General features: G+C 45.0%; 1 protein-coding gene across 2 annotated transcripts; it reads left to right on the top strand.

The window, feature by feature from the left end:
• Window positions 1-27,034: 27,034 nt before the first annotated feature.
• LOC138488100 (myeloperoxidase-like) lies at window positions 27,035-130,410 on the top strand. Of its 2 annotated transcripts, XM_069614855.1 has the most exons (14): window positions 27,035-27,159; window positions 38,125-38,202; window positions 42,181-42,274; window positions 69,281-69,456; window positions 83,005-83,125; window positions 86,771-86,900; window positions 87,460-87,666; window positions 99,716-100,031; window positions 101,941-102,101; window positions 103,564-103,822; window positions 114,313-114,483; window positions 127,027-127,264; window positions 127,957-128,168; window positions 129,962-130,410. In XM_069614855.1, exons 1-14 carry the CDS (start codon window positions 27,075-27,077, stop codon window positions 129,982-129,984), a joined length of 2,271 nt encoding a protein of 756 aa, XP_069470956.1. In that variant the 5' UTR covers window positions 27,035-27,074; the 3' UTR covers window positions 129,985-130,410. The 2 variants fall into 2 exon arrangements, with proteins under 2 accessions (XP_069470956.1, XP_069470957.1); XM_069614856.1 differs by lacking the exons at window positions 27,035-27,159; window positions 38,125-38,202; window positions 42,181-42,274 and adding an exon at window positions 54,762-54,822 and having other exon boundaries at window positions 129,962-130,127.
• The last annotated feature ends 13,769 nt before the right edge of the window (window positions 130,411-144,179 follow it).

The raw sequence follows: 144,179 nt of genomic DNA, 5'->3' as shown, positions 1-144,179 counted from the left end.
GCAATGGGCCTCATTACGACAAGTGCGGAATGGGTTTAATGGCGCCGGTAATGGTGCCGGCGCCGTTAAACCCACTCCGCACTATTACGAGGTCCCCTCGCGGGACCCGCTATGGACGTCTGGTTTATCCAGACGTCCATAGCGGGTCCCGCGAGGGGACCAGGGAGCTAACAACGGGCCCGCTCGTAATGGGCCCGTTGTTAGCTCCCTCTCCATTACCATTGAGCCCTATGAGGGCTCGAATGGGAATGGGGAAGGACCGGGCCCGGGTTCCCTGAAGGAGGAAATACCGGGCCCTCCATACTTGGAATGGCCCGGTATTTCCCCATTCAGGGAACCCGGACCCGGACACGGTTTTGGAGGCAGCCATGCCCTTATTAAGGGCATGGATACCTCCAAAGTCGTAATGAGGCCCAATGATCCCACATCTCTGCTCCATATAAAGTTGATGCCCACCCCTGGATTTTATACAGTTCTAATGCAGGGAAAATTGCTCCCCTCCCATGTATACTAAAAAACGGCGTATTCCACTACTGTATTTTTCCAGGGTGGTCACAGCCTTAGTGCAGTGCGCAGACCACGATAGATCTTCCGCAAACCTAATCCTTAAATAGTCATAAAAACATACTTGCTCTAAAACATGCTCAATAAAAATCCTTACATTTATTTCCGTACTACATGTGCGACCGAACACCATTACCTTTATTTTCCCTATGTTAAGTTCCATAGAAAGTTTGTTGCCCATTTTAACAAAATCATTCAAGTTGCGCCTTAAACCCATAGGCGTAGTGAAGAGCAACACTGCCTCATCTGCATAAAAAAGGGCCGGAAATACATCTGATCCTAGTTTGGGTGGATCAAGACTGCACACAGTTCTTCAATTATCACATTTATATACAAATAAAATAGGAGGGGGCCACCACCTACGCTTGTCAGACCCCCATCTCTACCGAAAAGGTTCCGGTGGTGGCGCCCAACCCCCACCTTACAGAAGTTCCATTGTTGCTGTAGAGTGATGTTATGCTAAAAAGCAGGGTCCCTGGAAAACCCTTGCTTTTCAATTCTGACCACAGCTTGCATCGTGAGACACTATTGAATGCTGTGCATAAGTCCACAAATACAGCATAAATCCTATTGTTTTTTAGGGAGATATATGTGGACAGAACTGCATACAGTCAAAGGCATTGATCCACTGTTTCAATGGTAGACTGAAATCCAGCCTGCAAGCGATTTATGTGGTTACCCTCTTGAACCTAGTGCTGTAGTCGGGCCAGCAACACCTTTGCATAGACCTTTCCCACCGCATCGAGCAATGAGATCGGCCTATGATTTTCCGGGTGCTTATTGTGCCCCTTGTACAGGGGAATTATATTGCTTAACACCATGATTGGGGTACATTCCCCATTCTTGAAACAAAATCAAATACTTTTGTTAAAGGAGGCGCTCAAATAGATGGCTCATCTTTTAGCAAGTCAAACGGGATTCCATCTGGTCCTGGCACTTTCCCACTTGCTAACCCAATAATAGCTTCTTCCACTTCAGTGATTGAAAATGACAATGGAGGTTCATCACAATTCTCCCCAATCGACTACTGTAAATGTTGCTCTTTCTGTCCCTTCTTATATAGTTGACTGAAATGGTTAAACGATTCCACTGGTGAAATGGGACTGCCGACGGAACCCACCGCCTTCACTTAGATTCCACCTACCAAGCTCCAAAAATTAACATGGTCACCATTCACACTACAGGACAATAGCTCATCCCATTTATTTCTGCAATATTGGGACTTCTTGAGGTCTATCACCACTTTATAGTTAGCCTGAGGGTGCCTCAGATGGGGTTTTGCAATCATAACCGCATTTTTAAAGTAGTTGATTAAATTCTGCTTGGATGACAGACAGTCTTCATCAAACCACCCTTTATTGCCCATGTTATACTTCCTGATTTTACTTGCAGGTTTCAAAAAATAGGATGACAGATTCTTCACCATCTCTATATATAGATCTCCCACAATGGTAGACATACGATCTGCCCACCAGATACCCACTATATATGGGTCAATGCTTGCATAAAGGTTCAGCAAGGTCATCCTCTAATCTCATGATGACCATTAGACCACCTGCTTTGCATTGCCTGCAAACGTGGTCATACTTCCAACCCCTCGTCCTCCAGAGTTATCATTCCCTCCCCACTCGGGACATAGAGTACAGCGTAAATGGAAGATGGTCACTGTGCACTTAACCAGTTCCATTTTAGAGACCATGTCCCAGTCAGCTGCACTAAGCATATTATAATCTATACGAGAGTTGCCCTGTAGCCCTACATAAGTAGCTACTGCAGGTTTATCCAGATACACCCTCCCGTTACAAGAGCAAAGCCCTGCCTCACCCAGTAACCTGGCGACCTCAGTCACACGTGGATAGAATCCGCTTGGTCTAGCAGACTCAAGTTTGGGAATGCAAACGCTGTGTCCTGGTCATCCCAAAAACCACATAATTCTCCTATGGGATTGTATTGTACATTAATGTCCCCCATAGCTATAATAAGAGGTTGCTGTTTGACAGTATTCTGACTTTCCGTAATCATACGGTACTTTATCCTGAGGCTTTCCATAGGTGCTATCCCACCTGGCCTGTTGTAAATATAAAAGGTCAGTATGTACTTCCCATTCATACTGGTCACCTCCAGGCACTGTAGAGCAACTGAACCTGCAACAAGGGTTTGACTGTCAATTCCAATGCTGGACTAATCTGTATTGATAGCCCTCCCTTGGGTCTACCTCTAGGACCTTTGGTGTCTCCAAACTCGTCGCAGCCAGCTCCTTTTACAAATTGTTTGAAAAAGTCTCCTTTTGTTTACATTTTTGATTACCAAAGAGACGTGGACTTATCATTAAGTGGTGCCCACTCACTTCACTTCTTGCTCTTTTGTCACAGCTAGACAGAAAGAGCTAAACCTGTCTAGTTCTATATTCTCCATAGCCCATGTTTCCATATTAGTGTCATTTGGACCCTGCCCTGGAAGCTGCTTCTTTAATCCCACTATAGCAGGTTGATACCTTCTTTCAGGGCACTAGAAGCATCCCCGAGATGCCCAGGGAACCAGTGCTTTAAAGACATTCTTGACATAACCACATCACTCTCACATGTGGTGCTGATTCCCAGAGTCCTTTTAAAGTCGGCAGACGTGGGAAGGGGGTGAAGGTAGGGTAGTCAGAATACCCACCTTTAAGCCAACTCTGCGCCAACACACCTCTGGAGCAATGCAACTCGACTAGCTCGACACAGGCTCAACTGCAGAAAAGCACATAAAAGCCATGTTTCATTGATGTTGAGCTCCCAGGCCCGCTTTAATGGCCCTAGTGACTTGCACCACCCCAACTTTTACCTTTTTTGGACATTTTCCAAGACTTTTGACATTTGTTGCTCAGATCAATTGCTTGCACAACTGTCTTCACCAAGCGTGCCCCCTTTGGCCTCCAAGTCTCCATCATTTGTGTTTCTTTTACAGGGGTGGTTCTTTAGTGTTTCTAATTAGTTGGGTGAATTGTTAGTTTTTATTAAAGTTCCCATTTTTATAAACCCTTGGTTGGGCAAATTTTTATTTTGTTACCACTGTACTACTGTTGTTTGTGTTGCAACTGTAACACTCCTCAAAGGCGTTGCCTGCCATGGTGCCAAATGAGGGCAAGGAAGTATACCTGTCGGGCTGGCTGTGCCTATTACTACTTTATTATTGTGATCACTGCTGATTTAGTAGTGGTGGGCTGATTAGGTGTTATCGACACCTCTCATTCCTGTACTCCTGCAGTGAATTAGTCATTTCGTCAAATCTACCACATGCCAATGGCTGCAGTCCTGACACCCAAGCAGTCATAATAGTTAACCTCCTCCAGTCTTTCTGTACTAATGAAAAACGTTTTCTTTAGAGGTTCTCAGTCCCAGAGTTCATGATCTTGTCTGGCTCACGTTAGTCGATAGGTCCCTTTCTAAACACAAGGGAGCTCATGTTGGTAAAAAGTATAATTTGGGTGTGTGGACATCCACCTAGGCGGCTCTCCACCACCAAAGTTTTTTTATTTCTATGGCAGATTACATAAGGGCACATCAAAAGGTGAGTAAACGTGTAATTGAAAGTGTTCACAATTACAAATAAATGCTGTCCTATATGCGAGCATGTCTGAGTTCTACATAGCAGGCAGAATGTACAATGGGTCCCTATGGGGTCTGCCAGCTTTATGATGGTGCATAAAGCTAGCGGACCCTCTAGGGATCTCCAGCATTTGCGCCAGCATTAACATGCATGCCCGCACAAATGCCATGGTATTTGAATGGCAGAGAGGAAGGGAGACGGTGGAAATGCAAGTTGCGTTCCGCTCCCCCTCTCGGCCATACAAATGATTGAATATGTGCATGATCATTGAACATGAGCTCCTAGAAATTGTACCCGTTTAAAAGCCGCAGCACAGCATTGGCTGTGCACATCATAATAACGGCTTTTCCTTAACGAAGAAGAATCAGATGGACCATTATGCATGTGGGGACAGCCTTATTAATGCCCTCCAGAACCACCATCAACCCATTGATTCAAGGGTTGAACAGTGAAGGGGTGATGGTGCAGCCCTGCCTATCTTCCCTAACAATATCAAAACTTTCTATCATCTCATCCTAATCATCAAAGCAAACAGAGACAGCATTGCGGACATACAGTAGCCTGATTGCTTGGACGAGCCGGCCACCAGCAACCATTTTGCCCAATATAACCCATAGTCTTGATTGGCTAACCAAGTCAAAGGTTGGACTAAGGTCAATGAAGGACAACTAGAGCGTACCCTTTTTATGGACAATAGGCCTCATTACGAGTTGGCCAGTAAAAAAAGCAAATTACTGGCATGCCAGTGCAACCATGTCCGTGTAGCACTGCTGCCAGAATCAACGGTTGATTCCGAGTCAGCGTGCACGTGCCGTGCACACCGCCATGCTGGTAAGGCCCTCCAACCCCCCGATAGCGGTATCATCAATGCCGCAGACAGCGGCACCGGCATCCTATATGCCGTTAGGAATGGTACCGTAGATACTGGTATCATAAATACCGGTACTGGAGGTGCCGGTACCGGAAGTGCCGGTACCGGAAGCAACGTCATCGCACCGGAACAGGAAATGCTCCGGCGGCCATCTTTAAAAACACAATGCATTGCAATCCTCTGCCTACAGCACCTGGATCGCCGAATTGTGTACTGTGTCAGCAAGGTCATGGCCATGGCAACCAGAAAAGGCACAGTCCGGCTGCGAAAGCCACATTTCAGTGATGAGGAACTCAACATGCTCGCGGGCACACTGGTTGAGAACGCAGATGTTGTGTTCTGCGCAGACCTGCGCTGTGCGGCTCAAATCTGCAAAAAAACAGCTGGGAGGTGGTGGCGCAAAAGGTCTCTGCGGTGGGGACAACCTCACAAACAGTAAAAGACTGCAGGAAACGCTGGGACGATCTGCGGCTGCATGTTCGCAACATCCTTGCAGAAAATCGCAGCCAGGCCCAGGCCACAGGTGGCGGAGCACCATCTCCCATAAAGCTGGCTCGTTGGGAGGATACTTGCAGTACTGTCATAGACATGGAGTCCAGACGAAGGTGTTGGCCCTTCCGAGATGTGAGTCCCTTCATCGGGTGATGACGGTGAGTGACCCTTAGCATAATACAAAAGTCACCCCTCACACCTAATACCCCAAGTACAATGGCAAGTAGATGAGTGCAAATACATGGCCCATCACCTCCCACCTAAAGTCAGCCCCTACAAAACCGCAAAATCCATGCCATGAAAACACACAACAAACCCTACTGACACAAACCACATGAGTCCCCAATTGCAAACACAAGCACCATCTGCTTGCACACACACACATATACATCACCGTACAGATGCAGGAATGACCACTGTGCCATCACATTGCATGGTGCACACATCACCACTACTGATTGCACACTTGACCCACCCACCATGACCATGCACGTAGTGTAAACACCAATGTAACAACGCACACTGTGCAAGTATATCTGACCCACATCTAAACAACACATGGCACACAACCCCTGAGGCATGGCTACAGCATACAAGCCATGATACACATGTAGGCCACACAACAGACGCCATGCCATTCATGGCTGCAACAGAAGGATGCCCAAACACTGCACCCCCCCTCAACTCCGGTAAGCACCATGGCCGCTCCTCCAACATGTACACGAGAATGCACAGGACTCTAAATGTACTAGCATCAATGTATGTACGATGTTCGTTCACCCATGACTGATGCCCTGCCTCTCTGTCCCCCACAGGCACTGGATCAGACAGCGAGGCGGAAGGCACTGTGACACCAAAAAAGACACCAGCACGCCTGAGCCGAGGGAACGACAACGCCTCCAGGCCTTCGACATCAAGGGCTGGCCAGAAGCAAACCACTGCTCCCAAGCCAACCCCCCCCAGCCAACAGGGCGCACAGGCTGGAGAACCAGCCGCTACCAACAACACCCAGGAAGGAGCCCCAGCAGGGACACACTGCTGCCATCAAGGCACCCATGCCAAAAGTCACCCCTGCCACAATGGTCACAACAAAAAAAACACCTGCCCCACAGCAAACACCTCAGGTGGATGAGGAGGGATCCCCAGCGGCCAGTGATGTGGAGGGGCCATAGTCTATGGCCACCAGTGACCTCGGTGAGGTGGCACAATACGCACAACACAGCATGAAGGAGGAGGAGGAACTGGAGGAGGCAGACACTGAAGGCCATTCATTACATGTCCGAGGACATGCCGAACACCCCAAACATGCTGCCTACACTACAGTTCTCCTCCGAAAATGGCACAGATGGACGCACCTCTGCGGAGGACATGCCCGTAGTTGCACGCAGCCCTGGAACCAGACACACACCACCACCCGTGCAACCACCAGCTGCACAATCCATCCGGGACCTGGAGGGGAGGCTGACCCACATGGAGGAGCGCCAGCAGGCCATACAAGATATGGTCAAGGAGTACATTGCGGAATGGGAATCCACATGCCGGGCCATGCAGGAGAACTCCAGGACAGTAAGCCGTGCTGTCTACCGTGTGGCCCAGAGCATGCGTGAAGGCATGGCTGTCATGACACAGATGTCAACCAGTTGGTTGCCACCATGGCGCAGCATCGTGATGCAGAGGCCGACCCACAACCCGCGTCATCGACCAGCACAACCCCGGCTAGTTCTACCCAGACATGACTGGTGCAGGGGTCACTGCGCAGTATGCGCCAGCCAGACGAACATCCCTCTCCACCTAAAAGGGGGCATCAGTAGCCTGACACACATGGACATGTCAGGAGGGAGTCCAGTTGAACTTGAAGTGGGTGTAGGGGTGTGTGGGGGTGTTGGGGGTGGGGGGCATGGATGTGTGGGAGTGTTGGTGTGTGGGGTGTGTGGGGGTGTTGGTGTGTGGGGGTTGGGGGGCATGAATGTGTGGGGGTGTGTGGGGGTATTGGGGGTGGGGGTTTGGGTGTGTTAGCGGGTGGGTGTGTTAGGGGTGGGTGTAGTTTGTTGTATATTAAAGGGTAGAGGTCCACATTGCTTCCTATTCACTGTACATAGTTTACATTCAATTAATACACCTGGTGGGCATAAGAAAAACACATGACTGGACATTGCTTTTTGAGTGTGTGTCAATTTATTTCTTACCAGTGCCCAGTGTCCCCAATTCCCAGTGCCTTGTATTACCCAGTCCATCAAAAGCATTGTGCAATCAAAGTTTGGCGTACAACACGTTCTTCATTCATATTGTGGCGTGGTCGATATGCAGCATCTTCTCCATCATCCTCCTCATCTTCTGGTGGAATCAGGTCTGTGTCAGGGGGCAGGGGTACGATGCACCAGATGCACATGTTGTGCAGCATGGCACATGCCAACACTATTTTGCCCACCTTCTCAGGCCTGTATATGAGTGCCCCACCGGACCTGCTTAAAACGGGCCTTCAACAGGCCAAATGTCTGCTCAATCGTGTCACGAGTGTGTGCAAGTGCACGGTTGTAGTCCTCTTCGTGCCTGTTGACTGGTTGCCCAATGGGGGTCAGGAGCCACGGCTTCAGGGGATACCCAGCATCACCTGCACAGGAGCAATGGAAAGTATTTGTGAACATTGTTGTCATTCCTTGTGTGCAATGTCTGTACAGTGTTCATGGTCACATGCCACAGATTCATCATGACTTCACTTGACATTTCCTTATATAAGACCCAGGTAAGTGTACTTAGGGATGATACATGCTTGGGGGTATGTGTGCCGTTCACGTCTTAGGGACCTTTCCATCAGGTAGAGCACTCACACAAATTAGTTCAAAATGACCATGATGTGCTGACTACTGATGGGTGTGTTGCATTTCAAATGTGTACTATGCATGTGGAGTGCATCATGACACATTTGCCTGATGTGCTTCATGATACACAGTGGTTTGCTAATCAGATTTACGGCTACTTGATGTCACCATGTACTTGTCCATCACTGCCTTCCCCCATATGACCAAGGCACAATGGCAATGGTGGTATGGTCCGCCAGTGACGGCAAACATTTCTGTGATAGGGCTGGATGTGTACTGCCATGGTGGAGCAGAGGTACTGTGGATGGGTCCTGCACCACTCGCTCATATCTTAGTGGTGGTAACTGATTGGTGATTACATTTGTTTCCTTGCTTGCACCATTGCAATTGGAAGTGTCCCTTGAGGTGCCTGGGCTGGTATTCTGCTCTGTGGGGTGGGTGCAGTGACAGAAATTTCCATGTGTGGCGGCTGGACTTGCCCCAGGCATGACTGCATGCCCCGTGATGGACTTTGCTCCGCTCATGTATTTCATGCATTGTGCCTGCAGGGTGGTGCATTGTGGTACCCGTGGTTCATGTCTGATGGTGTTCAAGGTGCTTGGGTGGGTGCTGTGTATGTTGCTTACATTAACACACAGCTGTGTCCAACATTCTGTTGAGGTGATGGGGAGTCACAGTTTTGCCTCCCAGGTCGATGTGCCCCTCCAGGCAACACCCCTCATACCGCAGCCAGCAGACAGGTTGCCTATGCTTGTGGTAGCCCCCAGGCAAAACTCCTCATACCCCAGCCAGCAGATAGGTTGCCTATGCTTGTTTCCCCCCCCAGGCAACACCCCTCATTGCCCTGTCGTTGGACTTACCCAACAGCCAGGTACGTTGTGCAGCGCGTTGTGCCATGTAGCGAGGAAGCATGGAGTTGCGCAGCACCATGGCATCATGTGTGGATCCTGGGAATCTTGCACAGCAATGCGTAATTATTTTGCTTGCATCGCACACCATCTGGACATTCAGGGAATGGTAAGGCTTCCTGTTGCGGTACACTACCTTCTCGGCATGCCAGACTACCAGCTCCGCATGGGTGCAGTCGATGGCACCGATTACGTTTGGCATGCCTGCCAGTGCATAGAATGCTACTTTGGAAGCATTCTCCTCCACAGTCCGTGGTAAATATATGTGGTCCCTTCCATGTTTCAGGAGGGCATCTAGCACCTGGTTGAGCACACAGGAGAAACATGGTTGTGAGATGCCATGCGGCTGCCCCACTGTGTGCTGGTAGGTGCCTGTGGCAAGGAAGTGCAGCACAGACACTACCTTCAGCAAGGGGGGATGCCTGTCTGGATGTTGATGAGGCTTACCAGGTCGTCATGGATGAGGTGCACTATTGTGCATATGGTGTCCCTGTCCAGGCGGTACAGGGTGTAGATCTGTGCAGGTGTTAGGTCAAATGGACTGGCCCTTAGGCGAGGGATTGGTGGCTGCCTGCGGGGTCCAACTGCCTGTACTGGTGGTATGTGCTGGCCCTGCCACACCCTCCTTCTCCTCAGCTGTATTCCTGGTTCAATGCCTGCTGGAGTAGTTGCAGTGCAGGCATGTCCTCCAGCCCCCGTATTGCAACTGCTAATGTTAGCATTTTGGCTTTGGAAGGGGTGTGGTGTGTGGGTGTGTTCCTTTTGTGCAGTGCCAGATTCCATTGCCTCCACCTGTGCTGATTGTGTGCACCTGCGGCTGGTTTCAACACAGCAGATTGCTATTTACGGCTGCCCCGCAATGCCGGTGTGAACGGCATCATGGTAACCATTCTTACCGGTATCTGGATGCCGGTAAGTGCGTGTCTGTGAACCTCGTAATATGCACTTCCTTGCAGCATGCCGGTGTTACTGGCACAGCTCCCGCGTGCCTGCGCTCATTGCGGGAAGGTGCTACCCGGTCACAACGGGTTCCTGCAGATGCCGGTAGCACCGGCATCGCGGGTCGTAATGCACTGGTCCGGTTGACGATGCCGGTATTCATGTACCGGTATCGTTATTACCAGACTGGCAACCTTGTAATGAGGCCCTATGTATTTCTTTATAAACATATGTTGCCGAAGCTCTGAGCTGCATTGCCCTGTCCATACCTGAACCCAATTTACACATCTAAAAGTAGTGTATTCTCGTTTATTACCACAGCTAGTTGGGAGAAAAGTAGCTTCTTGTATATTTTCCTCATAGCGTCTAGTAATGATACTGGGTGGTAATTATTTGTAATTATTATTTTAATCTTTCCTTGCTCTCTCGTTTCACTAGACGTAATACCTTCCAACAGTGACTTGTTTCAAGATGGCCGCTTATAGACCACCTTCTCTCCCTGGAGTGAGGTGCAGAGCCTTAAGTGCTATCATCCTCCTCAATGATCTCCAACCACCATCACCACTGGATTGCGTGTATGCATATTTCTGTAAATATTCTGTCTTCTGAAGATGTATTTAATGTATGCCTTGTGCGCTCCTCATTTACTGTTTCCAGTTCTTTCCCCACCACCACCTGGTTTAATGTCTTAAATGTTATACATTTTAAAGAAACCAGTGATGTGGCTGCTCCAGCCTTCAATATGCTCTTTGTACAGTGTTTCTTGGCAATGCACTTTTCATTTTTAATAATTAAATACAGATACCTGCGCTACTGCTGCAAAATAACCAGCTTCCAATGCCTCTACTGACTTCCTCACACCTACCCTCACCTTATCACTCCCATCTCACCTCTCCTGATCTCTCCAACATCAACCTTACCCTGAGCACTCTATCATCTCAACCTCTACTGATCTCTATCACATCTTTCACTCCTGGTATCTCCTTCACCTGATCTTTCCTGAATCTGCCCTCACCTTATCGCCCACTCATCTCCCCCTATCATGATCAATTTCCCATTCTCTCCTGATCTTTTTCACATCTCACCTCAGCTAATTGCTCTCACGTCACGCCTCAATTAATCTTTCTCACATATCCTGCTCCCCTGGTCTTTCCCACACACCCCTTACCCAATCTTTCACACATCTCGATCTCACCAGATCATTCTTAAATCCCCCCTCACCTGATCCTGCTCATATAAGCACTCACCTGAAGCCTATCTCTAACCTGATTCCTATCAAACCAACCCCTCTTTTAGCTCCCACTGCTGGATCTCTGTTTTCCTGTGTTCCTTTCCTTTTTATGTTAAATCTGCGTCCCTCTGTATTACCTTTGAATGTATTTAAGGTGTTATAAACACCACCAGATAAAAGTTCAACCTCTTTATTAAAGGTCATAACTCAATCTGCAATGACAAACTTTTGATTGCAGTCTCCTTTAACAGGCCCACTCTAAGATACTCTTGCTCTCCAGAAAATATCCTGAGTAGCCCCTGAGGAATTCCAACAGGGCAGTCAGCTTCCACATAATGCAGACTTGGACTACACATAAACTGGCAGTTGGCCATGTCGCCTTGGCTTTTCACTGTTCAGCATTTCCCTGGCTCTCCCGCTCTCCCTTCACGCTCTATCACTCTACTCGCAACACTTCCTTACATCTTCTTACTTTCAGGGGCTGTCACTCTACTGCTCCTCTCTCATTGTGCCGGCTGCTGCGCACTCCTCACTGACGCCCACAATTCAAGCAATGGAAAGGAAAGAGGGACTCCACCCAGAGTCCAATACTTTTTTCCATGGGAGCCTTATTTGTTTTTTCTTTGTAGCAAGGATCCCACAAGGCGGTGTTCTTGTAGCGGCTCACGTTTCTTACTTTCAACTTGCCCATAGCACATAGGGAGTTTTCCCTGGGAGGTTTATGGAAATAATACCCCCTTCCCAAACCATTGCAAGTGGCAATGTCACTTGCCCTGCATAAATCTGTAACCTTCAGTGCCATTAGCTCACTTTGTATCCTATGAGAACGACAACTTTACCCGATACCATTTCAGATTTGAGATTAAGGTCTGCAGACAAGGAGGAGTGAGGAGACGTACAAAGAGGTGGCATTATCAACATCTATTTTATTAACTAAAAAGGGACTAGCTTTCCCTATACCTACAAGGTGACACCTACCTATTCTAAGATAACTCGGGTGCTAGTCGTCCTGGTCAGGGTCAAAAGAAAAAGGGCCTCATTACGAGTTGGGCGGTAACGCCGGCGCTAATAGCACTGGCGTTATTAGCCCTACCGCCACACCCACCGGCACTGGTTTGACAGAACGGGAAATGCCCATTCCCCATTGAGCCCATTCGGGAATGCCCCATTCCCCATTGGGCTCAATGGGGAAATTTTGTGCATTTACCGCCAGCGGATTTCCCGTCGGCGGTAAACACGCCGAAAATCAGCAAAATCTCGGCGGATTTCCCCCCAGCTGAGAGCTGGGGCAAATCAGCCAAAGCAGTGATTTGGACGACCCTTAAATCAGCGCTACCACCGGATTTAAGGGCTACCGCCAAACTCTTGATGAGGCCCAAAGTCTCCATACTCTGTCCAAAACCTACTCAAACCCTACCACTACATTACAAACTAGTTCTGCATTTATAGAAAATAAATCACCAGGTGAATGGCTCCCTTCTCCTGACCCACCCAATAGACCTCAAATGTCTCTTTAATTCCTCCAACTTTTGCAGACTTGTTACACAATTCCAATGGTTTTTCTTGACCTTTTCCAACACTGAAAGTTCTCACTAATCACTTCTGGTTGTCCATTCTTCTCTGCACTGCTGTTAATGTAATCACTTTGACAAGGGAGAGTACTCCTGAGATCCTCTTGACTTGTATTAATTTCACTGTCACCACTGTGATGAGGAAGATCACTCTTGTTGCACTCTTGATTTTGACGCTTTGCCAACTACTGCTGTAATAAGGACGGCTGCTCACAAGTGCTTCATCTCTGTGGTTTCTCTTTGTGTCACCACTGTAACGAGGGAGATTACTGCTGGTTGTTTCCTCTTTTTGGCTTCTCTTAGTGTTAGCACTATGATTAGGGAGATTACTCCTGAGTGTTTCTTCTCTTTGGTTTCTCTTAGTGTTACTACTGTAGTGAGGGAGATTACTCCAATGGGTTTCTTCTCTTTGGCTTCTCTTAGCTTTACCACTATGATGAGCTAGATTACCCCTGAGTCTTTCTTGTTTATGGCTTCTCTTAGTGTTATAATGTAGAAAAAGCTGAGTGAAAACCACACATTCAGCCAGTTGCTCTCACTCTACTCTCCAAAAGGAGCTGTTTATAGATTGGAATAGATTCCGAAGGAAATGATGGTGCTCAGAAAGCCTTTTGTATAGCTGATAGTTCGCTGTTAGATGCTCGTGAATTAAACGCAGTATCCTTTCGAGTAAAAAGGTATGAATTTTGATGGCAGAACAGATGAGGCCATCTTTTGCCTCATCAGTAAGGGCTCATTGGCCAATGCATTTCAGAGTTAACCTACTTCGTCAGGGCCGAGCCCTATGAGGTGCAGTCACAAATGAATAATTTCAGCATTGTAGTTAATGTAAACCAAAATCCAATAAATTAATCAAAACATCCATCAATGTAAAATGACAGGGAATGAATGAATAAGCGAATAAATCAAAAATAATGAATACACACCGGTTGGGTAGAATAGCATTAAGCATTTCAACAACTCAACATTAAGCAACTCTTACCTCCTCACCAGGCCCACCTTCAGGTGAACAGGTTGTGCAGCACTGCTTGGCTAACTCTGGACTCCTCCCTGGAATCCCGGTTGACGCAGTAGAATCTCATGAAGGTTTGCGTCGACCTCCACGTAGCAGCCCTGCAGATGTAGAGCAGGGGCACACCAGATAGGAACGCCGTTGTAACAGCGACCGCTCTGGTCGAATGGGCTCTCGGACGGCTGGGCAGCAGTTGGTTTGCCAACCGGTGACCGTGCATGATGCAGCCGGAGAGCCATCTGGAAATGGAAGCCTTCGAGAAGGCCTTCCCTTGGTTCACAGGTCCAAAGTTCACAAACAGCTGTGACGTCTTCCGAAAACTCTTTGTGCGGTCTACGTAGAACCTCAGCTCTCTAGCCACATCCAGCGAGTGCAAAGTCCTCTCGGCCGGCGACGAAGGCGACGGGAAGAAAACAGGTAACAGCAAGGGCTTGTTGAGATGGAAGTCCGACGGCACCTTGGGCATGAAGGAGGGGTGCGTCCTCAGGACCACCTTTGACTCGTGGAATGTCAGGTATGGAGGTTTACAGGAGAGGGCCTGGATCTTTCCCATTTGTCTTGCAGAGGTGATGGCCACCAGAAACAGCTGTCTTCCACAATATGAACGTCAACGGTGCCGAATGCAGCGGCTCGAATGGTGAACCCATGAGCCTGCTCTGCACCACGTTGAGCTCCCACTTCCATTTGTGTCCATAGCACTTGAGAGTTGAGGACGCCCTGGCCTTTGCAAGCACCTCCTTGCAGTCTGCCAGGATATTGTACCCTCCAAACTCTAGTGCTGCAGGAGCCAGGCCTGCAAGTTCAGCGACCCCTGGTCGTGATGGAGGATGGCGCCTCCTTCCCTGGAGAGAAGATCCGTGTCTGTCGGCAGTTTGACTTGGGGAGACGCTGACATGTCCAGAAGGTCTGGGAACCAGATCTGCCTCGGCCACGACGGTGCGAAAAGGATCATCCTGCACCGGGACCATCTGAGTTGGTTGATCAGTCGCAGCAGCAACGGCAACGGTGGGAAAGCATACAGGAACAGGCCATCCCAGGGGAATGAGAAGGCATCGCCCATGCTCTTAGGCTGGGGAAACCTGCTGGCGAACCTCTGGCACTTGGTGTTTGTCGCCATCGCAAATAGGTCGATATGGGGATTGCCCCATTATCGGAAAAGTAAATCCACTTGATCCTGGGGCAGTTCCCACTCGTGGCACGAGCGCAGCTCCCTGCTGAGTGAGTCGGCGATGGTGTTCTTTATTCCTGCCAGATGGAAGGGTACCAGAAACATCCCTTGGGCAATGGCCCAGTGCCACAGATCCTGGGCTTCCTCGGAAAGGGCTGGGGATCTGGTGCCTCCGTGCTTCCGGATGTAGAACATCGTGGTGGTGTTGTCGGTGAAGATCCTTACCACCTTGCCCTTGAGGGATGGGAGGAACGACCTGAGGGCCCAGAACATGGCTCGGAGCTCCAGGATGTTGATGTGTAGGGACCTCTGCTCTGGGAGCCAAAGGCCTCTTGCATGGAGAGCTCCGGTGTGCGCCCCCCCATCCTTCCAGGGAGGCGTCCGTCATCACCGACTCCTGATGTGCCAGTACCGGGAAGTCCATACCCGCTGCCAGATGCGCGCGGGTGCCCCACCACCGGATCGCTTGGCGAAGGTCTTGTTGAGCGAGATCCTGTCTTCGAAGCTGCCCGCCGCCTGCATCCAGCGGGTGTTGAGGAACTCTTGCAGTGGACACATCCGCAACCTGCACAAGCGCACAAGGTAGATGCACGAGGACATCATGCCGAGCAGAGACTTGATTGGTCTCACCCTGGCCACGTGCATGGTCGACAGCCGTCGCACTTTGCCCAGGATGGCCTTTGTCCTTTCCTCCGACGGGGAAGCCAATCGCGCCACTGTGTCGAGCCTGGCTACCAGGAACAGGGCGAAGTTGATCGAGAATCTCAGATCCGTGAGCAGTTGGACGGTCTTTGCTGTCTGTACGACGGCGAGTTCCCTTGTCTTCACTCGGATGACCCAATCGTCCAGGTAGGGGTAGATGTGGATCCCCTGCAGGCGCAGCAGCGCCGCCACTGGTGCTAGGCACTTGGTGAATAACCTGGGTGCTGACTTCAAACCGAAGGGAAGGGCTTTGAACTGATCGTGTCGAACTTGAACTACGAATCTCAGGAACTTTCAATGTCCTTTTAGAATGGGGATGTGGAAGTAGGCATCCTCCAAATCCAGCGACGATAGGAAGTCGCCTTCCTCCAGCTGTCCCAGCACTTGTTGGAGGGTGACCATCCAGAACTTCTGGGACTTGATGTATTTGTTTAGACGACGAAGGTCCAGGATGGGACGCCAGCCGCCGGTCTTCTTTCTTACTAGGAAGTATCGAGAGTAAACCCCGGAGCCCCGGAGCCTCTTCAGGATGAGGTTAATGGCTCTTTTCTTCAGCATCGCCCTTACTTCCAGCAATAGTTGAGGGACATGGTTTTCCTTCCTGGCACGGGTGGAATGCGGGGGCACTTCTTTAGAAACTCGAGAGTGTGTCCGCGGGCCAGCGAATCCAGCTCCCATCGGTCGGTGGAGATGGACTCCCACACGCTGATGAACTTCGCCAGCCGGCCTCCCACCGGGGTGCTCAGGTGGGGGCCCAACGCTACGGCCGGTTCAATCCTGCTTGGCCGCGGCCTTGCAACCTTGGCCTCCTTGGCGACGACGACGAGGTCCTCCAGACTTGCCACGTCCTCTGTAGGCCTCCTGCAATGAGGAGCGGGCCGCTTGGCGGTACGTCAAGGAGCCGCCGCCGAATCCTTTGGAGGCACCTTGCTTGCCTCTGGAGTTCCGAAAGGGCGGCCGTCATTGTTGCAGAACACCCAACGGCCGAGCTGTCTCTGTGTCGGCCTTGATGGCCTGCAGTGACTCGTCCACTGTCTTGCCAAACAGATTGTTCCCATCGAACGGCATGTCCAGGACTCTGGTATGGACATCTTGTTGGAAATCGGTTGCCTTGAGCCAACCGCGCCGGCGAAGGCAAACGCTGTTGCCCATCTGGTCGAAAACTGGTGTCGCCAATGTCCGTGGCCACCGTTATGGCATTGTCCGACGCCACTTCGTCTTCCTGAAAGATCTCCAGGGCTTCTGCCCTCTTGTCATCCGGGAGGAAGTCCAGCAGGGGAGCGATCTTAAACCACAGCTCCCTGTCATAGCGGGCCACAATCGCGATGGCGTTGGGCGCTTTAATCGTCGTCGATGCCGACGAGATGACCTGCCGTCCCATGGTGTCCAGTTTCTTCCCCTCGCCGTCCGTGGGGGAGGTCAAAGTTGAGGCCGCCGCCCCCAACGCCTTCTTCTTGGCCGCCGCGGAGACGACCGAATCCAGGGTCGGCTGAGCCCTAAGGCACATGGGGGCAGAATCCGGGACCCGGTACTTCTTCTCGTACCGGTCTCTCTTGGCAGGCGACGTGGACGGGTTCTTCAGGACCAAAAGCCCTTCGTCCCAGATGTCGTTGAGTAGGGGAATCGAGAGGACCGTCTTCCTCTTGGCCTCACGCCATTGATATAGGAAACCTTTCTTCTTCTGTTCCTCGGGGCAGAGCTGGAAAAGCTTGGATGCCCTGGCAACCATGGCGTGGAAAGAGCCAATTTCTTTGGGTGGGAAGGCCCGAGGAGGTGGTGATAGGAGGTTGATCCCGTCGTCGCCACCGTCGTCATCCGTCCCCGTTGTCGCCGTCTCCGTTCCCATGTCGTCCCTCGGATCCGAGGAAGGAGAAGAAGGCCGAGAAGGCTGGAAGGGTGGGGGGGATGAACTCTTCTCTGCTTGCTTGGTGGGCTTCCCTTGTCCTTATATCAGTACACAAGGCCTGGATTGCCATCAAGATTGCTCCTGAATTGTCTTGTGGCCCAGGTGCCGGTTGCGACGGGCGCAACGGTTGGGGAGTGGAATCCTCCGCCTCCCCGGTTTCCTCGTCGGCACGACTGTCGCTTTCTTTGTCCGCCTCGTCGGGATCCCTCCCGTGGGTCTGGACCTCCTCGAACTTTTTGTTCAAGATCTTCGCGACTCCAGCCAGCTCCTCCTCAGAGGCTGTATCCGTGTCTGTGATGGCCACCGGGCCCCCCTTTCTTTTTCCACCTGTGGTTTCACAGGGGTCTTATCGATGGGCTGAAAAGAGGATTCCCTCTGTGGTGGCAGGGAAACTCTAAGCCCCGAGGTCGTCTCCACTGGTGTAGCCCCAACAGCCTTCGTCAGGGCAGCCGCGACTCCCTCGATAGAGGCCTTAGCTGGGTGAATCAGGGCCTTCACGACCTTGGGTGCGTCTGAGGCCTTCACCTTGGGGGGAGGGTCACCGCCTTGCTCCCACTCGGCTTTCTCCGTCGGGATCGACTGGGGCTTCTCCCAAAGCTTACCCGGGTTCTCCGATTTCCTCTTCCCCGAGCCAGAGCGTTGACTCGTGGTTGATGGCGTCGGTGAAAGTGCGCCCTGCCTGGCAGCCGAGGATCCCGACCGTTCGGCGCTCCTGGGGCCAGTGGACTCACAGTGCTTTGCCTTTTGTTGGGCCCTGGTTGCCAGAGAACCCTCAAAGGACTTAGAAGACCGCTCAGACTTCTTTTTCTTCTCACCCTTCTCCACATGCGTTTTGACTTTGTGAAGGCAGTAGAGGCATCTGGAATGCTCATCCTCCTTGAAGACATTCTGCAATCCGCATCGAGGGCAGCTCCTAAACAGCTTGGATCTGGGCGTCGTGTTTCCTTTGTCCTGGGCCATGTCCACGCGGGGTAGGCTTCAAAGATCTTCCAGAATCCTCCAAGAAGTGAAATCAATGAAAACTTCACCCTTGAGGGGTGTAGAAATTCCAAAACGGGTCCCCGTTGATCGGAAGTAGAAACGCTGGAGCTTGAGGCTCGATTGACTGAAAAAATGAGAATAAACTCTTTGAAAAATTGCAAAACGTAGTAAAAGCTCGTGAGCTATAGCACGAGGACTCCCAACACTTGAACGTGCAGTAAAAATCTGAAGATGGCTGCCAGAGGAGGGGCTTGGTAGAGGGCAGTCATTGGCTGGGGACAGTATGACCCAGAGACCAGTGATTGGTTTATTAGGAGAAAGTTCAGAAATGAAACTGAAACTGATTTTTTCTTTACTGAGGATTCCCAGCCTGACAAGGGGAATATTCATGAGCATGTGAATCCATGCCAGACCACATGCTGGAGAAAAAGCCCTTCCTGAATGCATGTATGAAACATGCTGGGTCGTGTACAGTTCAGACTTACCTGCAGCTTGTCAATTAGTCAACGTGGCAGCAGTAACGCCCGCGGGCGCGCTTCTTCATATGTATAGTCGCGTAACCAAGGGAACAGAATGGACGCAGAGGCGTGGCTTGCACTGGAGCATGGTCACGCCTACAGAGTCTTGCGTCCTGACCCCTCCATAAATATGGATAGGTCGGTACGCACAGACCCCTTGAAAGGACACTCTGGCTTCACTCAAAGCAGGAGGGAAGTCAAAAATTGAAACTGAACAAAAACCACATAACATTATACCTTAGTGTTAATGTAAATAAGCTCAACAAAATGTTTTGCCATAGTTTCAGTGTGAATGGCATGTGGAATTCACTGAAAGCATGTGAATGCTACAAAAGAAGCTCTCTTGAGTTTCAAAGGGGTACCACTGTGATGTAGGAGATTACTTGAGTACTTCTCTCGAGTTTCAAAGGGGTCACCACTGTGGTGAGGGTGTAGAACCTTGATGCAGTTATATTCTGGCCCCCCTACTAGGTCTCCCGCTATGCCCATTACCATCTGACTTGAGAGTGAGCATCTCCAGGTCTTCTTGTGGAGTCCAGGATGCTTCTCTCCACTTCGGGACTTCCACGGCTCGCTAAACATCTTCTTCCTGGTGGTATGTCTCTTCCTTTGAGTGGGATGGGTATGCCCTGGCGTAGGTCCTGTGCCTGCTGGGCTTAGAAACCCAAGCTACTTCTCACTGTTGAGGTGCCACAAGGCTGGAACATGTTTGGGGATGCTTGTGGTCTTGGGCAGAAGGGATGTGACCAAACAATGCGGGCTGGACTGCCCCTTTTGGAATGCGACCAAGCCTGATTTGCATATGGCCTTTCCCCTTTTGTTATGACTTGGCAAGCAAAGAACTATGGTCTGGAGGGTTGCCCAGAGCAATGCCAGAGGTTAAGATTAATTCTAAAATGACCAGCCATCATCTATTGTGTTTTGTTCTAATATATCTAACCATGCGTTATCATATATCATAAATGTTTCTAACAAATAAATGATAGATGGCAGCACACTTTAGCTAAATAACAGGACCAGTCCCTTCCAACTATAACCATCATGTTGTTTGGTAATAATTTGTATGGATGCCAACTTAACAATAGCCTTATTCATACATCGGTCAATGGGCTTCCTATCGCTCTTTGTGATGGCAACTAATACACTTAAACATACATATGATTCCACAAGCTCTAAACTTGTGTTATCTAATGGGCAATTGCAGCAAGGTGATCGTCTTTTGTACCCAAAATGCATATTTTAGTTTGCTATTTTATGCTAAAAACAATATCCTTGGAGTACTTAAGGAGAGCATCCAAGGATCTTTTATGTCCCACCGTGGTGTGATCCATAAGAATAATATTGTCTGCATAGCCTAACCAAGAGATACACGTGTTGCCAGCTTTAGACAGAAAATGATGAATGCTGTTCAATACCAGAGGCATATCCATCATTTATAAATTAAAAAGAAGAGTGCCAGGGATGTATCCTTGTTTTAACCCTTTACAAATACTTATCATATCAGAACAATGCCCCCAAGATACTCAACCTTACCATGGCACAAGCGTTACTGTATACTTGGAGTAGCATATTCAATATGATTGGCCCAACTCCCTATGTATTAATTTTTTTCCATAATAGATTTCGATCAATACTATCAAAACTGGGTTTATAATCAATGTAAGCCACAAACAAAGATGGTCCAAATCCTTTGTTCACTCTATTAGATAAATCCTCTCTCATTCAATTCAATTTTCTCCTGCACCTCCATGTAGTAAAACAAAATTCTGATACCAGTAGGTTTTTAAAACATTTGCTGCAAGACTCCCTATCAATTGCCATTTAACATTCCTAATACAATACTTATGATCTATAAGCCACATTTTATAATTTGATTTATACTTTCTTATTTCCATTCTCTTATATATGTCTGTTAATAGTTGATCACTTTTACATACACCTGTCACACTTCTAAGTGCATGCTTCGTTTTATTAGTTATTTCAACATCAAAGTAGATTTCTGATCCTTTCGATATCACAACATTATGCTATCCATACTTTCCAAATGTTCCTGTCATGTCATATATAAGTTTGATTATCGTCTCTGGATCTGCTACCTTATTGAACTTGCTACTAAAAATTAAATACATTCAATGTCATTGAATTTTAAATTCCTCAGAGCAAGTAACAATGCTAATGCTCCCAATCTAAAGGTGTTTCATCTTTTGTGGGAAAAGCTCATATATCACAAAGCAAGTTACAGTTTTAATTGTTCCATCCTTGACTTTTTCCATTAGCCTACTTTCTTGTGGTTCTTCAATTGCTTGTTTACAAAATGAACTTATATTGCTTTTAGTTCTTTCATTAACATCCTCGTTATAGTTCTCATTTGGGTCTATTTCTACATTTTTAATATTCTCATTTTCATTGGAAGTAAGTATTTGGGGGGACCCTAACACTTTAGATTGATGTAATTGCATGTCGTTCTTAGCAATACATTTATCGAGGTTAGCATTTCCAAATTTTCTTTCTCTTTTTCCTTCTATTGGGCCTTTTGTTTACTTTGCCAGCTATCATGAATCCATCATGAATCGATTCTATAAGTACATGTATATTCGAACTTTGACATGATTTTTTCTCTTTTTGATTTTATTATTTCTTTCTGTGTTCTTTTGCTTTTTGTTTTTTCAACCCTTCACCGCTTGTTGCAATTTTGAAACATCTGGCGTAGTAGTCCATTCAAGCAGCAATTTCCCTATATTTGATTCACGTTTAGGTGATATAAGGACCTCATTCAAGTTATTTTCCATGTCACTGTTTCCTAAATCGCAAATGGTATTAAAATCACAGAGGTGTACATGGATTTGCTCTGTAAATTATATGCATTTGGAGGTGGAGTTCATCATATATTTTTCATTCCGCTTTACTAAAATGGAATGAAACCATGCACATGTTTACCTATGTATATTTGTATAGTATGCCAGAGGACCGGGGGTTTGCACCACAAAATCACAGCTAAGCAGAGTACCCAAGGCCCATCAACCCCCACCCGGCAAGTTAGATCTGTCCTTTATTTTTCAAACAGACAGGCATCGTACAGGAAATATCAGAATCTCTGTCAATCACTGCTCCTGAGCCTGTGTCACCAGCTTTTATCCCATAGTGATGTCACAATTCCCAACCCTTCCCAAAAAACCTATGAACCAAACCCATTGGGTAGCTCGAGTGATAGCACCTATAGGGATCCCCCATATGAGTTATTTAATTGGTCTTTCCATGTCAGGTGGGTTCGCCTGGGACTTTCCCAAAAACATTTGATTACATTATTGCAGGGTCGCAGAATTACCATTGGCCCTTGCACCATTACACACCACCCCAGAATTTGAGTGCCTTGATTGGCTGGAGTGGGTCTCCCCAGGCATGGGACCCTGTTCTGTTCACAGCGCTCCATGTACCTTTTCAAGGTAATGGGAAAGACTGTGTGTCCCCATTGTTGCCACTGGTATAGCCACCTAGCCTGAGAGAGTGCCTGCATGTTGCAATGTCCAACGGACAACCCATGTATCAATTCTGTCTGCTTCGCTGAAACCGGCTTCTCTTCCCACCATGGGTAAATGGCCATTGTTCGGCTTGGCAGAGTCACGTGTGCGTGAGGACTGCAAGGCTGAGCGTTTCCGTCTGTATTAGTGAGAATTGCATTCTGTACAGGTGGCTCCCTACCCTAGGAGTTAGGAATGTTCGCACCCGCCCTCATCCTTGGCTGCGAGCACTGGCTTCGTGCTGTAGAGTCTGCATCTCTTCTTCCATATTTTGAGGACTGGCTTCATGTGAATTCACGACAGTCATTCTATGGTTTCCCTATATATATTGTAATATCTTCTTTGGAGGTTAGTAGTACTCAAGCCCTTCCAGGTTCCTTATACCTCCCTGTAGCTCCATATGGTTAGTTGCAATAAAGCGGTTGCAAGTTTGCTCCCTGTGAACTTTGATTTCTTGCATTTCTGCATTTAGTTAGTGAAAGGAAAATAATTCTGACAGTATGTATATGTATGTGTCCTCTATCTACAGAACTGTGTATGTATGTTCTTTGTGTGTTCTATGTATACCAAAAACAAATGCCTTAATCTCTCAATCTCACAGTTATGAAACCTGTAAACGCTTTTTGCCGGTTGTACATTCTGACACCCACCTCATACTTTGCCATTACGGTCCCACTCAGTATCTTGCAGAATAAGATGAATTATCCTTCATCCTTCCAGTTCAGAACTAAACTACAATATTATCTATTGCTATACATGTGTGTAATATTCTAGCTTCCCAAGCTAAAGAAGGTTACATGGCCATGTCCATACGTCAAATGTCAAGACTCCCTTTCCTGCCATAGATTAATATGACCTAACGTGGAACCTGCGTCACATTCTGGCAGTTTTAACAAAATATAAGAAAAATGTGGGGCTTGTACTTTCCTCGAACTTCCAGGACATGCATTCCAGTAAGCCATGTTTGAAGAGTACATTTGAGGAGGGGGGATTCTGGATATGAAGATTTGTGAAGTCTTCACATCAAAGGTAACATTGTACTAGGAAGCTTTGATTGCACGGGAGCGATGGGAAATTGCAGGATTTCTCTTGTCACAACGTCTTAGCACTACAAGCACTGAAGACCCCCATCCTGATTGGAGCACGGCTCAGCCTTGATCTATAAAACTTTGTAAGGAAGAAGAGGACACCCTCACACCTTCAGTCACTCAAATGCTTCTTGGAGTGCACATAGCATTCATTGGTCCTCTAAAAGAGTGCATGTGACACCCCTAGAAGGAAAATCACTAGTACCTAAATCTTTGCCTGGCCTGGCACCTTCCTGTCAATGGCAAGCTGCTGGAGTAAGTGCCCACCTAAGGTTCGCCGGTTGAGTTAATCCTTAAGCTTTCTAGATCCTCAAAAGCTAGGCTTGTGCCCTGAAAATGGCTCAGAGTAGGCCCTGTCTCAGCCCTGGAAGACCTACCTTTGCCAACCATTTATGACAACGTCAACCTGATATTAATCCATACAATATATTGTAAACTACCAAACACTGCATCCTTATGAGTTGGCTTGCTGGTAAAAGCGTCCTAGGAAGGACCCGTTACTAGATGCATTCCTTCTTGGCCGAGAGATTGTAATTTGTGCCTGTGCCTGCTTTTCCGCCTGAATGTATCCCTCACACATGGTATGTCCCATGGCAGCTCACTGCTGCATGCTTCTTCAACCACTATGTCTAGCTCCTAGCCTAATTTCTTGCTTTGGCTATCAGTGTTCTTTTGTATTCGGAGGACACCTATCTGCTTTCCAGGTGGATCAGAATGGAGGCTTTGTCTACCAGTTACATGATGTTTGGTTGCCATCATAAGGAGGATGAATTGTTGCTGCCTGTCTTCAGATAGTCAGTTACAAATCTGCCGTGATGGTGATCAGCTGAAGTAAGAAACTCTGGGATTTCTCTTTTTGGCCAGATGACATTTCTATCTTCCATCTTCATTCTCCTAACATGCGAAATATTGTGCCCTCAGGTGCCTTTAGATTTGTGGAAAGGCCTTGGTATCTGGGATGCCTGAGTACCTGATCCACCCACTAAAAATGATTCAAAGTCCATATTCTACTGGACAGGTAAACAGGCATGCATCTCGCCCAGGTTACGTCAATTGCACTCTTTCCAGTTAAGCCAACCCATTCATTGTAAAGCTCTCTGTGTCACCCGCTGGGCCTTCTACACCTAACAGTCACCCTTCTTACAGGACATACTTTAATACTAGTTATTCCCTATTGATCTTCATTACTGCTCGCAAAATGGTTACCTGTTCTATGGTTCAAATGCAAAAGGCCATATCTTTTCTATTTTTCTGCTGTTTCTGTAGGACTTGCTTCCCCTATTTCCTCTGGATAACACCTGCCTTTCCAAAGAGCCCTCAAGACATGTATTTTTCCCCAAAATGAAATATCTGCATTGTTAAGCTGGATTTCTGAACTCTGACCTGGTGGGCAGAAGTTCAGAATGCCAGCCTAGTTTCCTGGAACTGGGCAACCTTCTGGACAAGCCAGACCAATCACTGTAGCATTGGCAGCGGTAAAGACTAGGTCTCAGGAGGGGTGAGGGTGATGAAACGCCCACAATGAGCACACACAGTAACCGACACCACAAATGACATACACATTTATTAAAGGCCTTTTAACCCAAACACAAGGTGAAAACCACAGCGATATTAACAATACTAACACAACCTTATACTAGGAAACACATATACAGTAACTATTATTCTAAAGCAATATTCAACAAAGTAGAGATCCACAACCTGAAACAGTAGGGGGTCATACAGTGTTATTATGTGTCTACACTGGTCTACATTGTACAGCCAGTTGCATGTTTTGGATTGCTGTTACCCTACACAACAATAGCAAACACTGTGGCTTTTTAGTCATTTTTTCTCAGAAAGTGTGCTGTACATTGCATTAAAACACATATTTATATCTTTCTCGTAGTGCAGTGTGTGGCATACCCCTTCAGCAACACGTTTGTGCGTGTTGCGCAAGCGTGGTAATCTAGGGTGGCCCAGAGTGTGGCGCGACTCGTGATTTGTTGCCTAGTTGGGCGGGCCCCCTCAGCATGGCTTGCAGGGGGGGCCCCAGAGCTTGTGTTACGCCACTGGTGGCGCGATGAGCAAATCCCGTATTTTAGGCCTCCAAGAGTGCATTTTGCTACATGTAGTTATGAATTTAAAAAGGGAGACTAAAATGACAAGTGCTCCACATGAATGCAAAATGATGCAAGGGCTTGCAGAGAATCTGAAAACTGGCAGGGGGCTACGGGCATGCCTCTGTTAGAATTGAGCAAGTAGGAAAAGTGGTGTTACTCGCTTTACTGGGCTTTCCCATTTCCTTAACTAGCAGTTACTTCATTAATAAACCAAAATCTGACAGAATGACTTTGTCTAATCCGAATAATGTGCCAGAGGGTGCAGTTGATTCACAGAATAGTTCTTTAGTAGCCAGCGTTTCATTGCATAATAATCACCAGAAACATTTTCTAGTGCTGAAAACTCACCTACAATATATAATATGAACAAAAGGTAGAGGTACTAAACTTGGGGAAGTGGGTAATGCTTGTGTCGCGGTGGGAATGGGGTTGGGGACGAATGGCGCACTGGGGGATATGTCCCAAAATGTCGCTGCTGCTGTGAATTTAAAAACAGTGAAAATTCAATTATGAAGCATTTGCGATGAAAAGGTGCGGGAGGCGGGGGGGGGCATCGAATCGTCTCGTGTGCTTTTTCAAACATTTGTTGTAGCGTTATTGCTGCTGCCAAATGTATCACTTAAAACTGTCTCCTTCCAGACAGAAGGCGCCGTTGAAACATAAATGAATCGCTGCTTTCTCTCCTCCCCTTTACAGCAGTGTATCTCAGCCCTCTCCGGCTTGAATTTTGACATTGTGTAGGGCCCTTTTTAAGATCCTGTATCCGCCACTGTTAATAAGGTGACACACTTCCGTTCAGTTCTTATGGACTTTTGGAAAGCCAGCCTCATCCCCGCGAGGGAGCCCCATTGAAGAGCTGCTGAGCGTCGCATGAGCTGGTGTGCTCAGAGTCCGTGTATCTGTGGGCCCGCATTTGCTCGCCATCTTCTGTGGTACGTCTGGTAAACCATGGCCCAACATGTGTGTATTTAGTTCCTCTTCTTCTGGTTGCAGTTTTTTTGGGGGAGGAGTTGTGGGAGGGGCTATTTTGCAATACCTTTGCTTCTTCTTCTTCTTAATTACCGCACCGTGTAGGGGGGTGGTAGACGTGTTTCTGATGGGGTTACTTCCCCCGGGCCCTAGCTCTATAAATATTCGGGGAACCCTTGCCCCTACACAGAGGCAGACGCAGAGCAAAGCAGGTGAGATATTCGAGCTTGCGCCTTAATCCTTTCTTTTCAAGAGCTTGATGGTCTGTCTTTGGATTCACTGGTAGGGAGCCAAGCGGGGGACACGTGATGCTCTATATGCACAGTACCTCATAGAGGGAACAGCAGGGGAGAGGCCATACTCTATGCACAGTGCCTTATAAAGGGCACAGCAGGGTGAGGCCATACTATATGCACAGTGCCTGATAGAGGGCACAGCAGGGGAGAGGCCATACTCTATGCACGGTGCCTTATAGAGGGCACAGCAGGGGAGAGGCCATACTCTATGCACAGTGCCTGATAGAAGGAACAGCAGGGGAGAGGCCATACTCTATGCACAGTGCCTTATAAAGAGCATCGCAGGGAACAGGCCATACTCTATGCACAGTTCCTGATAGAGGGCACAGTGAAGTGGGGGCGGGGGGGGTTCATACCACATATGCACAGTGCCAGATAGAGAACACAGCCGGGGTATATATGTGCAGTGCCTGGTATAGGGCACTGGGGTCATACTATATATGCACAGTGCCTGATAGAGGCCACAGGAGGGGAGGGATCATATTCTATATGTAGATATGTAGAGTGCCTATAGAGGGCACAGCAGGGGAGAGGCCATACTCTATGCACAGTGCCTGATAGAAGGAACAGCAGGGGAGAGGCCATACTCTATGCACAGTGCCTTATAAAGAGCATCGCAGGGAACAGGCCATACTCTATGCACAGTTCCTGATAGAGGGCACAGTGAAGTGGGGGGGGGGGGGTTCATACCACATATGCACAGTGCCAGATAGAGAACACAGCCGGGGTATATATGTGCAGTGCCTGGTATAGGGCACTGGGGTCATACTATATATGCACAGTGCCTGATAGAGGCCACAGGAGGGGAGGGATCATATTCTATATGTAGATATGTAGAGTGTCTATAGAGTGCACAGCAGGGGAGAGGTCATACTCTTTGCACAGTGCCTGATAGAGGGCACGGGTATCATACTCTATATGTACAGTGCCTACAGAAGGGGAGAGGTCATACTCTATGCACATTGTCTGATAGAGGGCATGGCGGGTTATACTATCTAAGCAGAGTGCCAGATGGAGGCAACAGGAGGGGAGGGATTATGCCCTACATGTAGAGTATCTATACAGGGCAAAGCAGGGGACAGGCCTGTGCTATGCACAGTGCCTGATATAGGGTGCAGGAGGGGGATAGCATGCTCTTTATGCACAGTGCCTGATAAAGGGCATAGCGCGGGAGAGCTCATACTCTGTATGTACAGTGGCTGATAGGGGCAGCACAGGGGAGAGGCCATACTCTATATGCACAGTGCATAATAGAGGGCACAACAGGACAGATCTCATACCCTGCCTGTACTGGGTCTTGCTGAGGACAAAGCAGGAAAGGGATTATACCCTGTCTTCGGTAGATCTGTTAAAGGGCGTGGCCTGTAAGGCACACACCTTTTCCATCCATGCACTAGTGGAGTGGGCAGAGCAGGTCAGAGAAAGACTGTATGGTGTTGGATAGGGGGCACAGCAGGCAAGAGATTATACCCTGTCTTTGGTAGGTCTGCTAAAGGGCGTAGCCTGTAAGGCACACACCTTTTATATACATATAGGGGGCACAGCAGGGTGGAGATCATACCCTGTCTGTAGTGGGTCTGCTTAAGGGCGTAGCCTGTAAGAGGCACACCTTTTCTATACATGCACTAGTGGAGTGGGCAGAGCAAGTCAGAGAAAGGCTCTGTCTGTATGGTGTTGGATAGGGGGCACAGTAGGCAAGAGATCATACCCTGTCTGTGGTGGGTCTGCTAAAGACTGTAGCCTGTAAGCGACACACCTTTTCTATACATGCACTAGTGGAGTGGGCAGAGCAAGTCAGAGAAAGGCTCTGTCTGTATGGGGTTCGATAGGAGGCACAGCAGGCAAGAGATTATACCCTGACTTTGGTAGGTCTGCTAAAGGGCGTAGCCTGTAAGGCACACACCTTTTCTATACATATAGGGGGCACAGCAGGGTGGAGATCATACCCTGTCTGTAGTGGGTCTGCTTAAGGGCGTAGCCTGTAAGAGACACACCTTTTCTATACATGCACTAGTGGAGTGGGCAGAGCAAGTCAGAGAAAGGCTCTGTCTGTATGGTGTTGGATAGGGGGCACAGTAGGCAAGAGATCATACCCTGTCTGTGGTGGGTCTGCTAAAGACTGTAGCCTGTAAGAGACACACCTTTTCTATACATGCACTAGTGGAGTGGGCAGAGCAGGTCAGAGAAAGACTCTGTCCGTATGGTGTTGGATAGGGGGCACAGTAGGCAAGAGATCATACTCTGTCTGTGGTGGGTCTGCTAAAGACTGTAGCCTGTAAGAGACACACCTTTTCTATACATGCACTAGTGGAGTGGGCAGAGAAAGGCTCTGTCTGTATGGGGTTCGATAGGAGGCACAGCAGGCAAGAGATTATACCCTGTCTTTGGTAGGTCTGCTAAAGGGCGTAGCCTGTAAGGCACACACCTTTTCTATACATATAGGGGGCACTGCAGGGTGGAGATCAGACCCTGTCTGTAGTGGGTCTGCTTAAGGGCGTAGCCTGTAAGAGACACACCTTTTCTATACATGCACTAGTGGAGTGGGCAGAGCAAGTCAGAGAAAGGCTCTGTCTGTATGGTGTTGGATAGGGGGCACAGTAGGCAAGAGATCATACCCTGTCTGTGGTGGGTCTGCTAAAGACTGTAGCCTGTAAGAGACACACCTTTTCTATACATGCACTAGTGGAGTGGGCAGAGCAGGTCAGAGAAAGACTCTGTCCGTATGGTGTTGGATAGGGGGCACAGTAGGCAAGAGATCATACTCTGTCTGTGGTGGGTCTGCTAAAGACTGTAGCCTGTAAGAGACACACCTTTTCTATACATGCACTAGTGGAGTGGGCAGAGCAGGTCAGAGAAAGACTCTGTCCGTATGGTGTTGGATAGGAGGCACAGCAGGCAAGAGATTATACCCTGTCTTTGGTAGGTCTGCTAAAGGGTCGTAGCCTGTAAGGCACACACCTTTTCTATACATATAGAGGGCACAGCAGGGTGGAGATCATACCCTGTCTGTAGTGGGTCTGCTTAAGGGCGTAGCCTGTAAGAGACACACCTTTTCTATACATGCACTAGTGGAGTGAGCAGAGCAAGTCAGAGAAAGGCTCTGTCTGTATGGGGTTCGATAGGAGGCACAGCAGGCAAGAGATTATACCCTGTCTTTGGTAGGTCTGCTAAAGGGTCGTAGCCTGTAAGGCACACACCTTTTCTATACATATAGAGGGCACAGCAGGGTGGAGATCATACCCTGTCTGTGGTGGGTCTGCTAAAGACTGTAGCCTGTAAGAGACACACCTTTTCTATACATGCACTAGTGGAGTGGGCAGAGCAGGTCAGAGAAAGGCTCTGTCTGTATGGTGTTGGATAGGGGGCACAGCAGGCAAGAGATCATACCCTGTCTGTATATGGTCTTATTGAGGGTGCACACAAGTGAGAGACATACCCTGTCTGTACCAGGACTAATAGAGTGTTACATAATGTTATGTTTTGTTATGTTTTGCAATGGGGAGGAAGGATAGCTTAGGGGTACCGCGTTTGTCTTGGAAACAAGACAACGGACGACACAGGTTCAAATCCCGATCCCATGCTTAGAAACCACTTATTGGTATTAAGGACGTTATATAATAACAATTATAATGTCATGTTATGGTATTGCATGTTATGTTACACTACTGGGATTTATACACTACTCCAGTGCCATCTGCATGGATTCCAGCAGCAGAGGAGAGATAATACCCTGTCTGTACAGGGTCTACTAGAGGGCCCCGCAGGCAAGGCATCTCCAGAGGATCTGAGAGGGGGTGGGTTGGGTTAGTGGGCAGAAATGGCAGAGCAGGTGAGGGATATGCCCTCCCTCTTTTGGGCCTCGAAGAGAGAGATGGCAGTTATATATACTGGACTATTATGTTATGGTATGATGATTTATACCACGCACTGCTGCAATTTTCGAAGGTCTCCAGGCGCTCGTGTGGCTCTGTAAGAAAATTGGGTGGGGTTGGTTAGTGAGGGAAGTGGGATAGGATATAGGTTGTGCTCTTCTGTTGATGCTTTCAGAACTAGGAGAAACTGGCATCTGTGCGGTGGTCAGTCATTTTTTCGAGAAAAAAAATGTCGAATGACAATTTTTTCGAAAAAAGAATGCCAAAAAAAAATGACAAAAAAAAATTCGAATTCCGTTTTTTTAAATTATATATTTATTTTGGGGTCCGGGAGTAAAAAAAAATGGGTAAAACAAAAAAATATAAAAAAGGGGGGTTGGGGGGGGAACCCCCCCATTTCGAATAAAAAACATATTAAAAAGAAATCGACTTTTTTTTTCGACATTATTTTTTCGAAAAAATGACTTTCGACATTTTTGCATTTGAAAAAATGACTATAAACCATCTGTGCATGGGTGCTTTCTGGGTGTGCTTTGCTGTATGCCCTAGGCTTGTTGTGTCCAGAAGGGAGACGTTCAGTGTCTGAGCTGTTTGCTGTTTACAAGTATTTGGTTTTATTGTGTGATTAGCGAGGTGTGTGTGGTTTGCATGGTTTTGGTGTGTTATTTCGCTAGCCGTTTTGGGCATCTGTAGTATGTGAGAGGTGTGAGGGTGTGTAAAAGAGGAAGAGGGGTGGTTGGTTGGTTTCTGGTGGCCTGTGGGTATGAAGTCGTTTTATTGTCGGTTCTCCATTCTGCATTGTCCCTTGTTTTATTTGGTCCCACAGTATGCTTTGTGGAGGTGCTCTTCTATATTTGTCTCTGTCAATTGAACTGACAGGTTTTCAGTCATTTTCTGAATGTTAGGTGGTCTTCCATCATACTTATTTCCTTCAGTATCGAGTTCGATAGTTTGGCTATCAGATAGGAAAATGCAATTTCTCGTAGTGGTTGTTTCTATTTGAATGACGTTGCTTGATCTTAGGCTTCTCTTGGTTGGTAACGGTTGATTTTAGCTTGGAGGAATTCGTCTCCTTGTCCATGTAATATTTTGTGGGTGATGCAGAGTGTTTTAAAGCAAATGTGTTTTTTTACTGGTAGCCAGTGGTAGCCAGTGCAGTCTTCTCAGGGCCGCTGTGATGTGGTCTCTTCTGTTTAGTCTCACAAATAGTCTTGCTGTACTATTTTGGATGTGTTGTAGTTTTTTTGTGAGGCGTTCTGGCATTCCAAGGTAGAGTTTATTTGCGTAGTCGAGTCTTGATAGTACCAGTGAGATGATCGTGAGGGTTCTGTGCGGGAAGTAGAGGTAAGGGAGGATCCTTCATATTAATCACAGGAGGTAGAAAACATTTTTGCTATTGAGTTGACTTGTGGTTCTTGAGAGTGTCCGTTGTTCATGAGGATTCCCAGATTTTGTTATCCCTGACGATGACTCCGGTTGGGTGCCCATGAACAGTGGCCAGCTCAGTTTAAGATTGTTATTGTCATCCCGGTGTTTGTCTGTGAGGCATTTGTTGAGGGTGTTGTCCAGGCCTTGGTCAGAAGTAGATCAGGTGAGAAATATATACGATGTCTGTACTGTGTCTGGTACAGACGGCACAGCATATTTGAACCCTTTGAACAAAGGGCTGGGAGCCCCTCCACTGAGAACAAACATGGACAAATAACCTTTTATATGGGAAGGTCTACACCCACGTGTTAGCTCACTGTACCTCGGATATATTTAAACACTGCCAGTGCATTTTCGAACAGAGAGGGCACAGCTGCTGAGAGCTATAGCCTGCCTGTACTGTATCTAGTATTGAGGGTAAATCAGGTAATATATATACTCTGACTGCACATTAGATTAAATAGGGCACAGCGGGTGAGATATGTTCACTGTGTTTGGTACAGAGGGCACAGCAGGTAATGGATACACCCTGACTTTATATTGACTTACAGAGGGCATCGCGGGTGAGAGATGTGCAGGAGGTAGATTAATAAAATCCCTCTTATTAATCTACGTCCTGTGATTAATAAGAGGGATCCTCCCTTACCTCTACTTCCCACAGAGAACCCTCGCGATCATCTCACTGGTACTATCAAGACTCAACTACGCAAATAGATTCTACCTTGGAATGGCAGAACGCCTCACAAAAAAACTACAACACATCCAAAATAGTACAGCAAGATTATTTGTGAGACTAAATAGAAGAGACCACATCACACCTTGTCTGTACTGCGTTTGGTACAGAGGGCACAGCAGGTAATATATGACCCTGACTATGCATTGAATTAGAGGGGGCAAAATGGCTGATAGGTATGCCCGGACTGTACACTGATTTAGAAAGGGCTTAGAGGGTGAACGGAGTACTCTGTCTGTACTGTGACTGGTACAGAGGGCACAGTAGGTAGTAGATAGCCCCTTACTGTACACTGACTAATAGGGCACAGCAGGTGAGCGATGTACCCTGCCTGTACTGTGCCTGACAGAGAGGGGAGTGCGGGTGAGGGAAGTGCCCTGACTGCACCGTGGCTGGAATAAAGGGAACAGCAGCTAATAGAGAGGGGTACCCTGTCTCGATTGGTACAGGGGGCAAAGCAGGTAATAGATGCACTCTGACTATACATTGATTTAGAGAGGGCACAACGGGCGAGAGATGTTTACTGTGCTTGGCACATAGCGCACAGCACATGGTAGATAACCCATAGCTATAAATAATTAGAGTGTGCCCAACTTGTTTCAGTCTGCACAGTGTACAGTAGCGAGCAGTGCCTTAAGTGGGAGGGCAAATCCTGGAGGGGATTCTAACAAAGGGGTGTTGGCTAAGTTCTGGGAGACATGGACGTGGCCTACATGGGGTAAGGGGGCATAGGTCTTGGCCGCCTACCCCATGCACTATATCATGAGACCCTGCATATATGTAATTTGGGTCACTCGGTATAGTCGTGGGTGGTTCTGTTGTATCCATTCTGCAGGTTGTAAATAAATCTCTGATTTGGTTTGTAAATAAATCACTGTCTGGACCAGTATATAAACAATTTAGAACATTCTGTAAATAAATCACTCTCTGGCTCAATATATAAACAATTCAGCACATTCTGTAAATAAATCACTGTCTGGCTCAATATATAAGCAATTCAGCACATTCTGTAAATAAATTATTGTCTGGCTCAATATATAAACAATTCAGCACATTCGGTAAATAAATCACTTTTAAGGAAAGGGAGTGTGGCAAACAGCACCAAAGTGGGCAACACCAGAGCTAGGATTACGGGGCCCTGGGTGGAAAAACATGTGAGTGCCCCGCTAATTTGCATATGTAGGGACATCAGCGACCTCGCACAAAATGACGTAACAGAATGAGTCTGATACAGGAGGAGACTGTGGCATGACACATTAAAAGAAGTTGCCAGGAGTGCCCCAAGCGACACATGCATGGTCTATATAGTGCAACATCATGAGTATGGCTTGCTTGGAGTGCGAGACAGTTTGAGCTGAATCACTTCTATGTTCTTTTGGCTGATAAGGCAGTGAATTAAAATTATTTGCCCAGGAGCAGACATTTGGTTAAGTGGTAAAGCCGGGATTAGAGATGAGTATGTAACTCAGAAACTCATGCACATATCTTCCCAGTTGTAGTTGGTTAAACTGTTGTTTGCCACAGGTATTTTTACAGATTTGGCTTTAAGCACCATTTGACTTTGGAATGCATTGCAAACAAATCTTATTGTGTTTTGCTCACTGGAATTAACTGTTGTTTTTCCAGCGGTTTCATGGCTGCTTTTATTTTAGGGTGTATATATTTGGCCATGTTGAGCAAAGCAGCAATATCTTCTTCAGTCATACACTACAGATGACGATTATTGGGACTGTCAAATAAATCTCCAAGGAACGCTTTTCTAATGTGTGAAACGTACCTGTGAATGACACACCTAACATGTCTCTTGCTGTGACTTCAGGTTCCAAGGACATCGGGGCATGGGTTGGGCGTGGGACACATATGCGCAAAGTGCTGCTTCTGCAGGACTGCCTTACAGTGTGATTAACCCCTTAAGTGCCAAGGACGAATATGCTCGTCCTTTTTGCATAGACCTGCATAATAGCCTGGCACTTAGAACCGGTACCGGTTAGGACTTGAGGCAGTTACAGTAAACCCAATATTCTGCTTTCTCGAGGGGGGAGGGAGGCGCGCTCTTCTGGAGGGTAGAAAGGATGCCGGGATGGTGTATGGGGACAGTGGTTGCTTGTGACGAGAATCAAGCAGTGTGACGGCGGATAAAGACGTGTAATTGCGGCTAAGCGCATCAACCAGTAGAATGCGTGGGTGCTGCCCTTTCAGAAATCTATTTTCCCTCGGCACCAACTGAAATGCTTCTTCCCGTGGCATTTCTAAAACTGCAGCCCCATTATTGCCCTGTGTCGATCTGCCATGTCGCAGTTCTGCCTTTTAATAACGGCTTATTCCTCCTTTTTAACACGAACCATTAACGCGCAACTAGTGAGTGCAAATGCCTGCAGCTGGGGTTTGTCACAGGATGTCACAATTGTTATAATTTAGAAAGCAGCTTCTGGCTCTCTTCCAATGCGCAATCATGCAAGATACTGCCGATCAGACTGAGTTTGCATCCTCTTCCCATCTTCCTTCCTCAGCGCTTAGAAATGACGATTGGGGAGCGCAAGCGCTATGCCAAGAGCTGCACAATATAAAAGGGCGTTTTCTCCTTTCCTCTCCTGTTCTGTCTCCCCCCTTCTTTCCTCCCTCCGCTCTCTGGAGCGGCCCTGAGCTCATTGCATTTATTTACAGCAGGGTTTGGTGTTTTAACCAGAAACCTATGTAGCTCTGCAGAACCATCCTGCGGGGTACTCTTCAGTAGGGGTGCAGAAGTATGCAGTGTCTGGGAACTAGGATGAAAGTAAGGAATATAGTGGCACAAGCATCTGGGGCAATACTGACAGTGACATAATACAAACATACATAACTGGCATAACTGTGTGTAATAAAGTGCTTTGGGGTTAGGCCTGAAGGGGGCTCAGGCAAGACACATTAAGCAAGAGCACCGTTCTGTCTTGTTCCAGCCCAATTCCTCCCATACTCCAATATGTACAAATGTAAGAGCGGATCAAGTGGGAGGGAGAATATCTTGGGTTTGTGCATGGCCCTCTACCAGGTAGAGGAGCTGGAACAGCTAGATAGAATCCAGGGACAGTGGTAATAAGTTTGATATCATGTGGGAAGGAGCAGGGAGTTCCAAAGGAGGGGGAGGGGTGAAGCTTGGGGCTGCATATCAGGAAGTGGGGGGGGTGGCAACAGAGATTGAATAGGGTGTTATAGCAAAAGGTACTGGTAGAAGTAGCGGGTGATAGAGGTGGTCTGGGGTAAGTCCATGTACTGGTTTTAAAACGAGTTGGAGTATAAAGGGGAGGCAGTGTTACAGGGGTATCAGCATACATGCAGGGGCTGGGCAGAGGGGCAAGAGAAGTGGGGGAGGTTTTGCAGGGCGCCCGTAGCAAATATGCCCATCAATTGAGGGTGGCCCAGGAGTAGACTCGTCAGTAGGTAGTTGGTGGGTAGAAGAGTGGAGATGAGCAGTTTAGTGGCACATGTTTTGATGTGTAGTAGAATTATAATTAAGGCTCCCGGTTTCTTAGTATTTATGTTTCCATCATATCCGTATTTTTTTATCCATATTTTTATTTTGCCCTTTTTTCTGTATTTATCCACATTTATTATTTGTCATGTGGAAAGTTAATTTGCAACCAGTATTTTTCTGCATGTTTTCAAACGCAAAGTGCATTTATTCAAACGCGCACGCAGCGATACAGGAAACAAATGGAACAGAGTTATTCCATATACATGTCAGCTTCCTTTTTTACCAAAAGAAATGGTTGCTCCTGTGATTACTGCTGACCCAAGGTATGTCAGCAATTTGAATGACTTTAATACTAGTTGTCATACAACTTTTACACTCTCCTTGCTGCCAGTCTGCAATGTGATTGGCCGGCGATGCATGCTTGACAGCATTGGGAACCAAGCAGAAACACCTGCTTTTCTATGTTCCCCATTTTTATAAATAAACCAGCAAAAGCACCCGTTCTCCAAACGGGTTCTGTAGAGACATGCTAACACTCTAATTGATGAAAATGAATGATCCTGTAGGTCGCTGTTCCATCCTTACCCTGGTGTGGTGCAGTGCATTGTGGTGCTCATATCTCAGAAATCGTGCATCCTAGGGCCTCGAAATGTGAGGGACCTCGATTTTTCTTCCTAGCGTCGGTACCGGTTGAGAAACATTTTTTCTTTCCCTTCCCAGTGAGCATGGTTTACGGCTTCATCGGCAGGCACCCTCTCGCAAAATCCTCTGGAGAAGTAATTTCACTTAATGCAGCAATCATTTGTGTTTCCTTTTCTGGTGAACATGTGGTGGGACAGGGGTGAGGTGTCCAAATGTCATGTAGCCAGTAATATCCGGAGGATCCGAACACGTAACTATGCAACAGTTGGTGCAGATTGGTGAAACGGTGTGGAATTGCATAGGGAACAACGCATCGTGCCACAAACCCACACACAACTTTTGACTTTTATATATATAGATTCAGAGAGACTGCAGATTGATTTCCATCTGTATTTATGTGTAGAAATCATAAAAAAGGAAAACATGGAGCCTTAATTATAATTGCAGCGGTAGCAGTGGAGGCAGTGAATTTGTGGGGTTTGAGATCGCTGTCAAAGATGGTGTAAGGACCAAACATGCAGCTAATTTAACATGTCAGCTTTGCTCTGCTGCTCCCCCTTTTCTACTCCCCCTACCCCTGCCAAGCTCTTCTCAGAAGTAGACTTTAGTCAACATTAAATAAAGGCAACATACCGTGCATGTCTGTTTCATTGTAATTGTCAACAGCTGAGTGTCTCACTGGAAGTGGGGAGATGGGAGTGCTGGTGGGGGAGGCTTCCGGCTTCCTCTAACTCTGCCACCTGTTTGTTTTTCAGCAATGGGACCTGCAGCTGCAGTCTTTAGGTTCCTGGTGACACTGTCTTTGCTACATGCTGCTGCACCATCTTTTTATGGTAAGGTCTTGTTCTGCTGTCTCTGTTCCTCCCTTGACCCTCTCATTCCCCGATTACCACATCCCACTATGCGCCTTTAGTGGCGTGCCCTGTGAGGACATCATTGGTTTCCTCTGACGGGATAGAGCCCCTTCTGTTTTCCACAGGTTTTGGGCTGCCTGAGTTTCACTTGTACTTGATATCTTGTTTACGTCCGCACTGGGCAATACTCCTTTGTCCAGGTCTTGGGAGAGCAAAAACACGACCCCGGAGTTGGTTTTATTGTCAGGCTGACAATCCTCGACATGGCTCTGCTGTAACTCTTACCTCCAAGACCTTCTTGGAATCCATTTTTTTACCCATGATCAGCTCTTATAGATCTGGTGATGACAGTGTTGCCGTATAAAGCCTTCTGTCCAAGACCACAAATGCAGCCTAGGTCATGGCTTTTTCCTTCATAGGATCTGAGAATGACAATGGAAGACCCAGGAGACCTCACAGTCTGACCAGGCACATCTAGCCTGCCAATCATGAATCATCCTGGCAAGGGCCATCTAGTCCAACATGGCGCATTATTGTGACCAGGTGCATCAAGCCTGACGATGCCCATCTAGGCTGCCCAAATCTGCTAGCGACACCTTTCCATGATGGAGGAATTTCTTTAGTCCCTGATATCCAATTAGTCTCTATAAGAGAGGTTGTTATTTGCTTCCCTGTCTCAGATGCAGTTCGAGCCGTTACTGCTCACATTTCAATTACTCGCCTTGTTTCAGAGGTTTTGCTTCCCTTTCTTCTGGTTGCACCCTATTTTTTTATTAATGCCCCTCTGCTGCTTGTATCTGAATTCCCCCTGTGTAAATGGAGTTCAAGAGCTGGAATTGCCCTCTCTTTGTTTGCTAATGCCTTTTTTCGGTCTTTCTTTTCCTCGTTCTTAATTTGATTCTGTATTTTTGTTCCGTTTTGTATCTCTTTCTGTAGTTCATACGTTTTTATATTCTACCATTACATACAACTTTCTTCCTTCTTCTCTTTCCTTATAGTTTATATCACCCTTTCTTTTCTCACTTTCTTTTTTCTTTCTATTTATCTTCTTCCTATCATTTGATCAACTTTATTTTTCTCATTTTATCATCTTTCTTTCTTGCTTTTATTTTATTATCTTCCCTTTTCTTTCGTTTTTGGTTCTGGCATTCTTTCCCGCATCTTTGTCTTCTTCTATTTTTTCTTTTTCTTGTTCCATGTTTTCTGTCTCTTTTCCTTGTGATTTTCTTTCGTGACCCTCCTCAGTCATTGCTCCCACTCTTTTCTTTCTTCTCTTTTATGGTCACTATTTCCTGATTAAAAGAAATCTGCTCTTACCCTCTTCACACTTCCTCATTTCAATTCTTTGAGCTGTATTCAGGTACACACTAGGGAGACCAGATTTAAAAAGTAAAAAACTAGGACAGGGCAACTAACATAAAAGTAGGACTAACTCTTGAAAGTGGCTGTCAAGGCCCTACACTTCAGTAGCAGTTGGAGGAGAAGGGGGTTTAAATGTGACTTTTTTTTAGTGTTTATTGGTTAAATTTGAAACTTTTACACCTTAAAAAAATGCAAACAATGTAACATAAAAGAATAGAAAACAGTTAATATAAACGTACATTTAAAATCTAATAGACATCTTACCTGCTTATAAAAGATCTTAAAAAATGAGTATCATGCAATGTAATTACAGTAGCTTCTTAGCAATTTCTTTCCATAAGTAAAAATAGTAAAATTCATAACCACATTTTTTACAGAATTTAGATAAAACCAAAATTGATCTGAAAAAATAAAATTCAAATCATGATGCATGCAGGTCTTTGCTTATTGTCTGGAAAGCTCCACACATTGAGGCAACAGGTGACTGGTGGATTCCAGTTACTTTGTCACAGATTCTACATGTCCGTTCTTTCAGTGGGATATTATACCAGACCCCACTGGGAGACAATGTCGGAAGTTGGTTAAATCGTAAAAGCATAATAAACCGCCTCAAATAGGGATTCTGCACATTTTTTACATAAACACTTGTCTACAGGCGCGTTATAAATGCCACATCATATCAAAGACAAGGAGTATTCACCAGAATAGCTTACCTGGCGTATTCTGTGTGAATCGTTTTACAAGATAAGTGAGAGGTTCTCCTATTTTGATCCCAGATCTCTGCCTTTTGTTTAATTTCTTTGAAGAGATAGGCCGAATGTTCTGTTGCTTCAAATGTACATCCTATCTTCTCAAGGAAGTGTTTAATATATTTTAACCAGGATTTTAGTGCCTTGGCATTGATAAAGTTCCCCTTTCCCCCCCAAAAAGTGAGAATCAAGGGTTCCAATATTATCATAATTCATCAACATCTTTACATGGAGATTACACATACCTATCATTTTTCTCGTACTAAGTGAGACAAGTCCCAACTCATTACAGATCGCTTGGACTGGTGCAGCTTGTGATAGGCCTAAGGCCTTTCTCCATAATATACCTTCCAGTATACTTAGCCATGCAGTTTCTTTTACCATAGAAATCTCTAATCCATATAAAATACTAGGAACAATACAGGCTTCATACAGTTGCGTCAGTCTTTCTATTGAATGTGCCCCTGACTTAACTATAAATGATCTTATAGCCATACATTTTGCTAATGCTTTATTTTCAATATTTTTCACAAATGTAGCTTTATTAATATTGTTAGTAATCGGGGCCCCAAGGTAAATATAACTGTTTTCCTCCTCCAACTTGGTCCCCTGGATTGTCCAATGATGCTCCTTTATGTTTCTTCTATTTGCTTTTATGGTCATGATTTTGGTTTACTATAAATTAACAATTAAACCATGCTCTGAGGCTTATTGTTCGAGGACCTTGAGGCTCTGCTGTAATCCTATCGCTGTCTGATCGAAGATAGCAATATCGTCAGCATACGATAGCCAGGCAATCGGGCATAGCGAGATACAAGGAGGATTGTTACCACAATTTTGAAGAGCTTTACCTAATTTGGCCAGATATACATTAAACAGGACTGGCGCTAACGTACAGCCCTGTTTTAGACCAAAGTTAACATCTAACTATTTACTGGGTTCGCCTTCAAGATTAATTCTAATGTGGACCTTGTTACTCATATAAAGTGCTTTTATGAAATATAAAATTTGCATATGCCGGTTCCCTCCTTTTAATGTTTCCCATAAAATATGTTGATCGTATTACTGTTACTGGGTTACTGTTAAAATAAACACATATTATAATTAATGTATCACTAATATATCACAAACTAACACTATCTTAAATTGTAAAATGCAGCATTTCTTCTGTGCAAGATTGTGCATTCTTGCCTGCCATCTATGAAGACCTACTACCGAAAACCGGGGCGACTGCAGTTTCCAATGGAAATATAATCTTGACCAAGGGGGACAGATCTCCAAATTCCAAACAGTCTCGGCAAAAACGGAACGTCTGGTCACTCTAGTACACACAGTTAGACGAGCATTTGTTATGATAGTCGGGATGACTTCACATCCACATGCCCATTGTTCAGTTTTGGCTGTAGGCTTGATTCTAGGGTGATAGGTTAAAGGAACCATTAAAAAATATGTTTTCTTGTGGCTGAACATTGCATGTCTGCTGCTTTTTCTGTAGTACCAGGTGACCAGCGATTGGATATTGCAGCCTCTTCCTGCAAATGCTTATTTATGATACTTGCACCCACATTTTGGAAGAGCTGGAGGTTGATGCAGGACTACAGTCACACTCTGTTAATGCCTCTTTCCTATTTCAATATGTATTTACCTCCTTCAGATGGTTTTGAAGTGTGAGATACTGGTGTGAGACTGAGAGATCACCTCTTTTTTATAACTGCATCCCCTACTGTTTTAGTCAGCAGTTTCCCCTGAATAAGGGATGGGAAGCTCTGGAGTCTAGTTTGGGATTGCACTCTATTTCTATTAATGTCCCATCTTTGCTGTTTGGATTTGAATTTTCCCTTTGTAGATGGAGTGGAAGAGTTGGACACTTCCTTCGTTCTCGGATGTGCTGAAGAAGCCAAACACTTGGTCGATGCAGCGTACTTGCGTACACGTCAAAAGTGAGTGCTAGACATTAGTCCAGGAATTCCACTGTAACATCATGGGCCCGAAACCTGTGCTTCCACCTTCAGATTTGCCATTGCAGTCTGACCTCTGATCACTTACCCACACACTTCAGTTGTCATCACTATCCACCATTTAAACCCCAACCTTTTTGAGATGTCAGCTGACATTACTGTCTGACGATGAACCTTGTGCTTCTGCCTTCTGAGCTTCCTTCACCAACAGTCCTCTGACTCTGACCCCATTAAATGTGCCTTCCCTACTGACCTCTGATCCCAACCTTCCATTTCAGGGATGTTTTTGCTGATGTCCTCCGATTCTCCTACAGATACTGTCATCATTACCTGGCAATGAGCTATGCCCTGCCCTTTCAGAGCTTCTGTCTGTGCCCAATCTCTAATGCATGACCTGCTCATTCAGATTATGCCATCATGCCCGCCACTGATCTCTCACCTCCCTTTCCGAAATGCCATCGCTGGACAAGGTCTTATCCCTGCCCCCTTCGCCGCTGGTATCACAAGCAACCAATTAAACCACAACCAGTCACCTGCAGAGCTTCCATCAGTGCCCAATCTTTGGTAAATGATCTGCCTTTTCAGATGTGCTATCGCTGCCTCATCCCCCAATCGCTGACCCTCTCTTCCAGAGGTGCCATCACTGGCCCATCTCTGATCTCTCCCTTAGCCTTTCAGAGATGTCATTACTGGACAAGCTCTTATCCCTGATCCCTTCAACGCTGCTATCCCTAGCCACCATTCAAACCATGACCTGCCCGCTTCAGCTTCCATCACTGCCTACTCTCAATGCCTGACATTTCTCTCAATACCTGACCTAACCTTTCAGAGACGCCATCACAAATCCACCTGCGATCTCTTCCTTGCCCATTCAGAGACGCCACAGATGGACAAACTCTTATCCCTGATTCCTTCACCGCTACTATCTCCCTGGCCAACAGTGGAACCTTCAGAGCAGCTATCACTGCCAGAACCCTGCTGCTGTATATGCCCCTTCAGAGTTGCCTCCATGGCACTTCTTTTCAACTTTGACCAATCTCCCCCCAAGAATGGCCATCTCCCATCCTCACCATCGCTCTTTGAACTTTCAGAAGTGGCATTCCTCCCTGGGCTCTGTTCCCCTTCCAAGCTGCTTTTTTCACCTAACAAATGCATTCACAGGTGCATCAGCAGCTAAATATCTGTATTATGTGGCCTAGATTTGTATTTATTTATTTATTTATTCATTTATTTGTATTTATTTATTTATGTATTTTTTTATTTATTGTTCATTTGTAATGCGCCTATACACAAGTGTTTCGAGGCGCAGCACGGCAGGGAGGGGATGGGGGGAACAGGTAGGCAAAAGTAGTGATCCTAGTAGGTTTTATGGCATTCAGATCGTGCAAGTGCCGTAGCGAGAAGTGCATGGGGGGGGGAGGAGGGGAAGTGCAAGAACTGGGTGGATGGACCCATGAGAAGAGGAGTGCCAGAGAGGCCAAGTGGAAAACGTCCAGGGGAGGCAGAGAGTGAGGGGTCCACACTTAAGTGCATGATTAAGGGGCTTGAATGGCTCCAGGAGTGCAAGCCACACAGCCAAGTGTAGGCAGGGAGGCCTGAGTGGGCAAGTGCAGGATGAGGGTAAGGCAGGGTCACGGGGGAAGTGCAGAGGTGGACTGGGCAGGGGGAAAATTGCAGGGGTAGACTGGGCAGCGGAGGGCCTGGTGCCCTGTATGACTCTGAAGGAACCAAGCTACCACTCTCAGGCAGTGGGGTCATTTGGCAGGGGAGGGGAGGGAAAGGGAAGAAGAGAAAAGGAAGGTCTTGAGAAGCTTCTGGAATTCAAGGAGATCCAGCTCAAGTCAGAGAGGGGCAGGAAGGCTGTTCCAGAGGGCGGCACCTGCGGAGGAGAGAGATCTACCCCCCAAAGTCTGCTTAGAAAAGTGTCTGATTTACAGAGAGTTAGAGCTGGAGGAGTGAAGGGCTCTAGTAGAGAGGTATTTAGGGAAAGAGAGTTGGATTTAGTGTGGCCCCAGGCCCCAGAAAGCCTTGTGGATGATGCAGAGGGTCTTGAATTTGATCCTTGTAGCGACCAGGAGCCAGTGGAGAGATTTAAGGGTTGGAGAGATGCAGTCCCTGGGCTTGAGGCCAAGTATAAGTCTTGTAGTCCGATTCTGGATTAGTTGAACAGGGCAAATGCAGGAGTTAGGCAGAAGAGGCTGTTGCAGAAGTCCAGCCTGGAGAGAACCAGAGCTCTAGACACACTGAGTTTCTGGGGGAAGGTGAGGAAGGGGAGAATGCCTCTGAGGAGGTGCAGCTGAAAGTAGGCCTTCTTGGCAAGGTCTGGGATGTGAGGAGAGAAGCAGAGGGAGGAGTCAAAGATGACGCCAAGGTTTTCTGCTTCACAAGAGGGTGTGGAGTAGGGAGGGGGCCCAAGGAGGGTGGCCAGAGTGTGGGAGGGAAAGAGGGAGCAGGGATCCCAATGAGAAGATCTCTGTCTTACTGGCATTAAGGCAGAGATTGTTAGTAATTCACCATGTTTGTATAGCAGACAGGCAGTCAGGAATGAGAGAGGAAGAAGGGGAGGTAGATGAGGGGCGGCTTGAAAGAGAGCTGCGTGTCATCAGCATAACAGTGAAAATTAAGAGAGAAGGTGGAGATCAGATGGGCTAGAGTCACCAGGTACCTATTGAAGAGCCAGGGCTTAAGGATAGAGCCCTGTGGGACACCACAAGCGCAGGGACGTCATTTCTCCAAAATGCCAGTGGTAGCAGAAGTGACATCACACAACCCTTGACCTCTGATGACATCACAGGAAGTGATGTCATTTGGCCCACCATGAAGTGACATCACAAGAAGCGATGGAACACGACATTTCACCACTTGACAAAACAGGAATAGGCATCACATAGCATTGTTCCTAAGTACACTATGATAAATATGGTTACGATATCACTGTAAGGTGATATACATTTCATATAAGAATGGATCACCATATTACCAAATTACTGTGAATGTAAGCAAAAGTCCAAGGCCAAATGATAATGATGAGTTATTGTATAGCACTTACACTTAAGCGCTTTATATAGAACAAATATACATACAATATCACCCAACCTGTGTTGGTACTCATTTATTGACCTCAGAAGGATGAAAGGCTGAGTTGACCTTGACGGCATTCGAACTTGCAACCTGCAGATCACACACACATCGCAGCAGTGAGCGCTCAACCCACTGAGCGATCTTACCAGCTATAGCTATTTTACCGGCAATAGTAAAATGAGCAATTACATGTTTGAATGTTCTCAAAGTCAGAAAGCAAATTACACTCTGCAGTGCATACCATTAAACTGGTAACAGTTTGTTTGCAGGTCTGGTGCAAAGTTGGCCACATGTCAAGCCTTCCAGGATCTAATTTTCAGGCTTCGGAGGTTGGCAAAATACATACCATTGGGAGGGTTCATAACTGTGTATTAAAGAATTTAGAGTAGCGCAGGGAAAGCAGCGCTCCCACACGGCATCTCGTACTCTGGGCACTCGTTACCTCATACATGCAAACAAACATCCTGAACAGCATGCCAGGGAGATAGGAAAGATAGACGCGGTACCACAGACCATTAATTGTGGCACAATAAGAAAACAAGGCCCACTTGATGTGCTATGATCAAACATTTCTACACTGTACACAAGCTTTTAGGTGCAAGGATTTTGTCAAGTGACCGAGGACACCAAGATGGAATGTCTTGAGATGATTGTAACAGAGACAACGGCAGAAAAAAACATGCTATAACTTCAACTTGCGATAAGCAAAATACATAGTCCGAAATTGATGCTTATTCGACTCTAAATGCTTTTTGGAAGTTTTTGTCTGCATTGTGAATTTGAGGTGTTTAAAAACAGACAAAATCAGTGACTCACCCCATGAACTGTGCCGAAATAAACTTTTAATGAGTCTAGCAATTATTGTATAGAATTCCAGAAAGTCAAGTTATTTGTTATTCCTATTCTTTCTTATTTAGGGTCACTGCTCAAAGTGTTACACTTGTGGAACTCCCTGTTTTTTGTTGTTGTTTTTTTTAAGAGGCCTGAACAAGAAAGCCAGCCACTCCAGAAACAGAGCCACATCGTGCTGGCCACAGCGCAGGAGCTTCCATTAAAAAAAAATAAAAGAGGTTTTTATGGGTAGAAAGGAAGACCTATTGGGTCGCATTTGCAACCCCTAGACACCCCAAAATTACTTTCCTGCACAAGCGCAGCGTGAGATGGAGTGGAAAGGGCCCAATTGAACCTGGGAAGGTCAGTCAGAGAGGATGGAGGTTATCCAGTCCAGAGCCAGGTCTGTGATACCAAGGGTGTCACAGAGCTGCTTTATCAGGGTTTTGTGATTGGCCATGTCAAAGGCAGAGGAGAGGACCAGAAGGATGAGGACGTAAGGTGTGCTGGAGTCGATATTAGTGAGTACGTCTTCACATGTGTTCAGGGGAGAAGATTCATGCTGCTGCTTCAAAATATATTAAAACACTGCCAAAGAACCCCCTTAGAGTTATATGATGAGATGCCCAGCCGCTGTCATATGTGTAAAAGAGCAGCCCACCCCTCTCCACAATCATACAATGAAATGCCCAATCACTATCCTATGGGTCAAAGAGAAACCCACGCCCTCTAGAAATATACCATGAAATTCGCAGTCACTGTCCTTTGGGTAAAAAAGGAGAACCGCACCCCCTCTTTGCAATTACACAATGACATGAGCTGTCATTGTCTTATGGGTCATAGAGGAGAACCCCACCCCCTCTCTGCAATTATACAATGAAATGAGCTGTCATTGTCCAATAGGTCCTGGTTCACAAATATATCCACGGTAAGGCACCACTTTATCTATCTTCCTCTACCCAACTCTTAAGCCTTCTCGTAATCTCTGCTCTGCCTCCTTGACTACCCTTGTGGCTCCTCGCCCTCCCTGTGTGTTGTGAAATAATGGGCGGGAAGCTTCTGTGTAACTGGTTCAACTCTTTATTGTGGCATCTGTAACAGCAATGCAGGACTCATTAATATATACGTCTCAGAGTCCTAGGGCAAGTGGCCCTCAACTGTGCTCGGTGCTGTATTGCAATAAAGTCTGTAAAACAGGTTTATCTCATCTCATGAGAGGAGCACCGGAAACTCGACCTCCTCCGTGTCCTCTGCTCTCGCGCTCCACGCTCTCGTTACCCGGCTCTTCTGGGTTCCTCCGAGATCTTGCGAGACATAGCGTCACGCGATATCTCTATACTGTGCTTCCTCTTGCGTGTGCTCTTTCTCTCTTCTCGCTCCACTTGCATGTAATTCTCTTTCCCCGGACATCCGAGAACCAGATCACACAGATTTGTTCAAAACTAAACTTAAAGCCTACCTCCTGTCCTCTGAGTTACCCTCTTTACTTAGCTCTCATCCAGTGGTGTAACACAAGATCTGGGGGCCCCCCTGCGAGCCATGCCGAGGGGCCCCCCCAACTCGGCAACAAATCACGGGTCGCGACACACTCTGGTCCGGCCTAGATTACCACGCTTGCGCATTACACATGAACGTGCTGCTGAAGTGCTGCACACTACACTAGGAGAAAGATATAAATGTGTGTTTTAATGCAATATACAGCACACTTTCTGAGAAAAATTGGCTAAAAAAAACCACAGTGTTTGCTATTGTTTTGTAGGGTAACACCAATGCAATACATGCAAGTCACCAACAGTGCACAGGAACAGTAATGCTTTGCTATTAAAAATGCATGCCACAATGAAAACATGTCCAACTGGCTGCACAATGTAGACCAGTGTAGATACATAATAACATTACAGTACAGCATGCCAGGCCACATTTAGACATACCTAGACTGGTTGCACCAAAATGCCAGTCGAAGCAATAACACTCATCAAGAAGAGAAGCACACATTCAAGCCTGCATCTCTGCGGCCTCTAACAACACGGCCAAACTCTTTAAAATCTGCAAGGAACTGGCCAATCCTGTTGCGGTCTCTACCTCTCCTGTTCCCTCAACAGGCCCTGTGAACGGCTTTAGCCTCTTGCTTCTCCACTAAAACTCAGGACATCCTGTCCACTATTTCCTCTTCCTCTCTCGGCCCCCCTTTGGCCATTTCTCCCTCTCCTCCTCCTTTCTCCTCTTTCCCTCTAACACCTGGCGAGCTTTCTCGACAAGTCCCATCTATGGAAGTGTCATCGAAACAGGTGCTCGACCCGCTCATCCAGAACTATCAATGATCATATTGACACCCTTGCTCCAGCCTTGGCCGATTTCTGAAATCATTCTTTTCACACTGGAACTTTCCCCTCTCCCAAACTCTTGGAAAAGCTGTCCATCTCCCAGCTTACTCTCCACATTGAATCTGTTGGTTGTCTCTATGACCATCAGTCTGGCTTAAGAGCTGCCAGAGGCATGGAAACTGCTCTCCTGAACACCTTTGAAGATCTGATCTCTAACCTTGATTCCAGTGTTTCTTCTGTCCTCATCCTCCTTCAACTCCTCTGCTTTCGACACGGTTAACCACGCCATCCTGATCAATCGACTCTGTGAGAACCTGGGCATCATGGATCAGGCCCTGGAGTGGCTGACCTCCTTCCTCTTGGGCCGCCCCTCCAATGCCCAATTTGGTCCCTTTCTCTCCGCCACCTCTCTCTACCTGTGGCTCTACCCAGGGCTCTATCCTCTCACCCTGGTTTTTCAACCTCTACCTGGCCCCTTTGGCCCATCTGATCTCTACCTTCTCCTCTAACTTTCAGTGTTATGTGGATGACACTTATCTTTCCCTCAGGCTCCTCTCTCGCTCATTCCTGGTGTAATCTTCAATTCCACTCTCTCTTTCTCTCCTCACATCTCCTCACATCTACCAGCTGCACCTCCTCAAAGGGATTCTTCCCTTTCTCTCTTTCCCCCCAGAAGCTCTCTGTCTCCAGAGCCCTAGTTCTCTCTAGGCTGGACTACTGCAACAGCCACTTTCTCAATATGACTTCTTCTACTGTCCGCCCTCTGCAACTAATCCAGAACAGGACTGCAAGACTTATCCTTTGCCTCACGCTCAAGGACCGCATCTCTCCAGCCATGAAATGTCTCCCCTGGCTCCCGGTGGCTGCAAGGATCTAGTTTAAGACCCATTGCATTGTCCACAAGGCTTTCTGGGGCTGGGATCTGCACTACATCCAATGCTCTCTTCCAGAATACCTTCCTTCTCAAGCCCTAAGGGACAGATGCTTCCCCAGGCAGAGAGTGGGGGAGGGGGGTAGATCTCTCTCCTCTGAAGGTGCCTTCCTCTGGAATGGCCTCCCTGCCCCTCCCAAACTTGAGCCGGACCACCTGAAGTTCCGGAAGCAGCTCAAAACTTTCCTCTTCTCCTCTGCTTTCTCAACTCTCCCTCCCCTGCTGACCTACCTGTCTGCTGTACCAACTGGTTGCTTAGCTACCCTCAGTCTCACTGAGTCCAGGCTCTTTCTTGATCAGTCATCCTTGCACTGCCTCTGGGTCTACCACACAGGTAGGGGCTGTAACTGTAACCCTACAGTCCCTTGTTCTCCTTGCACTACCCAGAGCTGCCCTGCCCTAGCTGCATTTACTCAGAGCATTGCTGCCCTGTTGTCCCCTTCCCTCTCCCTTGCACTTCCCCCCTCCCTTTCCCCTTGCACTTCTCATCTTTGCACTTGCACAATCTGAATGACACAAGGCGTAGTAAGATAATTTGTCTTGTCGTCCCTCTGTTTTCCTTCTTTTGTCTTCTCGTGCCTAAAAATACTTGGGTACAGGTGCATTATATATGACTTATCATATCATATCATAATTTTATCACAGATGCCCAGAAAAATATACAATGCCGCAGTAAGAAACGGCTAGACTGGCAGAACCCAAATGCCAGTCTAGCCAGGTAATTACACTTAGCAGGACTGCTTTATCAGAAATGCCCAGTTAACAAAAGTCATACCAAACTGAGGAATGACTAGACTGGCTGCATCAAAATGCCTCTCTTGCCACTAATACCACATATCATGCCTGCTTAGCATGGACATGGACGACCATTATGATTTATTGCACAAACCCGTCCCCCACACGTCCCCTCTCCCTGCCCTCACCTTACCCAACCTCCAAAATCAGCTCATTGGCACAGAATTACCTCCACGTCCCTCATCCGTGTCCCAGTGCTTACCTATGAGGCTCCTTGCCTCATAGGTAAGCACTGGGATGAGGAAGAGTGGGACTAGGAGTAATGGAGATTACTGGTAGCTAAGTCAGGCATTACCTTCATGGACCTCTACCTCATCCCAGTACTTGTGTAGGAGACATAGTGCCTCATACACAAGCACTGGGATGAGGAAGAATAGGGCGACGAGTAATGCAGATTATCAATAAGTAATCAAGGCATTAAACACAAGTAGTGGTGCAACACCATTGAGCTGACTGGGCTTCAGCAACCCCCAAACCTCCCTGAAATTGTGGGCTATTTTGACTTGACCTGGCTGACCTACAGGGCAGTTGCCAGACAAAAAAGGACACAGATGTTAAACAGCAACTGGGTTTCGCTGTTAACAAGGGCCCGGCCCAGCACTTACTAACGTACAACATTTCACTGTTACTACCTGCATTCAAATGCCACATTTTTTAGGCAATTGAAATTGTGATGTGGGTTTAGTACTTGCATGCCAGGGGAGTGTTTGGAAGGGTAGAGAGGGAACAGGAGACCAATCATTCTCACAGCAGTCCATAAGTGGGTGCTTTGGACTTAGAGGAGAGTGTTAACTGCTTGTAGCATTCAGGCTGCACTAGAATAGTCTCATTAAAATTCAAAAAGGAGTTAGATGCCCCCACACAAATAAGTTTGCTCCTCCCCCACCACACGTGAAGTTAGAACCTCTCCCAACATTTGAAGGGTTAGCCCACAAAATGTAGGTTTTGTTGCACCCCTGAACACAAGCACACACACACCAATTACCATATATACACACGCACACCCTGCCATCCATACATTTAAGTGTGCACCCTTTCACCATATAGGCACACACAGGCAGCCACCCGTACATTTAAGTGTGCACCCTTTCACCATACAGGCACACCCAGGCAGCCACCCATACATTTAAGTGTGCACCCTTTCACCATACATGCCCACCCAGCCATCCATACATTTGTGTGCACCCTTTCACCATACACTCACACAGGCAGCCACCTATACATTTAAGTGTGCATCCTTTCACCATACACTCACACCGACAGTCACCTATACATTTCATTTAAGTGTGCGCCCTTTCTCCATACAGGCACGCCAAGGCAGCCACCCATACATTTAAGTGTGCATCCTTTCACAGTACATGCACACACTCATACACAGCCACCCATACATTTGTGTGCACTCTTTCACCATACACTCACACGCGCACACGCCATGAGGTTGAGGGGAGCCATAATACTTCATAAAGAAATTATTTCCGTTAAGAACCAAACCATAACGGAAACAATTTCTTTATGAAGGCAGAGTGACTTCAAAAATAAACTATTTGTGAAGTCATAAGACTGCCCCCACCCCATGACATGGAGGCCTCCAGTTTAGGGTCTTAATCTCATGGGGTGGGAGTAGCCCCAGGACTTCAAAAAGAAAGTTTCTTTTTGCCTTCACTCTGCCTTCATAAAGAAATTATTTCAGTTACAGAAATCATTTATTTATAAATGCAGAGTGAATTCAAAAAGAAATAAAAAAAAAAGAAATTTTGAAACATTATTTTTTCATTTTTTTTTACTCCAAGAGGGGCCCAGGACATGTGGTTGTGGGGCCCCTCGCACTGCGGGGGCTGCGGGACGCCCTGTTACGCCAGTGCTCTCATCTGCCTAGCTAGCTAACATTTTTCCCTCGCCTCTAATCTGCCTCTGCCCATCACTTCCTCTGCCTCCACTCTAGCACTTCACACATCATGGTCACGTCCTGAGCACAGCTGGCCGCACTGCTTACCTGCACTTAAAAGTATCCAATGTTGGTTGTCCTTAATCTCTATGTATGTCCACTTATGTATATTCCCTGGTGACTGCTCAACTTACTCCCCTCCACAACCTGGTCAGAATGCCCCTCAAACTCCCCCCATTCTGAGAAGCTTACTACTTTCCATCAAATATGATTTCCCTTCTATTGTACGTTCTTTTGTGATCAAAAGAACATTGTTTCTACTGTATATATATGTAAATAAAAACCAGCCTACGTGGAAGGGGTGTTGGGAGGGGGCCGTGGTGAGGTCAGGTGCAGAGTGGTTTTCTAGAGTTATCGGTCTTGAACGAGTCCCACGTCTTCTCCCAGGCTTGCCTATAAATAATGGATTATCACTTATAAACGCGAGTGCAGAATCCAACATTAACAACCAGCATTGTCTGAGCGACTTAAGCACTTCCCACGTGTTTCTGCCATGTTGTCCTCCGTCCCCTATGCCGGCACCCCAGGTTCTGGCACCATTCCCCTCTGCATTCCCACAAACCCCTGACAGCCAACACCCCAAGCCTTACCCCATTACCTGGCTCTGTGTCTGCCCTCCAGGACCACCTTAAATGCTGTCCCTCTTTGTCACTGTGATGTCCGCAAGGGAAATAGAAATATGACTTAGTCACTTTTCTATTTCCCATGGCACCGATTTTTGCTGGTTGAAATTGTTTTAAGGGAAATCAGGCACGTGAAATCCGCTCGGAGCTAATTTCCCTTAAAAAAATGCCCTGAAGAGCTGGCCCATTACTCGTTGATAAATCCACATTGATGTACACAGGAACAACAGTAGTCACCCCACCTTGCAGGTTCATGCCTTTTAACTGCTCTGAGGAAGAGGGCCTGATGTCCAGCCACTCAGGGGCATCCTCTCTCCCACAAGTTCCTCCCCACCTCCACTGATCAAGAGGAATGTGTCCAGGAGACATGTCTGCCTACACTAGGAATCTTGTGTGTATTTGTGATACTTGTACTCTACCTCTTCCAGTGCAGGAAAATACCTTGGTTTCTGCACCAGGGAGCGACGTATTGGTCCAGCAGTCCCCTTATCCCCACATTTTCTTTTCCTTTCTCCAATCCTAAATTCTCTTTATGCAATTCATCTGTTCCAGCACCCCCACCCCCAACTCCCTCCACCCATTAAACAGATCCATTGTGCAAGGGGGCATGCACAAATTGAGTAATTTTCCTGCTATGTCCCCCGCTCGCTGATGCCTCTCTGCTGGTCACCCTCAGAACCCCAGCTCTTTCTTCATCTCCCTGCTTCCCAAATCCGGGGGACACCAAATCCTCCACTCTCTTCCTTCTCCCCAGCCCCATCCACTTTCCGCTCACCCCCCTCACTGACCCACTCTTCCCACTTACTTCACCTCCTCCTTTGCTGGCTGGGACTGTCTTGCCCCCTTTCATTCTCCATGTATTCCAGACAGGATGTGTTGCGCTGGATTATGTGCGAAATGGCCTCTTCGAAATACATAGCGTGGGACATGCAAACGTCAATGTGCATCTTTCGTTTGTAAGGGCAGCATAGATTACCGCATCAATTCAAAACTAGGATCTCTGATTCATAAGTAAGATTCGATTTAGAATTAGCTCAGCATCGAGGCTGCATCCCTTACCAATAGCTAAGCACCTCATCCCTCATAGCTTCTCCAAATGAGCAAATCCTTCCAAACAAGCCCCATTGGCCAAAGGTTGTGTGGTTTTAGCAGTAGGCCATCCCGCTATTTCATCTCAGAGAATGCTAGTACCAATCATAATCCAAAGGGAGGTCCAACGCTTTACAGTTTTAAACAGATGTTACAGACCAACCTCCACCAGAGAACTCACACGAAGGGCAGTATTCAATTTGCCTTATTTGATACATAAGTTACATGACTAGAATCAAAATGCCACGGTTGTTGCTTCTTATTTCTGAGAGCAGCTCTTGCCGTCCCACCCAAAAATCATTGGTTCTACATTTGACTATAATTGTGGATTGACGGCTCTACCACTCATTTTTAGGGGCACGCCTGTGCTGCTGAAAAGTATTCGATGCTGCCATCATGCTCGCAGGACAAGGCTGCAGTGTTGAGCGACGCAGGTGCGCGGGAGATGCTGCCCGTCGATAAGTAGCACATTGCAATAAATTCCTCACTTCTGATCCCTTAAGAACTGAGGGTCGGACTCTCTGCGGCAAAGCCCTCGCAGTACAAGGCTGCAGTGTTGAGCAACGCAGGTGCGCAGGAAAGGCTGCCTGTCGATAAGTAGCACCTTGCGATATGTTCCACGCTTCTGATCCCTTAAGAACTGAGGATCGGACCCTCTGCGGAAAAGCTCTTGCAGGACAAAGCCTTGGTGTTGTGCGACGCACGTGCAGGAGACGCTGCCTGTCGATATGTAGCATGTTGCGCTACGTTCTGCACTTCTGATCCCTTAAGAACCGAGGATAGGACCCTCTATGGCAAAGCCCTCGCAGGACATGGGTGCAGTGTTGAGCGATGCAGGTGTTTGGCGACGAAGGGGTCGGAACGAAGAGTGCGAGTATGCAGCACAGCCATTGACCAACAGCAACCGCAAGGTAAGACAGGTGCGGATGGGGGCGCAGCCATTACTGCGTCCTACTAAACTGCACTACCTTGCGCTTACTTCCATTTCAATGCGATTGTCTCCCTGCACTGTCTCTACGCAAACCATTAGGCTGTCCCTCTCCCGGGTAGCTTTACTTTGTTTTCTGTGTCTCTGCAACTGTTTCTCTGTATTTCTCCTGCACTCTTTGCATTTCTCCTCTAGGTGAGGGTTCCTGGGTGTGCTTGCACATGTCTTGCTGTGTCCACTAGGCCTTTCTCCTCTTCTCTAGGTTTCCACTTACTATGGATCACTGTTGCCCTCCAGGCCTTTTCCTCTTAGGTTGAACAGAGCCTGGTCGGATCCCACTGCTGTCCCTTCACTGCATGTTGTTGCCCTTGCTTAATTGTCTCAGTCTGCGCTCTGTTGTTTCCCGTTTTTTACTCTGTTTACCTTCCCTTTTTCTTCCCTCAAGCCCCTTTGTGCACTCTGTGTGGCGTATCTCTGTGCAGTGTTTTCTCTCTTCTCCTCCTCTCGCCTGCCCTTTCTCTTTCCTCTATTATTCCCACTATGGTGCTCTCAATTTCCCCCATCTTCTCCAACTGTTTTTCTATCTCCTATCCTACTCTTCTCACTAAGACTGGAAGGAAGAAGCTCAAGGAAGACACCTGGTCTCCAATCCAGGCCTTCCCATTCCTGACACCCATGTCAGTGCTTCCTCTAGACAGACTCTCACCAACATCCTCTTTGTCGTTCCTTCTCCCGACCTATGAACCCTTCAAATGATCGCACTTCTCTCTCCTTCCTCCTCCTCTCCCATCAATGATGGCACCAGGTGGGAGGTCCTCTTGGCCTCCTTCCAGTCCTCCAGAGTCATCATTAAGGTCTATCTAAATGGCACTGGCACCGTCATGGCACCCAACCTCCTACTATTTGACAGGCGCCTACCTCACCTCATCAACTTCCTTCTTTCTCCTGCTATTCCTTCTACCACTACCCAGGCTCCTCCACCACCTCCTTCTTCTACTTCCTTGCCATCTACTACCTCTCTGGCCGATCAGCCACCTCCATCCTTAACCTCTCCGGCTCCCTTCCATCTACCCCCACTCTGGCTCCCTTGCCAGATACCTATCCCCTGGCTTCCTTGCCAACTCCCTCCTCCACCTCTCTGGTTTCCTTGACATCCAATTTCTTTCTGGCACCTCTGCTGCTTCCTCCTTCCACCTCTCTGACCCCTCTGCCACTTCCTTTGGGTGCTCCTCTCCCCTTTACCCCTCCCCAGAAGCCTTTGAAAAGTGGCAACCTGCTCCACATGGCTACTCTCAACTCCCACTCTGCTGTCAAACACTCCACTGACCTCTGCCACGTCCTTCCGTGCTCTCCTGGACCTGGATGTTCTCGTTCTTACTGAGACATGATTCAAGGCCAGCTCTGTCACAAGTTTTGACACACTCCTCTCTGAGGACTACAAGATCCTCTCTGAGCCAAGGCCCAATAGGCCTGGAGGCAGAGTGGCCCTGATCTTTCCTGAGTGGATCCCTGCTTCCATCATCCCCACTCAGACCCTTTTCTCCTTTGAATGCCTGGCCTGCAGGCTCTTTATCTCTCCGGGCCTCTCTCTGACATTGGCCACCATCTACAGACCAACTGGCCAGGTCACCCTCTTCCTCTCTGAATGGGCTGACCTCACTTCTTCTCTCTTTTCCTCTACCTCCCAACGTCTCCACCTTGGGGATCTTGTATGGATCTTATATTTACCTCTCCTTTGTCTTCTCTTCCGGTCTACCTGTCAGACCATCATCTTCTCTTGTTCTCTATTTCTACTGATCTACCTTCTCACACTTTGGCTCTTGCAACTCCTCCCTCTTACTTATGTCGCGACATACGCAATATCAATACTACACTCTTCATCTCCACCAGCACCTCTAAAAAATGGTGATTCAAGTTCCGTTTTACACTATTGCAGTGGATGAGGCCGTAATGCTCTCCCCTCTTCACTTTCAGCATCTCTTGATTCACTTTGCCCTTCTTCTTCTTTTCACCCCACAGATAAACCCCTCAGCCGTGGCTTTTCCCCATCTTCGCACAATGCGACTTGTTCTACAGTGCTTAGAAAGATGCTGGTTAAAACTGAAGACAGCTGAAAATCTACAGTTCTTATGCGTCCTATCATGCTCTTTACGATAATTGTCTCCACTCTGCCAAAACATCTTACTCCTCCAATCTTCTACACTCACAGTCCTCTCATTCTAGATGGCTTTTCCAAATTCTATTCCATCTTCTCTCATCTCCTACTGCAGATCCCTCAACTAACTCCACCCTTACAGCCACAGATCTTGCCCTCTATTTCACTTCCACGGTCTCTTGGTTTCGATCTATCATCAAATCCTCTCGCACACAGGTTATTTCTCTGACCCCCTCTATCCCTCTGATATATCCTAAGGAAATCTTTACTGGATTTGTTCCCATCACTAATGAAGATACCCTCCGTCTCCTTGCTCGTGCTCACCCTACCTCCTCCCCACTGGATCCCATACCAACTGTACTTATACCTTAAATCTATCCTTTATTTTTTCCCTATCTCACAATTCTATTTAACTCTTGTCTATCCTCTTCTGTTTTTCCATCCTCATTTAAGCATGGTACTATTATCCCAATCTTGAAAAAGCCTTCTGCTGATGTATCTTCTGCCTCCAAATTCCGTCTATTTCACTCTTACCTTATCTTCCTAAAATTCTCGAACGCATTGTCTATTCTCAGGTTTCCACGTTTGTTTCTCGTAATTCTATCCTTCCTTGTTTTTTCCTTTTCCTGGATCTTTCTGCTGCTTTTGACACTGTTGATGACACACTCCTTCTGTCTGTTCTTTCCTCTTTTGGCTATTCTGGCTCTACCTTAGCCTGGTCTGAATCATACCTATCCCAGAGGACTTTCTCAGTCTCCCGGGCGGGGGCATCTTCTACAACATGTCCACTTACCTACAGTGTCCCTCAAGGTCTGGTCCTTGGTCCTTTTATTTTTTCACTGTACACTTCCTTGTTGGCTGGGGGTATTTCCTCTTTTGGTTTCTCGCATCACTTCTACGCTGATGACACACAACTCTTTCTTTCCTTTCCACAATTTACTGATGGCATCCACCATTAACTTAGCGCCTGTCTTCTAGCTATTCAGTCGTGGATGTCAGACCACTTTTTATTACTTAATGCCACAAAAACTGAGGTTATTTTCTTCCCTCCCTCTACTATTTCTCCTTCTCCGTCCCCTCCATTCATACAATGTCCTCCTTCCCAGTCACCTATCACTCCCATGCCCCGTAATCTGGGTCTCTATCTTGATTCAGATCTTTCTTTCAGTCACCATGTTTCCGCATCTGCCCGTTCCTGTCGATTTCATCTGTACAATATTTGAAAAGCCCGTCCTTTCATGACTTTTAAAGCCACTCAGCTATTGGTGTCTTCTCTAATCTTCTTGCGGCTTTTCTACTGTTTTTGGCACTCTTTGGGCTTCCTTTATCTCATCTAGCTCCGTTGAAATCTGTATTTAATGGTTCCATTTGTGTTCCCTGTTTGCTTGCTCCTTGTGATTCTATTTCATCTTCTTTGACTGATCTATGATGGCTCTCTTTCCATCTCCATTTAACATATCATTTTATATGTCTAGTTTTTAAATCTCCCCATGGTCTTGCTCCTCCCTCTCTTTCTTCTCTTATTGCATTCTATTCTCCCTCATGTCCACTTCGTTCTGCTTCTCATCATTTCCTCATAGTTCCTCGTCCCCCCTGTGCTCAATCTCGTTTTTGCTCTTTTTCTCTCCTAACACCCTTGCATTGGAATACTCTCTCTTTCATTGTTCTATCACTGTTTATTTATCTTTTCGGGTCTCCCTGCGATCCTACCTCCTCTCGACTGGTTAATGAAGGTTACTGCAATCACAGATATATGCTGTGTTTTAAATGTTAATTTCATTTTTGTAGTACTGGGCTTGTTCTTATGTTCTGCGCTTTGGTTTAAGGCACTATATAAAACCAAATAAAATCCCAAAATACCAATACACATCTCAACACCCACCTGGACTCCTCAGACTCCTCTGGGAGTTTCCGCAACCAATGCGACTCTTTCCCTATCCATTCTACCTGCAGGTCGACTCACTCTGCCGGACACACTTTGGATCTTCTCATCTCTTCATACATCCCCCTCTCTAATCCTCTCTCCTGGACTGAACACTTTCTTCTTTCTTCTCACTTGAAGCTTCCTGTCCCTTTGGCAAAGGCCCACCCAGCACTGCCACCTTCCTTTGGATAATTTGACCTATGATGCGAGTGTCAGTGGCTGCTTTTGCCTCTACTTTCTCTCTCCCACCTACTCCTGCAGCTGACTCTCACCCTGACACAACCCTTTCCAACCTCCACCTTTCCATCTCTAATACTCTGGATATCTTTGCCCCTGTCATGAGGATCTGCCTGAAGCCTGCCACCAAGTGCAACTCTTGTTATGACACTGATCTGGCTGTTCTGAAACGAAAGTGCAGAGTAGCTGAACGGAAGTGGGGAGCTTCGGGTGCACCCTCTGACAAACTGGCCTGCCACCTTCTCCAAAGGCAATACAGACTCTCCATCTTCTCCAAGAATAGGTCCACATTCAAGCCTGCATCTCAGTAGCCGGTAACAACACGGCCGAACTGTTCAAAATCTGCAAGTAGCTGGCCAAACCTATTGCAGTTTCTACCTCTACAACTCCTTCCCAGGCCCTCTGCACGGCTCTGGCTTCTCTTTTCACAACTAAAACCAAGGACATCCTGTCCGCACTCTCCTCCTCTTCTTTCTCCCTCTACCTCTCTAAGGCTCTCCTTGGCCACCCCCCCTCTCCTTCTCTCGTCCCTCTCTCCCATGACACCTGGTGATGTTTCTAGACAAGTCCGGTCTATGAAAGTCTCATCCAAACAGGTGACCCCCCCCTCCTCCTCCAGAACCATTAAGGACAACATTGGTTCTCTCGCTCCAGCCTTGGCCGATTTCTGTATTTACTCATTTGCCACTGGATCTTTCCGCTCTCTTCTCAATCACTCCCTTGTACACCCCCTAATAAAAAAGACTTCTGCCGGCCCCTCCATTGAGGCAAACTATCACCCGATCGCTATCAATCCTTTCTTGGGCAAACTCCTGGAGAAGATGGCTATCTCCCAGCTAACCCTCCACAATGAATCTATTGGTTGTCTCCATGACCATCAGTCTGGCTTATGATCAGCCAGAGGCACAGAAACTGCACTCCTGAACACCCATGAAGATCTGCTCTAATCTTGACTCTAGCTCTTCCTCTGTCCTCATTCTCGACCTTTCCTCTGCATTTGACACGGTCAACCACAACATCCTAATTACTCATCTCCACGAGACCCTGGATATCGTGGATCAGGTTCTGCAGTGGCTGACCTTGAGCTTAAGGCCCTTGGAACGTACATCTGCTAATTGATGGGATTGCATCAGAATAATTCTGAGTCCAAATAACTGGACAACCTCAAGAAGATGACAAGTTACTGTTTTATTAACAATTATCTGAAACAGTGAGGTTGCAACGAACATCAACGGACGCACCCTCACTCTCTCAATGATTTGCACAAAAAATACACTTCATATACTCTATTATGCGTCAGAGTGATGTCATACTACGGGGCAATAGTGAAAAACCTATCAAGGGTCAGGATTGGTTAAGGGAAACATCTAGATATACAATCATATAGGCGGTAGGATTGTTATTGGCTGTCCATTATCAGGTGGACATCTTATGTCTATCTCTTCAAACATGTCATTTAAGAAAAAATGGTTACACCGTGTTTCATTGGTCTTGTAAGCTATAAGGTCCTTCATTAAACAAACTAATAAACGCTAGTGCCATGTCTGGAACATTTGGTTCATTTAGCAGGACGTAAGCCAAGACCCAGTTGCAAGGTGGTAGGACATGAAGCTTCTTCACCACCCAATTAGCTCAACAACTCTCATCACCCATGCCTTCTGCCATGAAATTGCCTTTGTACTTGGCCTTGCAGAGTATTCTCGTCCTGGGAATGCATGGGAGTGAGGGCACTTGCTATCGTGTCTGGAACTCCAAGTTCGAACTCTATTTCCATCCTTGGCTCAGGTGACAAGAGACCACAATTTGGTCCATTCAGCTTTCAAATGTATTAAAAGTTGGCATCCTTTGTGTTCTTTCTTGCACCTTAACGTGAGAGGATTCATCCTCTGCACACACGTTCTTCTTCAGAGTATATAGCTGACCTCGATTTCTAGGATCTTGACTCTGGGCCAGGCAGCGTCACCACGCAACTATTATTCTACTGCGACACTGCTTTTCATTCCCCTTGCATGGTTTCTGGCTTATTTATTTTATGATACCAATGTCCAGTTTCTATACAATGGTGGCTCGGTCTGCATTCTATTCACTACTCATAGCTAGCCTATAGAATGACTTGATCTACCTTGCATTTCAGTGTCTGCACATTAATTGAACTTCTGTTTTCTGCAGCACTTTGTTAATGTGTAATCTGCGTCTTTTCCACTTTAATAGTCCACTTGATTCTTTACTTCGTCATTTGTCCTCGAGGATCCATACATCGTCTTCATTCAGTATCTCGAGACGTTGTGCACACTTTCTTATGACATTATCAGTTAATTTTCTTAGCTCTTTCTCATTTTCCTTCAGGGAGTTCCTCCTGTAGGTTGTCATCAATTCGAGGGTACGTTCGATAGGGTTGTCTCAATGGATATCTCCTTCCAAATACTCGCTGTGGTATTGCTACGATAGCTGGTGTCAGACAAGGCACAGTCACATGTCTCCAATAAAAAGGAGGTAGAGGGCAGGATCTCCTGCAGATGTATACAAATGCTCCTCTACAATCCCACTTCTGGTTGAGTCCTCAACTACCTCCTCAGGTTTTCCTGCTTCTTTGTATCTTCTCTTGAAGAAGGGTTTCTTGGGTATCCATATCTTTGTCACCCACCTTAGGGTGCCCGCTTTTTTAATGTGTTCATCCACACTTCAGGTCATGTAATTGCATTCTCCATTTGGGGTACAGAAGACCCAACGTCCCACGTGATTCTTATGATCCTTTGATACCTGAATTTTGTTCTTTCAGTTGCCACAATACTTGCTTGTATGTACTGTCTGATGGCACTATCGGTCCGCACATTGTCTTCTGGTTCATCCTTTGCATCAATCATGATCTTCATTCCCATTGCTTACTTTGCTGTTTTCTGGCATTGTCCAACTATTATCTTTATGATACAGAATCCAAACATTATTATCACCAACTCCAAGGAACTTGAATAGGTTTGCCATGCGATAAGGAATCCATCAGAACAGGAGTGAGAACCAACTGTCATCTTCACTGTCTCATTCACCATATTTACGTGTAGCTCTCTCAACATTGATATGGCTTCCGTCAAAGCCCTGTTCTCGCCATCATGAGATGGTGTGAATGTACAACATGATGGCCCAATCTTGGCACAAACACCTCCTTCCATTGCTGTAATCATGTAGAGGACATATCTATTCTGGAGGGTCATTGGCCGTATGGCCCTCAGCTCTTCTTTTATGGCGTTAAATCCTTTTATAATGGCATTGATTGTTTGCAACAGCTCCCAGCTGGTGATCTGTTGCCATTTGTCATTCACCGCTGTTTGTATTCCAGGCATGAACATAGATGTGAACATCACTGCAGTCCTGCTGAACAGTTTATGCTCGTCAGAAATGTCTTCATACACCATTAGTGATTTTTGTGAGAAATAATCCCCCCCTTCATCTGCCGGAGTTCTAGTGATCTTCTTTTTCTCTAGTGTTCGTCCACTTTTGGAAATCCTTCAATCTTCAGGTCACTCTGTGGAATCACCAATGCTGGAACATGAATATGTACCAAGGAACACACTCCTCCCCAATTCCTGGGCAGTTTCATATATGCTCTATAACCGCAGGCCCAATATCCATCCATCAAGACAGATGTTCTTAAACCGTTTGTTATGTCCAACTTGATTTCTTCCCTTGTTTTGAAAGCACAGTGTTGCATTAACCAATGGGATTACAGCCACTGAGCCTGATTCGTCCTCCACCCATGTCAGCAGTTTAGAGTATTTGGCCCACGACCTTGGACACACTTATCATTCACCTTATGTACCTCCTGCACTGCTTCCTTCCTCAGCAGATGAGCTGCACAGGACATCATTCCATCTTCCCATCCTTTGATCGTACTCGCTACTCGCTCGTCCATAGATTAGCAGCTGTGAACGTTCCCAGCATCCAGGCATTCCAGTCTTTTCCATCCGCCATCTCACAACAGTCCATTCTCTTAATTTCTTCCACAATCACCTTGTCTTGTGCTGCAGCAGGATACACAAGCATCTTGTCTGTCCATCCAGGCTCCTTTTCCATTTGTGTTGTCTTGATATAATCATCCTGGTACGGAAATGACTGTCTTGATCTCCATCATAAGGTTGCCCAGTTCCGTTGAAACTGTCTTCTAGCAGTACATGCTGCTAAATGACTGAGGCAATTCGCATCTTGCGCCGACATCTCGTTTGAAATGAAGGTTCTTACCGTGATCATGGTATAGGGGATGAGAGAGCAGATGTAGCAATTCTCATCAGATGCTCTCTCCCCCACCTTTCTCATGTGTTGGTACCACATATTATTCCCCAGGTGAGCGGAATTATCAAGCTAGGTATTTATCCCCTGGTTATCTTCTTCTGCAACCCTCATATGTCACCTTTCATGCCCAAAGAGGTCAAAGAAATTATCATAATTTGTACTCATACTAGGAAAAATCACAGGTGTTGTTTTTTCAATTGGACCATTAGGATAATAAAGACTTTGAAATGTAAAATACACAAAGAGAAAGACAACCTATATGCATATATATATATATGTATATATATATCAGGCATAGAAGTCTAGAAAAACATTTGGTGTGCCATACCAATACTCGTTGAACTTGCGCTCTATCTATAACTACATTATCCTCTTCACAAATCATTTTAATAGAGGTGTTCAATTTACATTCGTAGTTGTACAATCTGCTCAAATATTGCGATTACGAGTCTTCTTCTTACTGGACCATTTTTAGGGTCATGAAGAAAGGTGTGAATATTAAAACCTCTCCTAACAAGAGCAGGGTATGACCGGAGTATAAACACACAAAAAAGAAACTACAAGCCAATGTGTGGCACTGTTGACGGGTATCATATATTGTCCTTGAAAAGATATGTCCCATAAACAAATCTGGGTATTGATCTCTCTTCTAATTTCTGATCTGGAACTGACGTTTAGGCATAGTACTAATGCAATATTTATTCTTTCAAAGAATTTCAAGAAAGTACGTTTAACCTACGGAATTCTGTGCAACTCCCTGCACTTCCGGCTACAAGTATTAAGGAGTGTCCAATGAATTCCAGTCCAAAAGAAATGTCTCCACACACAGATATTCTTCTTCTTGTCTTGCTTCTTGTTCAACGGGTACTGAAGGGAGGGTCTCACCTTTGTAGATTTCACATCGCCCAAATGTAACCAAGCTCTTCTTCCCGATACCTTAACTGCAGTAGGGGAAACTACCTCAACACAAAGGGGACCATTAAACCTAGGTGTGTGCCATCTACAGGTAAAGTTATTTATAAGCACTTGGTCTCCAACATATAACTTTGGTGGTATCGATAATTCACTCTGATTGGTTACTGGGCTGTCCTTTTCCGTGTTCCTTGACTCCTCCCTCCGATGCTTGACTTGATCTGCAATGAAAGAAACTCTGGTAGTCATACATGTGAAATAATCATGCATTTCACACCTAGAGCCTGCGCTACACTCTGGGCATCACTCCTGACTCTAGATGCAGTGTAAGAGGTGTCCTCATACGACGCCCTGTCACTAACTCATTGTGCGTAAGATGGTGGTCTGAACCTGGCTGATTTCAAAGGGTATATAAGGCTAGGGGTAGGCAATATAGCCATCCCTTTTTCAAAGGTAATCTGATCTTGGCTATCCTCTCTTTTAGGAGGCCGTTGAGTCTTTCACATATTCCATTTGCTTGTGGATGATAAGCAAAAGAACCGTATGTTTTATACTCAATAGAATTCCTATTTGTTCAAATAGCTCATTGACAAATTGTGGCCCATTATCGGACCTCAGCACTTCGAAAACACACACCCATCTTGGAAATACTTTGCGCACTAAAAACTTTGCTGCGCAAATGATATCAGGGTGTGTACAAGGACCGGCTTCGATCCACCTAGAAATGGGGCACACCACCATTGCATCTGCAGCATATTGACATAATCGATATGCAAATGTTGAAACTGACCATTTGGCCGAGGTATTACTCCTCTGATTGTTCTCAGTGTATGCCCAGCTGTAAACCTCTGACACACGATGCAATTCACAATGAGCCGTGCAACATGTTCCAATAGATTGGGAACAAACCAGTCTACTGCAATAGTGGCAGCAAGACTTTCTCTGGTTATATGCGCGTGGTAATGCAAATGCTCAAGTGCGACTTTTAGTAATGCTGCTGGCATCACTGGCCTTCCAGGGCTTTCCTGTCTCCATAATGCTTCTGTGGTGGATAAAGAAAACCCCCTACATTTCCATAACCCCTGCTCTTCTTGTGCAGCTCTACCTTGAATCTCTATTAGTTGTGTAATTGACAGCACATTAAACCCCTCTCGTGCTAGCATGCTTCTATTCAATACTTCTTTGATATTTTCAGTATCAAAACTCAAAACTTCTGAAGAATATGCAACTATTTTGGCTTCCAAATCTGCGGCTTTGTTTCCGTGAGAGGTACAGTCTGTTCACTTAGAATGCGCTGCGCATTGTACGACCGCTATGGCTACTGGGAGTTGTAGTGCCTTAAGGAGCCTGTCCAATAAAGATGCATGTTGCACTGGAGTGCTGTCTGCCCACAAAGAACCCCTCCTTTTCCAGCGTGACAGCCCTGCATGTACGGTTGACGTCACATAGGCAGAGTCACTGTACACCGTCACTTCCTCACCTTTGCGTTTTTCAAGTGCAACAATAAGCGCTGCCAATTCTGCTGCTTGGGCTGAAAAATGACACAGTAGTCTTGCACTTGCCGCTACCTCAAATTCACCATTTAATCTGTGTCTTACAACTGTGGAGCCTGAATGCCTCTCCCCACTACTTTGGTCAATTTTCGAAGAACCATCAATAAAGAGAATTTCCCCTCCTGCTAGAGCAGTGGTCAAACGTTTTAGGCCTGCCCCCCCCCAAACAAAATGCGGGCAGCCCAGGCCCCCCAAAAATGCCAAATGGACATAAAGTCCAAATGGCTATGAACTATCTTGCGCCATAACCTCACCCTACTCCCAGTATAGTCTTTGGGTCCCCCCCCTGCTCCCATCACAGTCTCTGGACTCCCTCATCCCGCTCCTAGCCCAGTCCCTGTGCTCTCCCCACCCCACCCCACACCCTGGGCTCACCAAACCCTGTTCCCACCACTATCCCATGGCTCCCGCCCACCCTGCTCCCAGCACAGTTCCAGTGCCAGTGGTTGCTGGTGAATTCTTTAAATGTGAGGGGCATAAATATTTCCACCAGATATGCCATAGCGGCCAAGCGTAACGAGGGAGCCCGATCTAATCAAAAGGGAATTGGGGGGTTTCCAACATAAATTCTTTTTAAATAATGGGAGAAAATGTTGCATTTTACAGCATACTTTAAGAACATATGGGTAAAAGGCCAAACAGTTTGCAATTGGCACTGGGGGGCTCAGGGGGCAGCATGATATTTTTTACTGGACATCTACGGTAGATGTCCAGTAAAAAGATACCATCCCTGTCCCCTAGGCCCACAGTGCCTAACACAATGAACATGATTAAGTGTGTATGCAAGGTGCAGTGGGGCCAAGGGGGAAAGCATGGTATTTTTGACTGGACATCTATGATAGATATTCAGTAAAAAAATACCATCCCTGTCCCCTGGGCCCCCCAGCTGCAATTGCAAACTGTTTGGCTATTGACCCATTTCCTTTTTAAAGTATGCTCTAAAATGTAACATTTTAACCGATTATTTAAAAAAAATTCTCAACAGCATCTCAGAAGGAGAGCTGTTTTTGGCAGGCAGGTAGGGGGATTGTGCGACAAATGCATTTTTAAAATGCCTTTGTTGTACAACCTTCCTTCCGCCCTAGACCCCTCACTCACCAAAATCAGCTCAACGGACTAAAATAAACACACACCTTCACACAGCAATCACTCTATCATTCACACGAGCACCCATCACCATACGCTCACTCATAACACAAGCATACACGCATCCATACACATATTTAAATAAAAAATAAATGAGCCTTCTACAGGCGCCTGCACAGGGTTCTGAAACTCCCTGCTCCAGGCTGCTCTGTCCGTATGTGCAAGGAGGTGCAGGAGCTCCCCCTCGCACATGCAGACATGCAGTGCCCCAGCCAGCATTTCCAATGAGCTATGCAAGGTTGGCGAAGCAAATGGCTCAGTGAGCATGTGCAGCTGGGGAAATGTACTGTGAAATGGAAACAGTGTTTCCCTTTGACAGTTCAGCCAGCCCAGGAGCGCTCCCCCAGCTGGGAAAATCAGTTGAGGGAGTGCTCAGTGTTTCACTGGCATGGCTCCTTGGCTCCTCCATAATGGGTGAGGGGGGCTACTGGGTGGACACCCCCTCGCCCATTATGGATGAGCCACCAGGCTCAGACTGGCCTATAGGGCAATAGGGCAATGCCCATACCAAAAATTCTAACTGCTAGTGTGGGCCAATCAAAATGGGCCTCTTTTTGGGCCAATGTGGGCCAGTTTGATGAGTTACTTCACTATGCAGCTAGTAGTTTTGACCATTTTCGCTGCATAAATATTCTTTAAATATCACAATTTGCTTACATTTTAACAAAAAACACCCCCTTGGGTACAGTTCAAACAGTCTGTGACAAAAGGAATGAATATCCATTTGCAACTGTGGGCCACTTTTTTTATTTGTGCCTGAGACAGTTTCATGCTCCAGTCTGACCATGTGAGCCGCCCCTGCCCATTTCCTCAAATCTAAAAAAAAATATATATTTTTGTGTGTGTGTTTTTTTACATTTCATGCTGGGTTCTCACGCCCCCTCGCCCCCCCCCCCCCCGGGATGCACTGTTTGAAGACCCTTGCGCTAGAGCATTTTCTTTCACAGAGGGTATATCATCATAAATTCAACATAATTTGAGCAGTTATGCACATGATCACCCTTTTCTACATGTTCAGCTACACACGTGGCTGGGTGCACTATTCCTTGAACTGGATCTACTTAAGTTCCGGAACCTCCTCAATACTCTCCTTTCCTCCTCTTCTTTCTTGCTCCCTCTCACCTACTAACCTATCCTTGCTTCTCCTCCGTCTGCTGACTGGTTGCTGGGTGTTCTCAGAATCTTACAGAATACCAGCCCCCCCTAACAAGTCCCCCATCAGTTGCCGCCTAGCCCACCTTGCACTGCCGCCTGGATTACCTTGCACTACCGGGCTGGGATTGCCCCCTGTAGCCCTAGCCTTCCTTGCACTTATCTCGGGGGCCCTGCTGTTCTGGGTGCACTTTTCCCTTTACCCCCTCCTCTGCCCATCTTGTTGCGCACTTGCACAACCTAAATGACACTAGCTCTAGTAAGATTGTTTGTCTTCTCCTCCCTGTGTTCTCCCTCCCTTGCCTGGTTTCACCTTGAAACACTTGTGTATAGGCGCATAATAAATAACAAATCAATCAATCCTGCATTCGCTACTAAAAGGCACATCTTGTGTAATATGTTTCACACTCTTAATTGTAAGGGAATAGTGGATTGCCCTTTGGATCTAGGGTAAAGATTATTGATCAGTGTGTTTCTTTACTGCCTTCAGTGCCGGTTTTATCCTACACACACCCTATGCTCTGATGCATTGGGGTTTGTGTCTGTGCTATTTACAGAACTCATGTGCAGAGGTGTTGCTTGGGGGGAGGGGCTGAGTGGGCTATAGTCACAGCTCTTTTGGTTGTAGCCCCAGATAGAAGCTCAAAGGCTAGTTAGCCCAGAATTACGACAGTCCCAATATTAGCATAGACCCGGATTGTTTCCGGACCTAGCAACACCCCTGCTCATGTGTACTAGTTTAGTGGTGGTTCCAGCTACACTCCTGGTCACTGGGGTCTCTTGGTATCCGCTGAACTCTCTCCATTCTGCCAACTCAACCACTAGTACTTCTCCTAACCAAGGAAACATGCAGATATTTCAAGTTGAAGGCTTCGTTGGAAGCTTACAATGCTGCTGCTACATGTTCTTTCATTGGTTCCATGCATGAAATCCTTACACATCTGCTACCCACAGTTGGGATCATATGGGTGTCACTCAGTTACTTCTGTTTCAGCACTGTTGATAGAACACATTTAATTCGAATTTAGAAACAAACTCGTTGACCAATTCTAAAGTACTCCTGATTTTTTTTTGTCAGTTTGAAGAACAAACTTAAGCAGGAGGTCCTGTCTCCATCTGACATCATGGCTTTCTTCAAGCAGCCCGTGGCAGGCAGCAGGACTGCCATCCGGGCAGCGGATTATATGGAGACCACATTCCAGGTGTTGAAAGAGAAAGTGAAGCACTCCTACGAGGGATCCTACAATATCACTGGTAAGAGACCAATGCATGTCCCTAGCAAAACACTGGTCACTTTATCTAGTCAGGCACTGTTCAGAAGAATCTATAAGGGAAAGTTCAATACAAAACTAGTAAGCCACTTGTCCTGATCAACCAGTAACCCAATGTTCAGATAAACAGTACGAGAAGTCTCAGTGCAGCCAATAGGAAAGCCAGGCCAGAACAACTAGTGAGACACATTTCAGTATAACAAGTAAGAGAAGGTTCCACACAGCGAGTAAGAAATTGGTCAGAACAACTAGTGAACCACTTTTCAGCAGTACCAGTAAGAGTATGTTCAAAACAGCCAGTAAGAGACTGGTCAGAAGAGCTAGTGAGTAAATGTTCAGTATAACCAGTAAGAGGAGGTTCAACACAGACAGTACGTGACTAGTCAGAACAAGCAGTGAGACACTTTCAGTATAACCAGAAAGAGGAGGCTGGTAAGGGACTGGTCAGAACAGCAAGTGAGATACCTTTCAGTATAACCAGTAAGAGGAGGTTCAACAAAGCCAGTAACAGACTGGTCTGAACTAGTGAGACACCTTTCAGTAGAACCAGTAAGAGGAGGTTCAATACAGCAAGTAAGAGACTGGTCAGAACAACTTTCAGTATAATCAGTAAAAGGTGATTCACCACAGCCAGTAAGAGACTAGTCACAACAACCAATGGGCCACTTTTCAGTATAACCAGTAAGAGGCAGTTCAACACATCCAGAAGAAACTGGTTAGAGCAACCATTGAGCCACTTTATAGTATATATAAAGGAATGGGGCTACAACTCCAACAAGCTGAAGGACAAACCATAAAATTAATGTATTCTTATTGTAGTACTAATATTATTAGCATAAAGGACATTGGGCCTCATTCCAAGGTTGGTGCTAGTCATGGCACTATTAGCGCCATGACTAGCACCATTACCGGTACCGTGTCCGCCCTCGTTCAATGGGGACCTACCAGTCTAGTCCGACCTTTGCGGGACCGGTAAATTCCCATTAAAAATGTCAATCCCCATTCCCACTTGAGCCCCCATAGGGCTCAATGGGAATGGGGAGGGTGCTAATAACGGTACCGTAAATTACGGTACCGTTATTAGCTCTGAAGTCCCTTTGCGGATCCCGTCCATAACGCCTGTTAAAAGCAGGCGTTAAGGGCGGGGCCGCAAAGGGACCTCGTAGTAAGGCGCAAAGGTTTTACCGGCACCAATGTCCTTAACGGTGCCCGGTATCTCTTTGCGCCCTACTCGGAATGACCCCCATTGAGCCTACAGTGTTCTCACCAAGTGACACAATCCCAAGGGTCACTTAAAACAAATTAACTTTCTAAATAGTGATAAAACAAATAAACTTTCTAAATAGTGATGCCAAAGCGCTAATTCCTTATTGTATATGTCCACTACCGTTTTACAAGATCGTTCATATACAAAAATATTCAGAAGAAATCATAGAAGACTTGATGCATAATTCATTATTTTCTCTTTTATAATGATTAGCCTTAATGGGTAGCTATGTAAAAAGCCCACAAGGCTTATCATATTGTCAGTACACATTACCTGTATATAGGAGCCTAGATGCTCACAATGTGGTTTTACAAAGTTCCAACTTGTGCCATGCAATTAACTGTAAATCAACCAAAAAAACGAATGACCCTTAATACAGAAAAAGATCAATAAACAATAACCAGCTGCACATCACCTATTACACCTATCATGATGAAGAAGTACCTTACTTTTTAATTTCTAGGTAAGATCACGGTGTATAGGTCTATTGTCATATATCCATATTTCAATGTCCTTTAGCTCTGCAAAGAAGTACACAAATGAACCATCCCTTTAGTCACTCTATTCTGTGGCCATTATAGCATAGCCAAAACAAACGTTTACTCTTATTTATTATGGTAATGTCCAGAATGCAAATTTGTGTGAAATACCAAGCAATTATATGCAACCCTTCAATGAAATTCTTTATAATTACGCTTCACTACTGCAATAGCCTTCTCCTGAATCTACCCTCTTCCTCTCTGTGACCACTCCAGTTAGACCACATCTCTCCGGCCCTAAAAGCTGTTCACTGGCTCCCAGTTGCTGCATGGATTAAATTGAAATCCCTCTGCATCATCCACAAGACTGTCTGGGACCGGGGACCACACTATCTGCAACTTGCTCTTACTAAATACTCTCCCCCTAGACCTCTACATTTCTCTGATATCAACTCTGTGCGTAAAGTTTTTCACTAAACAGAGGGCCGGAACCCGATCTCTTTCTTCAGCTGGCTCCCTCTTATGGAACAGCCTCCCCCTTCCTCTTTGTCTTGAGCCAGACATCATCAAATTCCTGAAGCTCCTCAAGACTTTCCTTTTCACCGCCTCCTTCTCTTCTTCCCTCCTCTGCTAATCTCACAGTTGCTGTGATTGTTGACCAGGGCCCTTATGTGTCCTTTTGGGGCCCGGGCCTCCCACACCCAATCGCCTCAGCCTCTGCCTACATACAGCACATGCCTCGGCACCCACTGGCCTACGCCACTGTAGGCCTGCACTTACCTACTTGTTGCAGCTCAAAGCTCCCTAGCACTTACTATACTGGGCACTTACATCTGCTGGTCACCCAGGAGCATGGACACTCCAGCACTTACCCCCCACTTCCTCTTCCCCTATTCTCTCGCTGCACTTGCACGTTCTGAATACTCACAAGGCCTAGTAGGTTTGCCTTTAGCCTCCAGTGCATACACTGTTTTCAATCCCATGTTCCCTCCCTGTTGCCCAATGGGCACTATGAAACACAATTTACTTGTTGTATAAGCACCTAACAAATGCACAATAAATAAATTAAATAAAAATATCACACCATTTTTCCAATCCTCTTAAAGCTCAGTGCCTCGAGTCTACTTACTAATATCATGGAGCTTCGTTGCTCGATCTCCCGCAATTACGGGCTGCGCGGCATTCCGCGTTCAAAGAGAAAAGCGCCACCATTTTGTCAAGGCTACTATGTTTTTACTGATGCTGATGTCACAAACCATTTCCATAAAACAACAACACTCGAGTTCCTTGCGTTGTGCGCACCATCCAAGCTCTGTAATGTTAAAGGTTACTGGGCTCATTCAACGTTGAATAATGTTACCGAAGCAGTCTTATGTTATTGCCTAAATCCAAAATCCAGCGTAAAATGCAATTCAAATCCAACGAGGTTGCTGCTAATTTACCTGCGAGCATTCTTGTGACAAGTGTAAGTTGGAAATACACTTCCTTGTTGGATCAACAAACGTGCTGTGCAAGCGTGCACCTTCGCAACACTTATTATATATTAAAAATTAAAAAAAATAAAGGCACCAGTCGCCTGTTAAATGCACACTTTCTTGCACCTTCCTATGACTTCCTATGTGTCATGAGTACATTTTGTTAAGAAGTGCACTGATGCCACAACAATACAGGTATGCACAATAGTGTGCACTTCCTACTAGGAAGTAACATAAGGTGCCCCAATCCCAGTCATGCATCCATCATGATTACACTCATGGCATCCCAAATGTAAAGTCTAATTTCAAGAAATGGGTATTCCCTACTCACAGGTCCGCCGTTTCTATATCATATCTAGTAAGTTTATGATGGTGGTGGTGCATCCCACACAGTGTTTGCTAAATAATGACTAGATACATAAAACATTTCATTTTAACTGGTATAATCAAAGTATTATTTATGTTATTGAACCAACATCAACCTTCAAGCGTTTACATCATGATATACATTGAGACATCCACTACCTAGTCATTGTCCATTGTATACATACAGTGTCCTGTTAAATACTATAACTGAATTTCGATAACCCTAAAATCTCTCACAGTAATTGCTCTGTCAAAAATTAGATGCAAAGTGTCACGTGTATATTTAATTGTCATACATTACTTCAGAAGTTTACCCATTGATCATCAGCTATTATATACACACAGTGTCGTTAGGTACTATATCTGAATTCAGATAACACTAAGGTATCTCACAATAATTCTTGCATCAATAATTAGATGCAAAATATATTGTATATTTTATTACATATTGCAAATACATCATGCTTTAAAAACACAACTTCCAGAGACAATAGTTCACCAGTCAGTCATTATTTACGACTGTCTCATAATCAAATTTACTGTGGATGAATCATATTTCATAAAAATGCTCCCATCTCATGATCTGAGTTGAGGCACTCCAACACTGTCTGATATTTACAGATTTCTTTAGCTTCAGTCTTTCTCAAAATCTTTTATCTGTCTCCCCCTCTGCGGTCTCTTTTAATAGATTACAATATGATAAATTGTATGTCGGCCTTGTTGTCCATTTGATGACATTCCTGCTAGTGGACAGAGAGGGGCAACCTAAGATCTTCTTTATTCAAGGTACTCAGATGTTCCCTTATGTGAACTCTGAGCTCTTGAATTGTGGTACCAATGTAGTATAGTCCGCAGACACATAATATGGTATACACTACATAGTTAGTTCTGCAATCAATAAACTCAGAGATCTTCAGTTCTTGCTTGATATTAATATTGATGCTCTAACATTCCTGCGTATATTGGCACATATTGCACGTTCCACAATCATAAAATTCCTTTAGATGATTATGCAACCAACTCTTTGCAGTCTTGTCTGGTTCTAAAAAAAAAAGACTTAGCTGGTTCCTAAGTGTAGGCTCTCTAGTATATACAAAATCAGGTTTCTCTTTTATATATAATTTTAAAACTGGATCAATAGAGAGAATATGCCATTGCGTATGAAAAATGTGATATATTTTTCTGCTCTCGGACGAATATTTAGTAATCATTTGCACCTTTTAAAGAGCTAAAAAAATGTCTGGTTTAGCTTGAAGTAAATCATTTCGATTTAGACCGGCACTCTTTTGGCCACTGCAATTGTATCTCTTGTATACCCTTGTTTGCTAAATCTAGCATCCAATACATTACATTCTTTTTCAAAATCTAGTAATTCCATACAGTTTCTTCTTACCCTAATGTATTCACTGAGTGGTATGTACTTGATCGCACTCGGTTTATGACTGCTACTTGCCAACAATACTGAGTTTACTTCCGTAGGTTTCCTAAAGCGTTTAAACATGATCATGCCATCTTTAATATATAAATGTACATCCAGAAAGTCAATTTCACTTATATGTACATTACCTGTGAACTGAATACCAAAATCATTGCCATTCAGAAAACAAACAAATTCCATCATATTAGATTTGTTACCTTGCCAAAGGAGAAAAACATAATCGATGTACCTGGTCCAAAGTTTTATACGTTATGTATAAGCGTGTTCTGAATATGCATAAGTGTCCTCAACCAACCCCATAAAGAGGTTGGCCAATGAAGATGCATACTTTTCCCCTTATGGCCACCACTCGAGTCTGCCTATATATATTATTGTTAAATAGAAAAACATTGTTACATAAGGTAAAATAGGCCAATTCTTTCAGCATTGTAATGTGTGGAAAGTAAGACGCTGATCTTTTAGGAAAAGTATATTCTATGGTCTCAAGTGTTAATTCTTGCTCAATGGATGTGTATGAAGCCGTGATGTCCAATGTTGTCATCAATCAAATGGTTCCAATAATTGTAGTAGGTGCATCGTATCCCTCAAATACGCTAGTAGATTGAGTACTTACTTGGCTATGATTTCATCTATGTATTTTGAATATTTCTCAGTTATCTACGCCATGCCTCTGACTATAGGGCATCCTTCAGGTATATTGTCAAAACGCTTGTGAATTTTACGAAGAAAATATATTTTCGGTAATCTCAGACTATTCAATATCAAGTATGTTTTGTCTTCATCCGTAAGCAGTCCTGTCCGTGCCCATTTATCTACCAATACATTTGCCTCTTCCATATTTTCTTTAATCTAGTTGGTTTTCAATTTTTCATAACAACCAGGTATATTGAAATGATGCTCTGCCATACTGATATCGTTGTTCCTATCCAATGCCAGCACATTGCCCCCACCTTATCTGCTGCCTTAATCACAATTGGATTATCTCTCCTTAATGGGGCCAATGCTTGTCTCTCTGCCATAGATAGGTTATCATATTTAATTATGTACCTAGCGTTATCTATTCTCTTGTGGATATCATGTGTAACTGCATTATTAAAGAGCTCAATTGTGGTTCCTGCTCCAAAGACGGGTGTAAATCTTGCTGTGTCCCTCATTTCTTTAATATTAAGATGTTTGGGATCTATATATAGACTTTTCAGTATAACCAGTGAGAGAAGAGACAACACAGTCAGTAAGAGACTTGTCAGAACTGGTGAGACACTTTTCAGAATAACCAGTAAGAGGAGGTTCAACACAGCCAATAAGAGACTGGTCAGAACAACCAGGGAGATAGTTTTCAGTATAACCAGTAAGAGGAGGTTCAACACAGCAAGTAAGAGACTGGTCAGAACAACGAATGAGATACCTTTAGGAATAAACAGTAAGAGAAGGTTAAACACAGCCAGTAGCAGACTATCAGAACAACCAGTGAGACATTTTTCACTATAACGAATAATGATGCATCAACAATCCAAAACGCTCTCCTCAACAAAATCACCACCCTGAAATCAAAAATTACAGCCAAACAAACTACCCTTTTCGCCAACCCCCCCACTAAACCCTCCACTACTCCGACGGCCTCCTTTACTCACACCCCTTTCAGCTTCACCCCACTCACCATCCTCAAGGTCGAAAAAATCATTCGCAATTTTAAATCTTCTAACTGCCAAGGTGACTCCTGCCCAGCACCTATCATTAAGGAAGCGGCACATGATCTCGCTCCTTTTATAGCTACCTTCATTAACTCTTCATTCCTAACTGGAACGGTACCCAACAACTTAAAGGACGCTTGGGTTATCCCTCTCCTAAAAAAACCGACTCTAGACCCTGAAACACCGACTAACTACAGACCTATTACCACCGTACTGTTCCTACTCAAAATACTTGACAGAGCAGCATACCTGAAGATTCAGAACTACTTAGAAACCAATAACCTCCTCGGCTCAAGACAATCTGGCTTCAGACCTAAGCACAGGACTGAAACAGCTCTTCTTGACCTCAAAACTCAAATTGAGGACCTTAAAGACAACAGTAAACTGGCCCTCTTACTACTACTGGACTTATCCGCTGCCTTCGATTTGGTCAATCACCAAATACTATGTCGGCACCTGAAGTCCGCTGCCCACTTCTCTGACAATGCATCCAACTGGATTAGGTCATTCCTCGACAATAGGCACATGAGAGTTTTCTCACCTACCGCATCGGCCGATCCTACACCAGTACCTTGTGGAGTCCCGCAAGGGTCCTGTATCTCCCCAACTCTCTACAATGTCTTCACCAAACCACTATTTGATGTGCTTGACTATCTGGGCGTCACCTACACAAATTATGCGGATGACACCCAGATACTCATACCCATCAAGGGTGACTACATTGTTGACTCTAAAGCCCTTAATGACATCTACTTGGTCATACAAGCTTGGATGGCCCAGCACGAGTTGTGCCTCAACGATGACAAGACTGAGCTTCTCATCTCAGGCACGCAACAGAGACTTAACAAACTGAGTCCCCTGTTCGGCTCCTTTAATATTGATGGTAATCTAATGAAAGTATCCAAAGATACCAAAACTCTGGGTATCTACCTGGACGCCTCCTTGACTCTCACTAGACAAACTAATGCAGTGGCCGCTGCGTCTGCTTACACTTGCAAATTGATTTCAGCCTGTCGCCTATTCCTTACCCCTCAGAACTGCATCACCCTGGCCAGGACCTTGGTTATGTCCAAATTGGACTACTGCAATGCTCTGTACCAAGGCACTAACCAGGGCAATCTCAACAAACTTCAGACTTCCCAAAATAATGCCATCAGAGCGGCCCTCAATATCCCCCGATCTACCCACATTTCAGAAACCAGAAAGAACCTCAACTGGCTTTCAGTCACCCAAAGGATCTCTCTGAAAGCTCTGGCCCTCACATACAAATGTGTTAACCACCAGGCCCCCACATATCTAGCCTCGCGATTCACTCAACACATACTATCGCGAGCACTTAGATCTGCACAATCCCAAGGTCTTGTGATCCCTAGATTCAAGCTGCAAACTGCTGGGGGGGCCAGCTTCCCAGTCCTGGCAGCCAAGCTTTGGAACACTGTACCACTCACTATCCGAACTTTACCCTCATTTAACTTATTCAAACACAAAGCCAAGCTTTGGTTAGCTACATCTCACTAACAACCGCTCTTCTGGGCGGGTCACCTGGGACCCAGCTCTGCTTTGCTCCGGCACCACCGTTCTGTTTCTTGCCCTGATTTGTAACATCAATTGTATATTTTTGTTTACAATCTGTTTGACCACTGTGATGATATGTCATACCTGTAATGTCCTACTAAGATATGCGCCCGGTTGCCCTTGGGCCTGGTGCGCGCTATATAAATAAAACAAATACAAATACAAATACAAATAACCAGTAAGAGCATTTTCAATACAAACAGTATGAGACTGGTCAAACAACCAGTGAGGCCCTTTTCATTATAACCAGTAAGACGTGGTTCAATACAGCCAGTAAGCGACTGGTCAGAACAACGACTGAGACAGCTTTTAGCATAACCAGTAAGAGAAGGCTCGATATTGACAGTAAGAGACTGATTGAAAAACTATTGAGACACTTTTTAGTATAACTAGTAACAGAAGGTGCAATGCAGTCAGCAAGAGACTGGACAGAAGAACCAGTGAAGCACTGTTAAAAAAACACTGTCTAAAACAACTGTCCAGGCACTCTTTCTTATAACCAGTAATAGAAAGCTCAGCACATGTTCAGTATAACTTGAACAAGAAGGTTGATACAACTATTAAGATACTAGCCAAAAAAGTAGTGAGGTCCCGCTCGGATAAGCTGCGATGAAACAACTACTGCACTGCAGGAGTACTGGGATGAGTATCAATTTAAGTGCCCACTCAGCCCCACACTGCGACAAACGAGCATTGATCACATTCCTAAAGTGACAGAGGCACCCTGAGACGGGTATACCTCCTTCACCTCTTTTGGCGAAGCGGGCAGAGGGCAGGCTATACTCTTCTGGAGTGGTGCGAGGTAGTACAGAAGCAATCCAAAAACATAGTATTGTGCTACCAAAATAAAGTAATTTCCAAGCAAGAATCTATCAAAATAGGATCTTCAATTAAACTAACAAAATGCACAAAATGAATAAAAATACTACTGGCCAACCCCTAATGAGAAAACACAGAGAAAGCAGACTTTAAAATAAAAGGGCACTCTGGGTTTATAGACAGGGGTGCTCAATATGTTAGCAGAAAATGTTTATAGAAATGTTTATGGTGGAGCAGGGGGTCAGGGCCTATTCAAATAAATGATGTTGTTGTCTTTGGCCCTCCACAGCATCAAGCCGGCCTTTCTGTGTCAAACTGGGGGTCTTGGATTTTTTAGCACTGAGCTAGTGCAAAGTTAAGTAGTGGTGACAATGAGTTGCAATGATGCAGTGCTGTTCAACAGTGGCTATGTCTTGCAGATCAAAGACCTTGGAAAGGGCAGGCAATGTTGTGTTGGTAGCATTGGAAAACTTAGTGGACTTGAGTTCAGAGATGCAGGCTCAGCAAGCTCAATACGGCACCAGGTACTGCAGCGGCTTCGGCTTGGAGCTGTAAGTGCTCGGGACTAGGTGGTGGTGTGGAGTTGGGCAGTAGAGTAACTTTACTGAAAATGTTGGGGGAGACATGACATCTGAAAAAAAAGTGCCCCAGCCAAAACATCGTGTGCCATGAAAGTTGGGGGGGGCAAACACCCCTGTCCCCCCTAAAAATACGCCCATGGAGTTGGGGATGCAAGAATACTCAGTGGGTCTCAGATGCGAAGACAGCAGAGCTTTGGCTTTGGCATCGAAACAAACTCACAGATGCGTAGATATTCAAGTATCAAGGTTGCAGATTCTTTTGGCAGTTCCATTGTAGCAGTTTGAAGATGCCCAAACCTGTGTCAAGGCAGTTCAGAGGTACAGGGAGAGCTTAGGTTCTGTGGTCACTGGGAGACCCAGTTCAGGGTCTTTAGGCAAAAACAATCCTTTCCTCTGCCCTTCCCAACCAAGAAGATTTGTAGGGTTCTGCCACCTCCAGTGAGCAGAGTCCTGGCTACCAGTGATTCAGTTACATCAGGCGTCGTCCAGCCACCTAGCCATCCCAAGTAGGACATTGGGACGGTTAGGGAGATTAAATTGCCTCTTCCTTGGAGCTCATGTCTTCACTACTCACACAGAGGGATTTAATGTAGACACAGGTCATAGTGAATCCTTCTTCAAAAGCAGTCCATTATTTATTTATTTATGTTTGTATTTATATCTGCACACAAAGCCCATGGTCATCTAGGCGCTAGTTCCAGGAAATGCAAGTCAGGCAAGGTGCAGGAATAGTAGCTTAGGCAGTGAACAACAGTTAACAAAATAGGTTTGTCTTGAGGTTTTTCTGAATGAGAGTTAGGAGGGATCGGCTCGAAGGGTGAGCGGTAAATTGTTCCAATGGGTGGCTGAGCAGACTGGACAGCTGGCACTACCTGCTTTTTTCTGTGGAACCTGGGTGCGTTGAGGAGGTGGCACTTGGACGAGTGAAGCGGTCTGGCTGGTGAGTTTCTGCATAATTTCTGGGTGAGGAAGGTGGGTGCATCATTCAAGAAGCAGTGATGTGAGATAGGACTTTGAATTTGATCCTTTCCCTGATGGGGAGTCAGTGGGCAGCTCCTCTGGCGTCAGAGATGTAGTGATGTTTACTTGGATCCATCGCCACTCAAATGGCATTATTATGTACAATTTGAAGCTTGTACAAGTTTTTTTCAGATGTTCCAAAAAAGAGGGCGTTAGAGTTGTGTATTTTTGAGCAAAATAAGGGTACGCGTGATTGCAATGCGGTTGTCAACAGAAAGAAAGAGTTTGCTTGCGTGGATGAGCTTGGTGGCGTAATCTGAGGTGGAGGCGATGTATTTAACATGCCTAGACATGGTAACTGTGGCATCCAGATAGACCCCAGAGTTTTGACGGCCGGGGCTATGGGGATGGCATGGCCGTTGATAGTGAGGACTTGTAAGCAGGGTCCAGTTTTGCAAGTCAGGAGTTCAGTTTTGTCATTTAAACAGAAGAAGTGGGCGGCCATCCAGGTTTGAATGTTCTCATGAATGGTGTTGATTTTGAGGCTATCCTGAGTGTGGTCATCAGAAAGGGGGACCAACATTTGAGTATTGTCTGCATAGTTTGTGAAGGAAATGCCAAAAGAGTCCACGTGGTCGAATAGAGGTTTAGTGTAAATATTATAGAGGGTGGGGGGACGCAGGAACCTTGTGGGATGCCACAAGAGGTAAGTGTTGGAGATGCAGATGCTTCAACAGCGAAGACTCTGGAAGTTTTGTCTGCGAGGAAGATGAGATCGATTTGGCAGCTGCAACGGAGAAGTGAGCTGAGGTGGTGGCAAAGAGTCTGGTAGTTGACGAGATCAAAGGCTGCCGAGAGGTCAAGGAGTAGGAGAATGGAGATTTTACCAGTGTCGTTGAGGTTGTCGAGTTGTTTTTTTGAGTCCAGGAGGGCTGTTTCAGTGCCATGTCTTGGGCGGAATCCAGATTGACAGAAGATGAGAAAATCGTTGGACTCAAGAAAGCTTTGAATTTGAAGATAGGCCACTCTATCAATAATTTTCAGTAGAAAAGGACTGGTGGTTATGGACCGGTAGTTGGTTGGAATGGCAGGGTCTAGCAATGCTTTTTTGAGGAGGGGGAGACCCAGGATTGTTTCCGTGAAGCAGGTACATGGCAGGATTCAAAGGAGGAGTTAATGATGGAGGCGATAAGAGGAAGCAGGGGTTCGGCACATTCTTTCACTAGGGAAGCAGGGCGATATCGCCTTTACACATAGAGGGTTTGAGGCCTTTTATTATGGCTGCAAGGTCAGCGGTGGAAATGGATTTGAAGGTGAAGGGTTGGATGTGGGCCGGAGGGTCAGTGACAAGGTGGGTGCTCAGGTGACTGGTGTGTGTGGGGTCTTGGAGGTAATTTTAGTCTGTAGGTTGGTAAAGTTTCTTGTGAGGTCATTTTGTATGTTGTTGCACCACTGCGAGTCTTTCACAGTGGTGGAGGGGGGCATGACTGGGGATTCTAATTCAACCATTTCCCAGAGACTGGCAAATGGTTCACGGGAACTAGGGGCTGCAGAGCCAATCCTGTTGTGAATCTACTCCAAAAGAGAAACTAGCATAGCTGCACAAGATCCAGAGACCACCCAAAAACATGCTAAACCTCTTCCTCTAATCTAACACCCTCCATCACTAGACACTTCACACTTACCACCCACACCTAGATGTCTCACAAACCACCCTGCTAAACACCCAAACTGCACACTATCCCAAACCAATTCAGAAACCCCAATAGCCCCCACCAACACAAACACTGGACGCCACCCATCTGGAAATAATCATCCAGTGTACAAAAGCAAACACATCCAGAAAGCACACACGCACCAGTTACTCCTGGTTGTCCACGCATCAACAGCTGACCACAACACCTGTCTGATCTCTCTCTTCCTCCCTAACCAACCCACCCCACTTTACCTTATAGAGCCACCAGAGCACCTAGAGCCAATTGAAATGTCAGCAGTGCGTGGTATAAATGAACGTATACCACCAGTCAAGCGACGGTGTAAAGCAACTAACAAGGCACTATTCAGTATAGCCAGGAAGAGGAGGTTCAAAACAACCAGGAAGAGACTGGTCAGCACAATCTGCAAGATACCCTTCGGTATAACCTGGAATCCTAGTGTAATACAACCAATAGGAGACAGGTGAGGTACTGTTCTGCAAATCCAATAAGAAGTAAAAGATTGTTTCATACAAATGCTTAAGAAATTGAAATCAATTGCTGTTCACATTCGCCAGATCACCTCTGAGCCTGTGAGAATTCGTGGGCGCTAGAATGTGGAGACCTAATACACAATGTGAGTGGTAGAATAGAGAAACATATAAATATTGGTTATAAGCTCAGGGGTAAAGGCATTCAGCAAACGGCTGCTTTCACAAGTAGTAAGAGTATGCTTAATACCACCGTTAGGAGATTGCTTCATACAGGCAGGACGGGATTTTCCAGAACATTTCTCAACTCCCGATAGTTTGGATTTATTTGCCAGACACCTTGCGATGTGGGTAACCTCAGATTAGTGCTTTTTAAAACTCAAAACATGAATTACTAAGTGAATCACTGTTTAGCTAAACAGACATCTTCAGGGTGAATTATAGATAGCCAGAAAACTATTTAGTATCACCAGTAAAAAAGCATCCAATTAAACTAACATGGTGAGGTTCATTAAACATAATTTTTATTAAAAAATACATAAACGATGATAAGGTGAGGTAGCGTGTCAAACAGCAATGCACATGGATGGAATGGTGCTGGCGAGTGGAATGGGAGTCAGAAGGGGTGTGCTCATAGAATCAGCTGCTGGAAGTCTATCACTGATGTAACAAGACTTTCTTTGGTCCTCTTCCAGATATACTAACTGCCGAACAGCTACACACTGTCTCCAAGTTCACTGGGTGTGCCTATCAATCTCTGCCCACTGTTTGCCGCAACAGTCGATACAGGACCATCACTGGGGAATGCAATAACAGGTATCCATTCTTATCATTGCTCATTTCATATGCATCGATTTGACCGTCCACTCTCCTTTGGCCATCAGCCTGCCTGTCACATACGACCATCTTTGATTAGCAGCAGCCCTGTGTTAACCTTCACAGCAATTCTTCCCTATGTTAAACACACTTCATTGAACTCTCCAGGAGACACTGGATTATGGGATTATAATCTTTGGGTTCTAGCTCATAACTGGGTAAAGGAAAAAACCTGCAGAATAAATCTTGCCACCGAAAACAGTTACCACATTCAGCAGAGTAACTTTGCTGAAACTGTCAGGGGGATGGCATCCAAAGGAAAGGGGTCACTGCCAAATGAGTGGGTCAAAATGGTGTGCCACAAACATTTAGGGGGCAGACACCCTTGTCCCCCCTAACATTATACCCATGGCCACATTATTCTCAATTTCCACCATCATTCACTAGTATACCCCTTTACATTGTATGTATAATGTAACTCCAAGGATTGTATGCATTTCGGATTACCTGAACCATTCCTTGATTTTATGGGGATGGTAGGACAGTAGGACTTGGATTTCCCTGGCTCAGTGACGATTTGGGAGGCTTGGTTCTCCTACGCCTATATGATGGATTGCATGGGCTCATTTGAATAGCCCTGCAGTTTGATGGGGGATTCACGGACTTTAGAGAAATCTAAAATGAGATTAAAAGACAGTGGTCCTCATTACGAGTCACCCGGTATGGAAATAACAGTGGCGTTAAACCCGCTGCAACTGTTGTTTCCATACCGGGTGATTCGGAGTCCTGCAGGCAGAGGTGAGATTCCCGCCAGGTCTGACCTGGCGGGTTTAACCCCGTCCGCCTGCAGGCGGACGTGGAAACAACGGTACCATCACGAGATGGTGCCGGTGTTTCCATGGTCCCCATTCCCATTGAGTCCTATGGGACTCAATGGCAATGGGGATTTACCGAATTCCACCTCCGGAATTCCCGGGTCACCGGGGTTGTAATGCCCCGGTAATTCCAGGAATCACGAAGGCGGAATGGTAATTCGAGTCCGGTGGTAACCGAGCCGGAAAAATCAGCAGGTTACCGCCGGACTCGTAATGAGGCCCAGTGTCCGCCACTTTCATGTAACCCATGATATCAGTACAGCTAAGCCAATCTCAGATGAAATTAAGTTTACTTATTAAAGGACAGGCCAAGCACGGCAGAATTATCCTTCTGTTGACTACACCATCCACACAGAGTCCCCATATGGTGGTGGTCCTTTGACTGTGATTTGCTTTCTTTCCTTTTATGGATGAGTCCGTATGATAATTTATATGGAACACACTGAAGAGCTCCTCACATCCTGGCCCTGATAACCACTGCTGGAAATTAATCAAAAGGTACAGGGATAAGGAGCCACAGAGCGAAGCATCAATCTGTTTCCTCAATTTACAATGCTTTCTTGAAGTCTGACAAAGAGGTGGGTGAGTGGGGGAGATTTTCTAAACACAGACCCTGCTCAGGAGTCTCCTACTGGAGAGTCTCTTATGTGGGTGAATTGAAGTACAGATGGCCTAGCGATTGGGAAATGATGTGACCCTGGATTTCCCCTCCTAAATAGAGGAAGAAAAGTTTTGAAACTTTAAATCTTGATATCCACAGCAACTGATGGCAACTGAAGCGAGCAACCGGCAAGAGATAGGATGTCTATTCTTGAGGTTACGAATTATTCATGCTGTGCCAATTCCCTGTACTATTAGAATGCATCTGTGTCAGTGAATATTAAGGGCCCCTGAACTTTTTAAGCCCCACACCTTTCCTGTCTGTAACATCATGGCCTTCTGCAATCCATCATAGAAAAAGGGACTGCATTTGGATCTGCAGTCTCAATTGCATGCATGTGGGATGCATGTCCTTAGAAGTGGATCTTCAGGGTTAATCACTAGTGTAAATGTGGAATCATTGGCTGGTTACAATTATGGGATCTCTAACGACGCAGAAGCCTCGTATAGTTTAATTCAAATTTATTTATTAGATATACATATAGCAACAAGGCTTTGTATAACACATGACATACAATATAAAATACAAAATTACACAGAATCACACATGTAAAAACCACTGAGATTAACATCAAAGCCTATTCAAGACACTTAAAAATGTCAACAATATGCATATAAAATCGAACAATAAAATATATTATATTGATATAATTTCCTTGCATAAAAGCCATCCATAATGTGGGAATTTCATTCATAATGGTGGCATTATTATATGCTTTAAAAAACTTTGAACGCAATTGAACTAGGCTTTCAAATTCAATAATCAAATGCGATATCGTTTCATTGACGAAGTTTCCACATATTCAACAGAATGCATGGGAATAAAGGAATTGATTGTAAACACAGTTTGATGATAAAACTGCTGAAGCGTTGAATTTGATTAAGAGATAATTACGAAAGATACATGGGCTAGGATAAGCAGCGATGTATGCAGGAGGAGATGTTCTAGTCATTCTTTCGTTACAGTAATCTCTAGAGGACGTCCTAGCCTAAACATGGAGCATGTTTTTCTTAAAGACCACCGTACATAATTCATTCTTCAACCATTGTTTTAAGTTACCAGTAATGAATGTGCTAGTGCCTTCATGTAGCCATCCCTTATGTGTACGCTTGAGTAGACCAATAGTACCTATAGGTAGATTATCATCTAGACTCAAAAATGCTTTCATATAGGGCACAATGATAGTATCTGTATGCACTGTTGGTAGTCTCTCAAATAGTCTCTCAAATAGCAATACACATTGTGCAATATACACACTCCAAATGCCCTTAAGGTTAAATTCCAAATATAGGTATTCTATGCTCACACATTGGGGATGGCGAAACAATCTCCTCAGTATTCTTTCTTCAAATACTCTCAATTGTTTCAAAACTTTTAGACCCTAAATTGCCACCGCATACAATAACATAGCCAGAATCTTTGCATTATAAATGGACAGAACTGCAGAGGAACAGTATTGATTATTTCATCCTATGAATACACTAAGTGCATTCACAGATGTGACGCATCTTGTTTTCAGGTCTGCCCAGTGAAGGTCCCATTTCATTTTGTCATCGCCAATGAGACCTAAATATTTATATGATGATACTTGCTCAAGAGGTTCAGCTCGTAGTGTCCATACATATTTCTTAGGTCAGTATTTCTTGGTAAAGACCATGATTTTACTCTTAGCAATGTTAATCAGTAGCCCATTAGTTTCCAAGTACGTAACTAAAGCATTCAACATCAATTGCAAGCTGACGGGTGTATAATCAAGGAGTAAGAGATTGTCTGCATAGGCAAGCCATCCTATAATCGAGTTCTTAATTTTTACAGGATTGGCTGCTATCAAAAGTCTTCATATTTCAGTAAAAACCTACGTTTTAGTGCAACTTTACTATTTTTCGACATTGTTGTATCTCATACAATTCATTGGAATGCAATGTCATTTTAGTGCTGCGTCTCAAAATGTCCACCTTTTAATCCCAAATTATCCTTCCAAGGAGCTTTTTAAAATCCGATATCATTAGCCTTAATATTGTGGACCTCGGCTCATACCAACTGCAATGTTGCTTTCTTTTGGATTTTGTCTGTCATAGAGTTGATGTTGTTTGTGTTTCACTGCTGCAGGAGAATTCCCAATCTTGGAGCTTCTAACAGAGGGTTCGCTCGTTGGCTTCCGACACAGTATGAAGACGGAAATTCTCTTCCCAAAGGATGGGACGAGAGAAGGAGATACAATGGATTCCCTCTTCCTTTGGTAGAGTGGGGTTGGCTGGGACTCCAGTGAGAGGGAAGATGGGGAGTACTGCTCTGACACAGGAGGGTGGTGCATTTATCAAAACAAAGAATACAGTTTTACTGCAGGAGGCTTTGTGCTCACATTCAGATTAGGGGGGGAGCTGTCCTCTTACTAGAGGAGATCAGCATTTCACTCTGCAAACCAACATGCACACAAAAGCAAGCATTTACCCACTGGCCACCTAGGGCATGGAACAACCTACCTCTTCACATCCACACTTTTTACCCTCGATCAGCACTTTCAGAAAGAGCCTCGAAACATACCTGTTTCCCCACACATAACCCCGCCCCTCCATCTCTTCTGCTGACACTTCTCTATCCTAATCTTCCTATCCTCAAACCATTTTGTAATTTCTGCTTCACCTCTCACCTTTCAACCTTTGAACTATGTAAGGCACTCAAAGATCCCATGGGTAGGGCCAGCGCTGCACAAATATTCAATTAAATAGATAAGAGGGTTGTGCTACTATCGTACGTAGGTAAACACGGCCATTACCAATTTCTGTGCTTTATTTCAGGCTCGAGCCGTATCAAACGAGATTGTCAGTTTTCCAACGAACGAAATCACACTGGACAATGAACGATCACTCGCCTTCATGCAGTTTGGCCAGTGGACTGACCATGACCTGGATCTTTCTCCGGAGACTCCAGCAAGAACCACCTTTGCTGAAGGCTTGGACTGTGACGAGACCTGTGTTCGAGAACTTCCATGCTTCCCCTTAAAGGTATTCTGCTGACTAATGTTTCTCGCATAACAGAACTAGCCTTGTCAGCAACTGACACTGCTCAAGGATTTGTACATAAAGTCATCCATTGTACCAGTCTGACAATTGATAATGAAAAGAGTGATCAGGTGATTGCTCTGTTAAGTTATACATTTGCAGTGACCCAGGCCAAGGTAAGGAGTCTCCTGACCCCCTCCTCCCCAAACCCTGCAATGCAATATTGCATAGGTGCTTAAAAGCACCATAGCGCACTCGGCGCGTGGTCCCTCTCCCCAGCCCACCCGCTTCCTGGTTCCCCTCTGCCCGCCTCCCAACACGCCCACTCCATCCGGATTGGTCCCCATACACCACTTCAAGGACATCCAAGGGCAGCCCTCTGCCCGGCAGCCCTGCGGCGAAGGACCCCGAGGCAAAGGACGGCCCCAAGATGTGTCTGCAGGTGTCCGCAGAGGACGCCAAGGAAGCCAGCAGCTAACAGACACCAACAAAAACTGTGAGTGTGACATGGGTGGGGAGTAGAGCAATCACTCTACTCCAGAAAACCCCTGTCACTCTATCTTACCTCCCTTATTAGCATGTCCACACCTAGATGGAATTGTGAATACTAGCATGTCCACGCTTAGAATTGTGAATACTAGCCTGCGTTGCATCTGGATAGAATTGTGAATGTTAGCATGTCCACACCTAGATAGAATTGTGAATGTTAGCATGTCCACACCTAGATAGAATTGTGAATACTAGCATGCCCACACTTAGACAGAATTGTGAATGTTGGCATGTCCACACTTAGATGGAGTTGTGAACACTGGCTTGCGTCGCATCTAGATGGAATTGTGGATGCTGGCATTTCCACACCTAGATAGAATTGTGAATACTAGCATGTCCACACTTAGATAGAATTGTAAGTATGGATCAATCGGAAGTATGGACACTAGCAGCTGCGCTAGTCATGTGGAGGGGGTGAGGAGCATGCTAGGTTATTAAGGGAGCGGGCGGAGGGGACAGCTAAATCCTCAAACGGCCTCGAATGCAAAAACGGGCACGTACCTCCTGAGGCTCAGGGTGTACAAGCATCCCGTCATGTAAGATTACACGATCCCAACCGGTCCACTCCAGGATAGAGATACAAACTAACCAATACCACTAACAATTTTGTTCTCTGCATACACCTCTCAAACTCCAAACCAAACACAACCACAAACCTCTAGCGCAGCAAACCGCACGAACCTCACTACACTGCAACAACAAAACAAAAAACACACATAGACTCGCACATCAGCACACGACGACTACCAGCCGCATACACCCCAGGCCCAGCCGACGGAACCACCGGGCTGAGGCTGCCAACAGCACATCACTGCAATCTTGCACTTTTCCAGCCTCCATCCACTAACCCACCCCTCCCTCCCTCTTTCAGAGCCGCCAGAGCGCCAGGGGACCACTCCGGTGGTGATAATGCGCGGTACAAATTACCTTTAACATTAACATTATGTTTTCCATTAAATGGGCCATGACTACCAGATAACGCGCTCTACAACATTATGGTGTCATCATATTTACCCTCCTACTAAATACTCTCCGGAGCTTTCATCTCTTTATCAGGTAGTACTTGTTTGTTTGTTTGTTTGTTTGTTTGTTTTATTCACTTATAATGCGCACCAGACCCGCAGGTAGCCGGGCGCAGCAGTACAGAAAATGCGAAGCTTAAGTTGCAGGGTGGGGTCATGGGATATATACACTGTACAAATACAAAATACAAAATATAGACTGCAAAATATTACAGGAAGGCAGCAGTTGCGATTTACATGCAGAATAAATACAAAATATGATCAAGACAGTCTATGTACAGGTACTGTATGGGCGAAATCTCGTTGGTCAGGTGGGCAAAGTGAGTGGGACCATAGGATCATGATGAAGTGTATATTCTAGGGTGGGGTGGGGGATAAGTGGGCGCCGATAGGCTATTCATTGGTAGTCCTTAGCAGATTGATGTAGTTAATTCTGAATTTGTGGAAGGGCTGTGCCTCGCGTAGAGGATTAGGCAATGAGTTCCATAATTGAGCTGCTTGCACCGAGAAGCTACTGCCCCCCGCCTTAGATAACCTGAATCTGGGAATGTTGAGGCTGTTGGCATTAGCAGTTCTGGCAGGGCGTAAATGATTTCTTTTAGTGAGTTTATTGCAGAGATAGCTAGGTGCTGCATTGTTCAGGGCTTTATGAACCAGGGAAGCTACTTTAAGGTGGATTTTGTTTTGGGAGGACAACCAATTGTGACATCACAGCAGTGGAGTACAGAATCCAAAATCATATGCCGTGGCATTTGAGTATGATAGGATAGGTTATTTATAATGCATTTAATGCCCAGAGGTTTCTAAGTGCGGACCCGGGGATCGAACCTGTGCTGCTCTGTGTTGTCTTGCTTCCAAGGCGAGCACGTTGCCACTGAGCTATCCTCCCAAGACAGTAATAGAATGCAGTATTTCAAAAACTAAATAACTGATAATATCTTCCAAGCACAGCTTTGTGAAGATATGTCTGGGCAGGTGAGGGACCTTTTCAGTATGTCACTCGAGGTGCCCTTTTCCTTGCAGCTGGGAACAGTCTGAGGCACCTGTGAGGTGCGTAAATCATAATGAACTCAGAAGAATGCAGTGAGGTGGTTAATAGTTGCAGATTATCACGTAGCAAGCAGTCCACAGGGAGCTGACAAACTACATTTCCTGCTGAAAACGTATTAGTCGCTCTTTCTTTTTCTTAATGTCAGGGAAAATTGGAGCAAAAAGGCAAGGAGGTTATAAGAATGTTGCTGAATACTGCAAGAGGGAGGTGACGGGCCTGAGGGGGGCAGCAAAAGCAGCCTGTAACATGTGTTTTGCTCACATTCAAAGCCCAAATTAAATGAGTATGTTTCTGTGAAATAAGGCTGCCAACATGGTGCAGCTGCTCGTAGAACGGCCAGAACCAATTCCACTCTAAAAAGTTGAAATACCTTGACACTGTCCCGCTTCCAAGCCATACACAACTATACAATTCCGCTCTATCATTAATGAGAAATGTTACCCTACTCTGCGTCCCCAAAGGTTTGGCAACTCAAACGCTGAAGGCAATGCTTGTTCAGGTTCCATGGACAGAGAAAAGCCAAACTGCTTCTATCTCTCGTGCCTGCTATCCACCCTGGATGTGCCTGCCTGCAGTGCAGACCTCCTCCTCCGATCTAATGGTGATGCAGCTCTCATTTTTAAATCAACCATTCTCATCGCATTTCATTTGTACTTCTAATTGTTGTTAAAATGTCACTATTTTTAATGTAAGGTTCATTGATTTTGGGTATTAACCAAGTTGACCGTGGCTGATTTGATCGTGGCCGATTTGACCAAATTTAGGGAAGGGGTTTTTACCGCAAATATATGTGGGGGGTGGCTGTGGGTTAATAAATAATATAGGGGGGCTTTGGGGTGGGGTGCAGGGGGTCTCCCCTGCATATATTTGCGGTAAAAACAATGCAATTTTATTTTTGTCAAATCGACCACAAGCAAATAAATTCAGTCAAACAACCACAATCCTTGTTTTTGGGCACTTGATTTTCAAACTTGTTTGTTTAGCACTTGAACAATCCCTTGGAGAATTGTGCACACATGAAAAACTATGTGCAAGATATACAAACTATTACACAGGGCTATCAGATCTTACATTTCAGTCTTATCCAAGGAGAACGAGTGTCAAAACCTTCACGTTATGCATTTCTTCCAGATCTGCACCTTAATAATCTTTATCATCCTCCCTGGTGGACTGTTAGTGAACTTAACGTCCTTTGGGTAGCGTATCATGCAGTGGATGGGAATCAGAGTAACTCTTACACCAAATAACTAAACCAACATAGGAAGATGGCAAAGTATTTCTGTTTCATTATCAGTTGTCTAAAACAGGGAGTTACAATCGACATCAACTGACGTCACACCAGCTCTCTTGAAGCATTTCATAAAGAATTGTACTTATATAGCAAAAATGTGTCATATGTGATGTCATACTATGTGGCAAATAAGAGAAACCTGCGGGGGGTTGTGATACGCTTATGGGGAACATCTAAGTATACTTTCTTTAAGGGGTTGGGTTGTGATTGGACATCTACTGTCAAGTGGACAACTTATGCCCACCTCTAGTAGAAGTCATCTTCAACATTACTAGGAACACAATGGCCCTCATTACAAGTCAGGCATTAAGGGTTTAACGGCGCCGTTGGCGCAGTTAACCCTTAACGCCTGATTCACACTTTAACGCCTGCTTTTTGCAGGAGTTAAAGTCCAAGGCACGTGTCACGCTCGTTTTTGTGACGTCACCAGCTCCTCTTTCTCTTATTTATCATATTCCTTCGACACACTCATCCATTAGATTATCATTTCTTCAGGAGAACATCTGATAGGGTTTTCTCAAGGGGTATCTTTTCTCGAGGATTCATCACGGAATGGTCACAACTGCTGGTATCAAGCATGGCACAATTTCCGGTTTCCAGTTTACAGGTTGAAGCGGGGGCGGGTCTTCCTGTAGAGGCATTCGGCTGCTCCTCTACACTAGCATCCGGGCAGGCAATCAGGAACCAGCCTTCTGGGTCTTAATTTCTGCAGTGGCCAATGATCCTGATGGCTCCCAGCATTCCACTTGTCACGCTGGGTGCTATCGCTGCCTGCCCTCACACCCACTGCTGTCTCCGCTCCCCTCTCACCAATGCCCATCTCATCTCGGCTGCTGCTGGCGTCTGCATAGCCCACCCCTGCACCCCATTGTACTTACTCCATAACACTAACCTTGCTGCCCCTCCGGAAGTTGAACGGAGAGAACAACTCCATATGGATACGTTCATCTTAAACAGTCCATAACAGACCAATCAAATCCCTAGCAACAATAGTCTATCGATATATAAATCATGCTGGCTTCACTTCAAAAGCGTGTCCCCATGCCTGCAACTCTCCGCCTTCAAAACACCAAATCATGCAGCCTCCAGGCTTAAGTCTTCAGATACATATTAAAATGTTGCAAGATCTTCCCTCTCTCTGCCTTTAGTAGCAAATACCTGATCTTCCAGAGCTTCACCTTTAATACTCTAGTCATACAACTGCCACAGGATCTGTGCCTTCACCTTCACATAGGATCATTTCTATGTCTCCACCCAAAAACACACCATGGTGTAACACCACTCCCCCCCCTAAAACTCAACGAAGGACCTTCCCGCCCACCACCCAGGGGTGTTGCTAGGCCTGGAAAGGATCTGGGGCTATGTTAATGTCGGGACTGTCGGGGCTCGGGGCAAGCTAGCCTTTTGGTTGTAGCCCCTGAGCTCTATCTGGGGCTATCACCAAAAGACCCGGGACTATAGTCCCCTCTTCCCCCCCTAGCAATGCCTATGGCACCACCTTTATTACACTAGCTATGCACCTCCCACAGGACCCCTGCCTTCACCTTCACATAGGATCACTCTACATTGCTCCCCAGAAACACACCAATAGAACCACCCTCATGGTATAACACACACCCCTAAAACTCAGAGAAGGACCTACCTGCCCACCACCTTTATTACACTAGCCATGCATCTCCGACAGGACCCCTGCCTTTACCTTCACACAAGTTCTCTCTACCTCTCTGCCCAAAGATTCACCCTCATGGTAATTTACGGTGCCGTAATTAGTGCCTTCCCCATCCCCATTATGCCCTATGGGGCAAAAATGGGAATGGGGAAGAGCAAATGATGAATGGGGAATTACCGCCCCACTCACCTTGGAATGGGGCGGTAATTCCGCCATCCAGCATGGCGGAATCCGGCATGGACCATGGTGCTAATAGCACCATGGTCCACCGCCTGACTTGTAATGAGGGCCAATATCTCATTGGTCCTCAAACTATAAGGCCCTTTGTTATATACCTTATACAATTGGTTGACACACTCCTGCCATTCTGGAACATTTGGCTAGCACGTGCGCTCATACCCGAGGTGCCAGGAGGTGGACTTGACTGTACCTCACCACCCAAATACCCCAATGTCTCTCATCACCCCTGCCTTCTGCCATGAAGATTGTCTTTAAACTTGGCCTTGCAGTGTATTCTCATCTCTGGGAATATAAGGGAGTGTGAGCACGTGCTATCATAGTTCTGGAACGGCATGTTCAACTCGATTTTCATTCTTGGCTCACGTGACAGGAGACCGTACTTTGGTACATTTTGCAGCATCTAATTGTCTTAAATTAATAAAACTTGGCACTCATGGTGTTCTTCCTTTGCACCTTAACAAGGGATAATTCAGCATCTCACGTTCGCTGCTAGATAGATAACCAGTCTTGGCTGACACCAGGCCAGACAGCCCTTCCAGCTTCATTCACAATCCCAGCTAATTCTTTGCTGCAACACAGCTTTCAGTCCCTCTTCTCCATGGGTTTGAACTTACTAAATATGTGACACCGATGTCTAGTTTCTTTATTATGGGTCTCCACCTGCAGTCTATTCATTGCATACAGCCAGCTTCTATGATCACTTAGTCTACTTGCGTTACTGCATCTGTACAGTTATTGAACCACTTGCATTTTCTGCAGTGCTCTTCACATGTGCAATTATCTTTTTGCATACAAACGTTCACTCGATTCTTTATTTCGTCATCAGTTTCTATAAGGTCCACGTATCTTCTTTAGCTTATCTTCTCAGTGTGTCACGCTCGTTTTTGTGACGTCACCAGCTCCTCTTTCTCTTATTTTTCATATTCCTTCGACGCACTCATCCATTAGATTATCATTTCTTCAGGAGAACATCTGATAGCGTTTTCTCAAGGGGTATCTTTTCTCGAGGATTCATCACGGAATGGTCACAACTGCTGGTGTCAAGCATGGCACAATTTCCGGTTTCCAGTATACAGGTTGAAGGGGGGGCGGGTCTTCCTGTAGAGGCATTCGGCTGCTCCTCTACACTAGCATCCGGGCAGCCAATCAGGAACCAGCCTTCTGGGTCTTAATTGCTACTGTGGCCAATGATCCTGATGGCTCCCAGGATTCCACCTGTCACGCTTGGTGCTATCGCTGCCTGCCCTCACACCCACTGCTGTCTCCGCTCCCCTCTCACCAATGCCCATCTCATCTCGGCTGCTGCTGGCTTCTGTATAGCCCACCCCTGGACCCCATTGTACTTACTCCATAACACTAACCTTGCTGCCCCTCTGGAAGTTGAACGGAGAGAACAACTCCATATGGATACGTTCATCTTAAACAGTCCATAACAGACAAATCAAATCCCTAGCAACAATAGTCTATCGATATATAAATCATGCTGGCTTCACTTCAAAAGCGTGTCCCCATGCCTGCAACTCTCCGCCTTCAAAACACCAATCATGCAGCCTCCAGGCTTAAGTCTTCAGATACATATTAAAATGTTGCAAGATCTTCCCTCTCTCTGCCTTTAGTAGCAAATACCTGATCTTCCAGAGCTTCACCTTTAATACTCTAGTCATACAACTGCCACAGGATCTGTGCCATCACCTTCACATAGGATCATTTCTATGTCTCCACCCAAAAACACACCATGGTGTAACACCACTCCCCCCCCTAAAACTCAACGAAGGGCCTTCCCGCCCACCACCCAGGGGTGTTGCTAGGCCTGGAAAAGATCTGGGGCTATGTTAATGTCGGGACTGTCGGGGCTCGGGGCAAGCTAGCCTTTTGGTTGTAGCCCCTGAGCGCTATCTGGGGCTATCACCAAAAGACCCGGGACTATAGTCCCCTCTTCCCCCCCTAGCAATGCCTATGGCACCACCTTTATTACACTAGCTATGCACCTCCCACAGGACCCCTGCCTTCACCTTCACATAGGATCACTCTACATTGCTCTCCAGAAACACACCAATAGAACCACCCTCATGGTATAACACACACACACCTAAAACTCAGAGAAGGACCTACCTGCCCACCACCTTTATTACACTAGCCATGCATCTCCGACAGGACCCCTGCCTTTACCTTCACACAAGTTCTCTCTACCTCTCTGCCCAAAGATTCACCCTCATGGTAATTTACGGTGCCGTAATTAGTGCCTTCCCCATCCCCATTATGTCCTATGGGGCAAAAATGGGAATGGGGAAGAGCAAATGAAGAATGGGGAATTACCCCCCACTCACCTTGGAATGGGGCGGTAATTCCGCCATCCAGCATGGCGGAATCCGGCATGGACCATGGTGCTAATAGCACCATGGTCCACCGCCTGACTTGTAATGAGGGCCAATATCTCATTGGTCCTCAAACTATAAGGCCCTTTATTATATGCCTTATACAATTGGTTGACACACTCCTGCCAGTCTGGAACATTTGGCTAGCACGTACGCTCATACCCGAGGTGCCAGGAGGTGGACTTGACTGTACCTCACCACCCAAATACCCCAATGTCTCTCATCACCCCTGCCTTCTGCCATGAAGATTGTCTTTAAACTTGGCCTTGCAGTGTATTCTCATCTCTGGGAATATAAGGGAGTGTGAGCACGTGCTATCATAGTTCTGGAACGGCATGTTCAACTCGATTTTCATTCTTGGCTCACGTGACAGGAGACCGTACTTTGGTACATTTTGCAGCATCTAATTGTCTTAAATTAATAAAACTTGGCACTCATGGTGTTCTTCCTTTGCACCTTAACAAGGGATAATTCAGCATCTCACGTTCGCTGCTAGATAGATAACCAGTCTTGGCTGACACCAGGCCAGACAGCCCTTCCAGCTTCATTCACAATCCCAGCTAATTCTTTGCTGCAACACAGCTTTCAGTCCCTCTTCTCCATGAGTTTGAACTTACTAAATATGTGACACCGATGTCCAGTTTCTTTATTATGGGTCTCCACCTGCAGTCTATTCATTGCATACAGCCAGCTTCTATGATCACTTAGTCTCCTTGCGTTACTGCATCTGTACAGTTATTGAACGACTTGCATTTTCTGCAGTGCTCTTCACATGTGCAATTATCTTTTTGCATACAAACGTTCACTCGATTCTTTATTTCGTCATCAGTTTTTATGAGGTCCACGTATCTTCTTTAGCTTATCTTCTCAGTGTGTCACGCTCGTTTTTGTGACGTCACCAGCTCCTCTTTCTCTTATTTGTCATATTCCTTCGACGCACTCATCCATTAGATTATCATTTCTTCAGGAGAACATCTGATAGGGTTTTCTCAAGGGGTATCTTTTCTCGAGGATTCATCACGGAATGGTCACAACTGCTGGTGTCAAGCATGGCACAATTTCCGGTTTCCAGTATACAGGCTGAAGGGGGGGCGGGTCTTCCTGTAGAGGCATTTGGCTGCTCCTCTACACTAGCATCCGGGCAGCCAATCAGGAACCAGCCTTCTGGGTCTTAATTTCTGCTGTGGCCAATGATCCTGATGGCTCCCAGGATTCCACCTGTCACGCTGGGTGCTATCGCTGCCTGCCCTCACACCCACTGCTGTCTCCGCTCCCCTCTCACCAATGCCCATCTCATCTCGGCTGCTGCTGGCGTCTGCATAGCCCACCCCTGCACCCCATTGTACTTACTCCATAACACTAACCTTGCTGCCCCTCTGGAAGTTGAACGGAGAGAACAACTCCATATGGATACGTTCATCTTAAACAGTCCATAACAGACAAATCAAATCCCTAGCAACAATAGTCTATCGATATTTAAATCATGCTGGCTTCACTTCAAAAGCGTGTCCCCATGCCTGCAACTCTCCGCCTTCAAAACACCAATCATGCAGCCTCCAGGCTTAAGTCTTCAGATACATATTAAAATGTTGCAAGATCTTCCCTCTCTCTGCCTTTAGTAGCAAATACCTGATCTTCCAGAGCTTCACCTTTAATACTCTAGTCATACAACTGCCACAGGATCTGTGCCTTCACCTTCACATAGGATCATTTCTATGTCTCCACCCAAAAACACACCATGGTGTAACACCACTCCCCCCCCTAAAACTCAACGAAGGACCTTCCCGCCCACCACCCAGGGGTGTTGCTAGGCCTGGAAAAGATCTGGGGCTATGTTAATGTCGGGACTGTCGGGGCTCGGGGCAAGCTAGCCTTTTGGTTCTAGCCCCTGAGCTCTATCTGGGGCTATCACCAAAAGACCCGGGACTATAGTCCCCTCTTCCCCCCCTAGCAATGCCTATGGCACCACCTTTATTACACTAGCTATGCACCTCCCACAGGACCCCTGCCTTCACCTTCACATAGGATCACTCTACATTGCTCCCCAGAAACACACCAATAGAACCACCCTCATGGTATAACACACACCCCTAAAACTCAGAGAAGGACCTACCTGCCCACCACCTTTATTACACTAGCCATGCATCTCCGAAAGGACCCCTGCCTTTACCTTCACACAAGTTCTCTCTACCTCTCTGCCCAAAGATTCACCCTCATGGTGTAACACCACTCCCCCCTAAAACTCAGAGAAGAACCTTCCTGCCCACCACCTTTATTACACTAGCTATGCACCTCCCGCAGGACCCCTGCCTTTACCTTCACACAAGATCACTCTACATCTCTCCCCAGAAACAGACCAATAGAACCACCCTCATGGTATAACACTCCCCTCTAAAACTCAGAGAAGGACCTTCCTGCCCACCACCTTTATTACACTAGCCATGCACCTCCCGCAGGACCCCTGCCTTTACCTTCACATAAGATCTCTCTACCTCTCTGCCCAGAAAATCAAAATCACCCTCATGGTGTAACACCACTCCCACCTAAAACTCAGAGAAGGACCTTCGTGCCTCCCACGTTTATTACACTTGCTATGCGCCTCCCACAGGACCCCTGCCTTTACCTTCACGCAAGATCTCTCTACCTCGCTGCCCAGAAACACACCAATAGAATCACCCTTATGGTATATCACTTCCTCCTAAAACTCAGTGAAGGACCCTCCCGCCCACCACCTTTACTATGCAAGCCACAAGACTCCTGCCTTCACCTTCACATAGGATACCTTTACACCTCCACCACAGGAACCCACCAATAGAATTGCCATCATAGTGTATAAATACTTCCAAATCTCATAGCAGGAGCTCCTAGATTACCGCCTGCTTGAATTCACTAGCCACACAAGCCCCACGGGTCCTCGTTCTTCACTTCCATGTGGAGTCCCTCAGCACTTCTTCCAGCAGCAGCTTAGTCTAAGAACAACCCTATCACTACCTTCATCTCCTTCAGGATGCCTCCAGATCCCCCCATTCAACACCTTATCTATCCATGCAGTAAGGCTTGCACACCTTCAGTCCATAAAGTGCTGACCTCTTCTCTCTACTGTCGCAGAACACAAAGCAAGTTTAGATATGATGAATATAGAAAAGCACACATTTTAGAATTTATAGAATCAACATGGATTCCACCTAAATGTACAACACGGACAGACTGATCACACCTTATCTATCAAATCCCAACCATATCACTAGCTTCACTTCCCTGTTATAGATACACATCCACCTCCAGTAACCCACCAATGGTGCCATTAGCTTAAATGTTCACTACCTCCCAAATGATATCCATTAAGCTGCCTGGTCTCCTCGTTAAAGGCACAAACTATACAACCACTCGCTACCTCCAACTTCACTTACCTATACAGATGACCTACTTCACCACTTCCAGTAACCCACCAATAGAACCATCAGCTTAACCTTTCACTACCTCACAAGTGATATCCATGAAGCTGCAGGACCCATACCTTAAAGGCACAAACCATACAACCCCTTGCTACCGCCAACTTCACTTACCCATACCGGTGCCCTATGTCTCCACCTCCAATAATTCATGCATAGAAGTGCAATCTTTCTCTGCCTCCAAAACACATCCACAAGCCTTGTAGGCTACACATTAAAACACACATCCAAGGATCCAACAAATCTGCAATTCCAGCAGACGGGTGCAGCATTTTCACCCAAAATATATTTGAACCTGCTCATTTCACTTTGCCTTATGCATTAAGGAATATGTGCTCAAGCCACATATTGAATACTAATACCTGTAAGTTTTATGATGCATTTCTGGATTTTATTTCTGCAGATTCCATCCAATGATGCAAGGATCACAAACCGAAGTGACTGTATTCCTATGTTCCGCTCTGCACCGGCATGCAGTGAAGGCTCGACCATCCGCGAACAGATAAATATTCTAACATCATTCATCGACGCCAGCCAGGTGTATGGCAGTGACATGCGTTTGGCAACCAGGCTCCGGAACTTGACCAACCAGTTGGGCCTGTTGGCCATTAATGAGCGTTTTACTGATAACGGTAGAGAATTTCTGCCCTTTGATAATATGGAGGTGGACTTCTGCGTCCTCACCAACAGATCGTCGGGGATACCATGTTTCCTGAGCGGTGAGTAGTGTACCATTGTAGGTGTTGTAGGTGAGCATGGTTTTTGATGAATTAATTCAGGTTCATGATGTCTTAAAACTCTGAAAAATATGTGGATATATTTTTAAATACCTTTCTACCAATTTTAGGACCGGTATAAAGTGCAGGATTTACGCTTTGCAAAATGGTTGTACAATTTTCAGTTGGTACTATTCTTCATAGACACCAACAATGCATTCACCCCTAACCACTGTCCTTCACCTACCAACGGCCGCATGCTGCAACTCTTCCCCCCACCAAGTTCGGCCCTCTCCTCCCCATCTAGTGCCTATTAGATCAGCCCAAAGTTCTGCACCATCATGGAGTGATTGTATTTGTTCTTTTTAAGTTTACATGCTTATCAAAGAGAGTTTCAACATGAATGCACAGTCCCATTATTGGGTGCCGTACAATAGCACAATTGAAGCAGGTCTTGGATGGTTTATAGTCATAATGTCGACAAAAAAATGTCGACAGACAAAAATGTCGAAAAAATAATGTCGAAAATAATAATGTCGACATTCTATACTTTTAATGTAAAAAGTCATAATGTCGAAAAAAAAATGTCGACATTTTTTTTTTTGACATTATGACTATAAACCCTTAAAACTATCAACACCTCACCCAACACCCCCCTGCCACCCCCCCCCCCCACACCCCCCAACCACCCTTTCACCCCTCATACTCAACACATACCAATTATTTATTTATTTATTTATTTATTTATTTAATAATTAAATAAATAAAAATTGTATTTACTATGGGGGGGTCCCCCCCCCAACCCCCCCTCACCCAACACCCCCCTGCCGCCCCCCCACACCCCCCCAACCACCCTTTCACCCCTCATACTCAACACATACCAATTATTTATTTATTTATTTATTCAATAATTAAATAAATAAAAATTGTATTTACTATGGGGGGGTCCCCCCCCCAACCCCCCCTCACCCAACACCCCCCTGCCACCCCCCCACACCCCCCCAACCACCCCTCATACTCAACACATCATATATATATTTATTTATTTATTTATGCATACACTAAATTAATGTCGAAAAAATATCGAATAATGTCGACATTTTTGTTTGTCGACATTATTGTTTTTCGACATTAATTTGTCGACATTTTGACTGTCGACATTATTGATGTCGACATTATGACTGCACACCGTCTTGGATGCATTCATCAACTGGTTAATGGAGGGAATGGGACAGGAAGTTGGAGATCAATGGAAGGACAAGTTTAAGAAGCACAGATAACTGGGAAGTATCTAGATATCAGGATTTAGATCGTAGTACATACACCTATTTACAGGAAAGGGGGATGATGAGGGAGGAGTTGCCTTCTATTGGCATATTTGGAGCCTGATATAGGGGGATAAAACTTGATAGTGGGGTTGTGGAGAGCCTGTGGTGAGGGGCAATCGTGCAAAGTAGCAAAAGGGGGTAGCACATAGAGCGCAGGAACATAGAGGATGAGGAGATCTAGAGACCTCAGGGTTTGATGGGTTAGATCGAGAGAAGGAGTTGCATCGTAAAGTGTGGGGAGCCCGTGGATGGGTTTGAAGGCATGGATTAGGAATTCAATTAAGGAGCCACTACACATGGACAACTTCCCTACACAGTGTGTATAGTGTACACACTGGCATAACTACTCATCTGGAATTTACCGTGGAGTTAAAGAGATTATGCATGCTTCTATAAACGCTCTATTCTCAGTACAGTTCAGGGGCGAAGGGATCTGTACTCCTGTTCCATGTTGGAGGTGATTTTTTAGCTGCTTAGGCCTAAATTCCCTGTAGTCAGAGTTAAAAGGAATGCCTTTACCTGAATGGGACTGCTCTTACTTTCGGGGACCTTTAAGCTTGTGTCATTATTCTCTTTATGTCCAGGGGACCCGAGGACCAGTGAGCAGCCCGGCCTCACTGCCTTCCATACAATCTTCATGCGGGAGCACAACCGTGTGGCGAGGCAGCTAAACCGCTTAAATCCTCGATGGACAGGTGAAAGGATCTACCAGGAGGCCAGAAAAATTATTGGGGGCATTTCACAGGTATTTGGGCAGCTCATATGCATGCTCCATAATTTAAAACACTGTCGATTTTGCACTGTGAAAGCAAATAGATGAACCAACTCGTTATGAGCTCATACACAGTATAAAATGTATAAAAATGTGGGGAAAACTAAGGCATTACGACTGAGTACTCAAGTGATTATTGATTTAAATTAGCTCACATACGAAGGTTTCAAGGGAACGGGTTCTCCCCACAGGGGTATCTTTTTGATAATAATGCAATTTGGTGCATTTGGGTGAATACTTTTAACTGTTACTTTGCAAATCACCAAGCATTGAGAAGAATAACATTAAAGCTCAGCTTAGCTCAGGGCAAACCCATACTGACCAACTATTGGGAATGGGTGACCTAGCTGGGCCACCCCAGTCTTCTTGTCAGCAAACCAGCATACACAGCAAGTCCTGCCAAAGACTGTGGGGATCACCTTCAAGTAATTTGTTTGAAAGATGGGGGCAGCGATGAATTTGATAGTACATATCTGAGGTATATTGGTGATTAGTTTTGAGAGTTCTAAAGTGGAAGTTGATGCATTTCTTTGAATTTCAAAGCATACCTTGCAGACCCTGGAGTCGTTCTTCCAGTGCGTGAGCACCCACCCCCAGATAGTATCACAAAAGATATGGATTACGGCTTCAGCATTGTATGACTCCCAGAGAGTACTGGCATCATGACAGGCACCTGTATATTTCACATATGCCCTGACAGTACTAGCATCCTGAGAGGTCCATTCACAGCTCCCAAAAACCCTAGATGGTAGCAGCATCCATGGCAGGTCCCTGGCCAGCCCACCTATCCCTACACAGTATCAGCATCCTTAGAGGCCTGCCCTGCTCACATATCACCAGACAGTATCAGTGCCATGAGCTGTGCCTTAGCAGCTCATATATACCCAGAAGTATCGGCATCATGGCTGGTACATCAACAAATCACACATCCACTGACACTGTCAGCATCCTGATAGGTCCCCTCACAGCCCAAAGGTTCTTAGCCAGAATCCGCAATTTGGCAGGTCCTTGCACAACTCACACCCCCTGAGAGATCTGTGTGCACCTCCTACGTTCCCAGACAGTATCAGCATCCTGACAGCTCTGTGCACAGCTCACATATCCCCACACAGTATTGATATCATGGCAGGACCCCGCACAGTTCACATATTCCCAGACAATATCCCCTCATTGCAGCTCACTGTACAGCTTAGATGACATAGCCCCAGATATTATCAGCATTCTGAGAGGTCCCTTCACAGCTCACATATACTCAGAAAGTGTCAACAATATGTCAGGTTAGTGTACAGTATCTCCCAGCCAGATTCAGCAACCTAATGCATAAATCACATTCCAGACAGGATCAGCATAATTAACGCCCGCTCCAAATCAAAAGACTCAGTGATCAGCAACATCATTAGAGACTGACCGCAAAATATAATCTGTTTTCTTTCAGAAAATCACCTACAAAGATTACATCCCACTTCTGCTGGGCCCCGAGGCATCTGCTAGGATTATTCCACGCTACCGGGGATACAACATATCAGCGGATCCACGAGTGGCTAACGTTTTCTCCCTTGCTTTCCGTTATGCTCATACCTCCATCCAGCCCACCATCTTCCGTCTCCGGAATGGGTACCGACCGCTGACGGAGGCCCCTGCCGAGGTGCCCCTCCACTTGACTTTCTTCAACAGCTGGAGAATCGTGAGGGAAGGTAAAGAGTGTATCCCATCCAAAATTCCTTTAACTGTGCCCATCAACGGCTCTACAAACAGGGTTAGCAATAAGGCAGGAAGTGCGTGAAAGGTTCAAACTGAAGATGTACTTCATCCTTGGACTAAGAGAAAGACAGGTTATGGTGTTTTATGTTATGTTATGTGGTTTCATACTGTGCCCCGCAGCCCTGCTGTCCTTTGCATGGTCGCTTGGCACTTTGGCAGATCTGATCAAGAAGGGAGCTGGGTTTGGTTATTGAGAAATAAGAGACAGTGCAAGGTAGCTTTATGTAGTTTGGAAGTACATACTCTGGGTCTATTTCTAACTGTTTTATGTTCAGATAACTTGAGGTATCCGTGTCCACAGGAGAGCCTCATGTGCTTGTTGTGCACAGATGCATTAGTCAGGAATGTATATCCAATACAGATGACAAACAAATACCCCACGATAGACCCCAAATGAGGTCAATCTATCTCCCAATTATGTATGTAACAAAGAAAAAGACAGATAAATATCATAGTGAAAGAATTTCTCATATCTGGTGATATGTCCTTATCTTATCCCACTGTCAGTCCTGAAAAAAAATGGACTCAGTAGACCTAAAAGTAAACAATCCCAAATCAATTTATTTTGTCAATATGACATATATCAACCATAAACACCCAACACAACACAAAGAAAATCATATTCCTGTACACTAAATTCACACATCAAATAACAATACATAAGCATAAAACAATTTATCAGATGGACACAATTTCACAAAAATGATGGCTCAATCTGAACAGTGTGTCCCAATTTCATAGTCCCAACATGTTTCTGTTCATCGCACCATGTTGGTAGAACATTCATCAGGGGATGTCCTTTACAAGTTAGTTATTTTGTTCCAGATCCTTGTGCTGTGGGTGAACCCCACATAAAACACTCATTACAGTGTAGAAAACACTAAAAATAAAGGGAAAGAAAAGATACCATACCACCAAATTGCCTAACAGTGCAGTAATTGCATCTATACACACAACACAAAAAAATACAATGCATCATGGTGAAAGTCTGTGACGCACACAGACCAACATTTTTATATATGTGGAAATACCTGCTAACTACGCATGATAATCCCGCAAATTGTAGTATTATTTCCACAATTCCGTTTCAGTTAGAATCCAATAGTTCTTAATTGCTTCCAAATAGCACACAAGCATCACTGTCAAAAGAAACATGACAAAGTACTAGTCACAATAGTATTTCTTCCAAAGAGAGTCCAACCTTACAGTCCCACCAACAGCCACTTTTCAACAACCAGGAAGAACCTCCTCCTACCTTGAGATGACTTATCAATAGCCCAAGCTGTTCACATCTTGTTCATGGTTAATGTTCCTTTAAAGGATTTCTTTTCTTTACTTGAGAGCTGAAACAGACAATTTACAAACTAAGGGTCATACAATATACAATACACTGCTATTCAACCTTTACACACATGTGTCTTTGCATGGTCGTGAATCGCCTATCGAAAATATCAATAACAATAACAATATATCGAACACCAAAGCATTGTAGTATCGCCACGGCACCTGTGAAATGTGTTCCGTGGGTAAGAGACTAATTTACTTAGCTACGTAATACTGTTGCATTGTTAACATTCACCGTGGAATTGACGTAGTATAGTAGACATTCACAACCACACTCACCTTCCAAAAACGCTTCTTTAACGGTAAATAGCCCAAGCCAGACCAAAGTTAATTTGCATGATCAAATGGCTGTTCCCCAAAAGGCAGACTGATTTTTATCGTCAACCATTATCAGCGGTTATGTTGGTTTCCCTACTCTCATACCATACAAGAACTGTAAACAAACAAACATCTATAATGCTCATTATCTCACTATGTCACCCATGACTAGATCATCAAACAATACCAATAATTGTACTCACATCGGCAGGAAAAGAGAATTAGAGGATTGCGATGTCATCTAACAACGTACCTGTGTCAAAACTTCTGCAAGCCCATCACAATAACAATCTGTTATTTTAATTTTTCACACACCATCTAATCTTCAAGCTAAATACATTGCACATATTTAATTATTAAACTAGCATTTCATAGCACAGTTGCACATTGTCATTTTTCCATCTTAACAACATTCAAAACCATTTTTAATCAATAATATCTTGTCACATGATAGTTTGTTCGAACATTGTTTGCCGTCTAAGCCAAATGATACATCACACTTCAATCATTGAGATGTTCAAATCATACATTGATACACTAAATAACACCTATATTGTGCTGCCCTTATTCAATAGTTTGACGGGTATTCAGAGTCTGGTGATCTAATCGAATATTAAGACTCATGGGGTGCCCAGATCTTTTAACATTTGTACATGACATGTTATAATAGGGGCACCAATCATTTGGCCATTTCACCATAAACAACGCAGCTGCATTCCTCCATAACTCATGAACAATATACACAGGACCACAACCATTAACCAGGGGTCACATGATGCCATTCTATACCCTCATTTAAGCCCTTTAAGTGGCTTTGAATCTTGAATATCATTTTATTTTTACAAAATTCAACAATTTACAGTTGATATCCTCATTGCTCCGGCCATGGATCTTTTTAAGGATAACCCAAGATAAATCTTCAAGACTGTGTCCCTTCTCCAAGAAATGTTTTACCATAGGGCCCAAAATTATCTTTCCTTTGATGCAGCTGCGGTGTTCGATCAATCTGCTCTTACACCTTCTGTTTGTTTTGCCCACATAGTGTAGACCACACGGACATGTAAACATTTGTCACTGTTACAGTTTGTCATTTCTTTCAAAAACCATTTTTCATTTAGACCATTGTCAACCTCGTGTGTTTTATTTGTGTACTTACACATCACGCACTGACCACATGGAAAGTGACTTCTCAAAGGTGGCATGCCCCGAAGCATAGTTTGGCGTATAGTGGTTTGTTGTTTATCCATGATGTCACTACTCACTAAGACACGTCTAAGATTTTGACTCCTTCTATATGCCACTAATGGTGGTGGTTTCTCCTAGTTGTACATTTTCTTCTACATTTTCATAACAACTGATTTAATTGTATAGGACAGATTAGAAAAGGTGTTAACAAACACTGCTCTCGTCTTTTTCAAATCAGTTTTTTCTAAAAGGGCTTCCTGATTGTTATTGTAGGCTTGCTTCAAATATTCTTTTACCAATTTCTTAGGATACCCTCTACTGAGGAGTTTATCTTTTAGTAGAATCGCACTGTTCTCGTAATCTACCGTCAGATTACTGTTCCTTTTTAACCTCAGAAACTGACCAAAAGGTACATTGGTTTTGATGTGTTTAGCTTGATGACTTGAATAGTGCAGCAGGGCATTCCTATCTGTGATCTTACTGTATGGTCTTACTCTCAAAATCCTGTCATGCTGAAAAACATTGATATTGAGGAAGTTTATCTCTTGTTCACCAATTTTTTTAGTAAACTTCATTCTTTTGATTAGGCCAGTCCACAAAATTGACTTCCTCTTCTCTCGTACCTTCCCACACTATGAAAACATCATCAATATACCTCAACCACTGTCTTAAATTCAGTTTATAAGGGTTACCATCAGAGTAGATGATAGATTTCTAAAATCTTTCTACATATAAATTGGCGAAGTTGGGAGCCATGGCTGCCCCCATGGCAGTACCTTCAATTTGTTGATAATATGGGCCCTGAAACTGGAAAATATTCTTAGTAAGAGCAAATTCTGTGCACCAAAAGATAAAACCATTACTGCCAGATGATCATCATTCCTTCCCAACAATACTTCTTCAATGAGCTCTAAATTGGCTCTTTGGGGAATCATAGTTTATAATGATTAGATACCAAGACAAAGCAATAGGTTGGTACCAAGGGTAAAACTGAGTCCCTCAATTTTGTTGATGGCATCAGTAGTATCCCTGAGGTAGCTAGTCATACATTGTACGAAGGGCCTCAAATAGTAATCTGCATACTTAGATAGAGGTTCCAAAATGAAATTGACCTCAGAAACTATTGGTCAGCCTGGGGGACTAGAGGGGTTCTTGTGTATTTTGGGAAAACTGTAAAATACAGGGCTTCTCCCCTTCTCTCTTATTAAATATTCAGCTTCTTGTTTAGCAATCATTTTGGCTTCCAAAGCACGTGTGACTTTTTCTTGAATCACCCTAATAAGATCTTGCGTTGGGTCATGACCAAGTACATAATGACTCTTCTCATCTGCCAACAATTTATTACACTCACTAATATAACCAGAGCGATTCAAAAGGACGATGACCCCAGCTTTGTCAGCCTGTCTCACAATTAACTCATCGGTTTTGGCAAGTTTAACCATCAGATCCCTCTGTACTTTGCTAAAATTAGAATGGGTCTCTCTCTCCAAATTTTCTAATTTAAGAACTTCCTCCAGCAATCTTTTCTCAAAGACCAAAGATTCTGCAGAGAAACTATGTGTAGGTGCATTGAAGGTACACTTATTATGCAGTTCACTATGGTTGATTATTTCAAAATCAGGTTGGTTGGAGAAGAATTCATTTAAATTGACCTTTCTCATGAACATTTGAAATTCTGTTCTAAATTCAAATGGATTGTGGTTCTTTGTAATCACATAGTTTAAGTCTCTGTCTAACGTTTCTACTTCAGCTGCACTCAACACATCAGAGGACAAGTTGACTACCATTGTTTCTGTGATCGACTGCGTGTCCTGATCTGATCGTTGAATTTGGATTTTGAAGAATTTGTAATGCGCGCACAACGAACCTGATCGTATCCTGGCGCAGATGATAACATATAATGGGGATAGAACAAAATCATAATAGAGACAGGTAGCACAGAACTTGAACCAAAGCTGGCAATCATCAAGCTTACTTAAATAGATAAGTCTTTAAGCCTGCTCTAAATTTTAACAGGGAAGTTGCCTGTCTTAAGCTCAACGGAACACTGTTCTATAGTCTAGGTCCGACAACTGAAAAGCAGCAATCTCCTCTCGATCTGCAATTTGTTCTCGGAATAACAAGACAAAGTTGGTCTTCAGATCTGAGGGCTCGAGTCAGTCGGTATCGCTTGAATTTAGGTAGGCCGGTGCCAGCCCAGTCAGACATTTTTAGACCAAACACCCAACTTTGAATTTAATCCGATCCTCCACCAATTGTTCCAAACTCCCTTGTTGGAACCTTGGCCTAAAAAAGGCCTACTTTGTCTTGATCGAATGTTACCTCAGGAATGTGCCATATAATCTGCTTGGAGAGGTGTGGGGTTCTGAGGTTTGATGTCTGTTTGAAGGGGTGTTCAATTGTCATTTGTGGATGGCTTAGCTGGAATGGCATGTGTGTGTTGGGAGGTAGAATTTGAGCATGTTACTATTGAGAGCAGTCATTGGAGACCTCGAGCTGAGCTAATGGGCTGGTAGTTGTGTATTATAAATTAAAGATCTATGCTATGCGAGCATGACAGGAGGATATTTTACAACTCCAGGGACAACTGAATTATGATCTTCCTCTCCCTGTCTGATCATTCCAACTGCCTCTCCTCACTAAGGTTCTGCATTCTTTAACTTAACCCATAACATTCTGCACGTGTAAAAACAACATTCTGGAGAAAGAACATAGATTAGCACCCTCAGCGGGTGCAGCAGCCAATCACGTTGCTTCAAACCCGTGCTGAATCTACCGATCTAAGTCCGGTTCGGAGCTACCCGAGAGGTCGCCTTACCTGGAAGTGCTGTTTTCCCTCCTTCCCTCTCGGTTAGCGATACATGTTTATACACAAGGCTTACCGCATTCACGCAGAAGAGTGGAAAGGCAATTCTTGAAAGGCATTTCTGGTGCCAAAAAACTGGAAAAATATTTCATGCCCGTTTTAACACTTGAGTAATATGTAATGGTGAAATAGATTTTACTCTTAACGTAGCCTTCACCAGGGTAAAAGAATTGAGAAAACCGATATTACAGCTCACTTGCTAGTCACACAATTAGGAACAAGGAAAATAGCGTTTGTTCCACTTATCCAATATGAATAGAGCGCCATGGACAAAGTGTCATATCCAAAGGAACCCGCAGGATCCCAGTAGACGTCGTCTACATAAGGAGTCAAACTTGTAATGTTCTTTGTCTTGTGACTGCTGATGAGACTGTCTCATAATGGTTGCAGAAGAACTAGGAAATACGGAACACAATAGAACCGACCGGCGTCTGCTTCTATAATCATGTGAGCTGTGTGCCTGAAAATCCCTCGAACATTCTACACCTACATGCAATGAAGACAACATAGAATGTCCTCCTGGGTTCAAGTTGATGAGGTTGTCTTATGTGTCCCCTCCCTTCATTGCCCTTCCCAATCCATTATCGATGACCAAAGTGAAGTGGACCTGGAGAAATCGCCTCCCGTGAAGTCAACAAAAGGCCTATTATTGCAGCAAACTTTCTCGAGCAAACCTTTGTAATGAGAGTAGACCCTTTAACAATGTGTTTTATGCTCCCTGTAACAGTCTCAAGGAGGCTGACACTTTTGAGACTCGGCTGGATAGAAATACAAAATTGTGCTGTATCTGGAACCGATTTGCCTTAACTGATCATGAAACCGTCCAAGCCTCCACAATCAGAAGGGCTCTGTCTGGGGTCATCACCAGTATGTCATTAGGAAAACTGATCATTTTGATTCTTCAAAGCAGGAACTCAAAGCCACCTGAAAAGGGCAATGCACAAAGTCATCCCACTAAAAAACACACCATCTCTCTCCAACAATAACCCATAACCCTCAACCTCCTGGTTCATGAGAGCTGTCGTAAACGTCACAGTCACTATATCTTTGTTTTCAACCAATAAGAACACAACTTCAATCTGGTTTAAGCTTTTAGACAGTCTTCTAATGAATGTTCTACTTTGGTGTATCTGAATAGCAAGCTTGCTCTTTGATCACTCATTCTCAGGAAGTAGCCTTAAATGGCCCCAGGGGATGACTGGCAACATTTAGCCTGGGGGGCAAGTTTACTTTTCTGGCCCATAGTGCATCTCCCAAACCCACAGTGCAGTGGCCCCAACATCCAGAACAAGTACACTCAAAACCAACCTCTACCCCTCCGACACATTCTTAAGTATATATAGTAGACAATATTGACATTACTATTCTTTTATGCAACATATTTTTCCATTAGGTTTGTGGTTTGTTAAAGACCCCGACCCCTGGAAATTCTCCCACTTACCAAACATGGCAACATTATTGCACCAGGATAATATAATTGGTCAAATGGGAAAGCTGGGATTTTGGCCCAATTTTCCATGTGTTACAGTTTGTAATTTGACAACAGGCTACACCTCCCCCGCTCCCCCTCAACTCATCTTTAGTTTAGAACAATGTAAAGAGGTGTGGGAACTAGAGAATTCCATGGTAGGGCAGATCCATTGTTGAACCCGGGGGCCTGGGTTTGCTCTCAGAGTCAAACAAGCACTGGCATGGCAAAAGTCCCATACCTGACTTACTGCTTCCTCAGCCCACAGCACAAAACCCTTACATGCCCCCAGTGTACCCCCCACCCCACAACATAAGACCCTCACATGTCATCCTGCTCCCTCACTAGTATGTTTAAGATACATTGTTAAAATTCTTTATAGAATAATACTATAGTGTAAAAATCCTTATAAGTGAGTTTTTCTCTACAGATTGGAAATGAAAATAAGGCATAGTGATGAGAAGTGATTTGCTTAGGATCACGTAATGTGTGAAGTGTGGAAGGTGGGGATGTAGGCCCTGTCTTTCTGGTTCTACAGTTTCCTATTCAGAAAGCAGGGGAGACTTCATCTTCTCCCATTCCATCTTCAATGTAAGAAACAAAACAAATGCTTTCTGCAAAGTTGGTATTCCAGGATAAACTACTATACTGTTCAATAAACTTGGTTTTCGAAGCACCAATATATCTACATGGGGGATGCATATGAATCGTCACTATCCTGAGGCAAATACATCCGAGAAACAGACTAAAATTATAATTATAATGAAAATGTACCATAATTATAATCTTAGTCTTTACAAGCTTGTGCTTTCAAAGCACCAAGTCACATGACAAAGTAACCTGAACAAATATAAGAGACGTAGTCGTTGAAACATGTTAATACAGCAAGCATGCAGCACTTAGAAAAAAGAAAGGGGGTCAAGCCAGTCCCACAATCAGGTGCAGTGATATGCAGGTCAGACATAGATATCAGCAACCGTCAACCTGCTGACCTACCATTCCATTTGTGTACCTCCATCTCATTTACCCAATTTTCCTTACCCATCATCGTCCACTGTCCTTCACTTGCTCCCTTTTTTACAATAGCCTCTGTTACCCTTTTGCTCTATTCTTTAACTATTCATTAAATCCCCTTACCCTGCACGCACCTCCTTGCATTTCCAACATTGCTCAATCACCAGTTCCTAGCTACTCACAACCTTTAATTGCCCATCACACCAAGCCTATTCCTTGCCCCACACCACCTTCCATTGTCCTGGCTTACAGTTAGACAGTAGACCACCTTGCTTTGGCAATTGGATGCCTCTGCCAGACATGACAAGAAGTCATGGTTGGGGTCTTGCTGGTAATTGTGGCTATGGGGTCTGCACTTCGATAATGCAGAGTGAAAGACAGCGAGGTGACGCATCTTTTTTTGTGCTCCAAAGTTGCATTTTCTTGGAAAGTCAGCTGAATATTTCAACTCACAGAAGCAGAGTGAGAAGTGCAAGGGGAAGACACCTTGGACCTGGTGATAGAGAGGGAGCAAGAGCGACCTATTATATTTGTGTCTTCAAATAAGGTGGCTTGTGTGTCTGTGGGTGTGTTTCAGTTTCTGTGACTGGGTTAATGTGTTTGTGTATTTGTGACAGTGCAGAGTATAGGTGGAAGGATCTATCTGTGTTCATGTGACTTGGTGTCTATTCACCTGAATCTGGTGTTGACTTGCATGTGTGTCTTTTGTTGGTCACATAAGAGAATAGTTTTCTGGTCAAGACAATGAAAAACAATCACAGACTTAGGGGGTCATTCAGAGTTCACTGGTAATAGTAAAATCGGCAGCATTTTGAAAATAGCATGGATTTCACCGTCCATCCAATTCAGGGTTTGATCAAATACTATTGGTGGTACTCAAGGGAATCCCAGCAGTGGTATCTTAGGCAAAATGTTGCCAGAAAATTCACCTATTTTTTCTCCACCTTGGTGGTGGAGGTAAAAAATCCAGACTGGTCCCACATTTTTTAAATCTTTCTTTTAACTGTACATAACGGAAGCACTGGTGCTTCCCTTCAATAGAGTGAAAAAAGGTTGTACAAAGGGCCATGGTGAGGGGGTAAAAAGGTGGGCATCTGATTGCCTCCTCTCACCACCTTACCTATATAATGCATACAAGGACCAGACTTAACCCTTTTGTGCATAAAGAAAATCAACAGTAGTATTATGAGCCATTACTGTACAAAATCAATTTCTCCCTTTATAATATTGCCGAAAATGGCCAGGAAAAAAAAGTTTTAAAAATAAAACATTTTTACATTACTGCCATCAGAGGTGCTATTGCTGAAATAGCACTGGAGGTATTCCTGAAATACCACCTCTGTTGGTGGTAAACGTTTAGTAGGGCGGATTTCCAGAAGTACCATGGCTAGAGCTGGTAACTTTCTTCAGTGGTATTAAAAAGTCTGCCCAACTCTGAATAACCCCCTTAGTTTGTAGTCTTCTCATAAATAATACCTGAATATTACACTTTTCTATGTGTTTTTCAACTGTGTCCAAAAGTGAGTACCACAAACAGTCTAACAGCCATTTCTATAACCACTATATAAGTGCCGTCCATGGGTGCTATTCAGGGTGCTTCTAAACACTTTTTGTATGAATACACTGGTGTTCAAGAAATCCACCAGAACATAGGGGAAGCATTTGCATAGAATCAAAACGACAAACTCTAATACGATGTGGACCCTTACTTCCATGGCAAGTAGCAGTAGTGATAAGCTGCTGTGGATTGTAACTGACCAGTGGTGTATGGGAAGCAGCCGTGCCAACATTACCATCCAGGGACATACCATCTTTTATTTAAATGCATACATTACAACTGAGCGGAATGAACGTGCCCCTCCAGCCTAGACGACTCGCCCTCTCACTGTGGAGGCACATGTGTGGGGCCACCCAGGCACATCTACAACATTGCTGACATCATGATGAATATCTCACCCCATTCACAGAAAATCTGAGCAGGCTTAGCAGCATTTGGTTCCTTTGTGGCAAGATAGATTTATGAACGATTTTGTCTTTTTTTATTATGTATTTTATATTTTGGAGATCTGGCCCATAGGGCAGCATCCCAGCCAGCTTGGGGGGGGGGACAATTGCCCCTCCCCCCCCCTTTGGCAGTCCGCCCTTGCATGATTAGTGCTGCATCGTGGTTTTGTATAATCTTAAGATGTTCAGAGTTTTAATTATAATATTTTTGATTGTGCTTTCAGGAGGCATCGATCCTCTTCTCCGCGGCCTAATGGCAAATCGTGCAAAGCTGAACAGACAGAACCAGATCATGGTGGACGAGTTAAGAGAGCGACTTTTCAAACTGTTCAAGAGGATTGGCCTAGATTTAGCCGCCATCAACATGCAGCGGGGCCGAGATCATGGTCTTCCGGGTAAGAATCTAATGGCCAAATACCCACGTATACCCAGCTAAGGAACTATGGAGGGTTTAGGGAACTGTGGCCTTCCCTGTAAGAGAGTAGAGAGCGAGAGAACATGGCCTCCAAGTAAGGCAGCAGCAGGGAGAAGAACAGAGCATCCAGGCATGCAGCTATAAGAGAGAACCTCAACCTCTGGGGAAGGGACCAAAGTATGGAGAGAGCAACAGCCTCCCAGGTTAAGATAAATGTGTTTACGCTGTTCTTGAAAGGCATTTCTAGATGCTATTGGTAAATGCATACTCTTGACCTGAAAAATTGTTTCAATAAATTGATTTCTACACCATTCTTAAATTAGGTTGCCAAATCTTTCAATATCATGCAAGCACATTTACCATTTTGACATGTGCAATCCTTGGTGATATTTCAGTTCACATCTTGTTATTAAAATATTTTCAAAAAGACTCAAACAAATCAGTGTGGCCTATCAAATATACGGAATACACCCGTCATTGGCACAACGGTATGGCGCTGCAACATTGAACCTTTCCACTTTTTGATGACGTCTCTCTTTAAACTCAGCCCCACCCACCCAAAAGAAAGGTGGAAGGTGGGGATAGGTAGGGAAGCAGGAACCTCACCTGATCATGCTTACTTCTGCATATAGGCCACCTGGGAGATATTATAGGCCACCTGGGAGATATTATAGGCCACCTGGGAGATATTCAAACTGGCATCTTCTTCTTTCTAACGACCTAAGACCAGCGCCAACATCAGCAGTATTTTCAACCACAGGGAATGACACCTGACACCTGTCCCACTCGACACAATGTGTAAGTTCTTAATTCACACTCTATATAACCTCCCCAGTTGTCCCACACCCTCCCCACCATCTGCACGCCGCTTAGCTCTCTATGCACAGTCTCTTTTTAAATTCCTTGTAAATCTTTCTGACCTTTTCCCCACAGTCTGCCCTCACATTTCTGATCTTTCTTTCTCTTTTACCCTCATCACTGGAACTCCCCAATCCAGGAGTCTGCAACCAGCAGCTTTATAGATGTTATGGACTACAACTCCCATGATCCTTTACCATTGGCTAAGCTGGATAGGGTTGATAGCAGTTTCTGTCCAAAACATCTAGAGAGCCGAAAGTTGCACACCCCTACCCTAATCCATAATATCAAGCAAGGTTATGTACTCTCCCTATGCAAATGCAAAGGTTTTCATTTGTTAATTAACGTATAGTTTGCTAGGCTGCCACACTAAGGCCTGCACTTTCACACCCAAGAGATCTTTACTAAGGACTAGCAATGATCCCCTGTGTGCCCATGTCTTTAGGCTCTCAAGTGGAAAGAGCCGTACTACCCTTCCTACACCTAAAATATGTCTTTTCTTAGCTGCCTTTCAGTGTATGTTTTCTCATAACCTTGATCTCTTCACTTCCTAAAGTACTATTTCACCTCCTTTCTGTTACGTGGTAGCTCCCTGTGTTGGCAGCTGAAATGTCCTACAAACATCTCTGGGTTTAAGTGCAGAACACGCAATATAAAGACTATGAATCTTCCACCCTAGTCCCAACAAACAAATGTTTTGGTACCTTCTATCCTGATCTTAGCGTGCAGGATGCAGGCTGCCTCAGTGTTACAATGTTTGGTTCCGTCACCGTTATCCTTTTCACCTGATACCATCCACTCATCCACTTTAGCCAAAGACTGCAATGTTTCTATGACTCTGGCACAGAGAGTCTTTAACTTGCTTTTGTACTGATTGCTTCTTAATTTGCATCTGTCTTTTTTGTGTATTCCCTCTAAGCAAGACACTACTTCACACTCCCACCGTCTGCTTTTTGTCATTTATTTGAGCCTTTGTCCCTCTTTTCTTTCTATGTCCTCTAAGGTTAGAGTTGCTAAATTAGAGATGTGAATCTCCACCCAATTAGATTTCTCCTTAGCCATAATATTTGTGTTAGCGGCAGCTCAAAGCCTAGTCCTCCAAATTGGAGAAAACAAGGAAACCTTGATATTTGGAGCACAGATTTGCTGCAGTGGAAACTCACTACAAGCTTGTGGCACTAAATATCATTGATCATACTGTTCAATATTGGCTTTCAAACTACAACAGTGGCACATCTGTTCCCAAATGTAAACAAAAAAGACAATAGTCTTGCACTGGTGCCTATTCGAACAGTATTATACTCAATACTTCACAAAATACTTTTTTATTGTACAGAAATACATATAAAAATTTCATAAAACATTATACACATTCATAAGTATAACTACACATTTTGAGAAGTGTCCTAACTTCTAAAACTCATATGTAAAACAGGAGATCCTATAATCTCAAACATCAAAACGTTTCACTGATGGCGAGTACTGCTGTCTAGAACTAACATCAAGATCAGAAGTACACCTGAGCTATACATATCAATTTTTGCAAACCTGAGCCGAGTTCTGTTTTTTTACCCCACATCTTTCTGTCCTTTTCATTAACTGTCGGACATTCTTCAGGGGTGATACACATGATTTTGTTTCTCCTACTAACAGGTCACTCTAATAATAGGAAACCAATGTTGTGAAGAAAATCTTCAATAGTTCTTAATAAGCTTTCTGGCCACATGTAGATCACAATTTCTCGATTAGGACTACCTCAGCCCGGAACTTCTTTCTGTGCATCCTTCAAAATTGATGGATGATCACAACATTATAAATATGATGACTCCCTCAATGTGTCTACTTCAATGCCATCTAGAGGTCCTACAGTCGTACCTCTCTCTTACGAGCTATGCTTTATAGTCCACTATTGCTGAACATCGCGCCATGTCTGAAACTTCCTTCTGTTGTTAAAAGATACCCAGCTGTGAGGCTCCCCGTCTACAGGTTCTCTGGGGTTGCCCTAGGTAGGGTTTGCTGTCTCTTCCCCACTTTCTGAGCTCTCTGTTAAGGAAGAGGTTGAAGGAGTTTTTGCAGTAGGAAAAGGGGGTGGTCTCTAAAGTTGTATGCCTAACAGTCCTATGGGTGTTAATTCTGTACTGGACCTGGCCATGCACTTCTCACTTTTTATCAGGTAAGAAATGATGATAAAATCTTATTTATCCCTATTCTCTATGAGGGGTTTCCCTACCTCAACTAAAAATTAAAAGGGCTGTCAGAATGCCCATTCAACATAAAAGTCCACTGTCTTGTGTCAAAATTCCTAACTCTGTCCCTCACATTTATAACTAAACTAGCTAAGAAGGCAGTATTTACTGCCCAGGAGAATGGCTCCCTTCTTCTGGGATCGGGAACACACTTTACTTTGAAATTCAAGTTCAAGTTGCAAATGACTTTAAATCTCAAGTAGTTTGCACATGAGGGGTGGGGAGGGTGCCTCTCCTCCCCTCACTGTAACCTGTTTTATCTTCTGCCACATTGTATCTGAAATTATAGTCAATAGGCCATGGGAAATGAGTCCCTTCCGCTGGGTGAAAGTTTGCTTTTACTTCCATCGCGTGGTATCAGGTGGAGCAACTCCCTTCCCCTAGATTCTTGGATTCTTTCTGGTGCTTTTGAAACACATAGTTCCAACCGAAGTCATCATCCCAGACCCAGGCTTTTCTTTGACTTGGCAGGCTTGGTTCACTAACCTGACACCCACTGCCACGAAGTAGAGGACTTGTATCTCTCTCTTGGTTTGGGTCTTCAACCGGGTTTCTCTTCTTCTTTGGATTGGCGTACTTGGTAAAATAACCTGCCAAGTACCGCCAAGAGGAAGATGACTTATATCACTATCTCGTTTAGAGTCTCTAACCATGGTTTCTCTTCTTCTTTGGTAGGTGTCCTTGACCCTTTTCTGGTGGCCAGTGGGTCTCTCCCATCTACTAGCACAAGGAAGAGGAACTATTTTGCAGGTTTGACACACACAGGGGCCAATAGGTGTTTCCACACTATTTGGCTGAGGAAGAGTCGTTAGAACCCACTTCCCTTCTACCCCATGTACCCTCCGGGTCTTTCGTATTACCCTTTACCTTCACAGCGATCTTGGTATGTCACTGGGGCTTCCAGGGACAAGAGTCTGCGTCTCTTCTTCTTCAGGCTTCTTTCCGCATTTGCGGCGACAGCGCGGCTCCTTCTGTGCAGTTCAGTTTCACCGGGTCTCTCTCTGTGTCTGCGACGGCCTTTCAGTCCCCTGCTATGCAGCTCGCCTTTGTTCCTGCTTTCAGTTTGGCGTCTGTGCTCGTTCTCCTCTGGTCCCCCAAGCAGCTTTGAAACTCCTGTGCCTGAGAGTTTCCACAGCTGCTGCCTATACCCTCTGGAGTCGACTACTTGCTTTGTCCATTGTCAGTTTTTACACAATGTATCTGGCTTTCACCATTATAAGTCTTACATTAGTTTTGTTGCCTCACTCTTCATATCTGGGTTGGGCCACCTCGTACCAGTACTTTGGTGACAAGTGATCTTCATATTTCCCATGCTGTTCCTCGTTGCAGTATTTTCAAGTATATTGAGGTCTTCTGCCTGATAGCAGTAGATGGGTCTACTATTTAAAAAGAGGTTAGCAAACGAAAGAGGAGCTAAAGTATGTGGGGGTGTGACAGTGTTATAAGGGATGTACGCTAAATGATCACCATTATCCCCAGAGGAGGAGTCCCATGTGATTCTCCTGTATAAAACAACCCGCAGCTCCAACGTGGAATTCGTCAGATGGACTTGCGCATGCTCCCATCCAGGGCCCATCACCAGGCATGCTAATGGCACCACCGCATCTCTGGTGCCGGTTGATTCGCTATGTGTTGAAATTAAGGGAAGGATATCTGAGTATGCACTGTCAAACTTAGGGAGACAAACTTCATTCGAAAAGTGATGGATGGAAGGCTGTGAAAATATCTACGGTATGGTAGGCATTGCTCTCTGCTGTCTTTCATGCCATTGTATCCACATCTGTTCTGCTCCCTATTCTAATGTGAGCAGTCCTTCACGCCTGCTAGACCAAAAGGATAAAACAACCCTGGAGTTGCTTTGCCCCTGCGGGGACCTGGCTTAGCTGGTTGGATTGGACTGCTCCTTAGGGACAGTATCAAGACTGATTTGGATATAGCTGGTCCCTTTCTGTAATCTCCCAGACGACCTAAAAAGTGATGGTATTAACGGCTGCCCACGAGTAATTATAGTAGTTATGACTAATTCAAAACCTTGCACCCACCAGTTTTCTAGCAACAAGAGACACCCAATTGGCAGAAGTGGTGTTATGCAAAACCCAGTTACATTACATTGCATTACATTTTGATTTTACTCCTTTTCCCTTCCAGAGTTACATTTCCCATTTAGCAACCCTTATTTTGTTCACCTATACTCAAGTAGGTAAACCTACAGAATAGATGATTTGAATGTAATTTCTAAGGTACCTTAGTTAGTTGATGCACCTGCTGCAGTGATATGTGTGCAAACTGCAGGTCACAAGGTTATTTCCTCGAGGAGCCAGCCAACATAGGAATTCTTCCTTCAGAGGTTATCATTGAGGTGACTCATGCCCCCCCCCTGTGTGGGTTGGACGGGGGGAACAGCCAACAGAGCTGCTAGAGACTTAAGCGTAAGATTATTATTTTTTTTTATAGTCCCCCAGCAGGCACAATCCACCACACTGGTATACCCTGTCATGTCAGAAGATAAATATCCATGCCGTTCCATATAAAAATACTTATCATAAAAAATAATCCCCCTCCACCTCATCGCAATCGTCTGCCATTTTAGAAATGGGATGAGTCAGCAGTTTATTTGGACTAGAATAAATCTTCTCCCAGCCCCTTCCTGCTGATGGATTATTCATCTTCCTAAATTTTATTGATCCAGCCATTTTATTTTTCTTCTTTCCTGGCGCAGAAAAAGCGCCAACCCCCTGTGATGGCCAGGGACACCTCTCCATCAGATCTCTGAGCTCAATCCATCTCATCTACATTGGCAACCTTATATTCCTTCTTCTTAAATCCAACCATTAATGAGACGGATAACTCATCCATGTCTCATGTTGTGTGCATTTAGTCAGATAGCCAAGGGCTTGCATTGACTCCTTTCGTTCAGCGTGAACTGCAAAAGGTCTTGGAAAATACGTATTTAAGCTTCCTTGTATTTAATATTCTCAACTGTCCACATCTTCATTGGAATCTCTTTTCTCCTGATAATAGGGGCATTTGGCCACCATAGATCTACGTACTTTTGCTTGGCCCTTGCTCTGTGTGCCCTGTCAAGTAAAATATGTTTTCCACCTTCTTCTTTAAAGAGCATGTTGTTTATTTAGTTATTCTTTCTCTCCACACTGTGTTGTGTCTCCCTGTCCTTCTACGGTGCCCGGAAAATCCTGAGATTGCGACACCGCTCTCTGTTTTCAATATCGTCCATTTTCATTGTTAAGTCCGCCTCTCTAGGCCGAGCAGCCGCGCTTCAGAAGAAGTTGCCTACTCACATTTCTATTTTTGTAATGGATGCTTGTCACGTTTAGGGTCCTTAGTCTGATCTCTCTCTCTCTCTCTCTCTCTCTCTCTCTCTCTCTCTCTCTCTCTGTCTCTCTCACTCCCTCGCTCTCTCTCTCGTTTACATCTGCTCAGCACTTTTAAAGCATTAGAGGGACAGGATTGGATTTCTGCTGACATTTGGACCAGCTCAACCCTGGTACTAATTTCGGTCTCTGTGGAGGAAGCTCCCCTGCTACAAGTGTCAGTTCACCAGTTGAGGGCCCAGCTATAAGACTTTCACTCAGATTCTCCATCTGAACGTTTTGCTCCACTAGGAGAGTTCTTAGCCTCCAGATACTCAGCATTCCCAGCGCTGGCTCAGAGCACCAAAGTGGAATTTGTCAGATGGACTTGCACATGCTAGGACCCAGCTCCAGGCGTGCTAATGGCACCACCGCATCTCTGAGAGAAGGGAGCAGAGAGTGAAAGTGAGCGGGTATTACTCCTCCCCTGAGGAAACCCCCTCTCTGGCATTCAAACATCTGCTATACTCACCGCTTCTTACCTGTCAGCTCTTTGCAGTGTGCTGTTCTATTGCGAGACACACTCAGATTGGTGACCCGCCTGCTGTGGTCTTGCAACTCCAAGGACTCTCCGGCATCACAGCGTGGAAAGGGAATGCCTAACAGCCTTTCCCCTTCCTCCACGGTTGTCGAACTGCGGTGCAGGATTCATGATAAAAAATGTGCATTCATTTAGAATAATTTAGAATAAATATATGCAAATGTGTCTCATGAATATTAATGAGGGGTGTCCTGAAAACCTGACATGGATCCGGCCCTAGAGGCCTGCAGTTGGACAACTAAACAGCTTAATTCGTCTTTACTTGAACATGGGTTTTTACACCTCTAAGTTGCTATCCTTAGGATGCTTTGTCCCTTTAGCACAACATTCGGGCTGGCAGGAAGACCAACGAGCTCTCACCCTACCAAGGAAACCCGCAAAAGGACAGTTATAGGTCCAATGGTGTCCTGGAAGAGTCACTTCATCTGCCGCGTCAACTTATTTGCTTTTAGGGGGGAGATCTCGGTGCCACCTGTGAACCGGAGGAGGGAGAGTTACCTTGCTGTTTGCACGATAAAGAGTGACATTTAGCTCGCACCATACACCGGCCAGCACCCACCCATGTACGGGGGCTGGTAACTGGTTAAGTGACTGGTTGTTCAGCACCAAGGATATGAAAAATAACAAAAGTGAAGGCATAAAACTCACAGCTATACATGAATGGGGGGTCTACCTAAACTTTACTACTGGAGTCACCTGGGCTACTACAGCTTTAAAATAATGAAGATAGAAAACATATTTAAACGGACTGGAGCAGAGGTACTGAACAGAAGAGGTAGGGCGCTCTGAAGCATCACAGCGCTGTCTAATCTGACTAACCTATGCAACTCACTCTTGCATGGCTAGCAACTAAGACTCATGTATAGGCGGCAGGGAAACAGAAGGTTCTTAAGACGTTCACATTGCAGGGGACCTAGCTGGACCCATCAGGATGGCATCACCTCCCACCGGCCTTGCTGTCTCTTGCTGGGCTGCTTGTTAGCATCTTGTTCCCTTTCTCCATCTGGTTCAGGCAGGTCATCTTCCCTCATTGCCAAGGTGCTACCTGGGATAAAACAGGAGTGGGTGTGCAGGACCCATGGCATTCTGTATTTCCCTGCTACACAGCTGAATTCCCAGGCAAAGCACACCTCTGCTGCTTGTCTGGACCTGCTGCCAGCTTGGACACTCTGTTTTCTGGACACTGTTTGAGCAAACACTGGATTCCCAGTGCGACTGCCACATCTATTGCTGATCACACATCTGCTCTTTCAGTGAATGCTAACCTTGTGTTTGAATATTAAGTAGCTCAGCAAGTTCTGTGACTGTTGCTGAGATCTGTAGGTAACCTGTACAGTACTGCAGCTATGTTAATCCTTGTGGCGTTAATTTAGTCTCTTTTTCTGTTAGAAGTGAATCCTAATTGTCCTTTAATTGTGATTTCTTATATATTTTCAGCTTGACCAATCACAAGTTGGTGCTTTGCAATTCGAACTGAGAAGAAGTTATTACTCTATCAGGAATTAGAATATTAACCATTATATAGAGCACAATGTTGGCGGAATTGTCTCTGGTCACTTATAGCAGTATGAGTTTGAGTCATGGTTCTCTCACCAAAGAAAGATGTGTGTTCTTCATATATGTAGATTTACAATGGACGTATATCCTTGCCTTTGGCTTTGGTGCCCCTCGACAGCGTTGTTCTACATTGATGTCTAATGGTGGGCCACAACAGGATTGCTTTATATTTGCTCAGCAATTTCACTACAATAATTAGTCACCGGGTTATTGGAATCTCATGACATTAGATTTCTCACCCTTCTTCAAGGAATTGACTCGTGTTAAGGTGAGAAAAGAAAATGTAAAAGCGCCACTCGTTTTTGTTTATACTTCATAGGCCTTATGTAGTTGGGTTCCCATGTCCGCACTGGTATGAATGGCATTGGGAGTGCTTGCGAGGAACAGCATGCTTGTCTACCAGGCATCTTCGGTTTGGGCAAAGGGCCCGAATGCATCATTTTGAAATGGGCACTGCCTCCCTTCAGCCAGCCCTGGTTACTGCCTCTGCTCTGCCTCTAGCAGCTGCTTATTTCTGTAACGGCTGGGGGCAGCCCTTGGGGCTACGAAGTTTACATACCGAGGTGCTGTCCACCAATACAGGGCTTTTTTGTACTTTCATGAGTAAAAAAATAAAAAATCAGCAAGCAACATGATTTGTTTAAAATAGTATTTAAAGATTGCCCAATTTGTGAACAAACCTCAACTAATTGTAAGTGTCCGGAGAATCAACATTATTTGTTGTTGTTTAAATTAAATCCAAGAATATATATTGTGTACTTTCCTGAAGTTTCCCTGTCAATACTTGAGCGCTTCATCCTGCTCTGGTTTGTGCTTTGCCTTTTGGGGCTTGTAGTCTTGACTTTAAAATGGACAAAAGTAAAACTACAGGTCCCTGAACACAAAGGGTTAAAATTAGTACTGCAAGCAAAATCTACTCGTGCATGCCATGGGGAAACCTGAGAGCTTTTGCAAATTCAGAGCCCATGGGCTGCAGCTCTCAAGATTTCTTGCAATTTGCGTTTTGAGGGTATGGGTGAGGAGAGGTTTCACTTGTGTCTTTTGTATCCTCATATGCTTTCCCTAGCCATAGCACCTGCACTAATGTAAGCATCCCTACATGATTCAGTGTGTGTAGCGTCTGCGTTTTAGAACATGTGCCTCAGCCTAGACTGCATCCCTTCTAATGCTCTTCCATTGGGCATGGAGACGGCCTTGAAAGCTGGCCTTTGAAGGCCTTTCATGCTCCCTACTGTGTGTATGAACCGAGAGCCAAGTTGGCTGCTGTAATGCTGTATTCTCCTTGGTGAAAATGTGAGATTTGAGCTCCCCAACCTACAGGTGCATTTTAAACCCCCAAATCGAGTTAGGAGACACTAAACTGTCCTCTAGGGAATAACCCCAGTGCCCGACAATTCTGGTCAGAAAAGAGATTCTGATTTTAGCAGACATAACATGATGGCAGGGTTAATCTGAGCCGCGTTTAGTTATTTAACACGCCACCCAGAGCTCCATGTTCCTCTGTCTCATCACCCAACAAGTTTTTTTTTATGGTTTAGTATTTGGTTTATAGTGTGGTATTGTTACACGTCTCTTGCCCAAATAAGTGTCTCACTGTGTTCACCACAGAATGGAGGATTAAGTTCTGCCTACTGGGATTTCAACCTATGATCTGCAGGTCATGCGCATTTATCAGGAACCGCATGCTACCTATTAATTTATCTGGAATTGGACTACATCACTTGCAGACCACATACAGATCTCCAAAGAAGACGCATTAAAAGAACTATCACGTGTGCGCTTTTAACAGATCACTGCAACAGGCACAATAGCCCAGCAAGCTCTCTTACGGGGACTCACACTAATAGCATCGAAGAAGTTGAGAGATGCGGAAAGGCTAGCTGTTATTTTTATTTAGTGAAAAATTGTTCAAGTCACTCATGACAGGCTCTAATCCCGGATCATCAACCCCTATATTTACCATGTAACATCTCCCCCTACATTTCCACCTCCACAGAGCCTCCTCACTCATAACAACCATGTTATCCAGAATCGACTACGCCAACTCCATCCAGACTGGTCTTCATCAATCTTCCGTCTCAAAACTGCAACTTATTAAAAAAAATCTGCCCGGCTGATCTACAACCTCCAGCCCCACAACCACATTTCTCCTGTGCTTCCTGAATCAAGTTCTAGTTGCACTGCCTAACCAATAGGATCTTCCTAAATCAAGGGCCCGAAAACTGAGTAAAAAAAACGAATCAAACCCAGCCAGCCCGCAGGAACTCTAAGAACTCCTGACTCAGTTTCCTACAGGTTCCAACATTCTACAAAAATCGCTTTGGGCTGCCACTTTTCCATTGTCGATCACAGCCTCTAGAACTCCCTTCCCTCCAATCTCTGACTTAAAAGAAACCACATCCAGTTCTGGCACTCCCTCAAGAGCCTGCTCTTCTCACAAGCTTTCTACCCTCTGCCACCTCCTGGGACTGCTCCTCTTTGATCACACGTTCTGAAGTGAGTTTCAGTTTGCATGGTCATGATACAAGAACCCTAAATAATCCCATGAAAACCTTTCTGGGATTGGTGGGTGTCATGATATGATCTTGTATTGCTGTAAGGAATACATTTTACTGCCTGTACCCTAAAACCTATAGCTTGCCAAGTACTTTACCAAACTTTTTTCCTTCAATCTCTATCAATTTGGATATCATTCCTGTGTCGCGGGTGTACCTGACCGGAAACTGCCTCCCAGCACGAGCATAAGAAGGGCTGTGGGCCGTTACCGGCCATGTACACCTCCGACAAGGGATTGATTGCTATTCGCACTTTTAGTTTTCATGGGAGAACTGGGCTCTGTGTGCATTGCACAAGCCCAATCATCCGTGAAAACAAAAAAAAAACAAGATTGGCCCGCTGTAGAAAATAGAAAAGGGACCTAATCCCTTTTCTTTTTCCATGGTGGGGGCAAGGAGGGAAGAGAGTGCCGTGACCAGAGCAGAAAACTGTGGTCCATCAGGTAAGTGGCGAGGGAGGGTGCAGGGGAAGGGAGCGGGATGGGAGGGGATGTGGGGAGGCAACAGGGCGAGGATCCCTGTCCTCTCCTGAGAATCAAGATGGTGCCACCTGGGACTGGGCCTCGGTGGCTGGAAAATGCGTGCAGTAGGCTGTGTTCTCGCCCGCATTTCCACCCACCTGATTGGCTAAGCGCCCTTCCCCGGGTGTGAATGGTACTTAACTACTACAAGTGAAAAGTTTGAGTGGAGAGGAATGTGTAATACTTTGACATTATAGCGAAAGCAAACATTTGAACTTTGCATTAGTTTACTGTTTGCAGATTCCAAAAATGAATTAGTACTTTTCAGATTCAGACATGTCAGTATGAAAATCACAGCTCAAGCCGTTTGCTTGCTCCCATGAGATATATACGAATCTCATTTTCAAATTCATAAAGGTTTTGTATATTAGAAGTATAAACACTAACACACAAACACAAGACGCTGCCATTGGTCTTTATATATGCCCCCTGTTTTTTGCTATGGCCCTCCTGTCTGCCCCCTCCCTAAATATGACTCCTTGAGACGTCCCAGCGGCCCACAAGCCTCACTGATTCTACTTGGAAGCTGCATGGTGAATTCTGCTTCCTCCTCTACATCTCAAGGATTGAGACGAGAGCGAAGTTCTCCACTCCAACGAGCACTCCACTGGCTCTTGTTGGAATGGTTCAAAGGTCGTTTTTACCCTCAAGAAAAGAATTAGTCAGCTTAGCTTGTCCAAATTGTACTGAGCCTATTTCCAGCTGACCCTTATTTTAAAGTAAAATGACTATTCCTAATGCTTTTGGAAGTTGTAAATGATGTCCACACTGCTTTCAACCTCCCCCTACCCATTTCTTCCGTCTCTCTTCCCCTAGTTTGGGTTATTAGTCTAACTGATTCATCATCAAAAATATTTCTCTTTGTCTTGACCAGGTTACAATGATTGGCGAAGGTTTTGTGGCCTCTCTCAGCCACAGAATCTGGCACAACTCAGAACCGTCCTGCAGAATGGTGACCTAGCCAGGAAGTTGATGAACCTTTATGGAACACCCAATAATATCGATATTTGGCTTGGAGGAGTTGCTGAACCTTCTCTTCCAGGGGGAAAATTGGGACCTCTTCTGGCTTGCATCATTGGAAACCAGTTCCGAGTGGCCAGGGATGGTGACAGGTGAGCACATCAATTTTAGGACCAGTGATACAGGAACCTTTTTCCTTCTGCAGAACACAACCTATAGCGTTTGCCAATGTGAGAGGCCATTTGATCTATGGGGTGTGGCCCATATTCTGTGTAGGAATGCCCATGGCTCTATGGGGAGAGGCCCATGCGTATGTATGGAGAGGCTTTGAATTAGTTGGGAGAGATTATTGGGACTGTGTATGGGGGTAGAGGTCATTGAAGGTTGCTCAATCTGCTCATTTCCTGATGGGGAAATAATTACTGCTTCATGTCAAATAATGAAACATGATCTCCGATAGATTTACATCGGTAGAGAGTTAAATTGGATCGGTCTGCTGGAGAGATTTCTTTAGGCTTGTTGTTTTGTCCTTGGGAATAAAGACAGTTTGTAGAATTTGAATACAAATGTTGATTGGATCTTTTCCAATTGATATACCCATGAGAATAATTTGCTTTTTCCTAATTTATGGAAGCGTACCGTGCCCCTGAGTCTTTAGGCAGCTGTTTGAGTAAGAGTATCAATGTGCTGAACGAATTCTGGGCTTGGAGAGAGGTAATCGCTGGGCGTGGTGGGACCATTTTAGCCGAAAGACAATAGTGAAGTAGAAACTTTCTGAAAATGTCTAAATCTAATGGCACACAAATATTCATACAATCTGTTCATTTCCAACCATTCCTCATAGCTTTTATTATGAGAATCGTGGTGTTTTCAGCAGCGCCCAGCGGCAAGCTCTGGAGAGGATGACGCTGGCTCGAATCATCTGTGACAACACGGGCATCACAGAGGTGCCAAGGAACGTCTTCCTGGGAAACACCTACCCGCGAGACTTTGTGAGATGCAACGAGATTCCCGCCCTGGACCTGTCTGCCTGGAGAAGCAGAGGTGACGAGCCGGGTAGGTGCTCATGGAGTAGGTGACTCCTGCATGGGTCACTCACAGGCAAGGCACAAGTTCACATGTAGGTGCTGTGTCTCAGACTCAAACACAGTTAGCCTGTAGGGCAGCTTAGCTATTTAAGAGCACAGTGATAACATCAGCACAGTAAAGGTTCACAACCAGGTAGGGTCAACTCATTCTTTCATTCTTTAAAGTTCAATATTTTGAATATAAGGGAATAATTCAGAGCACAATGGAACAAGTGGAAAGAAAGGTTCCATGCTGTTTTAGTCTAGTTTCAAATTCACATAATTGCAGACTTTGATACATATTATTGGACAACTGGAGGTATTATACAAGGGTGAGAAAATGTCTAAGATTTCAGGCCCATAGACTTCATCAGGTGGTGTACAGGAAAATGACTAGCAAAGTAACAAACACTGTGCAGTTAATTTCCCTAGCGAAAAAAAGGATAATTCTCATTTTAAACTTCATTGGGTAAAGAAATGGTGTTCATTGAATGCAGGCCTGTTACTACTGCCTTATCTGCAGGAACACACAACTTGTGACAGGGAACACACAAAGCACAATTGTGTGTGACTCTTAAACAACAAGGTTGTGCTAGCAGTTGCTACATAAAAGCACAGGTTAATATTCTGTCGCAGACGTTTTCTTTCTAGCCCTGTCTTCTATCACTCCCATCTGCCTTCACTCACATGTGTGGGAATTTGGTCCCATCCATACCTGACTTTGTTCCCAGACACAGCCGGCTTTACCCCCACTCTGCTTTGCCACTCATACCTATTTTCACTCCAACTCATATTTACGTGTTCTCCACCCCACTAAATCGTGACATCACTCACACTCTGTCCTGTTGTGTCTCATGCACATCTCTCTTCATGCCCTCTAACACTTGGCTCTTCTGAAAGTGACACCTCTCGTCTCACCCACTCTCACTTAAGTGTCTTCTGCACTCTTACATCAGCCCTCACTCACATACATGTGTCTTCTATCCCATTCATACCTGACTCTGCTGCCACTCACACTGCTACATCTACTATTTCACTTGCATCTGTAAGACTTGCACTACTCCCCTTTAGCAAACTTCTGGCTTGTTCCATCCAAACCTCTTTGTGCATGCTCACACCTGTCTTCATGCCAATTCAAAGTACTTGCCTTTGGTTGTACTTACACCCAACTGCAGTTTCTCTCATTCATAGGTGTCTTCTGTCTTGTCCACAAAGACTTCACCACCATACACATCTGTACACATTCTGACACATCTGTCTTTCTTGCCACTCACACACCTCTTCACTTCCACATGGGTCTTCTGTTCCACTCACAACTGTCTTCACTCAAACTCATACTTGGGTGTTTCCTGTTTCTCTCACACCTGTTATCACTCCGTCAGGTGTACTCAGTTTCACTTTCAGTGAAGTGTACTTTTCCCCACTCATACCCGACTTCAATCACAGGCTTTTCCTCTCTCACTCATATTTGTTTTCACTCACTGTTACGTGCGTTTTGCCCCACTCCCATCTTTGTTCACTGCGACATGTCTCTACTCACATGTATACCTCTACTCATTCACACTCAAAGAGGTATTTACTCCCAATGAACCCAGGTGTTACCTCTACTCACAATTAAGTGCATTCTTCACTTCCCATTCATCCGTGCCATGTGTCATGCTGAGTATCCCCTTCAGTTACCTTGCATCCTAGGTGTGACTGCCTTTCCTTCTAGTCTTAAAGAGGACCTTGCCTCCCCCATCAATCTGTTTTTCCTCCAGTAACGCATGTTTCTATCCACAGAAGATGAAAGTTCCACTTTGTAGAAGCCAATACATCCCGCAGCAATGCTGCCAAGCCATTGGGAGTCTTTGACTGGTGACAACGGTCAAGGTTGTTCCTGGGATCGTGGACAGCTCTGGGACTCAGCACTCTACTTCTGATGACGCCTTCCTCGTGGATTCCATACTCCATCCAAACTTGTCGACCGGCCTCGATCCTGCGGTCCGACACTGACTCCAGAGTTATGTCCGGAACTTGATCCTGAGATATGATGCTAAACCTCAAGGACTTATTCATCTTGATCATAAGATACAACACTCATTCCCAGGCATATCCATATCTATTTTGCTTGTATTCATGTGTCCTAAATGGGGCAAATGTAGTGTTTTCTATTTCTTGTTTTTTGGACCAGAGATTTTAAAGGTTAAACTCTCTATGTTAACCATGTGACATTAAATATATGAAAAATATATTTTTGAAATATTCATTACCAGTGCAAAGATTCATCAAATTTAATTTGCGGTGACAGCTGTTCAAATGTTGAAACACAACACACACTATTAAAACGCACATTGCAAATGCATGCTTATTTAAAATCCCACAAGTTTATACCTAATACGAATGTCCAGCAGTGTGAGCACTTCCCTTGGATCTCTGCATGCGATTTGCAGATTCAGGCTTGAATCTTGACCGGGCCGACTCGGCTCTTCATCCTCCTGAGGGCAAGAAATTGAGAACCATTAAGTAGGGCAATAATAGCACCTATTATCACAGAACTTAAAAGTGGAAGCAATCTGGCATGTAGCGCTATATAAACAATATATTAGTATGAAATACTTGTAAGCCAATGCAATCACTTACAGACCAATGGACTCATTGATACTCCATGGCAGAATGTTGCATCAGGGCTGGTGAGCTCAGGCTTGCTTTTGAGGTCATCAGTAGTGGGGGAGGCGATAAATTCCACTTGTTTAGAAAGGTGGTCTTGTATTTCACTACTTTCAGTTGATAAGAAAGAATCTGGATTAGTTAGCTTTTCACTGTATACTTTGTTTGAAATGTGTGTAGAAGCACTGAAATCAGAGGTGTTAGAGTAAGGCAGGGATCTGCAACTTTTGGCTCTCCAGATGCTTTTTACTGCAACTCCCATAAATCCAAACCATTATAGTCAATTGTGAGGATTCATGGGAGTCGTAGTCCAAAGCACCTGGACAGCCACAGGTTGCAGGCCAATGGAGTAAGAGCATGTGTGCCTAATGTCTTCACTGCCACTGAAAGGATAGACAAAGGAAGCTGCGAATAATAGAGATTGAAGCTTTTAGGGCAAGCACATTTCTCTAGATAGAATTGGCAAGCGACAGGAAGCAGACGCCTGAATTCCTGACCGCTCAACAAGGACCAGGACCAAACAGCCTTGCCTATTCTGTGCCCATTGACACATGCATCTAATAACTTTTTCAAATCAGTTTTTTCTAAAAGGGCTTCCTGATTGTTATTGTAGGCTTGCTTCAATGATTCTTTTACCAATTTCTTAGGATATCCTCTACTGAGGAGTTTATCTTTTAGTAGAATCGTACTGTTCTCGTAATCTACATTCAGATTACTGTTCCTTTTTAACCTCAGAAACTGACCAAAAGGTACATTGGATTTGATGTGTTTAGCTTGATGACTAGAATAGTGCAGCAGGGCATTCGTATCTGTGATCTTACTGTATGGTCTTACTCTCAAAATCCCATCATGCTGAAAAACATTGATATTGAGGAAGTTTATCTCTTGTTCACCAATTGTTTTGGGAAACTTCAAAACATTCTTCTGTTGATTAAGCCAGTCCACAAAATTGACTTCCTCTTCTCTCCTACCTTCCCACACTATGAAAACATCATGAATATACCTCAACCACTGTTTTAAATTCAGTTTATAAGGGTTACCATCAGAGTAGATGATAGATTTTCTAAAATCTTTCTACATATAAATTGGCCAAGTTGGGAGCCATGGCTGCCCCCATGGCAGTACCTTCAATTTGTTGATAATATAGGCCCTGAAACTGGAAAAGATTCTTAGTAAGAGCAAATTCCGTGCACCAAAGGATAAAACCATTACTGACAGGATGATCATCATTCCTACCCACAATACCTCTTCAATGACCTATAAGTTGGCTCTTTGGGGAATCATAGTGTATAATGATTAGATATCAAGACAAAGCAATAGGTTGGTACCAAGGGTAAAACTGAGTCCCTCAATTTTGTTGATGGCATCAGTAGTATTCCTGGGGTAGCTAGTCATACATTGTACGAAGGGCCTCAAATAGTAATCTGCATACTTAGATAGAGGTTCCAAAATGGAATTGACCTCAGAAACTATTGGTCAGCCTGGGGGACTAGAGGGGTTCTTATGCATTTTGGGAAAACTGTAAAATACAGGGCTTCTCCCTTTATCTCTTATTAAATATTCAGGTTTCTTGTCTACCAATCATTTTGGCTTCCAAAGCACGTGTGACCTATTCTTGAATCACCCTAATAAGATCTTGCGTAGGGTCATGACCAAGTACATAACAACTCTTCTCATCTGCCAACAATTTGTTGCACTCACTAATATAACCAGAGCGATTCAAAAGGACGATGACCCCAGCTTTGTCAGCCTGTCTCACAATTAACTCATGGGTTTTTAGCAAGTTTAACCATCAGATCCCTCTGTACTTTGCTAAAATTAGAATGGGTCTCTCTCTCCAAATTTTCTAATTTCAGAACTTCCACCAGCACTCTTTTCTCAAAGACTACAGATTCTGGAGCGAAACTATGTGTAGGTGCATTGAAGGTAAATTTATTATGTAGTCCACTATGGTTGATTATTTCAAAATCAGGTTGGTTGGAGAAGAATTCATTTAAATTGACCTTTCTCATGAACAGTTGAAATTCTGTTCTAAATTCAAATGGATCGTCGTTCTTTGTAATCACATAGTTTAAGCCTCTGTTTAACGTTTCTACTTCAGCTGCACTCAACACATCAGAGGACAAGTTGACTACCATTGGTTCTGTGATCAACTGCATGTCCTGATCTGATCGTTGAATTTGGATTTTGAAGAATTTGTAACGCACGCACAACAAACCTGATCGTATCCTGGCGCAGATGATAACATATAATGGGGATAGAACAAAATCATAATAGAGACAGGTAGCACAGAAGTTGAAACAAAGCTGGCAATCATCGAGCTTACTTAAATAGATAAGTCTTTTAGCCTGCTTTAAATTTTAAAAGGGAAGTTGCCTCTCTTAAGCTCAACGGAAGACTGCTCTATAGTCTAGGTCCGACAACTGAAAAGCAGCGATCTACTCTCGATCTGTAATTTGTCCTCGGAATAACAAGACAAAGTTGGTCTTCAGATATGAGGGTTCGAGTCGGTCGGTATCGCTTGAATTTAGGTAGGCAGGTGCCAGCACAGTCAGACATTTTTAGACCAAACACCCAACTTTGAATTTAATCCGTTCCTCCACCGATCGTTCCAATCTCCCTTGTTGGAACCTTGGCCTAAAAAAGGCCTACTTTGTCTTGATCGATTGTTACCTCAGGAATGTGCCATATAATCTGCTTGGAGAGGTGTGGGGTTCTGAGGTTTGATGTCTGTTTGAAGGGGTGTTCAATTGTCATTTGTGGGTGGCTTAGCTGGTATGGCATGTGTGTGTTGGGAGGTAGAATTTGAGTATGTTACTATTGAGAGCAGTCATTGGAGACCTCAAGCTGTGCTAATGGGCTGGTAGTTGTGTATTATAAATAAAAGATCTATGCTATGCGAGCATGACAGGAGGATATTTTACAACTCCAGGGGCAACTGCAGTATGATCTTCCTCTCCCTGTCTGATCATTCCAACTGCCTCTCCTCACTAAGGTTCTGCATTCTTGAACTTAACCCATAACATTCTGCACGTATAACAACCACATTCTGGAGAAAGAACATAGATCAGCACCCTCAGCGGGTGCAGCAGCCAATCAGGTTGCTTCAAACCCGTGCTGAATGTACCGATCTAAGTCCGGTTCGGAGCTACCCGAGAGGTCGTCTTACCTGGCAGTGCTGTTTTCCCTCCTTGCCTCTTGGGTAGCGATAGATGTTTATACACAAGGCTTACCGCATTCACGCAGAAGAGTGGAAAGGCAATTCTTGAAAGGTATTTCTGGTGCCAAAAAATTGGAAAAATATTTCACGGCCGTTTTAACACTTCAGTAATATGTAATGGTGAAATAGATTTTGCTCTTACCGTAGCCTTCACCAGGGTAAAAAAATTGAGCAAACCGATTTTACAGCTCACTTGCTAGTCACACAATTAGGAACAAGGCAAATAGCGTTTGTTCCACTTATCCAATATGAATAGAGCGCCATGGACAAAATGTCATATCCAAAGGAACCCGCAGGATCCCAGTAAACGTCATCTACATAAGGAGTCAAACTTGTAATGTTCTTCCTCTTGTGACTGCAGATGAGACTGTCTCATAATGGTTGCAGAAGTAAGAACTAGGAAATACGGAACACAATAGAACCGACCGGCGTCTGCTTCTATAATCATGTGAGCTGTGTGCCTGAAAATCCCTCAAACATTCTAGACCTACATGCAATGAAGACAACATAGAATGTCCTCCTGGGTTCAAGTTGATGAGGTTGTCTTATGTGTCCCCTCCCTTCATTGCCCTTCCCAATCCATTATCGATGACCGAAGTGAAGTGGACCTGGAGAAATCGCCTCCCCTGAACTCAACAAAGGGCCTATTATTGTAGCAAACTTTCTCGAACCAAACCTTTGTAATGAGAGTAGACTCTTTAACAATGTGTTTTATGCTCCCCGTAACAGTCTCAAGGAGGCTGACACTTTCGAGACTCGGCTAGATAGAAATACAAAATTGTGCTGTATCTGGAACCGATTTGCCCTAACTGATCATGAAACCGTCCAAGCCTCCACAATCAGAAGGGCACTGTCTGGGGCCATCACCAGTATGTCATTAAGATGACTGATCATTTTGATTCTTCAAAGCAGGAACTCAAAGCCACCTGAAAAGGGCAATGCACAAAGTCATCTCACTAAAAAACACATAATCTCTCTCCAACAATAACCCATAACCCTCAACCTCCTGGTTCATGAGAGCTGTCCTAAAAGTCACAGTCACTATATCTTTGTTTTCAACCAATAAGAACACAACTTCCAATCTGGTTTAAGCTTTTAGACAGTCTTCTAATGAATGTTCTACTTTGGTGTATCTGAATAGCAAGCTTGCTCTTTGATCACTAATTCTCAGGACGTAGCCTTACATGGCCCCAGGGGATGACTGGCAACATTTAGCCTGGGGGGCAAGTTTACTTTTCTGGCCCATAGTGCCCCACCCAAACCCACAGTGCAGTGGCCCCAACATCCAGAACAAGTACACTCAAAACCAACCTCAACCCCTCCCACACATTCTTAAGTATATATAGTAGACAGTATTGACATTACTTTTCTTTTATGCAGCATATTTTTCCATTAGGTTTGTGGTTTCTTAAAGACCCCGACCCCTGGAAATTCTCCCACTTACCAAACATGGCAACATTATTGCACCAGGATAATATAATTGGTCAAATGGGAAAGCTGGGATTTTATCCCAATTTTCAATGTGTTACAGTTTGTAATTTGACAACAGGCTACACCTCCCCCGGCCCCCTCAACTCATCTTTAGTTTAGAACAATGTAAAGAGGTGGGGAAACTATAGAATTCCATGCTAGGGCAGATCCATTGCTGAACCAGGGGCCTGGGTTTGCTCTCAGAGTCAAACAAGCACTGGCATGGCAAAAGTCCCATACCTGACTTACTGCCTCCTCAACCCACAACACAAAACCCATACATGCCCCCAGTGTACCCCCCCAGCCCACAACATAAGACCCTCACATGTCATCCTGCTCCCTCACTAGTATGTTTAAGATACATTGTTAACATTCTTTATAGAATAACACTATAGTGTATAAACCCATATGAGTGAGTTTTTCTCTACAGATTGGTAAGGAAAATAAGGCATAGTGATGAGAAGTGATTTGCTCAGGATCACGTAATGTGTGAAGTGTGGAAGGTGGGGATGTAGGCCCTGTCTTTCTGGTTCTACAGTTTCCTATTCAGAAAGCAGGGGAGACTTCATCTTCTCCCATTCCATCTTCAATGTAAGAAACAAAACTAATGCTTTCTGCAAAGTTGGTATTCCAGGATAAACTACTATACTGTTCAATAAACCTGGTTTTCGAAATACCAATATATCTACAAGGGGGAAACATATGAATCGTCTCTATCCTGAGGTAAATACATCCGAGAAACAGACTAAAATTATAATTATAATGAAAATATACCATAATTATAATCTTAGTCTTTACAAGCGTGTGCACGAAGTGACCTGAACAAATATAAGAGACGTAGTCGTTGAAACATGTTAATAAAGCAAGCATGCAGCACTTAGAAAAAAGAAAGGGGGTCAAGCCAGTCCCACAATCAGGTGCAGTGATATGCAGGTCAGACATAGATATCAGCAACCGTCAACCTGCTGAACTACCATTCCAGATGTGTACCTCCATCTCATTTACCCAATTTTCCTTACCAATCATCGTCCACCGTCCTTCCCTTGCCCCCTTTTTTACAATTACCTCTGTTACCCTTTTGCTCTATTCTTTAACTATTCATTAAACCCCCTTATCTTGCACGCACCTCCTTGCATTTCCAACATTGCTCAATCACCAGTTCCTTGCTACTCACAACCTTTAATTGCCCATCACACCAAGCCTATTCCTTGCCCCTCACCACCTTCCATTGTCCTGGCTTACAGTTAGACAGTAGACCACCTTGCTTTGGCAATAGGATGCCTCTGCCAGACATGACAAGATGTCATGGTCGGGGTCTTGCTGGTAATTGTGGCTATGGGGTCTGCACTTGGATAATGCAGAGTGAAAGACAGCGAGGGGACGCATCTTTTTTTGTGCTCCAAAGTTGCACTTTCTTGGAAAGTCGGCTGCATATTTCAACTCACAGTAGCAGAGTGAGAACTGCAAGGGGAATACACCTTGGACCTGGTGATAGAGAGGGAGCAAGAGCGACCTATTATATTTGTGTCTTCAAATACGGTGGCGTGTGTGTCTGTGGGTGTGTTTCAGTTTCTGTGACTGGGTTAATGTGTTTGTGTATTTGTGACAGTGCAGAGTATAGGTGGAAGGATCTATTTGTGTTCATGTGACTTGGTGTCTATTCATCTGAATCTGGTGTTGACTTGCATGTGTGTCTTTTGTTGGTCACATAAGAGAATAGTTTTCTGGTCAAGACAATGAAAAACGATCACAGACTTAGGGGGTCATTCAGAGTTCGGTGGTAATAGTAAAATCGGCAGCATTTTGAAAATACCATGGATTTCACGGTCCATCCAATTCAGGGATTGATCAAATACTATTGGTGGTACTCATGGGAATACCGGCAGTGGTATCTTAGGCAAAATGTTGCCAGAAAATGCACCTATTTCTTCTCCACCTTGGTGGTGGAAGTAAAAAATCCACACTGGTCCCACATTTTTAAAATCTTTCTTTTAACTGTACATAACGGAAGCACTGGTACTTCCCTTCAATAGAGTGAAAAAAGGTTGTACAAAGGGCCATGGTGAGGGGGTAAAAAGGTGGGCATCTGATTGCCTCCTCTTACCACCTTACCTATATAATGCATACAAGGACCAGATTTAACCCTTTTGTGCATAAAGAAAATCAACAGTAATATTATGAGCCATTACTGTACATAATCAATTTCTCCCTTTATAATGATGCCGACAATGGCCAGGAAAAAAAAGTTTAAAAAATAAAATAAAACATTTTTACATTACCACTATTGCTGAAATAGCACTGGAAGTATTCCTGAAATACCACCTCTGCTGGTGGTAAACGTTTAGGAGGGCGGATTTCCAGAAGTACCATGGTCAGAGCTGGTAACTTTCTTCAGTGGTATTAAAATGTCTGCCCAACTCTGAATAACCCCCTTAGTTTGTAGTCTTCTCATAATTAATACCTGAATATTACATTTTTCTATGTGTTTTTCAACTGTGTCCAAAAGTGAGCACCACAAACAGTCTAACAGCCATTTCTATAACCACTGTATAAGTACCGTTGATGGGTGCTATTCAGGGTGCTTTTAAACACTTTTTGTATGAATACACTGGTGTTCAAGAAATCCACCAGAACATAGGGGAAGCATTTGCACAGAATCAAAACGACAAACTCTAATACGATGTGGACCCTTACTTCCATGGCAAGTAGCAGTAGTGATAAGCTGCTGTGGATTGTAACTGACCAGTGGTGTATGGGAAGCAGCCGTGCCAACATTACCATCCAGGGACATACCATCTTTTATTTAAATGCATACATTGCAATTGGGTGGAATGAACATGCCCCTCCAGCCTAGACGACTCGCCCTCTCACTGTGGAGGCACTTGTGTGGGGCCACCCAGGCACATCTACAACATTGCTGACATCATGATGAATATCTCACCAAATTCACAAAAAATCTGAGCAGGCTTTGCAGCACTTGGTTCCTTTGTGGCAAGCTAGATTCTGAAGGATTTTGTCTTTTTTTATTATGTATTTTATATTTTGGAGATCTGGCCCATAGGGCAGCATCCCAGCCAGCTTGGGGGGGGGGGGGACAATTGCCCCTCCCCCCACCCCTTTGGCAGTCCGCCCTTGCATGATTAGTGCTGCATCGTGGTTTTGTATAATCTTAAGATGTTCAGAGTTTTAATTATAATATTTTTGATTGTGCTTTCAGGAGGCATCGATCCTCTTCTCCGCGGCCTAATGGCAAATCGTGCAAAGCTGAACAGACAGAACCAGATCATGGTGGACGAGTTAAGAGAGCGACTTTTCAAACTGTTCAAGAGGATTGGCCTAGATTTAGCCGCCATCAACATGCAGCGGGGCTGAGATCATGGTCTTCCGGGTAAGAATCTAATGGCCAAATACCCACGTATACCCAGCTAAGGAACTATGGAGGGTGCAGGGAACTGTGGCCTTCCCTGTAAGAGAGTAGAGGGCGAGAGAACATGGCCTCCAAGTAAGGCAGCAGCAGGGAGAAGAACAGAGCATCCTGGCATGCAGCCATAAGAGAGAACCTCAACCTCTGGGGAAGGGACCAAAGTATGGAGAGAGCAACAGCCTCATAGGTTAAGATAAATGTCGTTACGCTGTTCTTGAAAGGCATTTCTAGATGCTATTGGTAAATGCATACTCTTGACCTGAAAAATTGTTTCAATAAATTGATTTCTACACCATTCTTAAATTAGGTTTCCAAATCTTTCAATATCATGCAAGCACATTTACCATTTTGACATGTGCAATCCTTGGTGATATTTCAGTTCACATCTTGTTATTAAAATATTTTCAAAAAGACTCAAACAAATCAGTGTGGCCTATCAAATATACGGAATACACCCGTCATTGGCACAACGGTATGGCGCTGCAACACTGAACCTTTCCACTTTTTGATGACCTCTCTCTTTAAACTCAGCCCCACCCACCCAAAAGAAAGGTGGAAGGTGGGAATAGGTAGATAAGCAGGGACCTCACCTGATCATGCTTACTTCTGCATGTAGGCCACCTGGGAGATAGTGAAACTGGCATCTTCTTTCTAACGACCTAAGACCAGCACCAACATCAGCAGTATTTTCAACCACAGGGAATGACACCTGACACCTTTTTCCACTCGACACAATGTGTAAGTTCTTCATTCACACTCTATATAACCTCCCCAGTTGTCCCACACCCTCCCCACCATCTGCACGCCGCTTAGCTCTCTATGCACAGTCTCTTTTTAAATTCCTGGTAAATCTTTCTGACCTTTTCCCCACAGTCTGCCCTTACAGTTCTGATCTTTCTTTCTCTTTTACCCTCATCACTGGAACTCCCCAATCCAGGAGTCTGCAACCAGCAGCTTTATAGATGTTATGGACTACAACTCCCATGATCCTTTACCATTGGCTAGGCTGGATAGGGTTACTAGCAGTTTCTGTCCAAAACATCTAGAGAGCCGAAAGTTGCTCACTCCTACCCTAATCCATAACATCAAGCAAGGTTATGTACTCTCCCTATGCAAATGCAAAGGTTTTCTTTTGTTAAATAACGTATAGTTTGCTAGGCTGCCACACTAAGGCCTGCACTTTCACACCCAAGAGATCTTTACTAAGGACTAGCAATGATCCCCTGTCTGCCCATGTCTTTAGGATCTGAAGTGGAAAGAGCAGTACTACCCTTCCTACACCTAAAAGCTGTCTTTTCTTAGCTGCCTTTCAGTGTATGTTTTCTCATAACCTTGATCTCTTCACTTCCTAAAGTACTATTTCACCTCCTTTCTGTTACGTGGCAGCTCCCTGTGTTGGCAGCTGAAATGTCCTACAAACATCTCTAGGTTTAAGTGCAGAACGCGCAATATAAAGACTGAATCTTCCACCCTAGTCCCAACAAACAAATGTTTTCGTACCTTCTATCCTGATTTTAGCGTGCAGGATGCATGCTGCCTCAGTGTTACAATGTTTGGTTCCTTCACCGTTATCCTTTTCACCTGATACCATCCACTCATCCACTTTAGCCAAAGAATGCAATGTTTCTATGACTCTGGCATAGAGAGTCTTTAACTTGCTTTTGTAGTGATTGCTTCTTAACATGCATCTGTCTTTTTTGTGTATTCCCTCTAAGCAAGACACTACTTCACACTCCCACAGTCTGCTTTTTGTCATTTATTTGAGCCTTTGTCCCTCTTTCCTTTCTATGTCCTCTAATGTTAGAGTTGCTAAATTAGAGATGTGAATCTCCACCCAATTAGATTTCTCCTTAGCCATAATATTCGTGTTAGCTGCAGCTCAAAGCCTAGTCCTCCAAATTGGAGAAAACAAGGAAACCTTGATATTTGGAGCACAGAGTTGCTGCAGTGGAAACTCACTACAAGCTTGTGGCACTAAATATCATTGATCATACTGTTCAACATTGGCTTTCAAACTACAACAGTGGCACATCTGTTCCCAAATGTAAACAAAAAAGGCAATAGTCGTGCACTGGTGCCTATTCGAACAGTATTATACTCAATACTTCACAAAATACTTTTTTATTGTACAGAAATACATATCAAAATTTCATAAAACTTTATACACATTCATAAGTATAACTACACATTTTGAGAAGTGTCCTAACTTCTAAAACTCATATGTAAAACAGGAGATCCTATAATCTCAAACATCAAAACGTTCCACTGATGGCGAGTACTGCTGTCTAGAACTAACATCAAGATCAGAAGTACACCTGAGCTATACATCTCAATTTTTGCAAACCTGAGCCTAGTTCTGTTTTTTTACCCCACATCTTTCTGTCTTTTCCATTAACTGTCGGACATTCTTCAGGGGTGATACACATGATTTTGTTTCTCCTACTAACAGGTCACTCTAATAATAGGAAACCAATGTTGTGAAGAATATCTTCAATAGTTCTTAATAAGCTTTCTGGCCACATGTAGATCACAATTTCTCGATTAGGACTACCTCAGCCCGGAACTTCTTTCTGTGCATCCTTCAAAATTGATGGCTGGTCACAACATCATAAATATGATGACTCCCTCAATGTGTCTACTTCAATGCCATCTAGAGGTCCTACAGTCGTACCTCTCTCTTACGAGATACGCTTTATAGTCCACTATTGCTGAACATCGCGCCACGTCTGAAACTTCCTTCTGTTGTTAAAAGATACCCAGCTGTGAGGCTCCCCCTCTACAGGTAGGGTTTGCTGTCTCTTCCTCACTTTCTGAGCTCTCTGTTAAGAAAGAGGTTGAAGGGGTTTTTGCAGTAGGAAAAGGGGGTGGTCTCTAAAGTTGTATGCCTAACAGTCCTATGGGTGTTAATTCTGTACTGGACCTGGCCATGCACTTCGCACTTTTTATCAGGTGGTCTAGCATCCCACCGCTGACACCATATGTAAGGGTGCAGAAAAAGACTTTTATTATCAAAGAAATGATGATAAAATCTTATTTATCCCTATCTCTATGAGGGGTTTCCCTACCTCAACTAAAATCTAAAAGGGCTGTCAGAATGCCCATTCAATATAAAAGTCCACTGTCTTGTGTCAAAATTCCTAACTCAGTCCCTCACATTTATAACTAAACTAGCTAAGAAGGCAGTGTTTACTGCCCAGGAGAATGGCTCCCTTCTTCTGGGATCGGGATCACACTTCACTTTGAAATTCAAGTTCAAGTTGCAAATGACTTTAAATCTCAAGTAGTTTGGACATGAGGGGTGGGGAGGGTGCCTCTCCTCCCCTCACTGTAACCTGTTTTATCTTCTGCCACATTGTATCTGAAATTATAGTCAATAGGCCAGGGGAAATGAGTCCCTTCCGCTGGATGAAAGTTTGCTTTTACTTCCATCACGTGGTATCAGGTGGATGACTCCCTCCTCCTGATGTTTGCCAGTTATACCAGATCCAGGGGAAATGACTCCCTTCCCCTAGATTCTTGGATTCTTTCTGGTGCTTTTGAAACACAGAGTTCCAACCGAGGTCATCATCCCAGACCCAGGCTTTTCTTTGACTTGTCAGGCTTGGTTCACTAACCTGCCACCCACTGCCACGAGGTAGAGGACTTGAATCTCTCTCTTGGTTTGGGTCTTCGACCGGGTTTCGCTTCATCGTTGGATTGGCGTACTTGGTAAAATACTTGGTAAAATAACCTGCCAAGTACCGTCAAGAGGAAGATGACTCATATCACTATCTCGTTTAGAGTCCCTGACCATGGTTTCTCTTCTTCTTTGGTAGGTGTCCTTGACCCTTTTCTGGTGGCCAGTGGGTCTCTCCCATCTACTAGCACAAGGAAGAGGAACTATTTTGCAGGTTTGACACACACAGGGGCCAATAGGTGTTTCCACACTATTTGGCCGAGGAAGAGAGGCGTTAGAACCCACTTCCCTTCTACCCCATGTCCCCTCCGGGTCTTTCGTATTACCCTTTATCTTCACAGCGATCTTGGTATGTCACTGGGGCTTCCAGGGACAAGAGTCTGCGTCTCTTCTTCTTCAGGCTTCTTTCCGCATCTGCGGCGACAGCGCGGCTCCTTCTGTGCAGTTCAGTTTCACCGGGTCTCTCTCTTTGTCTGCAACGGCCTTGCAGTCCCCTGCTATGCAGCTCGCCTTCGTTCCTGCTTTCAGTTTGGCGTCGGTGGTTGCTCCTGCACCACCTGTGGAGAACTGGAACTGCTGCTGCAACTCTGCAGCACTCTCTGTGCTTGTTCTCCTCTGGTCCCCCAAGCAGCTTTGAAACTCCTGTGCCTGAGAGTTTCCACAGCTGCTGCCTATACCCTCTGAAGTCGACTATTTGCTTTGTCCATTGTCAGTTTTTACACAATGTATCTGGCTTTCACCAGTATAAGTCTTTCATTAGTTTTGTTGCCTCACTCTTCATATCTGGGTTAGGCCACTTCGTACCAGTACTTTGGTGACAAGTGATCTTCATATTTCCCATGCTGTTCCTCGTTGCAGTATTTTCAAGTATTTTGAGGTCTTATGCCTGATAGCAGTAGATGGGTCTACTATTTAAAAAGAGGTTAGCAAACGAAAGAGGAGCTAAAGTATGGGGGGGTGTGACAGTGTTATAAGGGATGTACGCTAAATGATCACCCTTATCCCCAGAGAGGGAGTCCCTCCCCACAAGATTCTCCTGTATAAAACCACCCGCAGCTCCAACGTGGAATTCGTCAGATGGACTTGCGCATGCTCCCATCCAGGGCCCATCACCAGGCATGCTAATGGCACCACCGCATCTTTGGTGCCGGTTGATTCGCTAGGTGTTGAAATTAAGGGAAGGATATCTGAGTATGCACTGTCAAACTTAGGGAGACAAACTTCATTCGAAAAGTGATGGATGGAAGGCTGTGAAAATATCTACGGTATGGTAGGCATTGCTCTCTGCTGTCTTCCATACCATTGTATCCACATCTGTTCTGGTCCCTATTCTAATGTGAGCAGTCCTTCACGCCTGCTAGACCGAAAGGATAAAACAACCCTGGAGTTGCTTTGCCCTCGCGGGGACCTGGCTTAGCTGGTTGGATTGGACTGCTCCTTAGGGACAGTATCAAGACTGATTTGGATATAGCTGGTCCCTTTCTGTAATCACCCAGACGATCTAAAAAGTGATGGTATTAACGGCTGCCCACGATTAATTATAATAGTTATGACTAATTCA

This window comes from Ambystoma mexicanum, chromosome 9, assembly GCF_040938575.1.
Source record: "Ambystoma mexicanum isolate Mex_15411 chromosome 9, UKY_AmexF1_1, whole genome shotgun sequence".
Taxonomy (NCBI): Eukaryota; Metazoa; Chordata; class Amphibia; order Caudata; family Ambystomatidae; genus Ambystoma; species Ambystoma mexicanum.
This window is presented reverse-complemented; position numbering and strand designations above follow the sequence as displayed.

Bases quoted from the DNA above. Each gene is read 5' to 3' on its own strand.
- LOC138488100 (XM_069614855.1), top strand. From the start codon at position 27,075: ATGGGGTTACTTCCCCCGGGCCCTAGCTCTATAAATATTCGGGGAACC. The intron at 38,203-42,180 runs GTAAGGTCTTGT...TTCCCTTTGTAG, and splicing joins TGCTGCACCATCTTTTTATG to ATGGAGTGGAAGAGTTGGAC. The intron at 128,169-129,961 runs GTAGGTGCTCAT...TTCTATCCACAG, and splicing joins AAGCAGAGGTGACGAGCCGG to AAGATGAAAGTTCCACTTTG.